The 144179-nt window shown below is 34.2% G+C and overlaps 2 pseudogenes; both read left to right on the forward strand.

The window, feature by feature from the left end:
* Positions 1-646: 646 nt before the first annotated feature.
* LOC149560185 (nucleosome assembly protein 1;3-like) lies at positions 647-94320 on the forward strand (annotated as a pseudogene).
* Positions 94321-96078: 1758 nt separating this feature from the next.
* Positions 96079-120419, forward strand: LOC149560186 (ruBisCO large subunit-binding protein subunit beta, chloroplastic-like; annotated as a pseudogene).
* The last annotated feature ends 23760 nt before the right edge of the window (positions 120420-144179 follow it).

The raw sequence follows: 144179 nt of genomic DNA on the forward strand, positions 1-144179 counted from the left end.
ACTAATTATAAGCCCAATATGGGATACAGATGGCTTTTGCCCCACCTTCCGATGGTGGACACGCTTAATCAATGGTGGCATTTGCATTCTTCACTTTCTCAATGGAGAAAATGGTTCGACACCATTTGGAGTGCCATTATAGAACCCAAGATTGCTCACTTTTCTTGGTGCCTTGCTTTCCAAGGTCTTCCCCTAAGGCCTCGGCTCAAGCACATTAGGGTTCCTAATCCCAGATGCCCCTTCTGTGGCCAACCTGAGTCCTTGTTGCATTTTTTTGGTTTTGCAAGCATGCTCAAAATTATTTTCATTGGATTCATGATTTTTCCAAGCCTTTCAGGCCCGAACCTTTTTCATGGCACATGATCCTACTGGGTGATTCCCCCAGATTTCCTCAGAAGTTTTCCCAGATTTGGCATACCTTTAGGATGGAAATTTTGTTTTCTCTATGGAAAAATAGGAATGCAATTTTATTCACTCACAGCTTTTTGGATGTTAACATTGTAATGTACACTAAGGCATGCATTTGTAACAATGTCATTATGCAAATACAGGTGCAAGCTAATAAAGTTGCCCTAGAGGTAGCATTTGTAACAATTGTTAAACCACTGGGGCAATGCTCCTTGTACCATTGCCAGAGTGCCTCCGGATGCCTCGATTGATGCCTCCTTGTCTCGTGGTTGTTGTTCCAGATGCTAGTCCTCTGGTCGCCATTCACACACACCATGCTCCTAGGGTCCTTGCCACCACTCTCCCAGCAGTGGTCATGGTGATTGGAGGTGCCACTTTGCTTCCCCACCATGTGGTGGTTCTAGCTGGTCCCCGGCTCCCCCCCTGGGCGGGCTTCTGGCTGGTCTCTGGCTCCTCCCCCTGGATGGGCGCACGCTAACAAGTTTCCCCAGCAGGCCCTGGCAATTTCTCCTTCGCGGCTAGACAAGAAGGATGTGGAGACTGCAACTACCCCAGATCCTACAGATGCTGCTGACGGCTGGACTATTCCTAGTCCGCCTCACAATACCATTGATGTGTGGGGATTTCCTAATAAAGATGATCCTCCTCCCTCTGTGAGTACTAGCTTGGTAGCATGAGGTTGTTTTAAATTTTTTTTTGATGAATAGTTTATAGTTCCTAGCTACAGCCATGTTGTTTACTCCGGCTTCAGCCGATTGAACTAATTCGCGGAGTGATCCTGTATCCCCCGGCCCTTTTTTGTGAATTGTAATCTTAGTAAATTTTATTAATTGAAAAGGACTATTCATCAAAAAAGAATGATGAAATCTCAAGCAAACATGAATCAGTTGAATGAGAAAAATCTCTATAGACAAAAGAGAAAACCAATAATTGTATACAAAGAAGAAGGTGAATCTTCCAAGAAAGGAGCTAAAAAGAATCAATGACCTACTTGCATTCATTGTTGTAAGATAGGTCATACATCAAATAAATGTTGGAGCAATGAGAAAGAAAAATTCAATGGGAAGTGCTACAATTGCAATTAGCATGGTCATAAGGCTAATGAATGTACACAAAAACTAAAATTTGAAGGCAAATGTCACAAATGTTAGAAGCATGGGCATAATTCATTAGAATGCAAAACCAAGATATTGAATCTAGCTAAACAAATCATGAAAGCAATATTTGGTTGGGACTATAACATTTGGTGTAGATATCATTACTATGGAGAATTTGGACACATTGGAATGATTTGTGTAAAACATCATATGAGAAAAAGAGATATTACTAAAAGATATTTTATTTATATAGAACTTGGTCATCTTGCCAAGAACTATATGAATACTAGAATGGTTGAAGATGAAAAGAAGGTAAAGGCTGATAACATTTGAAAATAGATGAGATGACAATGGGCTCCAAAGTCTATCAAGAATGCAAGTGCAAAAAATGATGAACAAGTCACTCAAAAATTGGGTGACTCCATCATTTCTACTTGATTTCTCAAAGGAGAACTGGAACTAGGTTACAAAAGGAAGACATCTAAATCAATTCTAGCTAAAAGGACAAAAGGATCAAAATCAGCATTCAAGATGCAAAAGGGATCATCGAGTTACCAAGTTACTTTCCTTACTGAGCCATGCTGGGTCATAGATTCTATCGAGCACTATTGGGAGTAACTAAATTTTATGTGCTTACTAAATGATGGAAGACTCTATTGAGTAATCAATGCAAGAAAAGTGGATGATGTTCTATCAATTTGGTCTACCATTGATACCTAGCATTTATGGAAAATTTTGATAAAAGAATGAAATCAAAGTCATTTTTATCATGAATTTTTGAGAGCAAATTGTGCAAAGCGATCTTCAAGAGCATCCAAGCAATTTAAGAAATTTTTTATCAAATATTTCAAATTCTCTCAAACCCTACCAAGTGAAGATTGTAGCTACCAATAGAAAGAAAAAATCAGGATTAGACATGTTGGTTCGAGGTGTAGAATGGAAAGCACTAGACTTTAAGATCACTCCTACAATCATTGAAACCCTAGATCTGAGTGGAGTGTAGTCATAAATCACTCCTAAGGTACTATTGATCAATGATATTCATTCTAATTTTAAATGTGCTATACAAGATATCGATACCCTAGGAATGGATGAATGTTTGAAGGAGTTATGTGTTGATGGTTTTTTGAAACTCGAGCATCAACATCTTGAGGCAAAAGATTTAATGCATATAACCCATATGCCACAAGACTTCTAAATGAAATGGATAAGGTTTATCCTCAGTCATGTACATAATAGTCAATTATGGTTAGAGAAAACAATCCAGATTACTAAGAAGATTACCCATAGGATCACCAATCTCTAAATGTTGCCTAAAAATGACAAAGCCCCTAGGTTAGGTCAAACTGGAGAAGAAAACCCTAGCCAAGTGGGATGGTAGGGAAATGAAAATTAGTAGTGTCACTTACATGGAATTTAAGTTTGGTATTCATATCATTGCACACAAGATCAACAATTTGAGTAGATTGAATAGTGTGTCATGTGAAGCAGTTGACCTAGCATACAAGGTAGTCAAGAACAACCTCTCTCTTGACCTTGTCAAGCTACTGTTGAATCAATTCAACAAGAACATGGAAAAAATCAAAACATCAAAGAATAATCCATGTAAGTTTGTCTCTCTATTGACATGTTTATTCTTTTATGTTCAGAAATTATTTTCTTCAAAAGGCACTGTTGTATGGAGAAAAGATGTGCTAGTACTCTATCAAACTAATGAGTACATTGCTGAAATAGGAGGAAACTACTCTAGTGTTATGGATAATTATTTTGATGCATTTAATGAGAAAATGAATAATAGATTCCAAACCCCCAAGAAACTAGTTAAGGGTTATAAGGATGATGCATGTTTTATGGTAGATAATGATAAGGTATACATTAAGGAAGTTAGGCAGAGGATTGCATGGCTGAAACCTCTTGGATATGAGGTTAATATTTATGAAACAAAGGATATAATTGAGCCAATGATAAATAAACTAGTGGACCCCAAGGCTACATATTTTGGTACATATGATGAAGCCAAAGCTAGAATAGAATTGGAGATCAAGATCCCTCAGGCACTTAACAAAGGAAAAAAAGCATTGCCAAGTTGAAAACAAGTTCTACTATCTTGTTAACCAAGGGAAAAGGTGAAGATGAAGAAGAAGAGGAAGAAGAATCAAAGGAAGACAAACCACTGAAGAAAAAGGGCAAGGTAATCTTTACCAAGCCTTCTAATCCATCCACTATAGTGTTCACCAAGAGATCCTCAAGGAAGAAAGTTGATAAGGAAGGAGGAGATATAATATTTAGAAAACCTCCATACATTGAAAGAACTGGAGTCAGGGGCTAGTGTAACCAATTTGAAGGCACTGAAGTATGAAGTTAGGATTGAAGAAGAACATAAGAATATTGAAGATCTGGTGATGGATAAATGGGTAAGTGAAAATACTCACCTAACCAGCTTACACTTCAGATTCCTAATATTTTAAGGGATAAGATTAAGCCAAGATGGGAATTTTCCATGCAAACTGTAAAATACATCTATGCACAAACCCTAAGGTAGCTTATATCAAGTTTAATTAACAAGGAGGTGAAGGAATCTTTAAAGAAAAATGAAGAGAAACTAACCCTAAAATTTAACACTGGTCTTATACTGTGAAAGACATATAGCATGTTGAGAAGAATGCTACAAATACATGGAAAAATGTTTATCTTCTTCACAAATTGATTGATTTTATTGTTAACATAAATGATGAAGATGATGATGATCAAGAAGAAGGAAATTATTTAGAGGGAACACATTTTGATACTATTGATGATGAAGAGGAACAAGATCAAGAGGCTACCAAGGAAGAAACACTGGATGTTGAGGAAACTAACCCAGTTAAGATTTCTGCAATAGTTATTTCCTTACTTCCTCACTCTCCAAGAAAAATACTGATAATATTAAGCATGGAGACAACCTCAGTAGGATTAATTGTGACTACCACTTAAAACACAAGCATCCAATCAATCTTTGTAGTAGTCCCACTTAGTCCATCATTGACTAAAGTGACCTCTATTTCATCTACCGAGCTGCAAACTATTCCCTCTTCAACTATGATTGATACATCAATTTTGGCTACTATAGGTATTTCTACTAGTATTTCTACAATAAGTGTAGTATTAATTTTTGTATCAAGTCCCACTATTTCTACTATTTTTTCTATCCATACTACATAAGAAATAAGTTCAAGGATAGTTGAGACCAAGCCTCGACCAAGCACAATTTTTTTGTGCAAATGAAAAGATAAAGAGGAGGATGTAGACCTTCATGAGGAAATTGTGATCCCTAATTGGGATATTTCAAACCTCAATCTTGATCAAATGCAAACCTCTGGTGAACTTCTTCAAAAGAAAGCTAAGAAATAGAGGTTAAGAAAGGAAAGAGACAAAAAATTTAAAATCAATAAGGACGCCAAAAATATTTTGGCAAAGGCTATAGGTATAAAAGGTGATTCTTCTCAACCAGTTTTGTGTCAGTTGGTAAAAGTAGTCCAAAAGTATAATGAAGACTTAGATGGACAAGAAAAGTTATTGTAGAAAGTAGAGCAGAAGTTTGAGAATAAAGTATTAGAGCTCATTGCTCAACAAATTGCCATCTACCAAGTAAAAATTATCTACATTTTTTAGTTCTCTAGAAATTTCATGTACAGATGTATCATCACTTTTGGTAAGTTATGTGATGTCACAAATTTTAATTAAAAATTAAATGATAGATTGTCCAAGATTGATGAAGATCTCAAAGAAAGTGCTCAACAGTTGTAGCTTGATCCAAGTTCAAGCTATCCATTTTAAGAAAATCAAATTTTTGATAGATATGCAGGGAAAATTTCTTAGAGAAGAAGCTAGAATCAGATCTACATTAGTAGATATCCAAAATATGATTCTCCCTAACATGGATGTACTAAAAAAGTATATTGCACATGCCAAAACCCTCATCCATGATAATAATTTCTCTATTGAAAACCATATGATTAAGTTGTTAGCAGAAGTACAAATTGCACTACACACATGTAAGGTCTTGCAAGAGAACTGGGACAAGACCTTGGTAATCATACTAAAGGTATATTCAAGCTTCTTGTCTCATTTTTGCATTACTATGTAAATATATAGAAAAAATCTTTAGCATCAATGTCAAAAAGGGGGAGAAACATGTAAGGATGTGTAAAGGGGGAAAAATGTATTGTAGAAAGACATAAAGTTAAAAAAAAAGAATGGAGGAGAAAGATGTGAGATTAAAAGAAGAAGTGTATAGCTAGTGTATAATGTAAGGAGATGTATTTAGATGTATAGTATATCATATATTATACTATGGAGGAGCCTTACCATGTACATATATACATCTTACAAAACCAATTTGGAAAAATATAAAAAATAGTATACTCTACTGAGCTGGAGACATAAGGTGATGGATAATTTGGTTTTGGATGATAAGTGTTTTTGTCACTAATGCCAAAGGGGGAGATTGTTGACATAATAGTCAAGTATGTTATTAGTGACATACACTTATTTAGATTGTAAATATCTACCAAGATTATTGTATAGTTAATAGTGTTAACCAAGTAGTTTAGTTGTTACTGAGTTCTACAATTGCTACCAAGTCCTTTGGACAAATTTTAGTATGTGTTGAGTAGTTACAACTATTACGAAGATCAACAGTGTAAATTAGGCATCTCACTATATATTGAGTTTGCTAGTGCAAACTAAGTTGTGCATTGCTTATCGAGCTTGTAGCTAATATGATGCGAGTGTAGTTTTAATTGAGCTACTCAGTGTTAATCAAGTGATTCAATTTATACTAAGCTCATAGTGGAAGCATTGACTAATTTATACTATGTGAATCAAGTGATTCAGTTTATATGCCAAGTTTTACAGTGTTCAACAAGTCACTAGTGTAGACTAAGTTCAAGACTACTTAGAAGTGACCAATATGGACCAATCTTCTATGTCTATAGAGTGCATGATGATGTTGAGTATTAGAACCTCACTGATTTAGTCTTTAGAACTTGAGTGTCTACATTTAGCAAAATTTGTAATATTTGTGTAAATTGGTATTGTGGCTAACTTTCTAATTATGTAATTGGATTGGCATATATGAAATCAATGCAATGCAATCACATATATTAGAAAAGAGTAGAAAGAGTAAATTACAAAGGCTACAATAGTATAAGGAGCAGAAAAGATATACCTATCACAACAAGGTGATTTATACACATAAAGGAATCTCACTTAGCAAACAAAGTTATAGATCAGAGGTTAGCTAATGCTTCATACTAATAGGTGGATCTGTCAAATCCTTTAACAAGGTTGACCTACCAATTTTATGAAAATCTCCTTACCAAGTGCATACTTCATTGTATGTTCATAAATCCCTTAGCAAGGTGGACCTAGGAGCCCCTATTGCTCTTGACAGGGCAGAGCATCAAAAGTGATCAATGTAAACCTTAACATGCTAACTTTATGTTATAGCACTAAAGCTTGTGGGTATCATCCCCACCCTAGTTTTACTTTCTATTTAGAAGGTTCATGGGTCACCAAATCTATGTGTCAAAAAGTTATGGATGCTTTCATGGTTTTAGTTTCTGATGCATGAAATTAGATTAGAATATATGCAAAGGATTGATTGCATAATTGAAGATAGAAGTTTTAAAACTTATTGATTCACCCCTCCCCTCTTAGTAACTTAGCCTTTCATAATATTTCCAACAATTGTTTATAATTATGAATTGAAGGGAGAAAATAATAGTATTAGAGTAAATAATTAATTATTAATTATTTATTCTATTTACTTAAGTTTACTTTGGTTAATACATTCATTTAATTATTGTAGTGATAGGTTGTTGACAACATGGGAGTTCATTCCCTTCTAGCATGTTCCACTTTTTTGTAGAAGTGTGCTTAGTTGTCAACCTTATCTTCTACCACCTTCCAACTTGTTCTACAAGCTTCCTTGAGACCTTTCTATTCAGGCTCTCTCTCATTGTAAAAATAAAAAATCATTTTCATTGTAAATACATTTTCGTTGTTTTACAATATTTCCTCTCTCAAGTTTGTTTAGGGTTTTTCCAAACTCCACCTCTTCTTTCTTGGTTTCCCTTCGATAGGTTATTTTCATGTAGGTGATCTTGGTGAGCTGTGAGTTGGATTTCATCAACTCCTACATGGTATTAGAGCCTCCCTACTACTTCTTGGCTTAAGGATTTTTGAAGCCACAATTCAGAGACACAAACCCCAGTTTGTTTGTGCATTTTTCTTTAATCTAAGGGAAGAACATTTTTAAGGAGCACTTTGGGCCCAAACAAACAATACCATTGGATCTGAAAGGCCATTTATAGTCAAAATTCATATAAAATTTTCTAATTTTAGAGAAAGTCACTCCGAGAGGCAAAATATTTTAGGTACAACCCTCCCATATGGATTGTATGAACATATAATCCAAGAAAAAAAATTATTGTACAGCTATGCCACCATGGTACCACCCAACAACCACTGTGGGGCCACTCGCACTCCACCTACACTCCACCAAGCACAGGTCATGACACCCACCTTTCCCAGTAGTACCACCTTTTCCAGTAGCACCTATCTACTCCTCTGCTCCGATCAGAAACACCTCCTGTGTTCTCCACTCTCATCTATGCTTAGCTAGTGTTTTATGCCCTTCTATGACTGGAGCTCTACCTACCTACTCAGTAGCTTGTGTGGAGTCTTTTTGACACTTGGCACCTATTTGGGGGTAACACATGGCATGGGTGCCATGGTGGCACTGCCACATCACCCTCCACATTAGCAACATACCATGTGGCATCCATGTGGCACTTTTTTTGCTGAGACAACCTCCATGCTGTCAAATTTTTTCTGTAAAATGATGACATTAGCATGATGTTAGCATTGCATCATCAGCCCTCCAGCACCCCTTTAGGGTCCTTTTTGACCTAGAGTTAGTCTTTTGGCCATATCTTGAGCATACAAAGGTATTTTGTCAATCTAAAAGAAGCATTGGAAAGCTGATTTTGAGATAGAGACATTGGTTTAGATATTTTTAGGTTTTGATGTAGTTTAGTTGCTCATCTTTATAGTTGAATTCTAAAGTTCTATTTTTGACTCTGACATGCATATCTTTTGCATCCCATGTCCATTTTTTGAAAACATTATATTTTTGGAAAGTTAGTTTTGTCATCCTTTTAGAAATGCTATCATTTTGCTCAAATTTTATTCTATGCTCTTTCTATGATATTTTTGGCATTTTTGCTCTATGGTGGATATCTTGGGTGTTCTAGGTTTGAGAATCATTTTCATGGCATGGGATCTTTTGTTTTGGGTTGTATTATCTTTTGTATCCACTTTTTTCCTTTTATGATTATTGTAGCTATTGTTTGTAAGCATTTTTATATACACACATTGAGATAAAGTGCCACTCTTGCATTTTAGGTTCATGAATGTTGTTTTGATAAAGTTGTACTTGCACTATTTTTATAAAGCACCATGGGGGATAGTTGTTTGTCATTTTTGTGCCTTCTTCCTTTTTTTTCCCATGCAACATTGGTGTGACCTTGTCTTTATAGGTGTTTGTACCTCTTCTCCTTTCTCATAATTCTTGGTTCTATCTATAGAGGATATTTGTGTTATTATTGGTGTTATTCTGAGGATAAAGGGGGTTATTCTGGTGTTCTAATGCTTTCGTTGTTTGATGGTTTGATAGTGTGACCTATATATATAGTGTTTGATCCTATATACAAGGTGATTACAATGGTTGGATACCTATGCATTTTGGTGAGATGGATCATCTACCATATAGAGACGCTTTGTTTGTGCCTTCTTCTTCCATGGAGGTTCTTTAGATTAGTAGTTTCTTTTTTATGACAGAATTTATGGCTTCTTCATGCTTTAGTGATGCTCTTCATGTGATGGGGACACAACCCAAGCACAAAATAGACGCAACAGGAAAGGGAAAATTTTTATTAATTATGAAAATATGCTAGTACACTTAGTGTAGAGAAACAGACTCCAAAACATGCCCTATGGGCTTACAATAGCATAAATCTAGAGATAATTTCTTCTCCCAGTACCTTCTCTCAAACTCCACTCTGAACTGCCTTTTACAATGCCAAAAATGTCCTTAAATAGACTGTAAAGGGTTAAAGATTAGGAATACATTCTAGAAAGTGCTAGTTGGCATCCAATGACCAAATAGAAGGCTCCAGAAGTCACATTAGAAGTCGGCTCAAAACTAGAAGATTCTAAAAATGGTAACCGAACTTTCGAGAGGCATAACTTTTGAATTGTAGCTCCAATTGATGAATTGTTTACATTTCTAGAAATCTCTCGAAGTGCTCTATAGCCCTATGGACAAGCTCTACACATCCCCCATTTTTTGGCCCTATATGAGGTCATTTAATGCCATGAACCTGACTTTGAAGCATTCTTAGGAGGTCTCCAAAAACTAAAAAATTGCGATAACTTTCAAATCGTGTAGCCTTTTGACCTGATTCTTTTTTTGGAATATTCTAAATTACAATTTTAATCCTCCCTCTTATTTACACCTTCTAATCCACCATAATTATGGTTCAATTACATAGTCCTATTTTTCAGCATTTACATGTATCCCAAGGTACTCAAATACTCTAACCTAGAACATTGATAGTGGAACTGTGAGAGTTGGAACCTTTATTTGACCCAAATGAGTATCCAAAAATGAAAACACATGAAATAGAAACTAAGTCTAAGTACATTTTTTTTGGTGACATAGGATTACCCTTATACCTCTGGATGCTCCTGCATCATCATGATCACTCCTTGTTCCTGTTTTATGGGACATACCTCTTTTTGGGGGAGGATTTTTCCCATGTGTTTTCCTCTCTTTCCCCATTTTTAGAGGTTGCATTTCTTTGTATTGTACATGGGTACCTAACATGGTCTTGTTGCTAGGACCCATTCTACATTTCATCTTAGTTTTGTGAGCTTAAGGCATTCTCCTAAGTTGAACTTAAGGGGGGTGTTAAAGTAAATAATTATTTATTTGTTATTTATTCTATTTACTTAGGTTAATACATTCAATTAATTGTTTTAGTGATGAGTTGGTAAAAAAATGGGAGTTTGTTCCCTTCTAGCATGTTCCAACTTTTATGGAAATGTGCTTAGTTGTCAACCTTATCTTCTGCTACCTTCCAGTTTATTCTGTAAGCTTCCTTGAGGTCTTTATATTTAGTCTCTCTCTCATTGCAAAAACAACAACTCATTTTCATTGTAAATATATTTCCTTTGCTTTACAATATTTTCTCTCTCAAGTCTGTTTAGGATTTTTCCAAGCTCCACCTCTTCTTGGTTTCCCTTTGACAAGTTATTTGCATGCAGGTGATCTTGGCGAGCTGTGGAGTTAGATTTCATCAACTCCTACATGGTATTAGAGCCTCCCTGCTACTTCTTGGCTGAAGAATTTTTGAAGCCATGATCTGGAGACACAAACTTTAGCTTGTTTGTGCATTTTTCTTCAATCTAGGGTAAGATAAATTTTTCAAAGCACTTTGGGCCCAAACAGACACTACCATTGGATTTGGAATGTTGTTTATAGTTAGGATTCATATAAAATTTTCTAATATTAGAGAAATTCCCTTTGGGAGGTAAAAAAAATTTAGGCACAACCCTACTATACGGACTATATAGATGTAAAATAAAAAATAAATAAAAAATTATCATAGGATCATGCCACTACGGCACCACCTAGTAGCCACCATGGGGCTGCTAGCACTCCACCCATGCTTTTCCAGGGATAGGTTGTGGTGCCTATGTGATGCCTGGCCTTGGTCTCGGCCTATGCACCACCCTTCTTGGTGGTGCCTCTCTACTCCTTTGCTCTGGTCAGTGGTGCCTCCTATGTTCTCTACTCTTATCTACACTCAACTAGTGTTTTCCTCCCTTCTATAACCAAAGCTCTACCTGCCTACTTAGCAGCTTGTGTGGAGTCTTTTTGAAACTTGACACCTATTTGGGGGTGACACATGACATGGGTGCCATGGTGGCATTGCCACGTGGACCCTACTACGTCACTCTCCACATCAATAGCCTGCCACATGGCATTCGTGCGGCCCATTTTTTGCCATAAAATGTTGATGTCAACATGATGTCAACACTAGATCATTAGCCCTCCAATAACTCTCTAGGTTCCTTTTTTACCTACAATTTATTTTTGGCCATATCTTGAGCATACGAAGGTATTTTTCTAATCTAAAAGAAGCAGCAAAAAGTTGGTTCCAAGATGGAGATATTGGTCTAGGCATTTTCAAGTTTTGATGCAGTTTAATTACTCATTTTTGTATTTGAATTCTAAGTTCTATTTTTGACTCTAGAATGCATATCTTTTGCATCCCATGTCCATTTTTTGAAAACATTATATTTTTGGAAAATTGGTTTTGTCATTTTTTTAGAAATGCTATCATTTTCCTCGTATTCTTTCCCATGCTCTTGCTATCATTTTTTGGCATTTTTTCTCTATGGTGGATATCTTGGGTGTTCCATATCTAAGGATTTTTTTCATGGCATGGGATCTTTTTATTTGAGTTGTACTATCTTTTGTATCAGCTTTTTTCCTTTTCTAATCATTGTAACTATCATTTGTAAGAATTTTTATGTACACACACTAAGATAAAGTGCCACTCTTTCATTTTAGGTTCATAAACATTGTTTTGAGAGTTGTACTTGCACTATTTTTATAGAACATCATGGGGGGATAGTTGTTTGCCACTTTTGTGCCTTCTTCCTTTTATTTTCCCATGCAATGTCAGTGTGACTATGTCTTTATAGGTGTTTATACCTCTTCCCCTCTCTCGACATTCTTGGTTCTATTTGTAGAGGATATTGGCCCACCTTCTCAATTGATTGTCATCTCACCCCATTTGCATTAAGGGTGGGTTATTCTGGTGTTCTAATGCTTATGTGGTTTGATGGTTTGATAGTGTGAGCTATGTATTCAGTGGTTGATCCTATATACGAGGTGATTGCAATGGTTGGCTACTTATGCATTTTGGTGAGATGGATCATCTATCATATAGACATACTTAGCTCCTTCTTCTTCCATAGAGATTCTTTAGATTAGTAGTTTCTTTTTTATGACAAAATTTGCGGCTTCTTCACACTTCAGTGATGCTCTTCATGATCACTCCTTGTTCCTATTTTATGGGACATACCTCTTTTTGGGGGAGAATTTTTCCCATGTGGTTTTCTCTCTTTCTCCATTTTCAGAGGTTGCATTTCTTTGCATTGTACATGGTTATCTAATATGGCCTTGTTACTGGGACCCATTCTACATTTCATCTTAGTTTTGTGAGCTTAAGGCATTCCCCTAAGTTGCACTTAAGGGAGGGTGTTAAAGTAAATAATAATTATTATTTATTTATTCTATTTACTTAAGTTTACTTAGGTTAACACATTCATTTAATTGTTGTAGTAATGAGTTGTTGACAACATAGGAGTTTGTTCCCTTTTAGCATGTTTCACCTTTTTGTGGAAATGTGCTTAATTGTCAACCTTATCTTCTACCACCTTCCAACTTGTTCTACAAGCTTCCTTGAGAACTTTATATATGGTCTCTCTCTGATTGTAAAAACAACAACTCATTTTCATTGTAAATACATTTTCCTTGTTTTATAATATTTTCTCTCTCAAGTCGATTTAGGATTTTTCCAAGCTTGATCTCTTCCTTCTTGGTTTCCCTTCAACAAGTTATTTGCATGGAGGTGATCTTGGTGAGCTGTGGAGTTGGATTTCATCAACTCCTACAAATAGAAGATATTTGATTCAAAAGTTTAAATCTGACCTCATAATTGAATAATCTAATTAATTGAGTAATTAAATTCAATAATTAAATCAAATATATTTAATTCCTCATGTATATTAGCTAAAGGGGTGATTTTAATTTAATGAAAGTATTAATACATAATTAAATTAATCTAAATTAATATGTTCAATTTAGTTAATTCAATTAGTAATTAGGAATTAAATAAAGTATGTGATTAATGCAAATTAATGATTTTATACATTTCACACTTAGGTTGAGTAGAGATTATTGAAATCATAATTGGCTAGTACAATAGGACTTTAAGTAGGATTAATAGACTGAAATTGGTTAGCATAAAAATGTGCCAATTTTAGGGTATTACACATTCCACACCTTATTGCAGTAGTTTTGCAATGTTTGGTTCTTTACTACACATTGGTTCTTCACTTTCCTTACCATCAATTCTATATCTCCTTGAGATTTCAGTATCTTCACCCCTTTTTGTTTTTCTACAATTATGCTAAAGAGAAGGGCTTCATACTCTACAGTATTGTTGGTATTCTTGAAATCCAATTTGTATGCCAAACAAGTTGTTTCTCCACTACATGATGTCAAAACCACTCCTACACCTAAACCAATATTGACACAACTACCATCAAATTCTAAACTCCATGATGGTTCACCATTAGTCTACTATAATTATTCTTGAATATCAAGGGTATCAAAAAATAACATATAGTTACCAAAGTACATTTATCGATATAAGATTTGAGATCTAGGATCATTTGATTTTAGGATACTGAACTTTTATTTTCCTTGTAGTTCTAGTTTCTCCCTTTTGTTCCCAACTAGGATGGCAGTATAGGATCAGTCTAATTTTATCTCTCCCCCCATGTTCTTGTAAAAAATTATACTTGGGAGCATTTCATAACTTGCATGAATGTCTACCACTAGGATGGTGAGTTTTAGCTTTTTAGAAGGATAGGAAGATAGAGCAACTTAAGCGTCCTAGAGCTTTAGCTACAAAGGAAGTCATCACATTATCAGAAGCCCATGAGTCTATGATGCAATTACTCAACCTATTTCCATTAATAAATAGGGAAATGTAAAAAGGATCTGGTTTTTGATAGGGAGAAGTAGCTAAGACAATAGAATCTTCTTCTTCAAACAGCATAGGTAGTGCAAGATTTTCATTAGCTAGAGAAGTTCCACTAGTACTAGTTTTTTTGTGATGATAAACATTAGCATTCATACTATCATGACCTCCATCTTTATTATTACAGTGCTTAACAAGTCTTTGAAGTTGATCAAGGTTAGACTTCAAATAATCTAATGGATCTATCTAATTCTCACCTCTTTATAGTATTGTATTATATCAAAGGAATTAGATAACTTTCAATTGTGTTCCTTTTGTTAAGTTGAACGTATCATGTGTTGGAAATATTATGAAAGGCTAAGTTACTAGGAGGGGAGGGGTGAATCAATAATTTTACAACTTCTATCTTCAACCACCCAATTAAACCTTTGCATTAACTTTGATTTTATTGCATGCATAAGAAACTAGAAACATGAAAGCATACATAACACTTTGACACATAGATTTTGTGACACAGAAACCTTCCAAATAGAAAGTAAAATTGGGGTGGAAATGATACCCACAAACATTAGTACTATAGTATAAAGTTGGCCTATTAAGGCTTATATTGATCACTTCTGATGATCTTCCCTATAAGGAGAAATAAAGATTACCAGGTCCAAATTGTTAAAGGATTGACAAACATACAATGAAGTATGCACTCAGTAAAGACATTTTCATAAGACTGTTAGGTCTACCTTGCTAAAGGATTTTATTGATCCATTTGTTAGGATGAAGCAATAGGTAATCTTTGATCTGCAACTTGGTTTTTTGAATGAGATTCCTTTATGTACAAATCACCTTGTTGTGATAGATATGTCTTTGTTGCCCCTTATACTATCATAACCTTTGTAATTCACTCTTTCTGCTCTTCTCTGATTATATTTGATTACATTTCATTTTTTTTATGCACTTGGATATGATACAGTTTTTACATATATACCAATCCAATTATATAATTAAAAAGTTTTCCACAATACAAGTTTACTCAAATACTACAAAGTCAACCCAAATGAAGAAATTTGGATTCTAAAGACTAACTTAGTGAGTTTCTAATACTCATCATTCATTATCAATGTTAGGCATCATTATGCACTTAGTAGACATAGAAGCTTGGTCCATACTAATCACTTTCAAGTAGTCTTAAACCTTGTTTACATTGGTGACTTGGGGAATACTATGAAACTTGACATATAAATTGAAAACTTGATTCATACTATGTAACTTAGTCACTACTTCCTCTACAAGCTCATTATAAGCTGAATCACTTAGTTAACATTGAGTAGCTTAGTTACCACTGAACTCACTTCACATCAACTAAAAACTTGGTAAGTATTGCATTGCTTGATTTACACTAGTAAACTTGGCATACACTGAGATGCATTACACTGCTAAACTTCACACTAATTGAAACTACTCAACATGCATTAAAATTTTTCCAAAGGGCTCAGTAGCAACTATAGAACTTGGCAGTAACTGAAATGCTTGGCAAAAATTGTTAATTGTACAATAATCTCGATAGATACTTAAAGTCTATATAAGTGCATGTCACACAATCTCCCCCTTTAGCATTAGTGACAAAAACAATTATTAGCCAAAATCAAATTCAAAATATTTCTTGAATACCATCACCTTGTGATTCTTAGCTCGGTAGAGTATACCAATTTTTGAGATTTTTCAAAATTGGTTTTGTAAGTATACCATACAGATCCTTGCTATATACAATATATGCTTGTTGTACATGCTTTCACTATTGGAAATATAAGAGGAGTAACTAAGATGAGAGGGGTGAATCATTTACTACTAAAATAAATCCCATAACCCTTAGATGTCAATATGAAATTACAACCTAAAAATTGAATACTACTGAAGCTAGGTAAGCACATATAAAATATTGTAATTCGGTAAATGTAGAATGTGTTAACTTAGAAGATCTTAAGATATTGTTAGTGATTACTTAATTATCATTGCAAGTATGAAAATAATAGCAAGGACACATATGACACCAAGATTTAACGTAGAAACCCAATTTGGGAAAAACCATCAATGTAACTAGTTAATTTTTTTCACTCTTTTGAAGTGAGCCCTATTAGGAGTCAACCCTATTAAAGGTTACAAAACACATTGTTAGGTGTGACCCTATTAAAGGATTTAATCACCCTATTAAGAGTGGCCTTGTTAGAGAAACAATTCAATGGAATTTCCACCTTGTTAGAGGATTTGCAAATGGCTATTAAGCCAACTCTGTTAAGAAATTTTTGCTCACTACTAGAATGGTTAGATAGTAAGAATGAAATGACCTAATTGAGATGCAACTAAATTTTTGATTATAGATCTTTTTTTTGGGTTGTACTTAATCCTTCTTGATCGAATATGGCTTTTCTACACTAGAAGGATATTATGTTAATCCTTCAAATTTTCTTCCTCTTTTCATCCCTTTCAATTCATTCAATACGACTTGCACACTTTGAGATCACAACTTGGCCTTTTATTTATATCTTCTAGATTGTCAAGTTGACTCAAATAAAAACTAGAATAACTTAATATTCATCACCATAGTTGACCAGAATCAATAAATAAAATAATTATTCTTAACATGCCAAAATAAGAAAATCCTTCATTAACTAACCCTGCTAAATAGAAACTAACTCTGAAGCGATTTTCTATATTAACCAATAGAAGCTCGGTTAACACTATGGTCTTGTGAAAATCCTTTGGTAGCTGAGTGAACTTGGTCACCATTGATACCATCCAAATTTCCTTAACCAAGTGATCTCGATTAACATTCTTTTCTGCATGAATTCCTTGGATGTCTGAGTGAACTTGGTAGACACTGTCTTCTACAAAAAGAATGCTTAGTAGACAAGGGGAACTGTCTATACTAACCAAGGGAGCTTGATAAGCACTAACTTATTGACATTAAGTCAATTTTTTTATTAGTGACAACACTTATTTAGATTCTGTAGGGCTACCAAGCTCATTGAATAGTCTATAATATTTACCGTGTAATTTAGTTGCCACCAAGCTTTACAGTTCCTATCGAACATCCCAATGGTTAACAAGATTTGTAGTTTCTACTGAGTCAGCATTTCATGAGAAGCAAAGATAGTATTAACTAAGCTATGTGATGAGAAATGATTACAGACTTCAAGTATGGTAAATGTGTAATTTAGTTTCTACCAAGTTACATAATATCTACTAAGTCACTAGTGTAGACCGAATTCAAGACTACTCTGAGATGATTAGTATGGATTGAACCTCTACTTCTACCAAATGCATGATGATGTCGAGTAATGACAGTGGATACCATGTATCAAAACTTCACCCAGTCAGTCTTCAAAACCTAAGTATCTTCATTTGAGCTGATTTTGTTATATTGGTGTTAACTTGTATATTGGTTGACTTTGTAGTTTTGTAAAATTGGATTCATATATATATATATATATATATATATATATATATATATATGTATGTATGTATGTATGTATGTATGTATGTATGTATGTATGTATGTATGTATGTATGTATGTAATGTATTGTATGATATCCAATGTGTGAAAAAAAAGGAATGAATAGATGAATGTATGTATACATGTGAATGCGAATCAATAGAAAAGTATATTGTACAACCATATCAGCAAAGGATTAGCAAAGTCATATCTATCACATAAAGGAGATTAGCAGTTCAGAGAATCTCTATCAATAAATAAATTGTAAGCCAAAGATTAGTTATTTCATTCTAATAGGTGAACTAGTTCAAATCATCCAACAAGGTAGACTTAACCATCTTTTGTCAAATCTCTTTACTGAGTGCATACTTCATTGTATATTTCCAAATCCTCTAACAAGGTAGACCTAGCAATTCTAATTGTTCCTAATGGGGCAGATCATCAGAAGTGATCATTTTAAGCCTTAACAGGCTAACTTTATGGTATAGTATTGAAGTTTTGTGCATATCATCCCCACCCCAATTTTACTTTCTATTTGGAAGGTTTCTGGGTCACCAAATTATTATGTTCATGTGCCATGAATATTTTTAGTGCATGCATTTAGATCTAATTAATTGAACTAAATGGTTATTGGATTATTACAATTAAGATCAAAATTTGAAAAAGTTTTGAAGTACTAATTCACCCCTCCCCTCTCAATAACTTATCATAGTTCTTAATATTTCCAAAAATTGGTATCAGAGCATTTTTTGTTCTTAGGATAAAGCTTAACAACTTGAGAAAAGATAAAGGACAATGGAGATATTCAGACTTGATAAGGTAATTGACAATGAAAAGCTAGATCTAGAAATGGCCATTGTACAACTCAAGAAAGCCAAGGAAAAACTTTCCCAATCCTTGAAAAGAAGAAAGGAACTTGGAAATCAAATGAATGATCACCAATACATTAAAGAGAAGATTAAAGACATTTTCCCTTCAAGCATCTCAGATGAAAAAAATGATGCAATCAATGAACTCTTAGAGAAAAATGGTTCCCTGCAAGAAGAAATAAGAAAGCTCAAAAGAGAACAAGAAATTCAATCAATAAACTTATGTGAAATCCTAGAATAAAGGAACAAGATGAAAGAAGAAATGGATGGAAGAAACAATGAGATCTAGAACCAATGCATTTAGCATGAAGATCATATAGATCAAATCTCTAATGCAAATGAAGAAATCATGAGTCAAAGATAGATCGATGAAAGATTAAGGAATGATTTAAATTTAGAAAGAAAAATCAATGAGAGACTTAAAAGTGAGCTAAGATCTGAAAACCAAATTAGTGAAAGATTGAAAAAGGACCTTAACATTAAAAAGAAAATCAATGAAAGAATGATGAAATCTCAAGTAGACATGAATCAATTGAATCAACTGAATGAGTAGAATCTCTATAGACAAAAGTGTAAAGTGGGAATTGGATACAAAGAAGAAGGAGAATCCTCCCAACAAGATGCTCAAAGGAATCAAAGACCTACTTGCAATCACTATGGTAAGATAGGTCCTCCATCAAAAAAATGTTGGATTAAGGGTAAAGAAAAATTCAATAGTAAATGTTACACTTGTAATCAACATGGTCACAAGGCTAATGAATGTAAAGAGAAACCAAAAATTGAAGGCAAGTGTCACAAATGCAAGAAACAAGGCCACAAGGCATCAGACTATAGAACCAAGACATTCAATCCAATAGAGCAAATTGTGAAAGCAATATTTGGAGGGGACTACAACACCTAGTGTAGACATCATTACTATAGAGAGTATGGACACATTGGCATGAACTATGTTAAACATCACACAAGGAAAAGAGATAACCACTATAAGATGTTTCATTTGTATAGAACTTGGTCGTCTAGCCAAGAATTGCATGAATATAGGTAGAATTGAAGATGAAAAGAAAGCTAAGGTAGATAACATCAAAAAGTAAATGAGGAAAAAATGGTTTCCTAAATCCACTAAGGAAGCTAGTCCTAGAAATGATGGTAATGTCACTCAAGGAGTGGGTGACTACACCATTTCCAACTAAGTTCTTAAGTGAGAACTAGAACTATGTTATCATGATCACATCTAAATAGTTTCAAAATTGGAAGGAAGCAAAGATCGAAAATATTATTTGAGATAAAAAAGGATCACAAAAGATCAACATTAGTTATCACCAAGTTACTTTGTCTAACAAGTAAGATTGAGTCATGGACTCTACTAAGCAAGGTCAAGAGTAACTAGTCACACATGTTTTGTTATCGAGTCATAAAGCATTCACCAAGAAATACAAATAGATAGTGGATGAAAAGCTATATCATACTGACACATACTATTGTACATAATGATACTTTTATGTGAAGCATTAATGGAAAAATGTTATCAAAAGGGCAGGAGATAGAATTCATTTTTCACCAAAATTTTTTAAAAAGTGTTGTTATGATCAAGTGATTTTGAATAGAATTTGTAGCAATTTTTTCAAGTTTTCCATCACCTATTGAGTAGCCAGGGCAGCATCAAGTAGTACTAGCAAGGCAAAGAAAGGGTCAAAATGTTGGTCCAACGAGTCAAATGGAAACCACTAGATTTCAAACTCATACTAACAATTGTGGAATCCCTTGATCCAAATGGAGCACAATCATAAATCCCTCCTAAGGTACTACTCATTAATGACATTCATACTAATTTTAAGTGTGCAATTCAAGAAATTGGAACCCTAGAGATGGATGATGCCCTAGGTGAATTGTGTGTGAATGGTGTTCTTAAACCCAAACATAAGCATTTGAAAGATAAAGGTTTAACACACATTCCCCATCTACCCTAGATTTTCCAAATCAAATGAATTAGATACATCCTAAGTAAAGTTCACAATGGTTAGTTATGGCTTGAGCAACCAGTTTTGATCACTAAGAAGATGACTCATTCTATCACTAGTCTTCCCATGCTTTCCAAAGACAAAGCTACTAAAACACTAGGTCAGGTGGAGTTGTAGAAGAAAACCCTAGCTGAGTGGGATGATAGAGGCATGAAGATAAGTTGTGTAATATATGTAGAACTAAAATTTGGCATACATGTGATAGCTCACAAGATCTACAATTTTAGTCATCTAAATAGTGTGCCATGTGAAGTAGTAGACTTGGCATTCAAAGTCATGAAGAACAATTTGTCATTTGATCTTGTACACTTGTTGTTGAAACAATTTAACAAAAACATGGAAAGTATAAAGACATCCAAGAACAATCTTTGTAAATTTAGATCATTGTTGACATGCTTATTCTTCTATGTTCAAAATTTTTTCCCTTCTAAAGGTATATTCGTATGGAGAAAGGATGTGCCACTTTGTATTAGATTAATGGATATATTGCAGAAATGGGTGAGAATTTTAGTAGCATAATGGATAACTACTTTGATGTCTTCAAGGAGAAAATGAATAATAGATTCAGGATTCCAAAGAAATTGGTTGAAGATTACAAAGATGATTTTTGCTTCATGGTAGACAGTGACAAAGTCTACATTCAAGTAGTAAAACCAAGAGTTGTATGGGTAAAACCTCTTCCCTATGAGGTGAACATTGATGAAGCAAAAGACATAATTGAAGCCTCGATAAAAAAAAACTTGTTGATCTAAAGGCACCATAATTTGGAAGATATGATGAGGCTAAGGCAAGGATAGAGGTTGAAATTAGGCTTCCATATGTGGTTAACAAATGTAAGAGGAGAATAGCAAAAATAAAATCTAGTACACCTCTTTTGTTGACCTAGCATAAGGGAGAAGATGATGATGATGATGCAGAGGATGAAGATGAGTCAAAAAAGGAAGAAAAGATAGTAAAGAAGAAAGAGAAGGTGATCATTACCAAGCCACCCAAGCAATCCACTATAGTTTTTCCTAGAAGATCCAAAAAGAAAGGTACTAAAGTTGTGTTTAGCAAGCCACCTCTCACCTTCCAAGAAAAACTAAAAAAAATGGAAGAAGGTGCAGGTATAACAAAATCACTAAAATATGAGACTAGGATAGAGGTTGAGAAGAAGAAGATTAAAGAATTGGTGGTAACCAAGATGGGAAAATTGAAGTATTCTCCTGATCAAATAGCCTCCTAGATTTATAATGATATATTACAAAGATTGAAGCCAAGATGGGACTTAGCTATGTAGATAGCGAAAGATATCTATGAACAAACCTTAAGGCAGTCATTACCGAGCATTACCAATGTTGAGGTAAAAGAGTCCATGAAGAAAAATGAAGACAACTCTTAGATTCAATACTTTTTTAATCATATTAAAAGATATAGAGCATGAAGTCAAGAATGCTATAGGTATGTGTAAGAATATTTATCACTTGCATAAGTAGAGTGACTCTCCAATAGAAGTCAAGGATGATGATAGTAATAATGAGGAAGAAGTAACAAACTTTGAAACAATATAGTTTGACAATGAAGAAGTTAAAGAAGATAAAGAGGAAGAAGCCATCAAGGAAGTCAAAGAAGATGATGAGGAGATCAATGATATAAAGATAGCAGTAGTACTCATTACCTCACTTCCTCATTCTCCAAGAAAATTAGTAGCTACATCAAGTTTGGAGACAACTTCAACAAATTTGATTGTGACCACAGCAAAAACATAGAATATCAAATCACTCTGTTGGTCTAATTTTTTACATATTAATTTTTCTTAGAATCAAGATGAAAAAAATCAGATGTGAGTTCTTTTGTTAGGTCCTAGGGTTTTAGGTTTTCGTCTCATATTTTGATATCTTTTCAAAATTTGTATAAAACCCTAGGTCGTGCCTTTTAAATTTTATCTTGGAGTGAAAGTTTTAAAGAAAGGGGGATAAGCAGATATTCTTTCTGCTTGCTTTGAGTTCTTTTTGAGTCCTTTTGAAAAGGGTTTTATCCTATCGTTGGATCTTATTTGGATCTACGATTATCGCATACTTTCCATAGCAAGATGCTCAAATATTATGCCTAGCAAGATAGCAACCATTGGAGAACTAATGTGTGATACTGAAAAGTGAAGTTTGATGCTAAGAAATGTGTTTGAAGACATTATGACCACATGCTATGTCCCAAGCTTGTTAGTTTTAAGAAGAAATGTACTTGAAAAAACTTGAAAATGGTGTCACTAGAGTTCAAGTTTCTTTGGCAATTCACTAAGTCACTATCAAAAAATCTATGCGACTAACCGGTTGCAAGGTAGCAAGTGCTCAGATTTTGCAAAAGGTAATGTTCTTTTAAAAAGTTGATGTGACCAAAGAAATTCCCATGTAGTCTTATAAATGTGCACGACTACCTTCTCTAACACTAGTATTAATTGGTGAGGTTTCAATCAATGTATTTTTGTTCTCCATCACTAGAATTGAGAATCTATTGAAGGTCACTATATTGCTAGCTAAGATAATACCAATTTTTTGATAGCGACATAGGGAGGGCCTAGTCATTGCAAAAGATGACATTCTTTTATAATAAGAAATGATTTTGAGTATCTCAAGGAAAATAATATGCAAGCTTTTCTTTTATTTTTGTGAAAGTTGTGTCACTCATGGTTTTATTTCCTGACATCAGTTATGATGGTTACTGGGAGGTCACTATATCGCTAGCCAGATAGTTGGTAATTTTGCCAATAGCGATGTAGTGACTAGTCAGAAGGTTGTGATGTAATAGAAAATTCTCAAAGGTGGGCCCCAAACAAGTGACTTGATAAAGCTAAGTTGTGTAGATCAAATGACATGGTGGCATCTTGCTAAGCATCTATAAGCCAAAAATTTTGGATTCATTAGAATTCGCTATATCACTAGCTAGGTAGTTAGTAATTTTGCCGAGAGTGATGTAGCGACCCACCTAAAAGTAATAAACATGACAAGGCCAAGGACATGAGATGTCACCAAAGGTTTAAAACAATATATATATGTGTGCTAGTGATTAAGCCAGCTTAGTGACAGCAGTATCCTAGACCCATTCCCCATGTATAAAACCTACAAAGAATCCTAATCGTTAGATCAAACCAGAATCAATAGTCCTTGCTATCTCACTATGGAAAGTTGCAAGTTGTTCACTCTATGTGACATAGAGAGTATGGGACCCACCATTCTTCAAGGTACTTTGTGCAATTTCTCTACTTTTGATTTGGCCATGGATTGACGATACTCATCAACTTGCTATGAAAAGATGTGTGAAGATTATGTATAGTGAGTTAGTGAACGAGGGACACACCGTTGTTCTCTTAAAAGTTTTTTCAAATATCTTCCACACGATCAAAGCAAAATCAGTGGTTATCACTAGCTCACTATAGAAAGGTGCTTGAGAGTTATGTATAGTGAGGTAGCGAGTTAATGATATGTGTCCTCAGTCATTCGTGGGCCCAATTTGAAATGCCAGCATTGAAGGAAAGATACAGATGGAGGCAGTTTATTGGTTTGACTATCAACATGCTAAGAAGAAAATTGAGTTAGCCTAGTTTTCATTCCTAGATTGTAAGATTATTCAAGGATCAATGAGGCAAATTTAAAAGGAAGTTTGATGCCACTCTATTTTTCTATTCTGCGCATTTATGATGAATGAAAGCTTCGTGTGTGGGAGAAAAAAAGTATAATACAAAAGATTTTCATTAGTTCCAGTCCCACGGAAACAAAGATTTCACATTTTTTGAGCACAACAGCCTATTGATCATATTGTGTTTATCCTAGTACAAACGTGAACTAACTCCTCATCTATTCGAGAGCAATTGCAGAGGTTCAGAGAAGAATAGGTTTGGAAAATCAAGTAAGTACTCATATTACAACCTCCATAGCATTCTAGTTCCTTTCATTACGATCAAGATGCCTCCTAAGAAAGCATTTTCTGGGAAAGTTAATTATATGGATAGGAATGTTCATGACAATTTGTTAGAATTACTCCCAGAATCCACTACTAAACCTGCACAAGTTAAAGGGTTAATTTCCTTAAACCCTAAGCTTAAGATTGTTGATGGCCTATATGACAAGGGGAACTGGGTTAGGGATGCAACAACTATGCAAACTGGTCTTGTCTTGTTTAAAAAGTGGTTTTTAGAAAGGAATTTGTTTGCCCCACATGCTAATGTCTAGAATTTTGATTTGGGAAAGCTAGTAGTTCCAAGTGTTTTCATGGATTATGATTTACTTGAAGCCATTGCCAAGAATTATGACCAAGCTATTAGGGTGGTGAGAAGAAATGATTGTGTGCCTTTGATCTCAATTAGTCTTGAAGAAATTAGAGAGGTTTTTCACCTAGAACCATTACCAGATTACCATGTGCCAATCAATTTGCCAAAATTAGAGAAGGAATACAAAGAAAAGAAGGATGTAATTAGGGGAGGTGCACTAAGGGAAAACATTGGTATAATAGGAACTCTGCTAGTAATTATCATAGCCTCTAGAGAACCTTTGAAGAAGAGTCTTTTCACTTTATTGGGCTATGGAGATATAAAGAACCCTATGCCATGTTTTTGGTGAAGATGTGTAGGATTTCATGCCCATTGGCCTTATGTATATGATGGTTCAAATTGCTTCTTTTGGTGTAGATGTTATCTTTGATTTTGCTTCCTTTTTGGCTGAAGAAATTCATACTAATTTAGTTGGAATTGCGAGGGGCAAAGTGGAGAAAACTTTTGACCACTATTCTCTATTAATGCATTTTTTTTGTTCAAGGAGGTGACATATTTTGGTAATGAGATGGAATTAAACAGAGAGGAGAATGGGGAAGCACTACTAGTCTAGTTATGGAGTGCAGATTTGACCTGGGATGCAGATAATGCAAATTTTGTCAAATTTGATAGGCATTTTGCTTCTAAATTGAGATGCCTCATATTAAGTGACAATCCCAAAATCCCTAAGGTACTGATGAGTCTCATCAAGCCTATGGATAACCCCCATTTTTTGAAAGTTTCACATAATTGGGGAGATATCATCCCTTACTCTGTTTCTATTTTTTTTAGAATCTATGGTTTTAGAGGGAATCCTCATGTCTTGCCTTACCAAGTACCTTTCAAGGTAGGAATGTATGAAGTTTTGTGGCAACTAGGAGGAGTAGAAGAAATGTTTCTGTTGAAAAGGAAGCTAGGGTCAATTTTCCCTACCCGCATAGTGGCCCATCAATTTGTGATTACCAAAAGGGGTTGGCTCTTTTTGCATAAAATTTTGGATTAGTATATTATGGTTGTCTCCCATCCCCATTTTTGTGTTTTTGAGGGATTTTTTAATCAAACCCTGATTAGGACAGGTCAAACATGATTCATATTATCTAGAGGACATTATAAGGAATGAATTCTCATTGTAGGAGCAAGAAACTAGAAAAGAAAAATGGAGAGTTTACTCTCGGGTCCTAGAATTCATTCATTGTTTTGATCAGAAATATAGTCCTTTAGATAGTGCTAATACAGAGGCTGATAGAATAAATAAGCTCATAAATAACTTCTCTAAAATAATGGAAGCTATGAATGAGAACGAACAATTTTTTGTTGATTCTTATCTTGATAATCCCAAAGAAGTCATGAGGAGGTTGGATTTCACTCCTAATATAGGAGCTAGTCAAATAATTGTACAAAAGAAACCTGGTTACACTATAATTCAAAATAAAAGGGCTCCTGTAGATCAGGGCAAAAAAATAATGGGATCCACCAGTACAGCCCAAGAGGAGAGACCTGATGAGCCTATTCCCAAGAGATAGAAGGTAATGAAAGAAGAGAGGCCTCAAGTTGAGGAATATTCACCCACTCAATCCCTTTGAGGATTGGAGAAGAATAGCTCACAGGTGAGAAAATTGAGCAAATGGGATCATAGGGAGGCATTTTTATTACTTAAGAAGAATTGGATGAAGGTAACCCTCTAGAACCTCCCCTCCCAAGTTTGGACCTAACAATAACTAACTATAGAGGTAGGGAATTGGACCCTATGTTAGAATAGGAAAGTCATCAAATTTGGCTAATGATAGCTTTGTGAAATCTAGGGCTTTTCAACAATTTGCATGGAGGCAAAACATGAATATTTTTTAGGAGAAATGTAAAAGGTTGAAAATAGAGCATCCAAAAATGGATGAAGTTTCCATCCTGAACAAAAAAAAGGAAGAAATGATAAAAGAATTTCAGAATATAAGCCCTAAGGATGGAAGGCAAATGGTGAAGGCATCTAACATTTTATTGTTACCAAATTGGGATATTGATGATGCCTTAGTTTTCAGTTCTGTTTCAAATAAATTGACTTTGCAAGATCAAAATAAAGGAGACTTTGAAGGTACTTCATTCATTGACAATCAAGCTGCATTGGTTAGTTTGTTATTAAGAAGAGGATCTAGAGCCATATCATCACAAATAGATGAGTCTAGATTGATGGGAAGCATAATTGTGAGAAGAGTTGTTGATACCTCACATGTGCAGGCAGCACACTAGAATGTGGATTCTTCCAAGTTTATTTTGGCCACTGCTAAGAAGGAGGAACAAGCTATGTTTGAGTTATAAAATAAATATGAAACAATTCTTGAGGCCTATAAGAAGGAGGTAAAAAGGAGAATTGAGCTTGAAGACAAGCTAATGGGGGGGTCCACTAAGCCAAGAATAACATACCCTCATCCTCTAGTGGAACCTTTTAAATCCACCCCCCCTTGTAGAAATACCAGACACACCTCAAAGGCTAGAATATTACACAACTAAGGATTTTGAGGAAGAGAAAAGAAAGCTATGGGCCTTACATGTAGAGTTAAATATGCAATATGAGGATAAGCTTAGAAAGGCTCTAATGTATTTAGTAGATAAAATTAAATGGTCCTTGTTCTATGATCAGTTGGCAAAAGCAATAAGTATATGGGAGGAACTTAAAACCAATGATGAAACCCTCAAGCCTATTGTTAATAAGTGGGGAAAAAGGCAGAAAGAAATCACCCTTTTATGTTATTCAGTTATAAGGTCTTCCCATGACCATATTGAAAAAATGTACGATGTTGCTAATGACCTATCAGATTTTGATAACAAGAGAGTTGCTCTGCAACTAAAAATTGTTTCTTATTTGAGTAAGTACAAGAATCAAAAATTTGATTTGTTTCCTTGTGCCTTGGATAGAAAGAATAAATTGAAAAATAAGGATGAATGGAGTAAAGAATTGGATGACCTTTTCTACATAAGGATAAATAAAGTTGTAAATGAAAAGGGTCATGCTTGGTGGGTCATCATGATAGAAGAATTGGTTAAAGTCCAGTTATTTTTTGATTCCTTGAGACAAGAGTTTTTTGGTCTTGAAAATGAGGCTAACTACATATTAAAAAAGCAAGATGATATCTTGCAATTCAGCCGACCTGATGATGCACAATTTAACACCTGGATAGGAAATATTCCTTCTGATGAGCAATTAGAAGAAGACAATTCAGATGTTGATGAGGAGCAAAAAGGTGAGGTGCAGATCATTAACACATCATCACTAGATCTGAAAAAAGAAGAAGGTAAAAAAGTAATATTTCCTGCTCAAGGTGAAAGCAATGAAAACCCACAGGAAAAAAATGATTTGGAGGCACCACAGAATAACCCTTCATTGGCCAGTTTGGTAGCCATGTATTCTAAAGATCTAGAATAGTGAGGGACAAATCAAAAGTTGATGATTTGTAGTAGTAATAGAAACGGGCCTACCTAAAGAATATTTGATGCGCTTGGCATTCTTTTGTGCTCATTTTTGTCTCTTGTATGGTATTTTGTTTCTTGGACACTTGTCAAATCACAATTTCCCTTTGCTTGTTGTAACTCATGTTATATAAATGAGTTTTCAACGCATTGTGATGGTCCGAAACTTGTAGAATTTTTTTGTTTTCTCAAGAAAAGTATAGAAATTTGGTCTAATAGTATGTAGTTGTTTTGAGTTTGTTTCTAATTGTACTTTCTGATAACATATTGAAATGATAGAAAAAGCAATCTATTCTAGGCTTTCAATTGATTTCTATTGGTCATTGTATTAGTCATCTAAAAGGATAATACAAAGGGATATTTACAATATATTTATCTCATCAATTTCTATCTCCATTTTATGGATTTGTCTACTTTGAAGTCATTTAAATAAGGTTTAACTTGGCTGAATGCAATCTGGATGACTTGTATATTGATATCACTATTGCTTTTAATTCAAGGAATTATAAAAATGCTTCAATGAATCAGTAGGGTTTATGAGTTTATAGAAAGGATACTTCATAAGAATGGGAATGGGTGATTACAATTGATTAATTCATTTACAAGTTTTTTGAATTAGATCTCCCACCAATAGTCAATTTTTTGCCCAATGGATAAGGCACTGGTCACATAAATTAGAAGTGAGCAAGGGTGAATTTTGTAGCTGCATATCAAATCATTTAAAAAAAAATCAAAACCATTTCATTCCATTTTGTTCAAAGTTATAAATGTTGGTCACTACTCATTTATATCTATTCTTTGAGTCTTAGGTAGTTGCTATTTGCAAGAATATTTGTAAATTCTAGGAGAATTATGACTAGATCTACTAATAAGGGATGCATACAATTTTGAGAACATTAAAAGAAGTGAAGTAAATTTCTCATGTGTTAGTGGGTAACGTATGAGAATCAGAATGAAACTAAAAGAATCTCTACATAGTTGTTTGCATTAAAATCATCCCTAGGTATACCCACCTTGGTTTAGCAGAGCCTAAAGAGTAGAAAACCATTTTTGGTTTTGTTGAAGTTGGGTCAAAGTGGTTTATTCATATAATTGCTACTAGGAATTGGCTAATCCTTAGATTGTGTGAGTAATTTCATTGTGATATTGAGCATTTTGTTGCTCAGTAGTTTCAAACACCAACACACTCATTGCTCCCTCATAGCTCAATGCATCACTAATGGAAGTGTCTACCACTTCATCTACCGAGCTATATCCTCCATCTTCTTTAGTTCCTAAGTTAGGTTCATCAGTAGTGAGTATAGCATGTTCTATAATTTTGTGTTTTTCAACAATAAGTAAAGTTTCAAGTTCTACAAATTTGGATTCTACAATTTTGTTTTTTATAGCTTTGGATACTTCTATAAGTATATTAGTTTTTTATTTAGTAAGCATTCTAGTCAGTATTCCATCTATTGATACTATATTATTTTTTATTGCTAGTCCTGCTATCTCTACTATTGTTTCCATTTTGGATTCTAAGGCAGTATGTACAAAGGTAGTTGAACCTAAGGCTCACCCAAGTATAACATTTTTGAGTGGAAATGAGGTAGAGGAGGACATTTATCTAGATGAGGAGATTGAGATTCCAAAGTGGTATTTTTATAATACAAAAGAGACAAAGAATATAAAATCATTGAAAGTGCTAAGAATATTTTGACTAAGGTGATAGGTGTTTGTTGGTGTAAATAAGTATTTACTATTTAAACTTACTTAAGTTTACTTAGGTTAATGCATATTTTTATTATTTTTTATTAGTCATCTAAGAGTATGTGCACTCTTGTGAGTTGTCATGTTGACAACACTAGGGTCTGCACCTCTTTTATGCACATGTTGTCTACAAGACAGGAGTTAGGACACTAATTAAGCACATGGTGTCTACAACCTTCTAATCTTACCCATTCATCTAGAATGTTGGATAAGGAATGTGCTTGGTTGTCATGATACTTATCTTATCTCCTAGTTCTTTCTAAAGACATATAAATGCACTAAAATAAAATATAGAGGCTTTCCTGAGAGGCCTTTAGATATAGGAACTCCTAGTGTATTTGCATATCACATATTGAACAAAGCAATGTATGAGGACATATTTTGATTAATTGATCATATCCATTTTTATGGTCTATAGTTGTGCTTGTGTTTGAGTTCTTAGTTCCTACGTGAATTTTTTCCTTAGGAAAATTCTTACATGGTATCAAAGCTATACCAAATTCTTACATGGTATTAGAGCTCTTGGAGATTTTCTCATCACATAGCCATTCAGGACCACTTGTTTCTTCAGCACCTCAGCCCAAATCCAGAGTACTATAGAAATTGGGAGTGTTTAGAGCTAGATCTAACCTCACCATTACATCTAGAATACTAATTCGGTGAAAATTGACTATAAACTTGGCTACCTTAGCCCAAAGTCAATCGTGAGGCAATTGTTTTTTGCAAATTAGAACCTGAAGGCCCCGATTTGAAGTTTAGGTATGGTCATTTTTTGTAGATTCAATTAATTTTTGAATTTTTATTTTTAATTTCTCTACATATTTTTGTCAAAATTTTCATGGAAATTTTTTGTCTAGCAAAGAAATTGTTTTTAACAAAACCCAACAGTGACACCCTGGCTCTGCCATTTGGAGGGTTTATTTTATTTGGTCATAGGAATATTCAATTTTATTAATTGTGCATATCATAGTCAGAACTATAATTAAATATCCGTGATCATACTATCAAATAATTATAGTGGGCATTTCATTGTACAATCCATAGCCCCCCTTATCTGGCAAGCAAGACCAAACTCTACCAGCCAACATAACCCATCAATAGCCAAGTCTATTAGTGGGCTTACTTATTTCATCCCTCGCGACCTTTCGTATTTAAAAAGTACATAAAGTGCACCCATAGAAAATGTGGGACAATTCAACATAAAAATTTGGAATTCTAGTGACTATCCCCACTCACTGGCATGACAGTCCTTTTCCAGTACGTTTAATACTTTTTTCAACCCGCATTCTTTAAATTCTGGGGATATGGGTGGTATCTCCAGTCACCACAATAGTCACCTTGGCATAAACTTTTCCTAGCCATAGACTTCACATTTCTAGCAAGTGCTGACTTCAACAGTAAATGAAGTTTTCATGCACAAGATTTTAGTTAATTGTGGCATCCTTGATGTTTATTGGATTTTCGGCCCACTGTGCACATTTTTGGTAGTTGTTTAAAACATTCCTACCCATTCTTTCTCCTTCTCACATGTAGTAGACACATGTATAGACATGCAAACAAAGATAATGAGACATAGACTACGACCTACTCTACACATAGACCACTGAAAAAAAGACATGTGGACAAATAGTTTTCTACCATGTGGACTGTAGCACCCAATCAGACCTACACACAGTCAACTTGACATGTGTTGAGCTCACCTAACATGTAGGATTGCCACATCCATAGACAAGCACTTTCCATGTCCAAACTCTCCATATAGTTGTACCATTGCCATGTAAGCATCAATACAATACGGATAACTGAGTCATCCTAACATTTCAGCAGGGGGCATTTTTCACTAACATCAGCCAGTCACTAGGTTAAATTTGATGGTTGTTTGACCTTCAAACCTAGTCATTTTACTACTGCAGCAATGGTCTTTTGATTGTCAAATTTAGACTCACAATTTTTTCTCCAGACCCCTCTCCAGATTGCTTTTCAGATTGACAGCCTAAGTTTGCGAGCCCATAAGTTGGACATCTAGACTCTGATTTAGGTGTAATTTTTTTTGAAATTGGGTAGAATTTCTTGAATTTTCAAATGGTGGTGTTGTTTTTTGGTTTCGGTGCACATACTTTATAGAAATTTCATTTTTTGGTGACTGTACCTGCATTTTCAAATGCTCCATATGGGCATATATGGTCACTTTTTTAGGTTCTATTTTTTTGAAAGTGCATTTTTTTTCTCTACTTTCTAGATATATAATCATATTATAGGTTCTATAGACAAAAATACTACTTTTAAAAATAGGCCCTAAATTGGAATGTGGCTATCAAGTGCCTAAATCATTCATTAGGGGAGGTTCTTTACTTTCTTGGAGGTTATATTGATTAGTCCATCATGGAAGAGGTAGATTTGATCTCTTTGACTCAAGACAACTATCAAGAATGGAGTCAACTTGTTGTTAGATATCTCAGTCAGCACAATGCACTGCCCTATGTACAAGATCTTGAGTATAATCCTGACCAGAGTCACATCATTTGGCATACTCTCTTTCTCTTTATGGTTGATGAAATTTTGGATACAATGTATGACATTAAGTCATCTTATCCCTATGTTACTTGGATGTCTATTTGGGAAGCATATGGAGATCCATGTGTTCCTCCATCTCTAGAGGACATTCTCCATCCAATCACTCTAGCTATGGTTTCTTCAACTCTAGGTAAGATCACCCCTTCCTACTCCTATTACTCCTACTACTCTAGTTACAACCATAGATGCTTCAGATTCAGTGTAGCATGACCCTTTATGTCTTCCTACTCTACCTTCATGTGATCACTTCCTTCCTACCCTTGCAGGCCTATTTATGGAGTCTCACATTGGAGATGTGGGAGACATTCTTGATGACATTCATCTTCTTTTTGAGGTAGATACTTCATCCTTTGTTGCAGTGACATATTCATGTACTTCAGCACTACAAGGCACACATGGTCTTCCAAGTGATGATTTCTTGCTAGACATTTCAACTCTATTCTTTGAGTCACACATAGAATATATCGGAGACTTTTATGATGATCTATCACTTATCTTTAGTGAGGATTCTTCTACAATTGTTGCAAGGGCCCACTCTAATCCTCAAGTCCATTCTCTACATGATAAATCTTTCCAAGTTGGTGTGATTGTGGATTCTTCTTTACAGCATCTATAGCAAGTCTCTTTCACATTTGATAAGACTGTTGGTTTCCTAATGCGAGTTCTACCACAATCCTTGTTCAATCTACACTTCTCCTTAGTATTTTTGGAGGAAGCCATCATTATTATCGACACAGGGACTTTTGAACAGGTTTTAGAGACATCAATCATCATAGAGATTCATTCTCTATATAGGGGATGCATCTCATAGCTACCCTTGCATTTGTTTCTTCCAAAGGGGAGGAACATCATTCTACGATCATGGATCAGCTTCTACATCATAGAATTACTCACTACTTGGCACACTACTTTTAAAGGGGGGGACTACCTTGTCACCTTCTTCTCCTTTTTTGGGGAGGACTTTTTCCTCTTAGGGGGTTTTGTCCTTCTCCTTCTTTTCTCTTATGTATATACACAATGTATGTCGTAATGGGGGAGTCTTCATTACTCCATCCATCCATGCATCCCTTTTCATCTCTCTTTTTGAGGGAGGGTTTTTCCCATGAGGTTTTCCCTCTTTACCCATTTTATGAGAGATTGCATCTTCATTATGTACATGGGTACCTAACATGGCCTAGCAGCTAGAACCCATTATGCATTTCATCCTTGTTTTCATAGGCTTAAGGGAATTCCCCTAAGTTGCACTTAAAGGGGGGTGTTGGTGTAAATAATTATTTACTATTTACACTTACTTAAGTTTACTTAGGTTAATACATATTTTTATTATTTTTTTATTAGTCACCTAGGAGTATGTGCACTCTTGTGAGTTGTCATGTTGACAACGCTGGGGTCTGCACCTATTTTATGCACATGTTCTCTACAACATAGGAGTTAGCACACTAAATAAGCACCTGGTTTCTATAAAATTCTAATATTATCAACTGGTCTAGAATGTTGGATAAGAAATGTGCTTAGTTGTCATGATTCTTATCTTATCTCCTAGTTCTTTCTATAGACATTCTAGGTGCTTTCTGAGAGGCCTTTATATATAGGCACTCCTAGTGTGTTTGCATATCACATACTAAACAAAGCAATGTATGAGGACATACTTTGATTAATTGATCATATCCATTTTGTGGCCTATATTTGTGCTTGTGTTTGAGTTCTTAGTTCCTGGGTGAATTTTACCCTTAGGCAAATTCTTACATGGTATTAGAGCTATACCGAATTCTTACAGTGTTGAAGTTGATACTTCTCAACACATTTTTTCTCAACTAGAAGAAGAAATCTAGAAGTTTAATGAGGACTCTAGTGGTCAATACAAATTGATTGAGAAAGTAGAGAATAAATTTGATAACAAAGTGCTTGAGCACATTACTCAACAAATTGTCATTCAGCAAGTGGAGATTTCCTCAATTTTGACTAATCTTGAAAACTCTTGAGAAAATGTAACATTACTTTTGGGAAAATTATGTAATGTTACTGAGTTCACAAAGGAAATAAAGAGAAAACTGATAAATATTGATGAAGATCTAAAAGCTAGTACCCAACAGTTACAACGTGACCCTAGTTCAAGCTATGCACATCATATGAAAATTAGATTCTTGTTAGATATGCATGTAGGGTTGTTGAGAGAAGAAGCAAGGATCCAGTCTTCACTAATAGAAATCCAAAATATGATCCTTCCCATCATGAACATAATGTAGAAACACATTGTTTGCTCAAAAATATTGATCCATGACAACAATTTCTCAATTACAGATCACATGATAGAACTCTCTGTAGAAGTCCAAGTTGCTCTACATATGTGAAAATTTTTGCAAGAAAATTGGGATAAGACTTTAGCACTAATACTTAAGGTACATTATGAGTTTCTTTCTTATATTGGTGTCTCTATGTAAATATGTTTTGAATAAATCTTTGGCATTATTGTCCAAAAGTGGGAGAGACTGTGTGTATATATGAAAAATAGTATGAATATTGTATGGGGGAGAATCATGCAAAAGAAAGGAAAATATATTGTACATACTTACAAAGAATTTTTTTGAAAAATCTCAAAAATAGTACTAAACTAGTATCACACTATGATGTTTATAATTTTTGGTTGATAAGTGTTTTTGTCGCTAATGTGAAAAGGGGAGATTGTTGACATTATGTCAAGTTTTTTATTAGTGACAACACTTATTTAGATTCTATATGGCTACTGAGCTCCTTGAACAGTCTATAGTTTTTACCATGTAATTTAGTAGCCACTAAGCTTTACAGTTCCTAATGAACATCCAAGTGGTTACCAAGCTTTGCAATTTCTATCAAGTCAGCAATTCATGAGAAGTGAAGATAGTATTAACCAAGCTATGTGATGATCAATGTTTACTAAGTTTAGGTATGGTAAACATGTAATTTAGTTTCTACCAGGTTAAAAAATATCTACCAAGTCACCAGTGTAGACTGAGTTTGAGACTACTCCAAGATGATTAGTATGGACTGAGCCTCTACTTCTACCAAATGCATGATGATGCTAAGTAATGATAGTGGATGTTGTGTATTAGATCTTCTCCAAGTTAGTTTTTAGAACTCAAGTGTCTTCATTTGAGCTAAATTTTTTATATTGGTGTTAACTTGTATATTGGTTGACTTTGTAGTTTTGTAAAATTAGATTGATATATATGTAATATATTGTATCATATCCAATATGTGAAAAAAAAAGGAATGAATAGATGAATGTATGTATTCATGCAAATGTGAATTAGTAGCAAAGTATATCGTAAGGCCATATCAAAAAAGGAGTAGCAAATTCATATCTATGACATAAAGGTGATCATTACTTCAAAAAATCTCTATCAGCAAATTAGTTGTAAGCTAGAGATAAGGTGTTTCATTCTAACAGGTGAACTAGTTCAAATCCTCCAACAAGGTAGACTTAATTGTCCTTTGTCAAATCTCTTTACTGAGTGAATACTTCATTGTATGTTTGCAAATTCTCTAACAAGGTGGACCTAGTAGTCCTAATTGCTCCTAATAGGGTAGATCATTAGAAGTAATCATTGTAAGCCTTAATAGGCAAACTTTATGCTGTAGTATTGAAGTTTTATGGGTGTCATCCCCACCCTAATTTTACTTTCTATTTGGAAGGTTTCTAGGTCACTAAATTATTGTGTTCATGTGCCATGAATGTTTTTAGTGCATATAGTTAGATCTAATTTATTGAACTGAATGGTTATTGGATTATTATAGTTAAGATCAAAATTTGATAAAAGTTTTGAAGTTACTAATTCACCCCTCCCCTCTTAGTAACTTAGCATAGTCTTGAATATTTCCAACATGACTATCAACTAATATGACATTTGTGTAACATCAAAGACAACACACAATTAATTAATTTATCCAAAAATCTCCCTCTTTGGAATTGATGAAAACACAACCTGTCATAGTATAATGAAATTTTGAGAACAAGACTCCTTCTGTCTATAAACTTTAGTCAATAATCTGCTACCAAGTTTAGTCTCTTTTGGTGTTCCTTTGTAGAACTTATCCCTCTAGTAGAAGGTAGATCTTCTCCCTCTTGTAGAATTTTCCCTCTTATACTAACTTCACCCTCTATGAAAGTAAAAAATTTCTAAGAAATATGACAATAAACTTCTCCCTCTTTGACAATGTATGCCAAAGACAACACTAATATCAGTAATGTACCTTGAGTCCTAATTCATCTGCAATATGCTCTTAACAATGCTACATCAACTAATTGATCTTCAACTCATTTCTTGTTAATGCATCACTAAACTTTATTTAGTGAGCTTCAGATAGGGGAATGACCCCTAGCTTACCTCTTAGATACAAGAATGCATCCTTAGGTAATGGCTTGATGAATATGTCTACAATCTGTTCTTTTGGATTCACATATTCTAATCTTATTTCTTTATCCTATACTAATTTTCTCACAAAGTGGTATTTTATAGCAATGTACTTTATTTTGGAATGCATCACTAGATTCTTTGATATGTTGATTGCACTAGTGTTATCACAATACATGACTATTGGCTCTTTGATTTTAACCTTCATTCCTTCCAATAATTGTTTGAACCAAAAAATGTTAGAATAGTTTACGGTTGCTGCCACATACTTTGCTTCTACTGTGGATTGGGATGTGTAGTTTTGTTTCTTACTTGTCCAAGATACCAAACTTTTACCAAGAAAGAATGGTTCACCACTAGTGCCTTTTCTATCATCAAGACTTCCTACCTAATCAGCATTAGTAAACACATTTATGTCCAAATTGCCTCCAAGTTTGTACCATAAGCCATAATCTTCAATACCTTTCAGATATCTCATGTTTCTTTTGATTTCCATCATGTGGTTTTCTATAGGTTTTACTAAGAATCTTTCCACTATCCCAACTACTAAGGCAATGTCAGGAGTTGTATGTACTACATACTGTAATTTCTTAATCATTGATTTGTACAAGGTCTAATCTACTTCTTTGGAGTCATCATTTAAGGTAAGCTAATGTCTAGTACACATGGGGGTTCCAACTGGCCTTGAATCCTCCATTCCAAACTTCTTTAGTATTTCCTTGATATACTTAGATTGAGTGATATAGATACCATTTTTTTTCCACTATATCTTTAATCCAACAAAGAATTTTATATCACTAGGTCATCATTTCCTATAAATAGAGTATCATCAACAAATATTTCTGTCAACACAATCTTCTTATTTGGTCCATCCTTGATATATAGACTACTATTATCATTTTTTCTTTGAAAACAAATTTGATTCAAATAGTTATGCAGTCTTTCATATCAGGCTTTAAGAGCTTGTTTGAAACCATATAGAGCTTTATGTAATCTGCACACTATATCCCTTTTGTTAGGATAAAAAAAACCTTATGGTTGTTCAATGTATACACCTCATCAAGAATTCCATTCAAGAATACAAATTTAACATCCATCTAATATAATTTGAATCCTTTGTGAGCTACGTATGCAAGTAGAGCCCTAACACCTTCTAATCTTGTAATAGGGGCAAAAGTTTCACCATAATCAATACCTTCTTCTTGAGAGTAGCCTTTACATACCAATCTTGCTTTGTTTCTAGATACTTTTCCATCTTCATTCATCTCATTTGTGAACACACATTTTGTGCCAATCACATTTTTATCCTTAGGCCTCAGAACAAGAGTCCAAGTTTTATTCTTTTCTATTTGTTCTCTCTCTTCACTCATAGCCTCAATCTAACTTTCATTTTCTAGAGCATCCTTAACACTTCTAGGTTCAAATTGAGCAAGTAAACATGTACCTTTTAATTTTCCTCTTGTCATTTTTCCATCTAATTTGTCTCCAATGATCTGATCAGGTGCATGATGCCTTCTAACATATTTGGCCAATATAGGTTCTTTTTCTTTTGAGTGAGTTCCATTGTCTTCATTTTGAACCTCAACTTTAGGCTTAGGTCCTTCTATCTATGGCTCAGGTTCTTTAGACTTGATTTGAACTAGCTTAGTAGCTTCTGAATGTGACTTGGGTCCCTATGTCTTGGTTTACACTTCTTGCAACTTGGTAACCATTGGAGATTTGGGGATATTGGGAGATGAAGTAAAAAAATGTCAATTCATAGTAAACAAATCTTCTATAATCCTTTGGCTCCTTTTTTCTTTCTTCTTCACTCTTTTTTGCAAATTCGTCAATTCTTACATGTGCACTTTATATGGTCTTGTGCATGGACAAATTCAAACATTTGTATGCTTTACTTCTATAGGAGTATCCGATAAATATACCTTCATCACCTTTTCCATAAAATTTTCCTTTTCTAGATTCTTTCAAGATATAAAATTTGTTGCCAAATACTTTCAAGTAACTTACATTAGATTTGTAGCCATACCATAGTTCATAGGGAGTCTTGTCTAAGTCCTTATTCAACTAAAATTGGTTCAAAGTATGAACTACAGTGCTAATGGCTTCCTTCTAGTATTTGATAGCAACATTCTTCTCAATCATTAGTGTCCTTACACAATCCATGATGGATCTATTCCTTCTTTTAGCTATTCCATTCTACATAGGTGTACCAAGAGCTAATACTTGTCTTTTGATTCCTCTTTCAATGTAGAAATTATTGAATTCATTGGAGGTGAATTCACCACCTTTGTCTAATCTTAAACATTTCAATTTCTTTCCAGACTCTTTTTCTACTCTTGCTAGATACCATTTGAATTTCTTAAAGGCTTCTAATTTTTCTTTTAGATACATTACAATCATCATTCTAGAATAGTAATCAACAAAAAGAATGAAGGATTTTTCTCCACTATAACTTTCTATTTCAATGGTTTTACATAAATCAATATGCATAATTTCCAAGACTCTTCTGACTGATAGGTTTTTCTCTCAAAATTAGTCTTTCCCATTTTACCAATTTGGCAATTTTTGCACAATCCAACATCAGATTTCTTCATACTGGGGATACCTCTTACTCTTCTGATTTTTCTCATCTTGACCATATTATCAAAGTTTACATGATATAATCTTCAGTGCCATAACCAACTTTCTTCTACTTGAGCAATAAAACATGAGCCATCACCAAGATCAAGATAAAATACATTACCTTTTTGTTTTCTTGCCTGATCCAATCAGATTTCCTTTGTCATCCAGCAGTCTTGCCTTGCCATTCATGAACTCTACCTTAAATCCAATATTATTCAGCTATGCCACACTCAGTAGATTATGTTTTAGTCCTTCAACCCAATAAGAATTATCACAAAAATTTTCATTGGTTAATAAGATACAACCTTTTCCTTTTATATAGCAAGGTTCATTGTTACCAAACCTTACACTACCTCCATCATAGTGTTCAAAATGCTCAAACTTTGTTTTATTTCTAGTCATATGGTTAGAACGTCTATTGTCTATTATCCATGTATCATTTTTCTAATAGAAGAGATAAGTGCCATCTTATCTCCTTCATCATCAGATTCATCTTTTATAGCAATATACACTATTTCATCTTCACTGTCATCAAAATCTCTTGTCATAAAATAAGTTTTCTTACCTTTTTCTTTGTGACATTTGTGACTTTTGAATTCCTTCTTGCTTTCGTACTTGTGGCTTTTCTTCTCATCATCACTTTCTTTGTTTGGATACCTACCAACAATATGACCAATTTCTTCACAAGAAAAATAAATTAGAGGGATTTTATCTTTTTACTTTCCTCTGCTCCTAGAATATTTCTTTGCAAGCAAGGCTTCAACAATTTCAAGATCACTGTCAAAACTTTCTTTATTTTCTTCCTCGCTTCTTGATTGATTGTCTTTTATTTTCTTGTCATTTTATTTGAGTGAGAGCTTAGCTTCAAATGTAGACTTAATATTCTTGGAAGCAGGAACATAGTTGTCAAAGTTTTCTAGTTCAAAAGGTGTTAGTCTTCCTACCAGAGCATCTAAGCCTATTTATTTATTTCAATCACAACTCTTTTCTTGAAAAGAAAATACTCTAATTGCATAGATGGGAAGAAGAGTTCTAAGTATTCTACTTACAAAAATTTCATCTTTGATGTCTCCTCTAGAAACTCTAATTTCACTTACACTGGCATTGATTCTTTCCACATATTTTGCAATTTTTTCATCATGTCTCATTATCATTTGATCAAATTTTCCTCTAAGGCTTTCTATTTTGGATCTTCTTAAATTTTCATCTCCTCCATAGATATCATTTAGCTTGGTCCACATTTCATAAGTAATTTTATAGTCTTTTATCTCATCAAATATAGCATAACTGAGGGCAGATGCAATATCAATCATTATGATTTTATGGTTAGTTTTCTCAATAATATCTTCAACAAATAATTTTCCAATAGGAGTTTTGATAGCATGAATGTTGATACTATGAGAAAACATCACTAAATAGTATTATGACTGTGTTTTTGATTGATAACAACATAGCAAAACTATCAGAGTAGCAGACTGAGATTTATGTATTGAGGACACCAACATTGAGTATCTACCCATGCATAGTTAACATCATATACTATAGCATGAATTTGACATGTGGTCAAGTACGAACAACCTGATTTGATAGTGTACAGATGATATTGATGATTTAATAAGAACCACCGGAAAATAGAGTATTGAAAAAATAGTTTCTATTGTATGATCAATATAACATATTATGCTTGTAATGAAGGTTTGCACAATAAACTAGAGAAAGTAAACTAACCACTAATGACATGAGAAAGTGCACAGGCATGAAAGTTGCATGTGTGAAAGTTTGTGTATAACTAGAGCTAACAACTTTAATTAAATTTGTATTTTATTCATGGAGCTTACTCAAATTAATGTTAAGTGTGTGGAGTTGACTCAAAGGGTTAATAATTGAGTATGGTATAAATAAAAGATGTTTTCCAAGTTATATGCACTATTACTGAGATAGAGAAGAAAAAAGGACTTGTGAATTGTGAAGTAGAAGAGTAGAGTAATATGTTAATGTGTGTAAGTGACCTTAAGGGCTACTGATGAGTTCCAAATCTGTTTGCATGATCTAAAGGTGAAGAACTCTAACTTACTATATAGAAGAAGAGATAAGAGATTATTTACATCTATGAATGGTATTGAGATCAATTGGAAAATGGGTTCATTGGTCTGATCCTAAAGTTGTTTGGATAGTGGGTTCAACTACATTCTTCAACTCCTAATAGGGTTGGAATCTCTTAATAGGGATTCAAAGTTTCCTAATAGGGCCTCTTGTACTAAGTCTCGTAACTAAATCTTAACTAGTTCTATCCTCTAACAAGGATTATTTACATTAGTACATTATTTTGTGGGCATCATTCTCATCAGGGTTTTCCCTCTGATCAAGGGTTTCCCTAGTCAATATATCTGGTGTATTTGTGTATGTGCATTTCTTATGATTGTTTTTTACTTTGATTGATAAAGTAAGAATTGTTTAATATTGATACATAATTGATTCACCACCCACCCCTCAGTTATATTGAAAACTATTATTTCTAACAATTGGTATCAAAGCATTAGGTCCTTGAAAGAAAGTTTAACAACTCTGGGAGATCCATGGCAAATATGTTTAGGAAAGAAAGTCCTAGATTTGATGGCACAAACTATGATAACTAGAAGGATAAAATGAAGACTCATTTCTTGTGCATGGGACCAAGATATTGGTTTGTGAGTAAGACATCCAAAACCATTGCAAAAGAAGACCAACTTGAAACCTACACTAAAGAATAGAGAGAAGTATTTATGTGCAATACAAGGGAAAGAGAAGCAATATTGTTAGAATTACCTGAAAGTGAGTATAGTCAGGTAAAACTACTTAAAACTTCTCATAAAATTTGGAAAACTTTAGAGGCTAATTATGAAGGTGATACACATGCAAAAAGAGTTAGATTGCAAAATTTGTATTGTGCATTTCAAGATGTTAGAATGATGGAAGATAAATCTATAAGAAGCTATGTTGGGAGGATATCTAAGATTGTTGTAGGAATCACATCTCATGATGGAAAGAAATCTAATGATGAAGTGATATGGAAGATCTTGAAAATTCTGACACCACCTTTCAAGATAGTAGCACAAATGATTCAATTGATGATACCTTGCACTACTAATTTCACCAAAGAGACATTGCTTGGTAGACTGGAAACTGTAGAATTTGATATAAAATAGTTTGGAGAATTGGAAAAAGTTGAGATATCATTTAGTGCTGTAAACATCAAACCTAGTTTAGCAAGGAGTAAGAAAACACAAGGAGACATTGCTAGCAATAGTAGATCCATTGAAGAAAAGATTCAAGGAGTGGATCTCCTTGTTGATAGAGAAAAAGATGGTAAGAATATCTTTAAATGTTGGACTTGTAATGAATATGGGCATTATGCATCTAAATGTCCTGAGAGAGAGAGAGAGAGAGAGAGAGAGAGAGAGAGAGAGAGAGAGAGAGAGAGAGGGGGGGGGGAGATTCAAATCTAGAAGACCTAGAAATTATTTATGTGCTAATAAAGAAGAAGATGAAGAAGAATTTGATCAAAGAAGAAGTGATGTGAATAAGAATTTGTGGCCATAAAAGAGGATGATCTTGATAGAAAGATTAGAGAAGAAAGTGTGCTGATTTTATAAGTTAAAAATAAATACTAGATCATTGATAGTGGTTGTTCACATCACATGACTAGTGATATGAAAAAGTTTGTCAAATTTAGAAGAAATGATGGAGGAATTGTCAGAGTGGAAAATAATGTAGCCTGTCATATTATAGGAATTGGATCTATAACACTTGATGGTAAAACATACATTGATGATGTTTATTTTGTTGATGGACTGAAGCATAACTTGTTGAGTATTGGACAGCTTATGGACAGACGATATCAATTGCAATTTGGTAATGATACATGCATTATCAAGAACAAGGAACAAAAACTACTTGGTACTAGCACAAAAACTAGAGGTAATGTATTTCAGTTAAACTCCACTAAAATAACATGTTTAGTAGCAAAGATTGACAACAGTTGGTTATGGTATAGAAGATTTTGTCACATTAACTTTGATAACATTGTCAAGTCTAGTAATACACTTGCTATGAGAGATTTTCCCAAGATCTCTAAACCCACACTATTTGTAAGGAATATATTTTTGCTAAGTAGAAAAGAATCTCATTTTCTAGAAAATAGTTTTGTACCACACAAAATTTGGAATTGGTACATACAGATATGAGTGATCCTACAAGAACAAGAGATTTCTATGGAGAAAGGTACTTTATGATTTTTTTTGATGATTTTGGTAGAATGATGTGGGTAGCCTTGCTTAAAGAAAAATTAGAAGCATTTGAGAAATTCAAGATATTTAAGAACGAAGTTGAGAATGAATCTAGACTTAAGATCAAAATCTTAAGATCAGATAGAGGAAGAGAATTCAATATCTTTTGTGAAGAACATGGCATCAGGAGACAATTATGCTTACCCCATATGCCTAAGTAGAATGAGATTGTTGAAAGAAGAAACAAATCAATTGTTGAAGCAGCAAGAGCTATTTTATTCAAGAATGATGTACCAAAGACCTTTTGGAGAGAAGCCATCAATACAATAGTATACACAATGAACAAAGTGCAGATTAGAAAAGGTATGGAAAAAACACCCTATGAATTATGGTTTGGTCATTCACCATTAGTCAAGTACTTTAGGATATTTGGAAGCAAATGTTACAATAGAAGAGATGATGATATTGGTAAATTTGATCAAAGGAGTAATGAAGGTATGTTTCTTGGTTATTCATTAAAAAGTAAAGCTTACAGATGTTTCAACTATAGAACAAAAACCATAATTGAGTGTGCAAATGTTAAAGTTGATGAAAAATTTTGTACCAAGGAAAAGATAATAGACTATAAATCTAATGGAGATGATTATTTTGCATTGACTAATAGAGGTAATGAGTTATTTTTCAAGACTAACAATGACATGCAGAATAATGTGCAAATTGAAGATTGAGAGAAAATCAAAATGTAGTACCAAAAATAAGAATTGAAGTAGCAACTCCTACTCCAAATAGGAACTTGATAAGAAATCATCCTATAGATTAGATAATAGGGAGTAAGGAAAAAGGGGTAATAACAAGGAGCATAGTTAATGAAGAACTATGTCTAATATCTCAAGTAGAACCAAGAAGCGCAGATGAAGAAATGAAATATAATTATTGGAAAGAAGTAATGAAGGAAGAACCTCATCAAATAATTAAAAATAATACATAGGAATTAGTCCCTAGACCCAAGGACAAAAATGTGATTGGTACTAAATGAGTATTTAAAAATAAAATGAATGGACAAGGAGAAGTAATAAGAAACAAGGCAAGACTTGTATGCAAAGGTTACTCTCAACAAGAAGGAATTGATTATGAAGAGACATATGCACCTATAGAAAGGATGGAAGTAGTTAGAATGTTCCTAGCATATGTAGAAAACAAGAATTTTAATGTATATAAGATGGATGTTAAATTAACATTCTTAAATGGAGAACTTGAAGAAGAAGCTTACACTGAGCAACCAGAGGGTTTTCATCTAACAAAAGAAAATGACATGGTTTTTAGATTAAAGAAAGTATTGTATGGATTAAAGAAAGAACCAAGAACCTAGTATGCAAGGTTGGACAAATACATAGCAAAGCTTGAATTTTCTAAAGGAACAATAGATAGTAACTTATACTTGAAGACAATAGAAGATTTTTTTTTAATAATCATTGTATTTGTTGATGACATCATTTTTGGTGGAAAAGATGAAGCCAGTAACAAATTCTCAAAAGACATGGAGACTAAGTTTGAAATGAGCATGATAGGTGAAATGAAATTTTTCTTGGGATTGCAGATTGTTCAGAACAAATAAGGTATCTTTATTTCTCAAACCAATTATTTGAAGGATTTATTGAAAAGATTTGGTTTAGAAAATTTTAAACCTATTAGAACTCCTATGGTAACTATTGGTGTAAATAAGTATTTACTTATTACACTTACTTAAGTTTACTTAGGTTAATGCATTATATTAATATTTATTTATTAGTCACCTAGGAGTATGTGCACTCTTGTGAGTTGTCATGATGACATCATAGGGGTCTGCACCTCTTTTAAGCACATGTTATCTACAACACAGGAATCTTCTACACACATATGACACTTTGTCATTCTTATCCATTCATCTAGAATGTTGGATAAGGTGCTTAGTTGTCTTATCTCTTGGTTGTTTCTAGAGACATTCTAGGTGCTTCTTGAGAGGCCTTTATATATAGGCACTCCTAGTGTACTCTCAACCTGACATATTGAATGAATACCATCATTCTAATCATACTCTATCTATTTTGGTCTACTATATGCTTATGTTGAGTTCTTTAGTTCTTGGGTGAATTCTGACCTAATATTAGAGCTAAGGGAGATTCTCTACACATAGTCATTTGAGACTATTCATGCTTCAACACCTTGACCTAAATCTAGAGCATTCACAAAAATTGCGAGTGTCTAGAGCAAGATTTGACCTCACCATTGCATCTAGAGCATTGATTTAGTGAAGATCGACTATAAATTTTCCTATGTTGGGTGAAAGTTGATCATGAGGCACAAATTTTTGCAAATTGAAACCTAGAGGCCCCAATTTGTAATTTAGGTATGGTCATTTTTGGAATTTTTTTTTGAATTTACTAAAATTTGGTCGAACTGGGCAGTGAAACCCCGGCTCAGCTCTATAATTTTGGTGTGGTTTCGGGGAATTTTTAGTGCAGGGAATTAAATATTTAATCTAGCAGGTATCATGATTTCATCTATGGGTATTTACAAATCATACACCAATTTAGACGAGGCATATATTCCTTAGACAATGTGAACTAGCTCATACATCTCTGCCACAAATTTGGTAGAGTTTCAAAAATCAGCTACTCCATACCACCACTGGTGGGCTCTCTTTGTTATTTAATCTATAAAAAAAAAAATTAATAAACCTTCAAATTTTTAATTCTCTCGATGTGGGACTAAAATCCCAACCACTAGTGCCTATAAAGCGGTTTTCCACTTCCTCATTTTGCATTCTAGCCACTACTAGTCAATTTTTGGAACACATTTAAGATTATAGCACCTGCTCTAGCACCACACAACACCTATTCAGTGGACTCCACCATAGCAACCCACAGATGTGGCACTTAACCTACAACAACTTGTCTAATCAACAGCTTCATGTGGCATCCATTGCACGCATACACATGACACAAACCTAAATTAGACATGTGTAGTGCTATCACACCACATCACTTGCCTATGACTTAGTAGTCCATAGTGGATAAAGTATAGTTAGCAGTCCATGTGGTCTAATGAATTTCCACCACATGGACAACTACCATGACAACATCTTAATCACCTTGCCTAGTTAGTAGTGACAAGTCATGGAAAGTTAGGTGCCACGTCATATTTTTCTATATGGTCCAGACAGTACAAAACTGCCTACCTAGCTGCTGATGTCATAATCCATATGGCTGACATCATCAGAGGCTTAAAGTGTGTTGATGTCATCATTTTCCTATGTTAAATTTGATGCCCATTTGGACATCATCTTAGGGCCAAATTGAACTATTGTGACGGTTATATGACTATCAAATTTAACCTTGTCATTCACTGATGCAACTCCTCTCCAAATTGATTTTAGTTTTTGTAGTTTGACTTGGACAGGCCATAATTTGGACATCCGGACTCCAAATCAGGTGCAATTTTTTTTTGAAATTGGGTAGAATTTTCTAAATTTTTCTATGGTGTAGCTCTTTTCTAGTTTTAGTGCAAGGATTGTTTATAAATTGTATTTTTTGGCAATTGTACCTACATAATCTTGTATTTTACAACTTTAAACACTCTGTACGGGCACATCTAGAGTCAAAAATAGGTTCTATTTTTTTGAAAGTGCATTATTTTTCATCTATTTTCTAGATCTACTATCAGATTGTAGGGTTGTGTTGACAAAAGTGTTACTTTCAAAAATAGGGCCTTTCTTTACTTTGTAATGCTTCAAAATTGTAGCACATTGTAAAGTTTTAGATTTGTACTCTATTAAGAAGTTGTAACAAGCAAAATTAGAAGTTCACGAAGGCAAAAATTAGCAAGTGTCCCATTGCAATTGCACTACTAATAAAGTGCCCAAAGCATCTTTTTTTTTTTTTGGGGGGGGGGGGGGGGGGGGAGGGGGGGGGGTGTGGTTCTTGATTTAGTTAAAAGGGGGGGTGTTCTTGGTGTTGTGTTCTCTCTTTTTTGCAAATTTCCTTAGGTTTCCTAAATTAACTCCTCATAACTATACTTCATGGTCAATCAAAATGTGGTATCACTTAATGAATAATGGAGTTTCACAATATGTAGATGGTACTCTTCCTAAATTAGTAGGTGATAATATATCAGCAAGTGATATTTTAGCTTGGGTAGCAATGGATAGGAAAGCCCTAGGTGATATATGTTTGGGGGTAGATGATAAGATCATGTATCAAATCAAGAAGTGTTCTACATCCAAGGAAGCTTAGGATACCCTCGAAAGCCTTTATGGTAAAGTGTCTAAAGAGGATGTGTTCAAAATTGAAGATGAGCTTGTCTCCTTAGATCCTAAGTCATATGACTCAATACAAGATTTCATCATCAAGGTGAATGAACTAAGGACAAAGCTTACTGATTGTGGGAGTAAAATCAAAGATGACAGACTAATCTATCTCATCGATAACAAGTTGCCATCGGAGCATTCCACATTTGTATCTTCTTTTAACACCTCAAAGACTACCTTAGGGTCTACCTACAAGAAATTCACTTTTGATGAATATGATAAACTATTGGATGATGAAGAAAAGAAGTTGAAATCAATGGGGATTCTCAAATCACCTATGTCTAAAGCATTGGTGGCCAATGAGGGTTCTCAACATTCAATTGGATAGTCTTCAAATAAAGAAAAGGGTAAAAAGAAATGGAGGAACAAATTTGGGAATGCAGAACAGACAACACTACAATCTAATCAACAAGGCAAGTCCTTGAATTCCAACAAGAAAGGGGTCAAAACTAAGGAGAAGAAGAAGTGTGCTTATTCCAAGGAAATGGGTCATGAAGAGCATGAGTGTTATCTCAAAAGGATTGATGAGTTGACCAACATCATGAGGAAACATAATTTTCCATTGCCTAATGCTTACAAGGATAAAGGGTCTTCTTTAGATTCCAAGGGAAAAGGGGAAGCACTCATGGAAAATTCAAACTCTTCATAAGAATAGATATTTGACTCAAGTGCCTCATAGAGTTAACTTATTAACTCTTCAATCTACCAAATCACTCACCTTGGAGGTGGACATAGAGTTGAGTTCCTTATAGATTCAATAAAAGTACAGTCTCAAAGATGATTCCTTGGTTCTAGTGGGGAAAGTGAATCATAACAAGAGGTTGTAATCTTTCTCTCATTTTGTGACCAAGTCTCCTTCAAAGGCCTTGTTAAAAAAATCCAATTCAAACATGCAATTATGGCATGAGCGGTATGGTCATCTTGACTTTCGCTATCTTCAGCAACTTTGCACAAACCACATGGTCAAAGGTCTACCTCAAATCAAATTTTCTAAGGGTGAATGTTCAACAGATTCAATGGATATGCATCTAGAGGGGAAGTTATAGATATGAAAGTCTTTAGGAGCAACAGGTGTTCTATAGATGGTTCACATGGTATTAGTAGGTCCTTTTACATTTAGACAGGGATGCTACATACTTACCTTTATTGATGACTTCTCAAGGTTCACTTGGGTCTATTTTCTTCATAACAAGAATGAAGTGTTGGATAAGTTTCTAGACTTCAAGACCCATGTAGAACAAAAATCTAGAAAATCCATCAAAGTACTCAAAATGGACAATGGAAGCATGTATGTGTATAGAAGACTTATGGACTTTTGTAGACTCAAGGGCATTGATCTTTAGACTCCACCAACATTCAATCCACATAAAATAGATGCTGTAGCTTTGAGGATCTGAACTCTTAAGTCTATGGAAAGTTTCATTATACAAGTCAAGTCTCTGGATCCATCATTAGAAGTTGAAGCAATCTCTAGTGCCACTCACATTCTTAATCATTCTCCTCATCCAGCCTTAGATGGAAAAACTCCTTTTGAGGCATGGTGCAGTAGAAAACCTATTGTGACACACTTTAGAGTCTTTGGTTGTCCTGCATGGGCAAAGATTTCTTCCAGGGGTTGCAAGGCATAGTCATCTTAGCCTTGTACCTTTATTGGTTATGAAGATAGTGTGAAGGCATATAGATTTCTAGATCCTAAGACGTCAGATTTTTTTGGGGAAGGATGCATACTTTGAGGAAAGTTTGTCCTCTACTCCTCTTCACACATCATACAGTGTGGAAACTAATAGTGACACAAGAAATAGTGCTTCAACAAATTCAAACACATGGGGTTCTATCGACAGTTACAGTGAGAGGTCATTTCATTAGTTCAATCCACATGCATATATCGCCATAGTGATAGGTTCAGAATAACAGGGTACATTCAGTCTTCCAGATATTAGTTTAGTAATAGATTTGGGGGATAGTATTGATGATCTACCTCTTCTTCTTGATACAAAATTACCTTCTTCAGTTGTTGCAAGGGTTCCATCTGACTCTCTTGTTCATTCTCTACATGATCAATCATCACAAGTTGAAGTGATTGCTGATACTTATGATCAGTAGTTGTAGCAAGGTTGTTCATCAGTTGCAAAGATAGATAGTTCTTTGGGACAAGTTCTTCAGCTAGTTGAATAGGTTTTAGAGACATCACTTATCTATGGGATTCCTTCCACACATAGTGGAAGCATCTCATTTGTACCCTTGGCATTGTTTCTTCATAAGGGGAGGAACACTATTCTGCAGTCTTGGATCAGGTTCTTCATTGGAGTAGTCATTGTTTGGCATTCTTCTTTGGGGGGCGGGGAGCCTATCCTGTCCCTCTTCCTATTCTCATCATTCTCTTATGTATATAGTGGATGTATATCATAACGGGGGGGTCTTGATTACTCCATCCATGCATGCATCTCTATTTATCTCTCTTTTTGGGGGAGGGGTTTTCCCATGAGGTTTTCCCTCTTTCTCTTCTTTATGAGAGATTGCATATCATTATGTACATGGGTACCTAACATGGCCTAGTAGTCGGGGCCCATCCTGCATTGCATCCTAGATTTTGTAAGCTTAAGGGCATTCCTCTAAGTTGTACTTAAGGGGGGGTGTTGGTGTAAATAAGTATTTACTTATTATACTTAATTAAGTTTACTTAGGTTAATGCATTATATTAATATTTATTTATTAGTCACCTAGGAGTGTGTGCACTCTTGTGAGTTGTTATGATGACATGATAGGGGTCCACACCTCTTTTAAGCACATGTTGTCTACAACACATGAATCTTCTACACACATATGACACTTTTTCATTCTTATCCATTCATCTAGAATGTTGGATAAGGTGCTTAGTTGTCTTATCTCCTGGTTGTTTCTAGAGACGTTCTAGGTGCTTCCTGAGAGGCCTTTATATATAGGCAGTCCTACTGTACTCTTAAGCTGGCATATTGAATGAATATCATCATTCTGATCATACTATTTTTATTTTGGTCTATTGTGTGCTTATGTTGAGTTCTTTAGTTCTTGGATGAATTCTGGCCTAAGCCAAATTCTTATAGTAACTAGTCATAAGTTATCTAGTAAAGATGATACACCTATTGTTGAAAAAAAGAAGTATAGATATATGATTGGTGGATTTCAATATTTGAATCATAGAAGACCAGACATAGCTAATCAATTGTAATTGTGGCAAGATTTCATGCTAATCCTAAAGAATATTAGTATGTAGCTGTAAAAAGAATATTCTGATATCTAAAAGGAACATTAGATTATGGTATTTGGTATGATAGAAATAGTCACCTTACTTTTTGCACTTATACAAATGTTGATTAGGTGGGAGATAGCGATGATAGTAAAAGCACTAGTGGGGAAGCATTTTTCCTTGGAGGAAGACTAGTTTTTTGGCTTAGTAAGAAGCAAGATTGTACCTCACAAAGTACTGCAGAAGTAGAGTATGTTGCAGTAGCAAAAAATTGTAATCAAGTCATATGGATGAAGTGGATGATGAAGGATATTGGAATAACATTCACAAAACCTGTTATAATTTATTGTGATAACATAAGTATAGTCAACATGTCTAAGAATCCTATGTTGCACTCTAAAACTAAGCACATAGCAATAAAGTATCATGTACTAAAGGAGAAATGTGTAGAGAAAGAAATTAGTTTGGAATATATCGGCACTGAGGAACAAATTATAGACATTTTCACAAAGGCCTTACCAAAGGATACATTTGAGTACCTGAGAGGTATGCTTGGGGTGATGCCCCTACCTAGCTCAGAGTAGAATATACATGAGTGCATCAATCTAGGTCACACAGCACCATTGTTAGACTAGACTAAATGCTAATGCTTCATCAATGGGGGAGTATCTATGATTAATAGAGTTAGTTAAGGACTCTTAGAAATAGGTAATTGGTATACAACAATATCTTTAGATACTTGTGGTGTTTATAAAAGAATTGTAAAGAAATAGATGGGCTTGTGGTATATGTTCAAATTTTGTACTACCTTTGACATTTATGTCAATGGGGTAGAGAGACTAATATGAAAAACATTGAAATGGGAGAGAGTGATATGTGAAAACATTTCATTACAAAGTGAGAAAGAGTGATATGAAAAACACTAAAGAGAACTTGCACTATGGGGGAGTTGTGTTAAAGGATTTGATTGATTGATATTCTTGGAACTAGATTTTTTCATCAATGCTATCATCAATGTCAAATGGGGATATTTTTAGCATGAATGATAATGCTAAGAGAAAACATCACAGAGTAGTGTTATGAATGTGTTTGTCATTGATGAAAACATAGAAAAACTATCAGAATAGTAGACTGAGATTTATGTATTGAGGACACCACATTGAGTATCTACCCATGTGTAGTTAACATCATATACTACAGCATGTATTTGACATGTGGTCAAGTGTGTAGAACCTGATTCAATACCATACATAAGATATTGATGATTAACTAAGAACTATAGGAAAAAAAAGTATTTGGAAAACAATTTCTATTGTATGATCATTATAACACATTGTTCTTGGAATGAAGGGTGGTGCAATCAACTAGAGAAAGTAAACTAACCATTGATGATGTCATCACGTGTGCAGGTATGGAAGTCACATGTGTGAAAGTTTGTTTATAACTGGAACTAATAGGTTTAATTAAATTTTTATTTTATTCATGGAGCTAACTGAAATTAATGTTAAGTGTGTGGAGCTGACTCAAAGGGTTAATAACTGAGTATGGTATAAAGGAAAGATTTTTTCCAAGTTATATACACTATTGTTAAGATCAAGAAGTAGAAAAGACTTATGAATTATGAAGTAGAAGAGTAGATTGATTTGCTAATGTGTATAAGTGATCTTAAGGGTTACTGATGATTTTTAGATCTGTTTGCATGATCTAAAGGTGAAGAAGTCTGATGCACTAGACAGAAGAAGAGATAAGAGATTGTTCACATCTATGAATGGTATTGAGATCAATTGGACAGTGGGTTCATTGGTTTGATCCTAAAGCTATTTGGATAGTGGGTTCAACTGCCTTCTTCAACTTCTAACAGGGTTGGAATCTCCTAATAGGGATTCAAAGTCTCCTAACAGGGACTCTTGTACTAAGTGTTGTAACTGACTCTTAATCAGGTCCATCCTCTAACAAGGATTATTTAGATTAGTACAATATTTTGTGGGCATCATTCCCACTGGGGTTTTCCCTCTGATCAAGGATTTTCCTAGTAAACATATCTAGTGTATTTGTGTATGCACATTTCTTATTATTTTTGTATACTTTAGTTGATAAAGTAAAAATTATTTAAAATTGATACATAACTGATTCACCCCCCCTCTCAGTTATATTGGTGAACTATTATTTCTAACAAATTTTGTATTTTTCAATAAGATATTTACAACCTGAATCATTGATGGTAGCTAGATGAAGCCTCATAAATCCTTGCCATGCTATAAAGTTGTGTCTATTTAGCTTTGGAATTTCTCTTTTGTAAGACATCCTAATCTTTAGGTTAGGTCCTTGAAACCTTCTCTGCAAGTACCAAATGCTCTAATAGCAATTAGTGGAAATATAAGAGGAGTAACTAAGAGGGGAGGGGTGAATCAGTTCCTACTAAAATAAATCTTAGATCCCTTAGACGTTAATACAAAATTACAATCTGAAAACTAAATATTGCTGATGCTCAGTAAACACATACAAAATATTGTAACTCAGTAAATTTAGAATGCGTTAACTTAGTAGATCTTGAGATATTATTAGTGATTACTTAATTATAATTTCAAGTATGAAAACAATAGCAAGAACACATATGACACTAGGATTTAACATGGAAACCCAATTTGGGAAAAACCACCAATGTAACTAGTTACTATTTTTCCCTCTTCTAAAATGAGCCCTGTTAGGAGCCTATCCCATTAAAAGTTACAAAACATACTATTAGGTGTGACCTTGTTAAAGGATTTAATCACCCTATTAGGAGTGGCCTTGTTAGAGGCTTTGAAACAATTCTATGGAATTGCCACCTTGTTAGAGGATTTACAAATGGTTGTTAAACCAACTTTGTTAAGAGATTTTTGCTAATTACTAAAATGGTTAAAGAGTAACAACGAGATGACCTGATTGAGATGCAATTGAATTTCTGATTATAGATCTCTATTTTAGCTTGTACTTAATCCTTCTTGATTGAATATGGCTTTTCTGTAGCACAAGGATATTCTTCTTATCCTTCAAATTTGCTTCCTCTTTTCATCCCTTGCAATTCATTCAATACAACTTGCACACTTTGAAATCACAACTTGACCTTTTACTTATATCTTCTAGATTGTCAAGTCAGCTCAAATACAAAATAGAATAACTTAATATTCATCACCATAGTCATCTGGAATCAATAAATAATATAATTAAGCTTCACATGCCAAAATAAGAAAATCCTTCATTAGCTGACCCTACTCAGTAGAAACTAACTCTAAGAAATTTCTTGTATTAACCAATAGAAGCTTAGTTAAATTGTGATCTTGCAAAAATCCTTTGGTAGCTAAGTGAACTTGGTCACCACTATACCATCAAAATTTCCTTCATTAAACAGGTGAGCTTGGTTAACACTCTTTTCTTGCATGAATTCATTTGACATTGAGTGAACTCGATAGACACTGTCTTCTGCACAAGAATGCTTAGTAGACAAGAGAAACTGTCTTTACTAACCAAGTGAACTCGATAAGCACTAACTATCAACTGATATGACATTTGTGTAACATCAAACACAATACATAATTAATCAATTGTATCCAACATTCACATCTTTCTCCCCCATTTTTTTTACAACTTATTACATTTTTTCCCCCATAACTTTTTACATCTTTCTCTATCTATCTCCCCCTTTACACAACTATACAACTTTATACATCTTTCTCCCCCTTTTTGACATTAATGCCAAAGATTTATTCTATATATTTAAATAGTAATTCCAAAATGAGACAAGAAATCTAAATGTACTTTGAGAATTATTTCCAAGGTCCTATCCTAGTTGTCTTGCAAGACCTTACATGTGTGTAGTGCAATTTGCACTTTTGCTAATAGCTCAATCATATGGTCTACTATGGAGAAATTGTTGTCATGGATGAGGGTTTTTGCATGAGAAATATGCTTTTGTAATGCATCCATGTTAGGGAGAATCATATTTTGTATATCTACCAATGTAGATCTTATTCTTGCTTCTTCCCTAAGAAATTTTGCCTGCATATCTATCAAAAACCTCATCTTCTTGAAATGTGTAGAACTTGAACTCAAGTTAAGCTGCAATTGCTGAGCACATGACTTAATGTCTTCATCTATCTTGGACATTTTTTCCTTTATTTCCTTGGTAAAATTGGAAACATCAAATAGCTTACCAAAAAGTGATGATACATTTGTACAAGACATTTCCAAAGAGCCCAAAATTGTACAAAGTTCTACTTGATAAATAACAATCTATTGAGAAATCTGCTCTAACACTTTATTTTCAAAATTCTCTTCTACCTTCTGCACTAACTTATCCTATCCATCTATATCTTAATTAAAATTTTGAACTACATCTACTAACTGATGCAAAATTGGTTGAGAAGAGTCAACCTCTATGCCTATATCCTCTGCCAAAATATTCTTTGCATCCTCAATAATTTTGAATTCTTTGTCCCTTTACTCTCTTAGCCTCTACTGCTTTGCTTTCTTTTGGAGAAGCTCACCAAATGTCTGCATTTGATCTAAATTAAGCTTAGAAATGTCCCAATTTGGGATGAAAATTTCCTAATCCAAGTCTATCTCCTCCTCATTTTCTTTTCCTTGGCTCAAAAACTTTGTGCTCAATTGAGACTTGGTCTCAACTATTCTTGGACTTATTTCTTGCTTACTAGGAATAGAGACAATTTTATACATAATCAGACTAGCTAAAAAGATTGATACTACACTTATTGTAGAAATGCTAGTAGAAGTACCTAAAGAATCCAAAATTATTGTATTCAAAATTGATGTATCCAAAATTGATGTAGCAATCACAAATGTGTCCAAAACTAATGTTCCCAACATGATAGAAGAGGGAAGAGTATGTAGCTCAGTAGATGAAGTGGAAGTCACTTTAGTCAATGATGTGTTGAGTTGAACTAGTGCAAAGATTGATTGGATGTTGGTATTGTCATTAGTGGTCATAATCAATCCTACTAAGGCTATCTCCATGCTTGATTTTGTCAAGCTTGGAGAGTGAGGAAGTGAGGCAATAACTACTGCAGCAATCTTAACTAGATCAGTCTCATCATCTTCTTGTATTCCTTCCTCAGTAGCTCTTGATCTTTATACTCTTCATAGTCAACAGTAAAAAAACATTTAGTCTCTTCATCATCTCCTTCTTCATCCTTTTCATCATCATTATTATCATCATCATTTGCATTGATAAAGAAGTCACTCCATTTATGAAGAAGATAGATATTCTTCCTTATGTTTGTTGCATTCCTTACAACATGCTCAATGTCTTTCATTAGAACTAGACAAGTATTGAATTTCAGAGTTAATTTCTCTACATTCTTCTTTAGAGATTCCTTAATCTCCTTCTCTATTTTTCTCAGTATAAGTTGCCATAGGGTTTTCTTGTAGATGTCTTTTACAATTTGCATGGAAAATTCCCATCTTGGCTTGATCTTTTCCATCAAAACATTAGGAATCTGAGAAGTAAGCTAATCAGGTGAGTACTTCTAGTTACCCATCTTGTCCATCACCAAAAATTCTATCTATTTCTACTCTTCATCATTCCTAGTCGCATACTTTAATGCCTTAAAGTTTGTTATGCCAGCCCCTACTTCAAGTTCATTCAACTTTTCTTGGAAACTAGGTGGAGGTCTTCTAAATATAATGTCTCCTTCTTCCTTGTTAGCTTTCTCCTTGACCTCCTAGTAAACACAATAGTGGATGGCTTGGCTGGCTTGGTAATGATTACCTTGCCCTTTTTCTTTAGTTGTTCCCCTTCCTTTGAGTCTTCTTTATCCTCACCATTTCCCTCAGTCAATAAAAGAGTTAAACTTGTTTTGAATTTGGCAATTGTTTTCTTTCCTTTGTTTATAGCCTAAGGGAGCTTGATCTCCAATTCTATCCTTGCTTTTGCTTCATCATAGGTGCCAAAATATGTTTCCTTGGGATCAAATAGTTCATTTACAAGTGCCTCAATGATATCCTTAGTTTCATCAATATTAACCTCATATTCAAGAGGTTTTACCCATGCTATTCTAGGCCTAACTATCTAAATGTATATCTTCAACTAACTTCTTGGGAATCCTGAACCTATTGTTCATCTTTTCCTTGAATGCATCGAAGTAGTTGTTCATGATACTATTATAATTTTCTCCCATCTTAGCAATGTACTCATTGATCTAGTAAAGTACCAGCACATCTTTTCTCCATACAATAGTACCTTTTGATTGGAAGAATTTTTAGACATAGAAGAAAAAACATGTCAAGAGGGAACCAAACTTACATGGGTTATTCTTTGAGGTCTTTATTTTTTCCATGTCTTGTTGAACTGATTTAAGAACAACTCGAAAAGGTAAAGAGATAAGTTGTTCTTAACTACCTTGTATGCCAAGTCTAGCCTTATAAGATACATTTTTTAACTTGCTCAAACTATAGATCTTGTGGGTAATGACATGAATTCTGAATTTCAATTCCATGTCTATGACACTACTAATATTCATTCCTCTACCATCCCATTCTACTAGGGTGTTCTTTTCAAGTTCATCCCAACATAGGGTTTTGGTCATCTTGGGTTTTGTCAACATTGGGAGACTAGTGATTCTATGAATCATCTTCTTGGTTATCAAAATTGGTTGCTCCAACCACAACTTCCCATTATGCACTCAATTGTGAATAAACCTAATCTAGTTTACTTGAAAATCATGGGGCATGTGAGGAATATGGGTTAATCCCTTGGTTTCTAGGTGTTGATGCTAGGTTTCAAAACTCCATTGACACACAACTTTTCTAGGGCTTCGTCCATTTCCAAAGTACCAATATCTTGAATTGTGCACTTGAAATGAAAATGAATATCATTGATTAATAGTACCTTTGGAGAAAGTTGTGACTACGCACCACTTGGATCTAGGGTTTTAGTGATTATGGGGGTGAGCTTGAAGTCTAGTGCTTTTCATTCTACACCATGAACTAACATATCTAATCCCTACTTTTCGTTGCTACTATTGGATACCATCTTTTCTCAGTAGGGTTTGAGAAAATTCAAAATCTTTCAGAAGTAATTTTCTCAAATCACTTGAATGCACTTGAAGATCACACTGGTTAGTTTGTTTTTGAAATTTCATGGTAACAATGACTTTGATTTCCTTCCTTTTATCAAATTTCACCATAAATATCTAATATGAATGGTAGATCAATTTTATAATTTTTCATCCACTCACTTGCATTGATTTCTTGGTAGAGTCTTTCATCATTTGGTAACCATATAAAATTTAGTTACTCTTGACCTTTCTTGGTAGAGTCTATGACCTGACCTCACTTGGTAAGGAAAGTAACTTGGTAATAACTAGTACCCTTTTACTTGGTGATACCTTTGTATCTTGAATATAGATATGGATCTATTGTCCTTTCAACTAGAACTTATTTGGATGTCTTCTTTGATAGCTTAGTTCTAGTTCTCCTTTGAGAACTTACGTAGAAATGGTAGAGTCACCTAATTCCTGAGTGACTTGATCATCATTTCTTGGATTTTCATTCTTGATAGACTTTGGAACCCATTTTTGTCTCATCTATTCTCATATTTTATCATCTTTTGCCTTCTTTTCATATTCTATTCTTCTAGTATTCATACAGTTCTTGGCAAGATGACCAAGTTCTATACAAATGAAACATCTTTTAGTAGTATCTCTTTCCCTCATATGATGTTTTACATAATTCATTCCAATGTGTCTGAATTCTCTATAGTAATGACATCTACACCAAGTGTTATAGTCCCAACCAAATATAGCTTTCACTATTTATTTCGCTGGATTCAATATCTTAGTTTTGCATTTAGATGACTGGTGTCCATGTTTCTTACATTTGTGACATTTTCCTTTAAATCTTGGTTTCTCTTTGCATTCATTAGTCCTATGACCATGATGGTTGCAATTGTAGCACTTTTTGTTGGACTTTAATTTTCCATTGCTCTAATTTTTTTTTGAAGAATGACCTATCTTACCATAGTGATTGCAAGTAGGTCATTGATTCTTTTGAGCTCCTTGTTTGGAAGATTCACCTTCTTTTTTGTATCCAATTCTTGATTTTCCTTTTTTCTATAGATATTTTTCTCATTCAACTAATTCATGTCTTCTTGGGATTTCATCATTCTTTCATTGATTTGTCTTTTAGAATTTAGTTCATTCTATAATCATTCTTTCTCAAATCTTAGGTTCATGATTTCTTCATTTTCATATTGAGCTGGTTAATGAAGTCAATATATGGAACAGATAAATGTTGAATATCATTATCTTTTCCTTCAACTTTTATTTTTATCTAGTTTTTCTCTTCCATGACTTTACATAGCTTTACTAAATGAATTTCTTTCTATCTTCTTAGTTTTATCACTTCTTCTTGCAGTGAAACATTCTTTTCCAAGAGTTATTTGATTGCTTCATTTACTTCATCTGAGCTCCTTGATGGATGAAGGTATTCAATTCTTTCTTCAATGTAGAGATCATCATTCATTTGAATTGCAAGATCTTTTCTTCTCATTAGGGATTGAGAGAGTTTCTCCTTTCCTTTCTTGAGTTGTGTAATAGCCATTTCTAAATCCATCTTCTCATTGTCAATAGCCTCGTCAAGTCTAAATAACTTCATGGTCTTTGATCTTTGCTCAAGTTGTTAAACTTTCTCTGAGAACCACTAAGATCTGATACCAATTGTTAGAAATATTATGAAAGGCTAAGTTATTGAGAGGGGAGGGGTCAATCAATAACTTTGCAACTTCTATATTTAGTTACCCAATTAAACCTTTGCATTAACTCTGATCTAATTGCATGCATAAGAAACTAAAAGCAAGAAAGAATACATAACACTTTGACACATAGATTTGGTGACCCAGAAACCTTCTAAATAGAAAGTAACGATAGGGTGGGGATGATAAAAGTTGGCCTATTAAGGCTTACATTGATCACTTCTAATGATCTGGCCTATTAGGAGTAATAAGGACTACTAGGTCCACCTTATTAAAGGATTTACAAATATACAATGAAGTATCCACTCAGTAAAGAGATTTTCATAAGACTATTAGGTCTACCTTGTTAAATGATTTAACTGATCTACCTATTAGGATGAAGTAGTAGCTAATCTTTGATCTACAACTTGGTTCACTAAATGAGATTCCTTTATGTACAAATCACCTTGCTTGATAGATATGTCTTTGCTACTCCTTATACTATTGTAGCCTTTTTAATTTGCTCTTTCTACTCTTCTCTAATTACATTCAATTAAATTTCATTTCTTTACACACTTGGATATGATATAATTCATTACTATAAGAATTGTCCTAAGGGAAAAATTCACCTAGGAACTAAGAACTCAAACACAAGCACAATTGTAGACCAAAAATAGAGAGAGTATGATCAGAATAACAATGTATTCAATAACTTGATACTGTAAGAGTACACTAGGAGTGCCTGAATATAAAGGCCTCAGGAGAGCTTCTAGAATGCATAGAAGTTAGCATCATGATGTGTCATACAACCAAGCACATGTCCACCAGATATAGATTATCCTCCATTAAGCATGGAAGTAAGTGCAGTGATGAGAGGATAAGCCTAGAAGGGTGGGACACGCAAAACAGTGTTGTAGAAACCATGTGCTCAAATAGAGGTACATACTCTTGTGTTGTTAACATGACAACTCACAAGGTTGCACAAACTCCTAAGTATCTCATAAATATAAATAATTAAATAATGCAATATAATTAAATAATGCATTAACCTAAGTAAACTTAAGTGTAAATAGTAAAGTACATATTTACACCAACACCCCCCTTAAGTGCAACTTAGGGGAATTCCCTTAAGTTTACGAAACTAGGATGAAAATGCATAATGGGTCCCGGCTACTAGGCCATGTAAGGTACCCATGTAGATAATGAAAATGCAATCTCCCATAAAGCAAGGAAAGAGGGAAAACCTCATGGGAAAAACCCTCCCCAAAAAAGAGAGATAAGAAAGGATGCATTAATGGATGGAATAATCAAGACCCCCCCATTATGACATATATCCAATATATACAAAAGATAATAAGAGAAGGAAGAGAGATAGAAGAGGCTCCCCCCCAAAAAGAAGAATGCCAACAAGTGAAAGCTGCTCCAAGAAAGAAGCTGGTCCAAGAATGCAGAATGGTGTTCCTCCCCTTAGGAAGAAACAATGCCCAAGGTACTATCCTGAAGATGTATGGTGGCCCTGAAACCTACTCAAGTATCCCTATACAGATGTTGAAGTTCACCCCTTCCAACTATGCTGAAAAGAATGAATGCAGATTTGTTAAGGGTGTCTATTGAACCTGTTCCACTGAACCATCTATCTCCTCTACTGACAAAGAGACCTCCACTAATTTTTGTTCATAAGGATCCACAATCATGCCAACCTGTGTAGATTGATCATGTAGAGAATGGACATGAGGGTCAGAGTGAGCCCTCACAACAACTGTAGAAGTATCATCATCAATGAGAAGATGTGTGTCCTCATGATTTTCTCCCAAGTCAAATGAAGCTGGAGCTGGAAGACGAGATGTACCATGCTGTGTTGGATTTTCACTATGGCAATATAAGCATGTGGACTAGATTGATGTGACCTCTCACTGCAACTATCAATAGAACCCCACATATCTAAACCTATTGAAGCACTATCATTGGTGTCACTATCAATTTCCACTATGTATGATGTGCAGAGAGGAGTAGAGGATAAGCTTGGTGAAATTTCCTCAAAGTGAACATCCTTCTCCACAAAAATCTCATGAGTCTCTAGATCCATAAGTCTATATGCCTTCACACTGTCTTCATAACCAATGAAGGTACAAGGTCAAGATGATTGTGCCTTGTTATCCCTAGAAGATCTATTTGCCCAAGTAGGACAACCGAAGACTCTAAAGTGTGTCACAATAGGTTTTCTACTGCACCATGCCTCAAAAGGAGTTTTTCCATCTAAGGCTAGATGAGGAGAACAATTAAGAATGTGAGTGGCACTAGAGATTGCTTCAAATTCTAATGATGGATCAAGAGACTTGGCATGAATCATGCAACTTGCCATAGACTTAAGAGTTCTAATCCTCAATGCTGCAACATCTATCTTGTGTGGACTGAATGCTGAAGGAGTCTGAAGATCAATTCCCTCATGTAGGCAAAAGTCCTTAAGTCTTCTATTCACATCCATGTTTCCATTGTCCATTCGGATTACTTTGATGGCCTTTCTAGATTTTCATTCTACATGAGCCTTGAAGTCTAGAAATGCTTCCAAAACTTCATTCTTACTATGCAGAAAGTCGACCCAAGTGAACCTTGAAAAGTCATCAACAAAAGTGAGTATGTAGTGACCCTAGCTAAATGCAATACGACTTGCTAATACCATGTGAACCATTTGAGGAACACTTGTTTCTCTAGAAGACTTCCCTATTTGTAACTTCCCCTTTGGATGCATATCCACTGAATTTGATGAACATTTACCCTCAGAAAAGTTGATTTGAGGTAGACCTTTGACCATTTGGTATGTGCAAAGTTGCTAAAGATAGCGGTAGTCAAGGTGACCAAACCGCTCATGCCATAAGTTGATGTTTGAATGAGAGTGAGTTAACAAGCCTTGAGAAGAACTCTTAGGCACAAAATGGGAGAAGGAATAAAGCCTCCTGCTATCATTGACTTTTCCAACTTCTACCAATGAATCATCTTTGAGACTTCGCACCATCACTGAATTAGGAAGGAACTCAACCTTATGACCATCTCCAAGGTGAGTGATTTGGTAAACTGAAAGGAGATTGGAGCTTAAAATTTGGAACATAGAGTACATCTTTGAATTCCCCATCTTCCATTTCAACATGTCCTTTCCCTTCAACTTCTATCTTTGCATCATCTCCGATGAAGATGTGTGGTACCTATGACTACTTCAATGAAGAAAAGTATTACTTTGAAGAACCCATATGGTAAGAGGCACCTGAGTCAAGTATCCATTCTAAAGAAGAACTTGAGTTTGCCATAAGTGCTTGACCTTTACCCTTCAAAGAGGTCCGAGTAGAATACTTGGAAGTACCTGGCACTTGAATCTTATTCTTCTTAAGTTGATTTTCTAACTCATCGATTCTTTTTGTTTTGCAATGATGCCCATCATGATTTGGCTTTTTACAGTATACACAAAAGAGTTTGTCCTTCTTGTCATTAGTTCCTTTCTTGTTTGAAGAAGAACCACCTTGTTGAGAGGAGTCATATTGTGTTTTTTGCTTCCACTACTTCTTGTTGTTGTTGCTTTTTCCCCCTTGACTAGATGTATGATCATCATGAGATACTAAGGCTTTGGTATTAGATGACTTGAGAAGGCCAAAATCCACCAAGTGAGATTGTTCAACAATCAACATGTCTGTAAATCCATCAAAGGAAGGCTTCTACTAAGCAGATCCCATGGTTAACTTGTGAGTATTAAAACTCGAAACAAAGTTGGTGTACTCAGAAGGTACCTTCTTTAGGATCTGATGTATCAACCTATCATCCTTCATGGGATTTCCACAATCATTTAGAAGTGCCCTATACTCATTGACTTTGATCATATAATCCTGAATTGTGTCATAATTTTTAGGATCTAAGAGAAGTAGATCATCCTCAATCTGAAATCCCTTTTCTTCATCCACTTTACCATACAACTATTCAAGTTTATCCCAAGCTTCCTTACATTCTGAACAATTTTTAATGTGAAAGAGAAGATCCCCATGTACACAACTCCTAATTACACCTAAAGCTTGTCAGTCATGAATTGTCCAATCAATGAGTTCTTTAGCATCAGTAGGTTTAGTGATTATGCCATCAACATAAAGACTATATCCTTTTTCCATTAATCTACTCCATGTAATATCTTTCCATGTAGAATAGTTGCATGAAGTTATAGGAGGACAATTAAAACCCATGATGCAAAAATAAAAGAGCACAAAATAAAGACACAAGAACATAGTACACCCCCCCCCCTTTTTTCACTCAATCAAAAGACCCCCCCAAAAAAGATGCTTTTGGCACTTTATAAGTAGTGCGTTTACAATGGGCCACTTGTCAAAATGAACAAAGTGGACTTGCTGATTTGGCTTTTACAATTGCCTTATGAGGCTAAAATGTGTCACTTGAGCACTGTAGCTTACTTTTACAACAATTCTGAAAAGGAATGAAAACTTTACAATGCAAAAGAAGGACTAATTCTAAAAGTGAGAAATTTGTCCATACAACCCTAGAATTTGACTTCAGATCTAGAAATTAGACAAGAAAATATGCACTTTCAAAAAAAAAAACCTAAAAAAGTGACCAGATGTGCCCGTATGGAGCTTCTGAAGTTGCAAAAGGCAGGATTATGCAGGAATAGTTGCCAAAAAATGTAATTTGTGCAAAATTTGTGCACCAAAACCAAAAAACAACACCACCACTAGAAAATTCAAGAAATTTTACCTGATTTAAAAAAATTGCACCTAAATCGAAGTTCGGATGACCAAGATACGAGCTTGCAAAGTTAGGCTACCAAACTAAAAAGCAATCTGGAGAGGGGTCTGGAGGAGAAATTGTGCATTTAAATTTGATGCTCAAATGGCCATCACAATAGTTATAAAATTCCCTGGCCTAACGTCCAGATGGATGTCAAATTTAACACCATAAAATGATGATGTCAGCAAGAAAAAGAGTCTGTGCTGACATGGCAGGATGACATGTAAAGAATGTCAGTATCCACAGGTAACGTGGCAATACAGGATCCTTCATGGCAAGCAATGATTGGAGGATGTGCTGCAGTTTTTAAATTGCCAAGTTCTTGTTGGGCAGTAAGCAACAAAAATACCACTGTCATCAGGCAATGTATTTCGTGATCGCTGAATGAGCCAATACCACTGTTGAAATCCTTGTCAAAAAAGTTTGTAGTAGGGTGTGCGGGATTCGTTTGCACCGATTCCATGAAATGCTTTTGTTGCCAAAATATGCACTATACAGGCACGAAAAGTGACAAAAAAATGCTGGCAAACTTTAGAAACACTGTTGCAAACCCACTGCATTACCAAATTCGTAAGTCATCATCAGAGATCATGCCAGAAAAATGCGAGTAGCTGGAGTAGGTGCCGAGAAATGTAGAAAGTGATCGGTAAGTGCACCTAGTCCATGCTAGAAATTCCAAAGTGCTGCCAAATAAAAACCTACGAGCACCAAATTTTTCAACCACCATGCAAAATCAGAAAGTTTGTGGCCTCGCCAGAATAGCACCGAGATCTTTTAAACAACAGTCGTCGAGAAGTTTTGAACATTGGTGATGTGGGAAATATCCCACATTTGTTGTGGGATAGTGCTTTATGCTATATAAAAGAAACTCTCCACATAGAGAAAACAAAGCAGAGACCGATGTCTATGTGAATGGGCCACTGGTGATAGGAGGAGGTTGGGTCACCAAATGTGGTGAGGGTTTGAACAATCAGGCAGAATTTTGTCACTATTTGGTAGGTACAGCCTTTGACAATTTGTAGAGGTATGACCACTACAGTTCCCAATGAATATACTTTGCGACTCAAATAAAATAGCCTCCAAATGACAGATTCGGGGGTTAATAGCTCGAGTTTGTTAAAAAAATTTCTCTATCATGTGTCGGAAGGGCCAAAATTTTTTTTTTTTTCAAAAATGCTGACAAAAAAATGATAGAAATTTTAGAGAAAATAAATGCAGTTCCGAAAATAAATTCATAAATCTATGAAAATGACCATACTTATACCGCAAATCAAGGCCTCTGGGTTTCGATTTGCAAATAAAATTTTTTCCTCACAGTCAACTATGGGCCAAAGTAGGCGTTCTTATAGTCAATTTTCACTGGTTCAACATTTCGAACATAATGGAGAGGTCAGATCTGGTGCTGGATGCTCCCAATTTTTGTAGCACTACGAATTTAGGCTAAGGTGATGAAGCAATCAAGTGGTCTCAAACAGCTATGTGATGAGAAAGTCTCCAAGCTCTAATACCATGTAAGAATTTTCCTAAGGTAAAAATTCACCCAGGAACTAAGAACTCAAACACAAGCACAACTATAGACCAAAAATAGAGAGAGTATGATCAGAATAACAATGTATTCAATAACTTGATACTGTAAGAGTACACTAGGAGTGCCTAAATATAAAGGCCTCAGGAGAGCTTCTAGAATGCATAGAAGTTAGCATCATGATGTGTCATACAACCAAGCACATGTCCACTAGATATGGATTATCATTCATTAAGCACAAAAGCAAGTGCAGTGATGAGGGGATAAGCCTAGAAGGGTGGGACACGCAAAACAGTGTTGTAAACACCATGTGCTCAAATAGAGGTGCATACTCCTATGTTGTCAACATGACAACTCACAAGGTTGCACAAACTCCTAAGTGTCTCATAAATAAAAATAATTAAATAATGCATTAACCTAACTAAACTTAAGTAAGTGTAAATAGTAAAGTACATATTTACACCAACAATTACATATATACCAATCCAATTATACAATTACAAAGTCAGCCACAATACAAGTTTACACAAATATTACAAAGTTGGCCCAAATAAAAACACTTAGGTTTTGAAGACTAACTCTATGAGGTTCTGATATTTAGGATCCACTATCAATGCTCAGTATCATTATGCACTTAGTAGGCATAAAAGCTCAGTCCATACTAATCACTTCCAAGTAGTGTTGAACTCAGTCTGCATTGGTGACTCAATGAATACTATGAAACTCGACATGTAAACTGAATCACTCGATTCACACTATGTAACTTGGTGAATGCTTCCTCTATGAGCTTGGTCTAAACTAAATCACTATGTTAACACTAAGTAGATCGATTAATACTAGACTCACATCAGATCAACTGCAAACTTGGTAAGCACTATACTACTTGGTTTACACTGGTAAACTTGGCATACACTTAGATGCATGATTTACACTGTTGAACTTCACACTAAATAAAACTACTTGGCATGCACTAAATTTTTTTCAAAGAACTCAATAACAACTATAGAACTTGGTAGTAACTAAAATACTTGGAAAACACTTAACTTTACAATAAGCTCACTACATAGTTATAATCTTAATAAGTCTATGTCACTAATAACAAACTTGACTGATACCATGCCACTATCTCTAACTACTTTGTTTGATGGTGCACAATTTTTGGCATGAACTAAATTGGAGGTTTGATTCTTATTCTTCTAACCCCTACTCACAGCTATCAATTGAGGTCTATCTAGAGTTATAAAATAGTCCCCTCCAATTTCTGAATCTGATTCTTACTCCAAATAAAAGTTTTTAGAGTCACCACAAGGAGTATGATCATCTTCACTTTCTGGATATTCCACTACTTTTTCTTTATTATCCACCATCTTATTATACCTAATCATGTCAGCACATGTATCTCCATCATGATAAACCCTTAAGTGGAAAGCACACATGTTTTGTCTCTTACGAGCATCCTTTATTTCTAACCTCTATTGAGAAGGTGGTATTTGCAAAGTCTTTCCTCCATTTGGACATCTAGAACCTTCTTGATAAGGTCGGTGAATAGAATGAATATGCCTATTGATTTGTTTCTTCCATGAAATAACCTCATTAGACAAATTTTGGAGCATTGCATCTACATTATTTGAAGTGCTAGCTACATTACCCATGGTTCTAGATTGAAGTTCTCCTTTCCACTTACTAGAGGAAATTATTTCATCTTTCATGCCCATAGCTAGTGTTTGGGTAGCTTGTAAATTTTCTACATTTTCTCTTTTTAATATCCTAGAAAATGAGGCATAGATCTAATATAGGTATTTTTATTGTCAATTGTTAGTGCACTTGCAACAGGTATTCTCTTGATGAGTTTGTTAAACTTTTCATTAAAATTCTTCATAGAAATGGATGAGTTTTCTTTATTTGTGCTAATTATAGCAACAAAAATTATGCATATTCTATAATTTTATAACATTCTTCAAACCTTTACTTCATGTGTGGTGTAGGAGCATCCTGGTGTAGACACCTAAAAATCCTTTAGAAAATAAAGTATTTTTATTTTATGAAAAAGTCCCTGATGACATCATCATATATTAATTATTTATTTATTTAATTAATTTATTTATTTTTATGCCATTAAATCCCTTTATCTTAATTAAAAATATTTAATTAAGGAATCCTCTCCCAAGCCATTTTAACACAATCTAGAAAGTAAAGCCATAATGCCATTTTGAGAAGCCATTTTGACATCAAATCCATCCACCAAAATCTATCAAAAATCCTCCATTGAAGCCCATTTGAGCATTTGAGAATACATAAATAATCAAGTCATCTTAGCTATTAGAAACACCTCTACATCAAGTGATCATCCTCATTGAGAGAGCCTATCCATGGCTCATATTCTCATTTGAGGACTTAACTTTGTCTCTCATGAAGTTATGTTAAATTAGTATGCAAATGCTTTTTGATTGTTTTAATTTAGTGTTTCTAACATACTAAAATAGCATATACATTCTGGCATGCCTACTCTTTTAATTGTGCCATATGGGATTCTATAAAACCATTTAAGAGCTGGTCTAGCCAAGCTTTTGGGAAAGAGACACAAGAGGAAGACGTCACCATATACCTTCTCCTTGGCACACGTATCACATTCTGAGAATCAAAAACTTCTATCTAGTTGTTCCTATATATTGCTTGATCTTTTACTTGTTGAATGAATGTTTGCCAAACTTGGTCAATCCTAGCTTAGGGCACACTTAGCATAGTCACTGCCTATTTTAGAAGTTGAACAAGTTGAAGCAAAACAACCACGATCTCTCAAAGCCAAACAGATTCCAGAATTTATGTTAGAATAACCCAAACCCAAATAGAAGTTTCACAAAGCCAAATTCAAGCCCTCTCAGGCATACCAAGAAATTTTAGCCAAGAGAAAGGAAGTAATACCAAGCCCTTGAATTTCCAAACTCCACAAAGGAAAAGACAAAGCGGCCGATGAAACCTGTCAGGACGTTTGGTTAGATCGCATTATCAGATTTAGCAAGCATCCAGGAATTAACCCTACTTATGTCTTACGAACTAGGCATGATTTCTATGATAAGGCCCCCTTATTTTTCCACATCTTCTTGCATAAGTTTCACTTTACAGTCATCTTTGTAAGAAAGCCAGCCATTCTAGGTTATCCCTTTAAATCATTTTAGCTCATCCATCTCATCTAGGTCTTTGCCTTAGAATCAAACCAATCCCCTCAAACCTAGCTAGCATCCCAAAAAGCCTAATTTTCACATCCAAGCCTTCAAAATTGTTGTCACCTTGCCAAAGGTTTTCCATTCCTTCCATCTTGCAAATCCACTAGCCTCACTGAGGTTATCCCTCTGACAGAGCTTTGTCAAGGGTAATCTAGCTTTGTCACTTGTTATCCCTCATCACCTTGAGCCAAAGGTTGGGATCCACAAGTGGTCAATCTCATGTTTTTCCTAAAGGATCATCAGTCTATCCTTAAAGTTGACACAATCACCACCAAGCTTGCATATAGGAGAGTAGACCTTTCATGCTTTGGCAACATATCTTTGAAGTTAGAATCCCCAACCCAATCCTCCTTAGGTTTGTCATATAGCTTTTCCTCAACTTAGGAAATCATTTGCATAGAAAAGCCTTCCCCCTTTGCATCCATCAACATTGTTGCATCTCATCCCTAGGAACATTTTCATGCCACCCGTCACTTGCTTAGCCAAGAAGAAGAAAGAAACAATGGAACCCTATCATTTGGATCAAACAGCATCGTTCCCCTTGAGCACTCAACCATCCTTTAGCCCAGAGAACACTATACCATCACCTATTGACATTGAAGCTTTCATGAACCAACCAAGAAATGCAGTATTGGTGAACGCCATTATAGACAAGAACAAAGAAACAATCATGGCTAACTTTCGAAGGGACAATATACGAGCCTTCAACTTTGGAAGACCTCCTCCCTTATCAGATCCATCTCACCCATTGTTTGGACAACTACCACTCCCAATAGGCTCTTATGATTTAGATTATCCTCAATATGTGCCAAAAGAAGAGCCTCAAGCCAATCCTTATGATCCAACATACCCAAACATACCAGCCTCTACTCAAGTTGAAATCTCCCTTTTGCAAACCAATCCAGCCACCACCACTCCACCATTGGTCCATACCACTCCATCCCAAACCCCCTTTGCAAAAAACACCTCATTATTCACTACCTTCACTATTGTTGTTGCTGCTCTCCAATCCATCCTTCCAAATCCACCCATCTCCCAAATCAGTGCTAGCATCTTTAGCCAACCTCAACAATATACAGCCGGGATGCCACCCATGGGGCCAAGTAATCAACCTTTCATCACCCCCAACTTTTTTACCTCAGCTTAGAGCACAATTCCATCATTTCCACTAGGTCCTTGGAGCTCAGTGCCATTAGCCACAAATCCACAAGCTACTACCCTCACTCCACAAAGCTATCAAACCCCACAAGCTACTACCAAGGTTCTGCCAAGCTCTCAAGTGACCCAAGCTCTTGCCACAACTCTACCAAGCTTTCAAATCTAGCCACCAAGCTATCAAACCCCATTAGTTCCATTTCCAAGCTTTCAATTCCCACCACCTCCACCACCAACTAATCCATTACCTCCTATTACTAACTATTTTTCTATGCCACTTCTAGGAGGGAATCCACCACCACCAACCACCAATTACTTGACCTCTTTTTCCATGCAAATACCTTCCCAAATGGGGGCACAACCCACATATATTGGTCAAACTCCTCAAATCCAAAGTCAAGTTCCACAAGCTCCCCGATCCTTTCTCCAAGCTTCACAACCATTTTATACCTTACCTCTAAAAAGCAATCCATTCATCCCACAGCCAGCTTATGTTCCTCAATCACAACCTCAAATCCAATATCAACAGCAAGCCTTACAAAACATGTAGCAATATGTGCCACCTCCACCTCAGCAACCCATCATCCACCATTCAGTTGCCCAAGCCATGTACAATCCCTACCAGCCCATACCTCAAAGCCATCCATATTCCATTGCCCCATCTAGCACATACCTACCTCATGGCACTCCTACATTGGGGGCACCCCAACCATCACCCATTAATTCAGAATGGGAAGCCATGAAGACAACTTTGAAGAACATCCAGGAGGGAAATGATCCAAAATCCTTCAATTTTGAGAATGTGTGTCCTTACCCATTTGACAGAGCCATTACCATGACACCATTTCTCAAACACTTTGAGATACCCAAGTTTGACAAATTCAGAGGAAAAGGAGACCCTGTCACACATATCAAAGAATTTTACATGCACTACCAAGAAGTGGCATACGGCGACATCTTCCTCTTGCATCTCTTTCCCAAAAGCTTGGCTGGACCAGCTCTTGAATGGTTTTATAGAATCCCATATGGCAGAATTAAAAACTTTGCTAAATTGTCTGAAGCATTTGTAGCCCAATATGCCCATCTTGTCGAAATAGAACTATCAGTAGTTGATCTTGTCCACACTAAGCAAAAAAGTGGAGAAAGCCTTCCTAAATATCTGCAAAGATGGCAAACCCTTACCACCCGCATATCTTGCACCTTGACAGAGTGCCATTTGGTGAAAATGTTTATTGATAATGCCCATCCTAGCTTGGCTCACCACATGACCATGAACTGTTTGTAGACCTACAAAGATATCAAAGAGAAAGGAATGATCCTTGAGCAAGGACTCATTAAAGATGGTGTGGTCAAGATTTACAAGGAAGCCAACCAAAATAAAATACATTCAAATGACAAGTCTAGGTATTGGAACAAAAACAAGGATGTTGCAATAGATGGGGTTACTGATATGAGACATGTGAATATTGTTGGTCCTTCCCAAAATCAGTCCAACCCACTATATAATTCAAACAATCAACAAGCTATCAACTACCAATAGTAGAATCACCAAAGCTATCAAAGCCACAATCCAAGACCCAACTTTCAAGGGTCTAGCAATCAAGCTAATGCCATCAATGTAGCTATAGGACCAAAGTCTAAGTTCCAACCTGCACCTAGAAACTATACACCCCTTGGTGAGCCATTGGATGTCATTTTTGAGAAATTGACTAAGGAAAACCTCATCAAATTTCCTCCTACCCAGCAAATTGACCCAGGCCAATCCAAAACTACATGGTACAAAGACAATGAGTACTACAAATTTCATAGGGTAAAAGGTCACACCACTTGCAGATGCATGAAACTAAAACATTATGTGCAGGACCTCATTGATTGAAAAGAAATCACCGTTGGTGCCCAAACCTCTCCCAATGCAGGCTTACAGATCTATCAAAATCCTTTTCCTCCTCAAAACAACCAAAATCCTAGAAAAGCACCTATCCAAACCAACAACAAAAATACCAACAACCGCCAGCCAAACCAACAGCATTGGAAGAACAATGACCATACTTCATCCTACATAGACTATGGTAGCCTCATCGGTTGTATATCTAAAAAAGAGCCTTCTATCAATATTATCAATATCCAAGGCCCAAACAATGAGTGTGCAGCCACCACTAAAAGAGTGTGATTGAACATCGCAACCCCATCGGTCCCATCAGCACTATCAACCCCAGCAGTATCATTAGCTCCGTCCAAAAGCTAATACAATATCTTGGAACACCTCAGGAACATGCCAGCCCAAATCTCCATTTTAGACCTTCTCTACACTAGTCCTATGTACAAAAACATCATTGACAATGCTCTCATAGAATCCCATGTCCCTTTAGATACCAATGCTACTAATTTTCATAATCTCATTGGACACCTATCCTCCTCATGTGCTCTATCATTCAAACCCATCGACATACCCGTGGTCGAGCCAGATCACACCCTTCCACTTCGCATAGCCATCATGGTATCCAATTTTGCCATAAAAAGAGTAATGATAGATATTGGATCAGCCTTGAATATTTTCACCCTAAAATTCATAAAACAAGCTGGGTATACTGAGGCAGATATCATCAGTAAGGTTATCACCATCAAAGCTTATGACAACTTGGAAAGAACCATAGAAGGAACTATTTTGCTGCCAATCAAGGTTGGGCAAGTCATCCAAGAAACACTCTACCATGTTATTGATCTAAACCTACCATTTAACATCCTCCTCAGTTGCCCATGGATTCATGCTATGAAAGCTGTTCCATCCACTTACCATCAGTGCATCAAATTTTAGCATCAGGGCACTGAGGTAACCATCCATGCTGATCTAGAACCCTTTGCTTACTAGAATGTGGTTGAAGATTCATATACAAACCATTTCTCTGGAATTGATATCGACATAGCCATCGCCAGCTCATCCCACACTTGTAATGATCCAAAAACCATCCTCGCCTCCACCCTGTCTACTATGAAGATCAATAACAAAGGTTGTGGAGAGTATAGTCTATCAGACGCATTTGCTATCGGGGCACTCCCACTTGATCCACACGCCCGCATGGGTCATCTTCATTAGCTTTTTTAGTCAATTTTTGTATGTCACTTGCTGATTATGGCTAATTTTTCTTGTTTTTGTGATTGGTAGGATTGTATAAATTGGTTTTGTAGGTCCACATGAGCATGAAGAAGACAAAGGAACTCATAGTCTATCTCATAGTGTTTGCAGATTTTTCAAGCTTATAGGTGGATGAAGCACTTGGAATTCGTCTTCCTCTTCTTGTCTATATTCTTCTTCTATTCCATCTACTTCTTCTTCTTCTTCTTGAGGGATCTTGGCCTTTTTTTTTAAAGGAAGCAAAATCATACACACTTTTTTTTAAATGCTTCAAATGAACCCCCAAATCATACTTAAATCCATTAAAAACTAAAAATTTGCACAAAAAAAAAATCTGTTAACAAGTGGAACTAAACCAATCCAATCAATCCACCAAGCCTCATCTTTTGAGATCCACAATCCTAGTCCTAGGGATCTCCAAAACCCATCTTCCACCAATCTGACTCTTTGAAATCTTATTGCATCAACTTTATAATCCCCTCATCCTTCTCCCTATCCTAGATTCCTTTTTATAGCACTCTGCTCTTTCATCCTCCACCTTCCCTAAAGTCTTAAGCTTGCTTCCTCTTATGCATCTAATTCTCCTTTATCATTCTCCCATAGTGAGAGTTTGAGCTAACTAAACCTCTTCTCTTAAGCCACTCTTTGTCCTCCCACCCACGAAGATTCTTGTACTTTTCAAGAAGTCATCGAGCCTTGCTTTCTCTCCCCACTGCCTTCTTGAGGGGGCATCTCTCAGTCCATTCTCTCCTCTTTTGCTCTAGCCTTGGGCATCTTATTTTCTTATCTTTGATGCCATGCCACTTGCAGCATCACATCAAAGAGGGGCAAAATGTAGACACCTAAAAATCTTTTAGAAAATAAAGTATTTTTATTTTCTGAAAAAGTCCCTAATGACATCATCATTTATTAATTAATTATTTATTTAATTTATTTATTTAGTTTTATGCCATTAAATCCCTTTATCTTAATTAAAAATATTTAATTAAGGAATCCTCTTCCAAGCCATTTTAACACAATCTAGAAAGTAAAGCCATAATGCCATTTTGAGAAGCCATTTTGACATAAAATCCATCCACCAAAATCTATCAAAAATCCTCCATTGAAGCCCATTTGATCATTTGAGCATACATACATAATCAAGTCATCTTAGCTATTAGACACACCTCTATGTCAAGTGATCATCCTCATTGAGAGAGCCTATCCATGGCTCATATTCTCATTTGAGGACTTCACTTTGTCTCTCATGAAGTTATGTTAAATTAGTATGCAAATACTTTTTGATTGTTTTAATTTAGTGTTTCTAACATACTAAAGTAGCATATACACCTGGATTGTACTACTATCTTGCATGTTTTCAATTTGTACTTTACTACTAAAACTTTGTTTTTTTGAAACTACATTTTCTAGTTTCTCGGTGCCTGTTACGAGTTTCATAAATAATTATCTTTAATGAATGAGAGATTGTGCACTTTAGGGATTTAATAGGGCCTAGATTAATATTTATTTTCTATATAATAAGTTCTAACTCCTCATGAGTTAGGAGATATGGCAATTCTCCTGGAGCATCAATGTTTGGTAGTTCTACACGATAGTTTTCTATGCTTGACTTACAGAGTAGATACACACTTTTACTTCATGAATCAACTTTTTCAAATTTAAGAGTTTATAGAGGACCTAGATTAATACCTTCATTTCAAAGTGCAAGTTCTAATTCAATCAAAGCTAGGAGATATCATAATTTTTCTTGGGCATCAATTGTAGGACATTTAATTGTTGTTGTTGGCCAACTTGTGGCTCTTCATGTATTTAATGTTAGGTTTATTTTCATTTAATATTTTTTGAGAGCTGATTTTTGGCTTCTCAATGTTTTGGAATGATTTGTAAGCTATTGTGGCTAGTATAAATAGAGTGTTTAGGCTTAGAGTTAGGGTAGTTTTTAGGGATTTTTAGAGTGGATGATAGAGCAGAACTAGAAAGTGAGAATTTGCAACTAGATCTTGGATTTGAATGTAATTATATTTGGCCATAACCTAGAAGGCCTTATAGTTGGGCATGTATGATGATATTTCCATGAATCAATAAATAATATTGTTCTCCCTCTCTCTTTTGTTTTGTATTTTCTTTCATTGTGTTAACTCTTGCAAGGTGGTTCAGAGAGCTGGATGTGCCTTTGGCCTTAGTTTATTTGATCTTTCCTTGCATTAGGTTGGGTGTGCCTTTGGCCTTAGCTTATTTAGTCCTTCCTTGCATCAAGTGGTATTAAAGCTTATGGTTCATCCTTGTGGTGATTGGATCATGTAGAACCCTAATTTAGATTTGGTTATAGGGTGGCAGATCTACAGATTTGATGTATAACTTATAGAGGGTTATGATCTTATAGGAACCTAATTGTAAAGATGGTTCATGGAAGAGGAAATGTTGATAATACTATATTGGATCAATTAAAAAAAAAATCTAGCCAAATTAGATTTTGTGGAGGTAGCCTAGAGGAGAGGAGAACATCTTGATTATGTAAGTGATGATGAAGCAGTAGCACCAAACCATAATCTAGAACTTGAAGAAGATCAAGATGAGGAAAGATTTTTGAGATGTTTTCTAGGGAAAATTCAAATACTATTGTAGAACACTTTCCTTATGATGGAAAATTGGATACTAGTTCTATGTTAGATTGGATCTCAGATATGGAGAAGTTCTTTGAGTATGAAAACACTTTTGATAATAAGAAGGTGAAGATTGCAGTTACTAGGCTAAAAGGTCATGCTTCATTGTGGTGGAAACATTTGCAAACTGATAGACAAAGGAGAGGAAAGGAGAAGATCAGAACATGGCCGAAGATGGTGAAAAAGGTAAAGAACAAATTCCTTCCTATTGATTACCAAGTTAGCTTATTGAGAAAGATGCAAAACTTGAGACAAAAGGAAATGACTGTGAAAGAGTATATTGAGGAATTCTATAGATTGGAGATTAGATCTATACATGTGGATGATGATGTTCAGAAAATTGTAAGGTACATAAATGGATTGAGATATGGAATTCAAGATGAAATAAGTTTTGTGAAGTTGGAAAGTGTCGAAGAAGCATATCAATATGTCTTGAAAGCTAAGGAGATCTTGACAAAGAAGCATAAACAAAGACAAAGAGGTAGAAGTGGTAGATTCTAAAGAGGTAGAGGTAAATATTATGGTGAAGGTGATAGATTTGAAAGTTTTGTACAAGATAAATGCAAGTCTGAATGGAAGAATGATGACATAGACAAGATCGAGTGGAAAGGTGGTAGTTCATATCGAGGAGATACTAGATTAGACCAAGGAAGAGGTAATTCTTATTCTAGAGGTAGTTTTCATGGTAAGTATTTTAGATGTGGCAAAGAAGGGAATAGATCTTTTGAATGTAGATCTTTTGAAAGTGGGAAGAATAATAGAACTATTGTGATTCAAGAAGATATTGAGAGTTCACCAAGTGGACCTGAGGCTGGAGAAAATCTGATGGTGACAAGAACCTTATGTAATAAAGTAAGTGATGAGGAACCTATCCTTAGAAGAAATATTTTCAAGACCAGATGTAAGATGGCCTAGAAATGCTGCAAAGTGATCATTGATAGTGGAAGTTCAACAAATTTGGCATCAGAAGAGTTGGTTACAAAGTTGCAGTTAAAGAGGTTGAAACATCTCAAATGTTATCATGTTTCATGGATCAAAGATTACCATAAGATATTGGTAAGTGAGCAATGTCTTGTGAAGTTCAAAATTGGACATTACTTTGATGAAGTTTTGTGTGATATTATGCCTATGGATTGTTGTCATATTTTGTTGGGTAGACCTTGGCAATATGATAGATATGTTGTACATGATGGAAGATTGAATCAATGTACTCTTTTGGTAAATGGGAAGAAGAAAACATTGTTTCCTTTGATTAAAAGTCCAAATGAGGTCATTTGTACTATGATAAAAAATTTCATGGTTAATAGAAAGTAATTTCAAAAAGAAGTGAAGAAGAATTCAGTCTACTTTCCCATAATTCCTAGAGGATTGAGTGTTGGTACTAGTGACCAAGTGGTAGTAGAAGGTGGTACTACCAGAGTGACAATAGAAATTGTTGAATTGCTAAATGAATACAAATATATTATTGGTGAGGATATTCCCAATGGTTTACCTCTAGTAAGAAGTATAATTCATTGTATGGATTTGATTCCCGGAGCTAGTTTTCCAAACAAAGCACCATATACATTGACACCTACAGAGAATGAAGAACTTAATAGACATGTGCATGAGTTGTTGTAGATATTTTTTATTAGAGAAATCTTGAGTCCATGTGATGTACCTAGTGTATTAGCACCTAAAAAGAATGGAGAATGGAGAATGTGTACTAATTTTAGAGCTATTAACAAGATCATAGTGAAATATAGGTTTCCTATGCCGAGGATGGATGGCATAACGGATGGTTTGAGTGGAGCAAAGTATTTTACCAAGATTGATTTGAAGAGTGGCTATCATCAAATCAGAAGAGAAGGTGATGAATGGAAGACTACTTTTAGGACAAAATATGGTTTGTATTAATGGTTGGTTATGTCTTTTGGTTTGACTAATCCACCTAGTACTTTTATGAGATTGATGAATGAAGTTCTGAAAAGATTCTTGCGTAAGTTTGTGATTGTTTATTTGGATGACATTCTGATATTTCGTAAAACTAAGGAAGAACATATTGAGAATATTAGACAAGTATTGCAGAGGTTGAAAGAGGAGAACTTGCTAATTAATCTGAAAAAGTGTTCTTTTATGCAAGAGGAAATTATGTATTTGGGATTTGCAATTTTAGATAATGGATTAAAGTTGGATCCTAAGAGGGTTAAAACAATTTTGGAATGGCCTACACTTGAGAATATGGGTGAGGTAAGATCGTTTCATGGATTGGCTAGTTTTTATAGAAAGTTTATAAAGAATTTCAATTTTGTTTGTAATGCTATCACTAGTACATTTGACCCCATTTTTAGACCAAAATTTTCAAGCATCTATTAAAATAATTTAGATTGGTCTGAATATGGAAGGAAATATATCCTTTTTTTTAAATGCATGCCCATGTTGGTCGAAATTTTGACCAACACTTAGTCCATACTCAATCTACAACAATGAGAAAATTATAAACATAATCAAATCTCAACCCATGCTTTTGGTCACAAGTGTGTGAAGAATGATGGAGCCAAAGATTCAATTACTAAGAGATTTTGGAATTTGGAGGGAAAATCTAAATGAAATTCTATTTGGGCTACCTTGGATCTTAACGGCTAAGCTGGAAGACCTCCGCTCCAACATTAAACTTCTCAAGATTGTATTTTTAACAAACTATTTGTTGGTTAGAGAAATTAGGAACTACTACTTTCTTCATGGAAAATGCTTACAGAAAACCCTAAAACCCTCACTTTCTTTTTGGGAGGGTTTTGGTTTTAATGGAACAGAGCTCACCATGTTTTTGTCAATAGATCCTCATGTTTTGAGGTGTAGTACTCTTACCCCAGAGCAACTTGATCTCATTCAAAATATTGGCATTTTCAAGGAAAGAAAAATGTAAAAATACATTGTGAGCATGGCGGCCATAACCCCTATTAAAGTGTTATAGGCTAGGATAGACAATCTTCAACTTTGCAGCCTCTCACAAGTAGTTAGGGTTTTCCCTTTGATTCTCACAATGCCAAAGGAAAGCATTAAGAAAAAATTGGACTTTATGCTCAATAACATGAAACTCTCTATAGACTTTGTGGCAAAGCATTCATGCCTATTTTTAATGTGTTTGGACAAGTTAATTAGGAACAAGTTTTTTGTTTTGCAAACTATAGCAACAATAAATGGAGCAGGGCATGTTAATTCAAATCGTCTTTTTTCAATGTTGATGTTGTCTGAGGCCAAGTTTGTTTCCCAAATCATTCAAGTGCATTTTGAATCTAGTGCTTTGTGGACTCTCTATAAAAATGCAATATCTCAAAAGATCGTAGACAAATAGGATATAAGTTTCTTAGCAATTCATGTGTTTGGATTTGTCAAGCCTGTATGATCAGGCTAGTTCATCCAATGTAAAATGATGATGATACTGACCTTGTTTTTTCTAAGAGCACCAATAGGTGGAAAAAATATTGCTTCACAAACTATTATCCATGAATTGGGATTATAATTGCACTGTTAATAAAGGTATGCTTCTATCATTCTACCCAAAAATTACATTCTAACAATAGATATTGTGTTTTTCACAATTCATCTAAGTTCTTTTGGATTCACAGACTATTGTCCCTAGATTGGAATTGTAATTGCACTTCTAATCTATGCTTTTTCTTTTGAATTTCATACTTTTGTCGATAAATTAGGACTATAACTACACTGCTAATCAAGGTATGATTCTGCCATACTACCAAAAATTTCTATTATAATTCAAGTTATTGTGCTTTTCACAACTCATATGAATTCTTTTGGATTTATGAACTACTACCCATGAATTCGGATTTCCACTACACTGCTAATCAAGTTATACTTCTTCCATTGTACCATAAAATTCTATTATAATACTAGTTATTGCATTTTTCACAATTTGCCCTATTCAAGCAATAAGGAACATATGCTACTTGCATTTGATTTTGCAAAATGTTATTTCTAACCACTTGAATAGGGAAACCATTTGATCATAATGGGACATCACATAGAACAAAACCTTATGCTAGTTGTACTTGGTTTTCTTGATTCCACTCTTAAATAAAGTAACTCACTTTGTGTAATGCCCCGCCAAGGGATCCAAAGAATTTCACTAAGTTTGCCAAACAATTTTTTTTTTAAAACATGAAAGTAAAATCATCTACATCATTCACACGATAGCTGAAGCAATAACAACACAATTGAAAGTAAACACAACATACATATCAAGTTACATTCTTTAAGAATCCCTTAACGTTGAATCACATCTAAATCAACCATTCATCTAACATCACATCCTTATGAAATAACAATGATACATCCAATGTTCATAAATTACATTTTCAGATTGCTCAATCATCCACCATACATATCACAGGGTATGAAAAGCTTAAAAGAATAAACATCCATGTAAATAAAGTACATCATCATCCAATATTAATCCATGATGCAATAAATGAAACCACATATCATACATGATACATCATCATAGAAGATATAAACATCCATCACAAAATATATCACAAACATAAATAATTAAGTGCACGGTTCCTCCCAACCATAAATAGCATTATTAGACCATCATGGATCCTAGCCATCCCTCCGTGCATAACATTCCAAAGCACCAAAGAGATCATCGGCTATAAACATAGTAGGAATGTCACTCCTAAAAACATCCTACTAACATGCAAAGTAAAGCATAATATATCATCAACTAACATATGCAAATCATCAATACAAGAACATACTAGTAAATACATCCATCATAAGGTATATCGTCTTTCATAATGCTCCAAGAACAGAATGAAGATAAATACCAACCAATAATACTCTAGCCACGGTGTCTCAGATGGATCTCAAATGATAAGAGTGATAAAACACTACCACCCGACCACATGGTAACTAAGTGGTCCACTCCCACCGTACTGAGGAGATAATCTCAAGTCCCAAATAGGATATCAAAACCACAAAGCATAAATCTCTTTAAGTCTAGGAATCCTAAAAGTATACTAACTCAAAGGTTCCAACACACACAAAATTGACATCTAATTCCCAGAGGCACAACAATGACATGTACGAAACCTACTCTGCAAGCAGAAAAGTGTCATCGCATTTATCTCATACAAGTTACCCTGGCAGTTAGCTAAACTCCACCGGTCCATACAGATCTCATGCGACCACTAGTATCCTCTCATACTGACGAGGCATACTATGGAATGCAAGGTCGCAACCATGTGTCTCACTACTCCCATCCTAGCCTATACAAGTGCTCAAGGCATGGGCGAGAACCAAAACAATTATCTTTTTAGGTTCATTTAATCTCCATTTAGTGTGTAAATGTTATCACTTATTAACCAAACTTACAATGAGTTACCCTGGCAGCCACTTAGGGCCCCGGCCCCCATTGCAAGCCACTTCCCGACACTACAAGTAGATAACCTACCCTAATGCTCATGGAATCATAAAATCACCACAGTCCTGTACAAGCGACTGTAAAGAAATCCAAAAGATATTCCATAAAAAGAATCATCAAATATCCACAATATAAGCATCAAATATCCATAATAAGAATCATCAAATCTCCAAGATATGAATCATCAAAATCTCCATGAGCATCTGGAAAAACATCCATAAAAAATCATGACCACAACAGTTCTCTATTGGCAACTGAAGGCATCACTGATAACCATAAGTATCCATTGGTTCTCAACAACCAAAATATATCATCACATCCATTGGTTCTCAACAAGCAACCAAGAATATCTCAAAATCATAGTGATCAAAGACTCCAAAATGGTTGAGTCAAACATGTCACAACATGAAATCATCAAGAATAAATCCACATTTCAGTCCCATCATGGTGACTAGAAAATAATCCAAGGATAACTGATCGATGACTCAAAAATGATTAGCTCAGGTATCTCATACACATACATCTCAGCTTCACACATGAAGACTGATGAACAATAACAATCAATAAATACAAACATTTCATAGAGCATACGATCACATTACCATGGTTGGGCTTATAAAGATCGAGACCAAATAAAATCAGCATGCCATCATATCTCATAACCCCTGAGCCTCTTGTAACAACCTAGGACTGGTCAACACTAGTTAACCCAAAACCCAAAACAAGAAGCATAGAGAATACACGATGCAAACACATGTTTTAGCTTTGCTAAAATCACATAGTTGAATAATGTGTAGAGTTTCATTTTCCATTTTCAAGTGTAGGGGTTTCAGTTTCCATTTTCAAGTATACTTCAAATGTCTAAGTTTCATCATTTGACCTACAAGTCAACCCATTTGTTCCCCCGATAGCATTATCCTTCCATTATCAAGAATTTACATTCTAAGAATAACTTAAGAATAACTATTTACTCATTAAACTGATCATCATTGACCTTTGATTAACTTGTTCTCTTAATTTGACCAAGATCCATATTATTAATTGAATAACTCTTCCTTAATGTTATTTCTACATTTCAACATTATCAAAGGATCATTATTCTTTTATAAAAGAACCAATTATCAATCCTCGAATAAGAAGAATTATAACTTTACTAAAATGACCAATTTAACCAATCAATTAACAATTATAACTTTATTAAAATGATCAATTTAACCAATCAATTAACATAGGTACACCATCCTTGACCTATTAACATTATAATAGTTCTCAATTAAATATTACTAAGTCTCACTATTAAAATATCTAAGGTCATTATTAAAGTCATGAGAGTACGACTTGTCAACTTTGATATACATATTTTTGCAATCCTGTTAAGAGAATTATATCAAATAAATCTCTATTACATAACATATTATTAATTAAGTCTAATTAACTCTAGGTAATTGATTTAATTTATAATTACACAACCATACCAACAACCCAATAAATATCAGTTGACTAACAATTGTATGTACATAAAGAGTCGGCTTCAATCCAATACACAAATATTAATATTTCAATAATGATAATATTAACAAGTTATTTTGGAAATCTTATCCATAATGACTATATTCATCTTGATAATTATTTCAAGTTAAAACTCTATCACATATAATTATATTGACAACTCAATGAACATTAATTGATTAAAATCAATTATAATCCAAATCCAAAAATTATTATCTTTTACGAAACTTCAATCAATTATCTCCACTAGATTAAATCTAATCGACTTCGTTGATAACTATTCAAACCATTATTTATTAATAGTTTGTTAGTCCCAACAAACATTAATAAATAATAACTCATCAAAACTATAGATAACCGGTCTTAAAGAAACTTTACAAAGCTTCATTGGTTAATATTTAACTAACTCTTAACACCATTAAGGTATATCAATAGGTTATTTAATAATTCAAACGTATTAACCAATAACATAATAATTCAATCTTAATCCAATATCATTTAGAGTCTTTAAATCAACCTAAAAATTATCACCTCACAATTAAATAATATTAAATAAAATCAATATTAAAAGTCAACTATATTATCAGCTCAATTATTTCAAGCAAGAAGACTCTATTCTGAGGCATTAATATTCCAAATGATCACTCTATATCATTATCCAATATCCAAGGTTGATTGATCCAATTAAAATTATTACATTAAATAATTTGATATATCAACCCTTAATCTTCATCTTATTAATGAACCTTGATAAACTAATTATTAGATTCTGATAACGTCTCTTAATTTAAAATCAACTTCATTAAACAACTATATTCCAACTCATTTGAATTAATAATTTAATTACAAATTCCCCATAACCCAAATCCCTCAATAAATTCAAGCACAATATATACTAAAATAAATAGGCAATGGCAGGAAGTGGTGCATCGTGTAGATCCTGACTAGCAGGTGACTACGACTCCCTTCCTTAACCACATCAGACATGACATACAAAAGCAAACACGCAAAGCAAACATGCACACCATACACATGCAAGTATGGGGTAAGTATCCATCATAAAACACATATGATAATAAATCATCTTACTAATCATCATTAATAACTGTAAACACTGAAAATAATCATCATACATACATGAAATGTAGAATCTAAGTAATCTCATCACATAATAAACTAAATCCATAGCACAATATCTAATAATGCCAAAATAATGCTGCTAACCAACAATATAAAACTAGCTCTAAAAGAGTTCAAAAATGTTAGCAAAATGCGAACTAGGGGCAGGCACTACACTTTGTAGTAAGTAAATGATAAGAAAAGTTGTCACAAGGTTCACTCTCCTACTTAGTTTTTTGTATCCTTATTTACTAGCAAATACATTGAATTCTACTTCTGGATTGAATAGTGTTTGCAATTAGTTTTTTATACAATCATTTTTTTCCTCTTCCTCTTGATGATGGATCATAGAGTATAATTTGAAAAATTGTTACCGTATGTTGCAAACATAGTTTAATTCAGAAGCATTATTCAATACAAGCATGAACTTTTAAAATCTAATGAAATTAAGAAAATGAGTATACTCTTTTGCCTTGACTCCTCAATCAGCTTAGTATATAATAAGGTAATGTGCAAAATAATTTAAATAATCCTTGGGTGATGTTGTGGTAGGGTATATCAGTAACAACAGTGTGCATCTAGCTTGGAGTCATAGACTGCAGCCAAGGATAACTCATGTAGCTAATGTTGTGCCCCCTACCCAATTGATATTGCCCCTAAACTCATCATTTTACTTGCCATTAAACTGAATATTTAATATAAAATAATTGTATAAACTGAAGCATAATGGATTTAACCCTTGGTCACTAGGAAATGGGGATGGAGATAAGATGGGTATGCCATTTTTTTGGTATGAAGACCCCATAAAGGTAATTCTTGATTATTCTTATTTTAATATTCCTTCTTGGGAACTTCCAGATTTTTTCTCGAAAATAACAATTTTAACTTAAGTTGGAGTATGTAATTCATTTAAAAAATAAGTCCTATAAAATATTATTAATTTTGATGAATATATGAGATAATTCTGGTTTAGATATTACATTAATATGAATTAATAATCATTAAATAGTAAGAATATATGATAACAGCTACTCTAATGATTATTATAATTAAATATCAACAAGTTTTCATGGTAATATATAAATTAATATGAGCATCATGCATCTCTAGTGTCTCAATAGCATTAATAATTTTCACAAGGGAAATTTCTAGTGTAATCATATCAAGAATTTGCTAGAAATGTTTTCTAAACATAAATCTCAAGGATGGTTGTCTTTGTATTGTGAGAACATGGGTGAATTCTCTATCCATCTATCTTTGTGTGGAAATAAAATTTCTAAGGCCCAAGATAAACTGGCAATGCCTTTGCTGGATAGAATCTAGTTTATAATAGAAATTTCTAGTTACCATTGGATTTAATAACTCTTCCATTATATGTTTTAGGACAAGCTACAGACTCTTGTGAGTACCTTGTCAAGCTACATTGAATCACTACCTCACAAAGTAAAGAAGTGAGTGGAGGCATTGCAAGATCTACAGGTATTGATATGTTTAGATTGTGATTTTTTGTGTAAATATATTCATGCAAAGGGATTTATGATTTTTTTGTTCCCAATAAAGGGTAAACATAAGGAGATAGAGACCAATTTTTTCGAAGAAAAAACTGCATTAGAGTCCAAGTATCAAAAGCTTTATGAACCTTTTTACAAGAAGGTATCTGTGTTTAGTGCTTTTTCTAGGTGTTCAAAATTGAAAGCTTCATATAATCTCTTGATCTCTTGCTTTTCTAAGCAATTACTGAATTTTCAAGCATTGTTGTATATTGTTATCTTTATCAAAAACCTTGGTCCAATAGATTGAAACTTGCTTACTCATAGGAGTTTTCACACATGTAGTTGATATATACAATGAGAGTCAAGTACTTTTCATATTATGTGATTTTACTTGATATTGTTGTCTTCTTGCTATGTACATTAAATCGTTTAAAACTTAAATAGGCTTATTCTAATGGATTGGAACCTATAAATTTGTATATATTTATTTAGATAATTGGTTGATATTGAGCTACCAAAAAGGTTGATAATTTAAGTCAAGTACTTTGTACTCATTATATAGATTGTACCAAATGTTGCTATCTACTTCTACTTTATTCTTATTAGTTACAGTTTTGGGGTCAGACATCACATGATTCATTATAGATCGACTTGCCTAGAACACAATATCTCGCATCCCCTATGTAGCATTTCCTTGTCATTTTTTTATTGTCTTTCTACTCTACGATTCCTAAATGATCTAATTTGTTGTATTCTTTGATTTTTTGAGATGCTATTTTTTCATTATTATTGCATCTTCTGTTCGCATGATTCATAATAGAGATTTTCCTAAATAAAAATATCTTGTTTCACTTGTGCAGTTTCCTCAGCATTCTCTAGAATTTATTTTTATCCTACGATTCCCACATAATCTTATCTATTCTATTTCATAATTACTTTCCTTGTTATAACCTAGATTTCATCCCCAACTAAATATGTTGTGCATTACAACAAATATTGTGAGATGCGAATCTTCCTCACTTACATTGTAGGTGAGGTTTCAATGTTGACCACAAAATATCTCAAAATAAGAACAAGAAAATAGAAGAATAGATGATTTCTAATGAAGTGCAAATAGGATAATATCATAATAGAAAATGATGTTTGGTTCTATGACATGACATCCTTAAAGCATATATGGAACTTTTATAATCCTTTAGGAGCAACTTGATCTATAATAAACTATATTTTATTCAAATCTTTCTCTTGGATAATTATATGTTGGTAAGAAACTAAAGAGACAAAATAACTACTTTAGTTTACAATTCTTAGTACAAAATTTTGTAGAGATGTTTAGCTCTTAGGGTAAAAACTTTTTGATTTTGCTCAACACTCCATAATCTATATTCCTATAATGGAATATTCTCTTGCAATGATATGACATTGTGAATGGAGCAGTAGATGTTGAAGATGAGAAAAAAGAGGAGGAAGATTCAAAGAAAGATGATGCTAGTATGTAATAACTATTTCAAATTCAAGATTCATTTGATCTTTGATATTTGGTGGGAAGTTCTTATTGTGATATCTTTGTCATTATGGCAGAAAAGGGCATTGTTGAATTTTGGTTGACTTCCATGAAGAACAATGATGTTTTGGCAATGCAAGTAGGATGTTATTGCTTTTCCTTGTATCCAAAACTCAGTTTGGCTATACCAAGCAATATTACCTATCTTCAAAATGCAATGAATTGACTGACTTTTTTTAATAATAAATAGATTACAAAATGTGATGAAGGTGCCTTGAACTTTTTGGAGGATATGCAATGTTCTTGCCTTGACAGTGACAAGGGTGAGAAAGGTTTCAAGTTGGGGTTCTTTTTCAATGAGAATTCATATTTAAGAATTCTATGGTAAGTACTCACATTTTAGTGCCCTTGGAACACTTTCATTGTCTATTTTATCTTTCAATTTCTTAATATATTCATTACCTTCCTAAGCTATCATATTTCCTTTGTGAAATGCAATTAGCAAAGATATATTACTAATGTATAAGGGCAATCTTGTGTCAACCAAAAAAATGTACTTAGACTTAGTTTCTATTTCATGTGTTTTCATTTTAGGATACCCATTTGGGTCAAATAAAGGTTCCAACTCTCACAGTTCCACTATCAATGTTCTAGGATAGAGTATTTGAACACCTTGGGATACGTGTAAATTCCAAAAAAATAGGAGTATGTAATTGAGCCATCATTTTGGTTAACTAGAAGGTGTAAATTGTCAAGATGAATGTAATTGTAATTTAGAGCATTCTAGAAAAAGAATCAAGTCAAAAGGCCCCACGGTTTGAAAGTTATTGCAGTTTTTCAATTTTTGGAGACCTCCTAAGAATGCTTCAAAGTTAGGTTAGGGGCATTAAATGACCTTGAAAAGGGCTAAAATGGGAGATGAATGAAGCTATCCATAGGGCTATAGAGCATTTTGAGAGCTTTCCAAAAATGTAAACGGTTCGTCAATTGGAGCTATGGTTCAAAAGTTATGCCTCTTGGAAGTTCGGTTACCATTTCTAGATTCTTCTAATTTTGCGCCAACATCTAATGTGACTTCTAGAGCCTTCTATTTGGTCAGTGGATGCCTACTAGCACTTTCTAGAATGTATTCCTAATCATTAACCCTCCAGGGTCTATTTAAGAACATTTCTGGCATTGTAAAAGGCAATCTGGAGTGGAGTTTGAGAGAAGGTACTGGGAGAAGAATTTATCTCCAGATTTGTGCTATTGTAAGCCCATAGGGCATGTGTAGAAGTCTATTTTCTCTGTTTTGAATGTATTAGCATATTTTCATAGTTAATAAAAATTTCCCCTTTCCTATTGTGTCCATTCCATGTTGGGTTGTGTCCCCATCATTTTTCTTTTGGGTTTCATTTTGGCCTCCAGATGATCTACCACTACCCCTTCCTCCTTGACCATGCCCTCTTTATCTCCCTTCAAACCTTGTAGTTAGCTTCTCTTCAACTCATAGGGAAAACTGGTATGCTTCTTCAACACTGGTCATTCTTACCAGACTTAATTCCTCTTGGATCCTACATCGCAACCCACTGATATAATGAGCAACCTTCTCCTTATTGGCTTCTGCATGCCCTACTCTAATCAAAAGTTGATAAAAATTATTTGTATATTCCTAGACTGATTTTCTTGCTTGCTTTAACTCATGCATCTTCTTAAATAAATCAAGCTCATAGTCAATAGGAATGAATTGCTTCTTAAATTTGTCCACCATACAATCCCACCATGTGATCTTCTCCTTTCCTCTTCTATTTCTTTCCAATTGAACCTCTTGCCACCAGATTTTGGCATGTCCTTTCAGTTTGGCCTTTGCAAACTTAACCCTATATGGGTCCCTGATATCCTCATACTCAAAGTATTCTTCCAGTTCATTGATCCAATCGATCAACTCATCTAGTTTCAAATTTCCTAAAAATACACCCACATCAATTGTAGGTCTTTTTCCAAACTTAGTAATGGCCCTAAAAAGCCTTTCCTATGGCTGATTTAGAACTTCTTTGTCAAATTCCCCTTCTAGTCCAATTTCTTCTTCTTCATTGTCATCCTCACTTTCGTCTCCTTCGGCAACATTTGTTCCTCTACGGAGCTCCTCCTACAATGCTTGTACCTGCCTTTGGAGGGCTCTAACCTCCTCAAGATTAATAACTCTGGCCCTTCCACCATGCTCTTTTCATGGAGGAATCTTTGTAACTTGAACCCACAACCACACAGTCCTGGTGCAAACTGCCTCACAGTCAGCGCTCTATCTACACACTCAGGAAAACCAGCTCTTATACCACTTGAAGTTTCAGATTTACTAGGTGAGTTTGGAGATATTATCTCTGATAATTTTCTAGAAGGATTGCTGCTAGTAAGGCAAATCATTTATTAGATAGATTTAATCCCAGGAGCTAGTTTTCCTAACAAGGCTGCTCACAGGATGACTCCTATTGAAACTGAGGAGCTAAACAAACAGGTTCAGGAGCTATTGAGGAAGGGCTTGATTTAGGAGAGCCTAAGTCCATGTACAATACCTACAGTACTGGCACCACAGAAGGATGGAGAGTGGAGAATGTGTACACAGATTCTTGAGCTATAAATAGGATAACCATCAAGTATCGATTTCCTTTGCCAAGAATGGATGATCTTATGGATTGCTTGAGTGGAGCTCAGTACTTCACAAAGATAGATCTCAAGAGTGGCTGTCAACAGATATGGATACAAGAAGGAGATGAGTGGAAAATAGCCTTCAAGACCAAGGAGGGTCTTTATGAGTGGTTAGTCATGCCCTTTGGATTGACAAACGCCCCAAGCACCTTCATGCAGCTTATGAATGAGGTACTTAAGAAGTTCTTGGGAAAATTTGTTATTGTCTATTTGGATGATATTTTAATTTTCAGCAAGACTTTGGAAGAAAATTTATTGCATATTTGTAGTGTCCTTGAAAGGTTAAGGGAAGAGAAACTATTAATTAATTTGAAGAAATGTATCTTTGCAAAAAGGGAGTTAGTCTACTTGGGGTTTGTTATATCACTTGAAGGTCTCAAAATGGATCCAGAGAAGGTAAAAGCCATCTTGGAATGGTCTACTCCAAGGTCTGCTACTGAGGTAAGATCATTTCATGGTCTAGTTAGTTTTTACATGAATTTCATTAAGAATTTCAGTGGCATATGTGCACCCCTGACTGACACAATAAGAGGGGATAGAAAAGAGTTCAAATGGACTGCAGCAGCTACGAGAAGTTTTGAATTGTTGAAGAAGAAGGTGATAGAACAACCTATGTTGGCACTTCCAAATTTTAGAAAGGTGTTCCAAGCAGATTGTGATGCTAGTGGCAATGCTATTGGGGCTATATTAAGCCAAGAAGGTAAGCCTATTGCATATTTTAGTGAAAATTTGAATGATGCAAAGAAGAAGTATTATGTTTATGATCAAGAGTTCTATGCAATAGTTCAAGCCTTAAAGAAATGGAGGCATTATTTATTGCCAAAGTAATTTATTTTATATACTGATCATGAGGCATTACGGTACCTAAATAGCCAAGGTAAATTAAATCAGAGGCATGCGAAGTGGGTAGAGTTCTTGTAGAGCTATACATTTGTGTTAAAGCATAGAAGTGAAAAATCTAACAAGGTTGTAGATGCACTAAGTAGGAGGCAGTTGCTGCTTACAGTAATGCAAGTTGAAGTAGTTGGGTTTGATGAACTCAAGAATCTGTACCCTGAGCATCCTAATTTTGCTGAAGCATGGAAAGCTTGTAAAGAGCCTGTTGTTGTAGACATAACCAAATGGCTAGACTATTTGATTTAGGATGGCATGTTGTTCAAGGGAAGTCAATTATGCATTCCAAGAAGTTCCATGAGGGAAAATCTGATTAAGGAGAAACACAGTGGAGGGATGGCAAGACATTTTGGTCTAGACAAGACCATTTCTATTCTTAGAGAACATTATTTTTTTCCTTAGATATCACAGGATGTGAAGAAGTTTGTACAAAGTTGTCAAGTTTGTCAAGTGGCCAAGGGATTTAGTCACAATACTTGACTATATCAGCCATTGCCTATTCCATCAAAGCCATGGGAGGACATAAGTATGGATTTTGTTCTTGGATTTCCTAGGACACAAAGGGGTAATGACTCAGTATTTGTGTTGGTTGATAGGTTCTCCAAAATGGCACATTTCATTCCATGCCACAAAACTCATGATGTTGTCCATATTGCAGACTTTTTTTTTAGAGAGGTAGTAAGACTACATGGTCTCCCAAAGAGTATAGTTTCTGATAGAGATACTAAATTTGTGGGGTATTTCTGGAGGACATTATGGAAGAAGTTGAGAACGGACTTGAAATTTAGTTCCACACATCACCCACAGACTGATGGTCAAACAGAAATGGTAAATAGAAGTTTGAGAAATTTGCTGAGATGTTTAGTTGGGAATAAGCCCAAGGGATGGGATTTGATTCTACCACAAGAAATTTTTTTTTACAATAACTCTATAAATAGGAGTACTGGTAGATCACCATTCCAAATTGTTTATGGAAGTAGCCCAAGGACTGCACCAGAATTGAGGAAGATAGAGCAAGGGGAGAGGACAAGTGCTGAAGCTGAAAAATTTGCTGAACATATCAAGCGTCTACATGGGGAGGTTTAGGCACACATTACCAAGATGAATCAAGAGTATAAAGCTAGGGTTGATCAAAGGAGAAGACACAAGGAATTCCAAGTAGGGGATCTAGTCATGGTACACTTACGAAAAGAAATATTTCCAGTCGGTACTTACAACAAGCTAAAAATGAAGAAGTTTGGCCCCTGCAAAATTCTAAAGAAACATGACTCGGGAAATGCATATGAGGTGGAGTTGCCAGATAGTATTCACATTTTTCCTATTTTCAACATTGCAGACTTAATAGAGTATCATGATGATGGTGCAGATGAGGAGCTGATGTTAGAGCCATGTCCAATTCCTACTTCTAAGAAGGAGGAGATAGAAGAGATTCTAGATAGTCGTGTGGGTAGGAGTACCAGAAATAGATAGTATGAAGAGTATTTGGTCAAGTGGAAAGGACGATCAATCGAGGACTCAACTTAGATATCAGTAGCTAAGGTTTCCCATTTGGGATTTCCTCTACCATTCATAAAGTGATAGGGTAACTTTTCAATCTACCCTGGGTGTCTGATGCAGGAGCATCCAGAGGTATAAGGGTAATCCTGTGTCAACCAAAAAAATGTACTTAGACTTAGTTTCTATTTCATGTGTTTTCAATTTTGGATACCCATTTGGGTCAAATAAAGGTTCCAACTCTCACAGTTCCACTATCAGTGTTCCAAGATAGAGTATTTGAACACCTTGGGATATGTGTAAATGCCAAAAAAATAGGAGTATCTAATTGAGCCATCATTTTGGTGAGCTAGAAGGTGTAAATTGGCCAGATGAATGTAATTGTAATTTAGAGCATTCCAGAAAAAGAATCAAGTCAAAAGGCCCCACGGTTTGAAAGTTATTGCATTTTTTTAAATTTTTGGAGACCTCCTAAGAATGCTTCAAAGTTAGGTTAGGGGCATTAAATGACCTCAAAAAGGGCCAAAAAATGGGGGATGAGCAAATTTTTTTAAAGGTCTATTGAGTGCTTCAAGAGCTTTCTGGAAATGTAAACGATTCGTCAATCAGAGCTACGATTCAAAAGTTATACCTCTCGAAAGTTCGGTTACCATTTCTAGATTCTTCTAATTTTTTGCCAACTTCTAATACGATTTCTAGAGCCTTCTATTTGGTCGGTGGATGCCTAATAGCACTTTCTAGAATGTATTCCTAATCCTTAACCCTCTGGGGTCTATTTAAGAACATTTCTGTCGTTGTAAAAGGCAGTCCGAAGTGGAGTTTGAGAGAAGGTACTGGGAGAAGAATTTATCTATAGATTTGTGCTATTGTAAGCCCATAGGGCATGCGTAGAAGTCTATTTTCTCTGTTCTGAATGTATTAGCATATTTTCATAGTTAATAAAAAATTTCCCTTTCCTATTGTGTCCATTCTATGTTGGGTTGTGTCCCCATCAATTACATGGAAGATGAAAATGAACCTATCCTAGATCATTTAGTAGGGTAAGTCTAATGCAAACATCTCCTTTTGCTAATTAGATTATGTGAATTTTTTCATTGATGTAGTGATGTTATTTCACACACAGAATTGAAATTGACTGGTTACATGGTAAGAACCTAACTCGAAAGGTCATGAAGAAGAAGCCTAAGAAGGGAGTGAAGAATGCAAAACCAGTGACCAAAATTGAGCAATGCCCAAGTTTCTTTGAAATTGTGAAATACATTTTGAGATCACTAATTTCAAGACTATATTTGAAGCATAGGAGTGGCCTATAGTCTTAGCATGAATTTTTAGTAATGCCTCAGTCTAGATTGCCTTAGAAGTGGTTGGAAGAAGCCTACATGAGTCTAAGACTATGAACTCTCCCAGCCTTGGCCAAGAAGAACCTACCAACTCTCTAGTATTAGGGAAAACCATAGAGTGGTGTTGTCGGTCTACAACCAATCAATAAGTTCACAATCAAAGGAATGAGCCTTCTTTTGCCAAGGATTGCCAAGTAGCAATCTCAAGTGTACCAATTTGATCAATGTTCCAATCCTTATTGAGAATCTTGTCCCAATAAATCTCTAGATGAAATAGGGATACAAATTGACTGGTAAAATGGTGGATAACACCTAAATGTCTGAAACTTTCATTCTTATATCTTCCAAGGTCACTCCAATGAATCACAACTAGTTCCATTACTTCTTGTTGAGAAATCCCAACATTGACACCCAACTAAGATTGATTGAACCAAGACCAATGCATCACATGAAGAAACTACATTCCTAGGTGCCATAACAAGTGTGATGCACTCTTAGTCTACCTCTTCATTTTCATATATCACAAGTGGCAGTGTCCTTGGAGAGTAACTAATCATCCCATGATGTGAAATGTTATCACCCTCAAGTTTGCAATCATGGTTCAACCCATGACCTATGTCATCTATCCAAGCTAATACCATGTATTCTCTTTTAAGTGTAATGCTAGAACCAAGTGATATTCCACCTATCTCATATAATGGTATGACTACTTAGCTTCCATCTCATACAAGTCTTCTATCTCATCATTAAATCTACCTTTGAATCATCATCAAATATAACTTACTTTAAACTTATATTTTAATCCTTGTAAACCAAACTCAATCCTTTCATAACATCACTATCAAATCATGATCTTTTATAATGTTGATTAGTCATGCAACATATATTTATAGAAATTGGAAGATTTAAAGAACTATATAATCTATAAAGTTTATTGTAGAATTATCAAATTGTTTCATAAAACATAACAGAGAATTAATTATTGTGACTGATACCATTGATGTCACTAGACATGTATATTGTTGTTAACTATGCTAAAGGCTATGAAAACCTGTGATCATTCCCTCCTTCAATTCAATCATTCTAGTGACATAATAACATTGTTGTGTTTTTCCTTTGAAACTTCTTTTGTTTTTCAATCTTACACCCAACACATAGGCATCATATTTCACAAACATTCTTTAGAATTGTGATTTTCTATATTTTACACACAACACTATGTAACAAGTTCACTCAGGAATCTACATTCACATACCTACAATTTTTAATCTTTTTGAACACTAAACTGATATTTCTCAAAGTTTCATCTCACATATTCAATATCATAAAAATGGAAATTTGTATCATATGAGACACATGCATCACCTTCAAATTTGATTTGGAATTTATAATATTAGTTGTCTATTTTGAACTACACACAGTTATAACTACTCTGGCTTCTCCAAACAATAAGTTCATAAGGATTAAATGTGAAAGGTAAAGCTTTTTCTTCTTTGTATATAAATTCTTATGTAATTGGACTTCTATTATTCTGTTAATTATTATGTAGTTTATCTTACATGTAATTGTCTCACTGCATATTTCATATTTCTGATCATTGGATTTATAGCCTATAATCTCACATGGAAAATATTTGAAAGGTAAAGCTTGTGTTTTTTTCTCTATATATATTCTTGTATGTTTCATAATCCTAATAATTATTATGGTGTTTCATATTTTTAGGTCACTAAAATGCAGCAATCAACAAAAAAAGTTGAGGGGAGCAACTCTAAGGAGGATGCGAGCTCAGAAGAAAGTGAAAAGGAGCCAAAGGCCAAGAAAGGCATTAAGGCAAAAGAACATGCCTTCCTTTACCTATGATCATTTACATCCATGTTAATTTCTAAAGAGATTCTTCATATTATGAACAAGGTTAGAATTTAAAACCTATGTTTATTTTCTTGTAAATTTTATTGAATTATGTTATAAATTTCACAAAAATTAGAGTGAGTTGTTTGAGTGCTCCAATATGTTTTATCTTATGCATTTATAGAAGAAAACATTCCTTAGTTATTCCTTTTGATTCATCTTAGATATAATTTCGATCTTGTTGCTTATTAGTGGTTTCAATGGTTGTATGTGACATATGTATTTTCATGTTTGAGATATATTCTTGGATATAGTTGTATTTTTTATCATTATTAAAACTTGCCAAAGTAAAATGCTTTTCCCATTTTTAATGGTTTTTTTTTTTACCGTTGCATGCCTAGTTAGTAATGATCTTTTCTTAATTGTATTTTTGCAGTAAGTCCTAGGAACAATTATGAAGTTGGAAATATGATTGCAGAGGCCTTGAGTAAAGTTGGTAGGAAGGGTATGGTAACCCTTGAAGAAGGAAAAAGTGCAACAACAAAATTATACATTGTAGAGGGAATGCAATTCGACTGTGGATATGTTTACCCATATTTTGTGACAGATAGTGAGAAGATGATAGAAAAGTATGAGAATTATAAGGTAAATAATATATGGATCAAAATCATTTTTTCCATTTTTAGCCTATTTTGAAAATGAGCACTTATCATTTAGCTATTGTAAGAGAGTGGTTGGACATGTATAAGGAATCGAGCAACTTTATGTAGAAATGAATTTATTTTTCTTTACAACCTGTAGCTAATGTTGATTGATGAGAAAATAACAAATGCAAGAGATATGATTGGCATATTGGAAGATGCAATTCGTGGTGGTTATCCTATCTTAATAATTGCTAAAGACATTGAGCAAGAAGTCTTGGCTACCCTTGTCGTCAATAGGCTGCGAGGTGCACTAAAGATTGTTTCTTTAAAAGCTCCTGGATTTGGAGAAAGGAAATGTCAGTATTTGGGTGACATTGCCATGTTGATTGGAGGTATTATTTAGTAGTATGATTATCAAGTGAACCTTGAATTTTTGTCTCTTAATCATTTATCATGGTAATTTTCTATCCAACGTTAATTATGTTGGTCAGTTTGTCATAGGCCATAATGAAGTGGCCTTTTTAATATTTTGAACATGAGTTTAAATTGAGTGCAAAAACTAAGTTGTCAGCTTAGGATTATGTCATTTTAGAGTTAATTCTCCTAATATGTCATTCAGTAATATAGACAACTATAAACATCTTAACCATGTATTCTAATGCAGGCACTTTCATTAGAGATGAAGTGGAGCTGGCCCTTGACACTATTGGGAATGAGGTTCTGGGAACTACTACCAAGATAGTGTTGACAAAAGATTCAACAACAATAGTTAGTGATGGAACAAATCAGGAGGTTGTTGAGAGAAGAGTTAATCAAATTAGGAGCATGATTGAGGTATGCCTTCTTGTCTATGTGTGTGTGTTCTTCGGGCCTTAACATAGACTATTAATCTTATGCTTTGTAATTAGAGCACTTCAGTTTTATTCTTTATGTTATTTCTCCTTTGTCTACACCTGGTATCTCATCATGGTTAACACTCTATCTTTTTTTGAGTATATCAATATATTGGTGAAGAATAACTCATTAGAGAATTGTGTTATTGTCAACCTAGTTTGTAGAATGTATTTGATGATTGAATATTTTCTTTATTTCAGTTTTTGAAAAGGATTATGAGAAAGAAAAATTGAATGAAAGGATTGCTAGACTATTTGGGGGAGTTGCAGTTATATAGGTGAAGTTATTGAAATGTGTCTAGTCTTCTGTAGTGTTTCACTATTAAGTAATTCTCTAAGTGATAGATAAATTTTGTCAATGTATATCATTCATTAAGATAGGCTTTATTGTGCCTACATCATTATGATAATAAATAAGCATGAGCCAAGTTAGGTGATGGATTATAAGAAGTATGATTGACAGGCAGGAGTACAAATAGAGATAGAGTTGAAGGAAAAGAAGTTACGAGTGGAGGATTCTTTGAATGCTACAAAGGTATGGCAGTCTTCTCTATAAACAACTTTGTCATTTGATACAAATGTGTAAAACTCCCATGCCATTCCTATGCTAGCAAAAATTAACTATTATGCCATTTGTGTATGGAATGACAAAGTCTTTTGTCTACTATTCTCCAATGATTTAAAGAGGACTAATTCTTTTGTCTAATATCCTTTAATCCTCCCTCGTAGAATGACAAATTAATTGAAGTAATATTAATTGTATTGGAGCAATTCACTAACTAATTTCTATAAATAGGCAGTTGTTGAAGAGGGCATTGTTGTTGGTAGAGGGTGTGCTCTTTTGAGGCTTGCTAAAAAGGTTGATGCTATTAGAGATACACTTGAAATTAAGGAACATAAGGTAGCTTAATTTTGTGTTTGTACACGAGAAATTATGGTTGGCATGGAAGTGGCTTTATAATCCTTAATAGATATGTAGATAATGCTTTGTCATATAAGACTTAGCTCTACAATGTGTTTGTAACATCTAGCTCTGAAATTTGTTGGTTCTTTGGTGTCTACTAATTGGTACAGGTATTGTTTAATGAGCTTTGAGTTGCCTGGTGAAACTAATTACAAAGAATGCAAGAGTAAATGGAAGTGTTGTGGTTGAAAAGGTTATTACAACTCCTAAGAAATTTTTGAATAGAATCAAGTATATTTAAACTCAATTCTATCATACCTATTCAATAGAATCTCATTGATTTAAGCTCTTTTTCCTAGGTATGTCCTCTTCAATTTCATTGGACATCAACCTAAATGTAAACTCTTTCTTGTCCTTATGAAGCTTGTTGAATTTAAGTAAATTGACATTGTGCCTGGGTATACAATCTTATTCAATTTCACTGGATGCGAATAGTTCTTTCTAGTCTTCATGGTAGTAAAATGATAGCCCTATCCTTGTCTCTTTAAATGTCCTTTTCAATGATAATCCAAATTATGGATATAATGCTACTACAGGTGGTTATTAAGATTTGATGGCTGCAAGAATTATTGATCCAACTAAGGTAAGATGGTATATTCATTTGATCTAATTTTTTTTAATTTTTTCAATTTCCTAATTAGTGAAATGAATGAAAATTATTGTCATTTAAGTCCTTGCAAATATGGTTTATCAGGATGTTCACTGACTGTGTATTTGCATAGTGCCCTTGTTATAAAGAAAGAAGGAAAATGCAAGCCTAAGTTGGATATGATGCCAATTGTCTTGGGCCCTCTACCCTTTCTGAATTATGATGTGTATTGTATGTGGGTAGGGATTATACTATATCATATTGAAATTGAATGAATACCAATATCTATCATAATATGATAGGCAACTAGTTGCTTGTAAATTTTTAGGAAGCTCACCAAGATAAATTGGTCACTATACTCAGAAAAACATAGCTACTACAATGTCATTTTGGTTGACAATAGGGTTATTTACCATGTATGTTAGTTTACAAGTCTATAAAGAATGCACCATCTTAGTGGTTTTTGTTTTCTTTGAAATATCCCTTATCAAAATTTAACCCAAACCTAACACAAATTAACACAATTAATAGGAAAATCAAATAGTATCCAATATGTCTTCCCAAAATTTGTTTTACAAGAAGATAATCCAACGGTAATAACATAAAAATAGTTCTTCTCTAACATCTACTTCAGTTTCAAGAATCTATGCATGACATGAATATCGAATAGTATTTTGAAATCAATACTTCTAGGTCTTGTTATTCAGACGTTAGCAAAAATAATCTCAATTTCATTTGAGCATTAGAACCCCTAACTCTATTGTTTGGAACTTTAGTGGATGTGTGAGCCATCGAAACATACTGCAAGGAGGATGACAAACTTATTCTCAACTGTCAGACTTAGGCAAGTGATACAAAATGTAGAATCCTAACATATGGTTTTTCAAATTTCAAGTATCTCCTAAATGATTTCCTTTTAGCATATAACTTGTTGTGCATAGTTGCCAAGTTTTCTTATTGTATCGAGCATATTAATGAAGAAGCATATTAGTTACTATCAATTTTTATGATAGTTTGATTAGTTATTGTCAATTTTTTTTAGGCATTCTATAAAATAGTTCACATGCCTTGCATATGATTTGACATTTTGCATGCATCCTGCACTCTCTCATCTAGCTAATGATGAATTATGGAGAGTGATCTGAAATGATGGTGCTAAAAAACACACACAATCAAATGTAAAACAAATTTGCATTACAAATGGATTGTGGAAATCTGATATTGTTAATTTTGCATGCATGTCTACTAGGACCAACACCTAGGTGTTTTCCACCTTCATTAGTCACAATTTTTACCTTCATTGGTCAAATTTTCTACCTTCATTGGTCAAAAATTTCTACCTTCATTGGTTGAAATTTTGACCAACACCTGGGTGTTTTCTACCATCATTGGTAAAAATTTTGACCACTGCCTGGTAGAACTTGCACCATGGCTCTGGAAGGTTTTTGACCAACTAGTATGTTGGTCAAAATTTTGATGCAATTTTTTTTGACCAATTGGTTGGTCCAAATTTTGACCAACCTGAATTGAAATTTTGACCAATAATGGTCAAAAAATGAACTCAAATGTACTAGTGTATGACTATGACAATGAGAGGAGATAAAAAGGAATTAAAGTGGACACAAAGAGCTGATAAGAGTTTTGAGACTTTGAAACAAAAGGTTGTTGAATTACCAGTATTGGTTTTACCTGATTTCAACAAAATATTTCAAGTTGAACGTGATGCAAGTGGAAATGAAATAGAAGTCGTATTAAGTCAAGAAGATAAACTTATTGCTTTCTTTAGTGAAAATCTGAATGATACTAAAAGAAGTACTCTATGTATGATCAAAAATTTTATGGTATTGTTCAAGCATTGAAGAAGTGGAGATATTATTTGATTCATAAGGAATTTGTGTTGTATACTGATCATAAAACTTTACAATACTTGTGTAAGGACCCTCCTCGTATGTTATTATTAAATATGAATTTTCTTGTTAAATCTATCTTAGGAGATTTGAACAGATATGAAGTAATGTTTTATGTTGTGAAGGTCCTAACGAAAGTAAGAGAAGTGGATACATCCATGTTTTAAATACTCAGTGATTCGAGAACTTCTACATTATCTCAATTGTTTAAACATTGAAATTTCACTAACGATGATATGAGGCATTTTCACTTGATGATAAGGGTGTTGAGTTTGGTATCCTGATGATTAATTCTTATGCTTCAAATAGTTTAGTAATCTTTAATTGGTAATGTTATGAAGATTAGGTGTATGCATGCCTAACGATGATTATTCTGGTACTTTAATCTAAGTTAACAAATAAGTTATGTTCTATTGATTATGTGATTCAGATGATTAAATGTGGGTAGAAATGAATTAAATAGTTGATTTTATGAAAGATTCATGTTCTAATTTATGTAACTATCTAGATAGGTTTTTAATATATATGCATGTGATTTTCTTGAGCTACTAATGTGTGCAGTAAGTGTGTAGGATGTTTTAGCCAAAAAAATTAACGGAGAAATGAAACAGAACCGTATGTATCAATTGTGGAAACCAGGGTTAAATATGATGAAAGATGCAAACCCCATTGTTTGTATTTTATTTGTGTTGTGGATGGATGAATTTATCATTCTGTAATCAGTAAATGTTAATGCTTCATAATAGTATTTTTTATAGTGTCACTTGACACTTGTGAATTGTGTATGCATTCCAGCATGATAGTTAGAGGTAACCAAGTAACCTAAGATCTTAGTTGGATTAGATTAGTGACCTTTTTGTTAATAAATCAATACTCAAGTTTAATTATCCTAATCAGGATTAGTGAGTAATTTATTTTTTGAAGGTTGTTAGTAAGTATTAAAATTTTTCAAGCTTTTGATAGGTCCCTAATTAATCCTTAAGGCCTAAAATCAATTAATCTAAGTACCCAAGGGGTATGGGTATAGGTTGAGGACATTTTCCACCCCCTTAGCCCATTTTGTTGACTTTTATGGTTACTCAAAAAGTCCATTTCTACTTTAGTGCAAAAATTGATTGCTTCCTTCTTGAGTTGGTAACCTTGACTCCACCTTGAGGTTTACCTAATGTCTAGTTGAGTCAGAATCATATTTTAGAGGCATCTTTGAGAAGTTTTGGTTGTTATCCAATCTCTAGTTTTAGAGAGAAATTTTGAAGATTGAAGGAAGGAAAAGCTCATCTCAAATTTGTTCATGTTTCCATAACCTTGTTGTGAAGGTAGGTTTCTTCAGCTCATTTTGTTTATGTTGTTCATGTAGTTCATGCTTTGTTCATGCATATGTTATTGTGTTTTCATTGGTATGCTTATATGTAAGTTGGGTATGCTTGGGAGGGACTGAAACATGTTTTCTTAAATGCTTTTCCTTCATGTTTTGCTTGATTTGTGAAGGGATTTTGTGGATTGTTTTGGCATTACTCACCCTTGGATAGGGAAGAAGTGGCCATGTACGATGGAAGGGCTTTAGTTGGACCCCAATAGTCTAGAGTCTCTTCTCATGATGAGAAGAGGGAAAGAGGGTAGGGTGTTATGGGCCCCTACTTGTCATCACATACTATGTTTTGGAATTTTGAAAATTGAAGAAATGGAAGAATGAAAATCTTTGTAATATTGGCCTTGAAAGGGCATTTGTGGAAGAATGGAAGTTCTTGAATTTTTTTACTTCAAAAGGGCTATGTTGTGGTATAGTGATCGATGTCTCCTATTGGAAAAATCCACCTCCTCCCTAGTCTGGTTCAATGTTAAATCTATTGTGAAAATTGCGATGGGAATGTATGCTTGATTTGTTCTTCATGATATGTTTGATTTGTCTCCGGGTTAGTTTTTGTCTTCTTTATGATCACCTTGATGCATTGAAGATATTGAAAATGATCTCTTGTGAAGGACCTAGAAGAGAATTCAAATTTTATTGTAACATTATGTAAAGATGTATTTAAATTTTGATGTAGTAGCAAGGATGTTGGGTTTTCTTACTGGTTCTTTCTGGATGGACCCTTGAACCAAGTTGATTAATAGAAGAGAAAAGATTTAGTAGCATTCTTACATGCGAGTCTTATAGCTTTTTCAGTTTTATTCATATGTTACTCCACAATTAGATGTAATGATGTTCACTCTTTCCGTGGCATTCTTATGATTCGTAATCATATTCATTTGATTTGGATTAATTAGATAAAATGATGATAAAAAATCATGCGATTTAAGATTCAAAATAGGATTAAAGAGAGTCTAATATTGTGATTTGGAACTCTCAATTTATGTTCATGATTATTAAGAGTTACAACAATCTTATGTTTATGGTTTAAACAAAAATCTAAATTTGATATTTATGATCAAACGTTAGAGAGTAAAATAATAGTCTCCCTTGATTAGAAAGATATGTGTGTAAGATTTCATCACCTAGAAGAAAGAATTATCTTTTTCTTAAACTTGAAAACATAAACTTTATTAAAAAATCCATACTTAGACAAAAATATGGCCATGAGAAGAAAATAAAAATAAAAATGACATCCTACAGCAAAAAAAAGGCTCTCTTGATTTTGTATGGGCCAATGGATTATTTCACTTGTGATAACAGAGAATGTTCTTCTATATTCTCTTAAATAAACTTTATCGAAATAAATTAATATAATGGAAATTAAAGTTTAAATAAATATATAATCAATATCTTGTACTAATATTTCCCTATCCAATAACTAAACTTTTAAACTTATTTCCTCGATAGCCTGACATTCCCTACGCAGTACGTTATAGGGAAAAAGATATAACCAAAAAAATAGATCAACATGAAAATTTATGATTAGGAGGGCAAGTTGATGATGAAGTCTAGAAAAAAAACAAAAAATTTAAAGCTTGCCTTAGCCTTTATTTCTGCCCAGGTGCAGTCCCTTTGATCTGGTACACTTATTTTTCTTACCTCCTTGCTAACTTATCCTCAAGTGTAACCCTTTCATACCCTTCTTGCAGATTGACACCTTTCTTTTGATTGGAGGAGAACTTCTTTTATGTTTGTGGGAGGGGAGGCGGCTATGTCCTTGCACATGCTTTTTCTTTATCCCCTTCCCACACCTTTACTCGCCTCTCATTGCACTGAGACCAAATCTTTGGGATCACGTGAAATTCCCCCCAACTTGACTGCTCCTGAAGTACACCTGACGCCTTGGAAAAAGTTGGAGTAAATGCATTTCTAAATGGCAAGTGTCTAATGTGTTACTTGGCCATCCTTTTCAAATAGGCAAGTACCTTTTTCCCTTACACTACTTGATAGGCATGCATGAGTTTAGAGAGGATCAGCCTTTGTCAGGTCTGCGAGGTCAGCACTCGGGTAGTGTACATGGTCCTTAGAATGCACATGGCCCTTTGGGTAGTAAGAAGGATGGTATAGTTAAAAATTTTAAGTTAGTGTTTAGTTGTTTAAGTTAGTAAAAGAGTAGGTAGTCTAGCATAGGTTAGTTTAGATTTTGTTTAGTTGGTTTTGTTGTTAAATAAAGTTTTATTGTGAGTGAAATCAATATAAACTATTAAATAGTATTAGTAATAGTTAAGTGTTTTTAGATAGTTTAGTGTTTTTTTTTTTTAAGTATTAGTTTAAGTGTAGTTAGTTAAGTTTACGTTTAATGTATATGGTTGTTTTGATATTAGTTAATTAGTATATGCTGACTTTTGAATTTATTTTAAGTATCATGTTAATTGTAGTTAGAAATGAGGATCACAATTTAATTTGTATGTAAACAATATTAGGATAATTTAATAGTAGAATTCATTTGTAGTTTTAAATTAAGCACTGTTAGTATTTAATAATTTTAGTTGTTTTTTTTTGTATTAAGTAGAGTCTTAAAATTTGTTAGTTTATGTTTAGTAATTCAGTCCATACGTTTCAAATATAAATTAATTAGCATATGCCAATGTTAGAATTTATTGTAATGGTTGTTATTTTGAATGTTAGAATTAATTAAAGTGAATAGTAGAGATTAATTAATTTGTTTATTTCAATGTTATTGATCGTAATGTTCTAAATTGTAAGTTAGTGTTATCTTATTCTAAAATATTTGAGTTTAGTAGTAGTTATAAAGTTTAAAGGTTAGGAGTGGTATGTCAGAAATTAAATTGATATAATAGGTTATCTTGTTCAAATTCTTAGTATTATATTTGCTAGTTCTATAATTTTGTAGTAATAATTATTTTGTTTAATATTCTTTGAATAAGATTATACTAATGTTCTTAATAACTAGGTCTATGACTTTTTACTGTAATGTTGTCCTTGTTTTATTTAACATTATGAAATTTTAAGTATGGTTGATCTAATTATAAAGTGGATTGTGTTAGATTAGTGGATTATTCATTTTCATTATATGAAAAGAATAATTAGTATTTTAACGAATATATTCTTATTAAATTTTAATTATAATCGTATGATCGAAGTATTGTTTAGTTATTTGAATGTTAGATGTTTTTTTTTTTAGTTAGTCCTTTGGTTTTTTTTTTAATGTTCCAAAGGAGTTCAATTTATCTTTATTTATAAATCATTAGTTGAACAATTTTAATTATATTGTTTTACAATTCATGTAGTAATGAAAAGTTGTCGAAATCAATTTAATAATGGATGATCGGATTTAACAAACTATTCATACTCATTGATTTTGAAACTTAAATGGAATTGTCAGGACACTGTTAATGGACATGTATTATTATCTTGCAGTGTACCTACATCATAATTAAATTAAACGTATCAAACTTAGTAATGTGATTAACCTAACTAACTTAAAATATATATAAATATTGTTTTTTTTTGCCCTTGTATTTTGGGCATGACATTTTGGTATCAAAGCCCAGTTTCATGACACTTGGGCAATAATAGGTCCATGTTAAGTGTGGACGTTTAAGTATTACCATACGAAGTAGGGAATTCTCCTTAGATAATTTTTTGAAGCTAATGTATTCCTTCTAAAAAATGATACATATGGGTAAACATAAGCAAAATTGGGGATTTGTCTTAACATTTGTAAAATGGTCAACCATAAATAGATGACCCCATCTTAATGACTGAAAATAATTGATTTAATGTAAGAATATTATATTTATATTAAGTTATATTATGATCTCATTAAGGAATCGAAAATTATATTGAACACAATCACCTTGAGGGAAGACTAAATCAAGAACCCTAAAACAACTTTGAATCATGAAAGTGGAAATGATCATATAGCCTAGAAGTCAAAGAGAAAGTGTTTTCAACATCTTTAGTAGAAGTCAGGTTTGGTCTAACCTGATCACTTGTGGAAGAAATTGTAGTTCATATCAAATATGGAAGTGATCAAGTAGATTGATATTGATTTAGATATTACAAACATAAGTAAAGGAAAATTATGATCTTCATAATCTAGTTTTGTACATTCGGATTTAAAATACTGAGTAGATAAAATGAATTGTGAGGAAATAGGAAGGTAGCACTGGAAGAGTATATCACATTATTGAATTATTTGAATAGCTCTAACCTATTAAGGATTTAATATATATTGTTCTAAGTAATCCTCGAAAAGCAAACTAGAGCCAATTTTGAATCTGCAAGTAACCTTTGGAACCTCAAATGATAGGATTACTAATGCAACAAGCTATTCAACAAGAAAGAGTTAATAAGGAATGTACAAAGAAAGAGTTTATCTCAACCTACTATGAGGAATAAAACCCTAATCAGGGAATGAATCTATCTAAAATATATGGTGCTGAGAAATGGAATTAAATGGTGATAAGTATGTAGCATATAGTATTGAATTAGTAAGATGGGAAGATGTAAACTTATGAGTTAGGGGTATGTGAGTCTATTATGTTGGCAGGCTTATTCGATAAGCATGAGTAATACTAAATTCTAAACTATCAAGTGAATGCTTGTAGACTCTATTATTGAAATTATTGGATCAATTATAACCCTACAATTCAGAGAAAGCAAAGTCATGATGAGATCATCAACCTAGTATGAACTAAAGGTTTAGGTATCAAAGTTAAGTAATAAGTGGTTTATAAGCCATGAGGCATGTTGAGAATGATGATGATGAGCTATATCAACAACAAGGAGATAGTTGTAAGAGTGGATAAGTAAACATTGACAACATCCTAGTAATGGTTTTATACCTAAGTAGTTGTAAACCTACAACCTAAGGAAGTATTCATAAGTCACTTATGACTAGGAAAATGTGAAATATGGATTATTGTTAAGAACAGTAGCATTCAGTACATTCTTGGGTAATAATTAGAGCTTGTGTGAATGAAGGAATAACATGGAAAGTGATATATGTATATGTATAGGGGATCATACCAATTTGGTGAAAATGATAACATAACTTTAGTCGATATATGGTGGTGAATTTGACCTAAGAAAGATTTTGTGTATTTTCCCTAATATGAAAATATAGTGAATTGAGGATAAGAGAATTTGGTTTTTTAATTTCAACCTAGAGTACAACTCTACTGACACTGAAGTTTCCCTAATGTTTTGATCTTTCAAAAAGACACCAATGTAACAACAAGAGGATTGATGCAGATGCATTTTAGTATCCTCGTGTTTGCACTCTTGAGTGAGTTCTAATTAGGATAAACCCCTTGGTACAACAAACCCTAATTATAGGGCAATGTCGATGAAGATAAGTATGTAGTGAGTATGTGGGATCAATCATAGTTGGGTGACATGGTTGTTAGACCTCCATCTATTTTCAATTGTAGATCCCTACAATTTTTTTGGAAGACCTAAGATTTCTCACTTCCTTCAGAGACTTGGTACAACCGCATTATGTCAGCAATGTAAATTTTGTGACTAATTGGATTTATTTTCTTATTTGTCAAATTTTAGATCTTGTTATTTTAATGTTCTTTCCTTTTTGTCAAGCAGTGTGATGTGGGGCTGTTGAGCCAACTTTATTATTGATGATTCTATTTTACCTCTTGGTTATGTCCTTATTTCTTGATTCAAATTTTACAATTGTGGCCACTCCTTATTTCTTTTATTTTCAGACTTTTGTGTTGGATGTTTCATCCTTGATGTTGAATTTAAATTTTGAGCCACTTTTTTGTGAGTTTTATTGGCAAAATGACATATGATGAGCCTACCAAAGGGATTCCTAACAAGCACGTAGATGCACAACATTAGGGTATGGGGTTATTAGTGAGAGTATTTGTGCCCCATCCTCTCCCAAAACTTTGAGAATAGGACTAGTGTTATCTGTTGAATGTTTTGAGGAATAAAATTGCACCCCAACATAAATTTTGTTAAGGTTACAGGTTAACTGAAAGGATTTCTAGATGGAAAGGTGCATGTGTAGTGATGGACTCATTGAGTACCCTATCAAGATTTAGTGCATCATGGAAACTCTAAAGGGAAAATATTTAACCTTGAATAAAGGGATAAGTTTCTTAATATGAAACCTCATTTGAGGGAGTCTCGTACAACTATTACAAAATGAGTGGATATATGGAATTCAGAATATTTTATTTTATTGTTATTATTAGAGACTCTATAAGTATTTTATATTAGATTAGAAGTTCTTTATATGTGACCTATATGTTTTAAGAATTGTTTGACCCTAGAAAATGTAACCATTCCAAAGTTATGGAGTATGTATGTGAATTATTAAGCATTATTTTTATAAGTGCAAATTTTGGAACAAGTCTAGAGAAGGTCTAGCATAAGATGACCATTTTGGTTGTGCGACTTCTAGGAGGAAGTCAAAGGCTACTGGGGGAGGATGTAAGGACCCTCCTCGTATGTAATTATTAAATATGAATTTTCTTGTTAAATCTATTCTAGGACATTTGAATGGATATCAAGTAATGATTTATGTTGTGAAGGTCCTAACAAAAGTAAGAGAAGTGGATACATCCATGTTTTAAATACTCAATGATTCGAGAACTTCTACATTATCTCAATGGTTTAAACATTGAAATTACACTAATGATGATATGAGACATTTTCACTTGATGATAAGGGAGTTGAGTTTAGTATCCTAATGATTAAGTTTTATCCTTCAGATAGTTCAGTAATCTTTAATTGGCATTGTTATGACAATTAGGTGTATGCATGCCTAACGATGATTATTCTGGTACTTTAATCTAAGTTAATAAATAAGTTATGTTCTATTGATTATGTGATTTAGATGATTAAATGTGGGTAGAAATGAATTAAATAGTTGATTTTATGAAAGATTTGTGTTCTGATTTATGTAACTATCCAGATAGGTTTTTAATATATATGCATGCGATTTTCTTGAGCTATATATGTGTGCAATGAGTGTGCAGGATATTTTAACCAAAAAATTTAACAGAGAAATTAAACTGAACCCTATGTATCAATTGGGGAAACTAGGGTTAAATTTGATGAAAGATGCAAACCTTTTTGTTCGTATTTTATTTGTGTCGTGAATTGGATGAATGTATCATTCTGTAATCAGTAAATGTTAATGCTTCGTAATAGTATTTTTTATAGTGTCACTTGACACTTGTGAATTGTGTATGCATTCCAGCATGATAGTTAGAGGTAACTGAGTAACCTAAGATCTAAGTTGGACTAGAATAGTGACCTTTTTGCTAATCAATTAGTACTCGAGATTAATTATCCTAATTAGGATTAGTGAGTAATATAATTTTTTGAAGGTTGTTAGTAAGTCCTAATATTTTCCAAGCTTTTGATAGGTCTCTAATTAATCCTTAAGGCCTAAAATAATTTAATCTAAGTACCCAAGGGGTATGGGTATGGGTTGGGAACATTTTCCACCCTCTTAGCCCATTTTGTTGACTTTTATGGTCACTCAAAAAGTCCATTTTTGCTTTAGTGCGAAAATTGATTGCTTCCTTCTTGAGTTGGTAACCTTGACTCCACCTTGAGGTTTACCTAATGTCTAGTTGAGTCAGGATCATATTTTAGAGGCATCTTTGAGAAGTTTTAGTTGTTACCCAATCTCTAGTTTTAGAGAGAAATTTTGAAGATTGAAGGAAGGAAAAGCCATCTCAAAATTTGTTCATGTTGCCATAACCTTGTTGTGAAGGTAGGTTTCTTCAGCTCATTTTTTTTATGTTGTTCATGTTGTTCATTCTCTGTAAATGCATATGTTATTGTGTTTTAATTGGTATGCTTGTATGTATGTTGGGTATGCTTGGGAGGGATTGAAATATGTTTTCTTGAATGCTTTTCCTTCGTGTTTTGCTTAATTTTTGAAGGGATTTTGTGAGTTTTTTTGGAATTACTCACCCTTGGATAGGGAAGAAGTATCCATGTATGAGGGAAGGGCTTTAGTTGGACCCCAATAGTGTAGAATCTCTTCTCATGACAAGAAGAGGGAAAGAGGGTAGGGTGTTATGGGCCCCTACTTGTCATCACATACTATGTTTTGGAATTTTGAAAATTGAAGAAATGGAAGAATGAAAATCTTTGTAATATTGGCCTCGAAAGGGCATTTATGGAAGAAGGGGAGTTCTTGAATTTTTTTGCCTCAAAAGGGCTATGTTGTGGTATAGTGATCGGTGTCTCCTATTGGGAAAATCCACCTCCTCCATAGTCTAGTTCAATATTGAACCTATGGTGCAAACCAGGATGGGAATGCATGCTTGATTTGTTCTTCATGATATGTTTGATTTGTCTATGGGTCAATTTTCATCTTCTCCATGATCACCTTGATGCATTAAAGATATTGAAAATGATCCCTTGTGAAGGAACTAGAAGAGAATTCAAATTGTATTGTAACATTATGCAAATATGTATTCTAATTTTGATGTAGTGACAAGGATGTCGGGTTTTCTTACTAGTTCTTTCCCAATGGAGCCTTGAACTAGGTTGATTAATAGAAGAGAAAAGATTTAGTAGCATTCTTGCATGTGAGTCTTATAGCTTTTTCAATTTTATTCATATGTTACTCCACAATTAGATGTAATGATGCTCACTCTTTTTGTGGCATTCTTATGAGTCCTAATCATATTCATTTGATTTGGATTAATTAGATAAAATGATGATAAAAAATCATGTGATTTAAAATTCAAAAAAGGATTAAAGAGATTCTAATGTTGTGATTTGGAACTCTCAATTTATGTTCATGATTATTAAGAGTTACAACAATCTTATGTTTATGGTTTAAACAAATATCTAAATTTGATGTTTATAGTCAAACGTTAGAGTAAAATAATATTCTCACTTGATTAGAAAGACATGTGTGTAAGATTTCATCACCTAGAAGAAAGAATTATCTTTTTCTTAAACTTGAAAACATAAACTTTATTCGAAAATCCATACTTAGACAAAAATATGGCCATGAGAAGAAAATAAAAATAAAAATGGTATCCTACAGTAAAAAAAGGCTCTCTTGATTTTTTATGGGCCAATGGATTATTTCACTTGTGATAATAGAGAATATTCTTCTATATTCTCCTAAATAAACTTTATTGAAATAAATTAATATAATGGAAATTAAATTTTAAATAAATATATAATCAATATCTTGTACTAATATTTCCCTATCCAACAACTAAACTTTTAAACTTATTTCCTCCTTAGCTTGACGTTCCCTGCACCGTACATTGGAGGGAAAAATATATAACCAAAAAAATAGATCAACATGAAAATTTATGATGGGGGGGTAGGTTGATGATGACGTCTAGACAAAAATATTGTTTTTGAAGCTTGCCTTAGCCTTTATTAATCCCTAGGCACAGTCCCTTTGATCTGGCGCATTTATTTTTCTTACCTCCTTGCTAACTTATCCTCAAGCATATCCTTTGGTATCCTTCTTGCAAACTGACACCTTTATTTTGATTGGAGGAGAACTTCTTTTATGTTTGTGGGAGGGGAGGCAGTTATGTCTTTGCACATGCTTTTTCTTTATCCCCTTACCACACCTTTACTCACCTCTCATTGCACTGAGATCAAATCTTTGGGATCACATGAAATTCCCCCCAACTTGTTTGCTCCTGAAGTACACCTGACACCTTGGAAAAAGTTGGAGTAAATGCATTTCTAAAGTGCAAGTGTCTAGCGTGTTACTTGGCCATCCTTTTCAAATAGGCGAGCACCTTTTTCCCTTACACTACTTGATAGGCATGCATGAGTTTAGAGAGGATAAGCCTTTGTCAGGTCTACGTGGTCAGCGCTCGGGCAGTGTGCATGGTCCTTGGAATGCACATGGCCCTTTGGGTAGTAGGAAGGATGGTATAGTTAAAAATTTTAAGTTAGTGTTTAGTTGTTTAAGTTAGTAAAAGAGTAGGTAGTCTAGCATAGGTTAGTTTAGATTTTGTTTAGTTGGTTTTGTTGTTAAATAAAGTTTTATTTTGAGTGAAATCAATATAAACTATTAAATAGTATTAGTAAAAGTTAAGTGTGTTTAGATAGTTTAGTGTTTTTTTTAAATTATTAGTTTAAGTGTAGTTAGTTAAGTTTACGTTTAATGTATATGGTTGTTTTGATATTAGTTAATTAGTATATGCTAACTTTTGAATTTATTTTAAGTATCATGTTAATTGTAGTTAGAAATGAGGATCACAATTTAATTTGTATGTAAACAATATTAGGATAATTTAATAGTAGAATTCATTTGTAGTTTTAAATTAAGCGTTGTTAGTATTTAATAATTTTAGTTTTTTTTTTTTTTTTGTATTAAGTAGAGTCTTAAAATTTGTTAGTTTATGTTTAGTAATTCAATCCATACATTTCAAATATAAATTAATTAGCATATGCTAATGTTAGAATGTATTGTAATGGTTGTTATTTTGAATGTTGGAATTAATTAAAGTGAACAGTAGAGATTAATTAATTTTTTTATTTGAATGTTATTGATCGTAATGTTCTAAATTGTAAGTTAGTGTTATCTTATTCTAAAATATTTGAGTTTAGTAGTGGTTGTAAAGTTTAAAGGTTATGAGTGGTATGTTGGAAATTAAATTAATATAGTAGGTTATCTTGTTCAGATTCTTAGTATTATATTTGCTAGTTCTATACTTTTGTAGTAATAATTAATTTGTTTAATATTCTTTGAATAAGATTACACTAATGTTCTTAATAACTAGGTCTATGACTTTTTAGTGTAATTTTGTCCTTGTTTTATTTACCGTTATTAAAATTTAAGTATGGTTGTTCTAAATTAGGATTTATAAAGTAGATTGTGTTAGATTAATGGATAATTCATTTTCACTATATGAAAAGAATAATTAGTATTTTAATGAATAGATTCTTATTAAATTTTAATTATAATCGTATGATCGAAGTATTGTTTGGTTATTTGAATGTTAGATGATTATATTTTTTTTAGTTAGTCCTTTGGTTTTTTTTTTAATGTTTCGAAGGAGTTCGATTTATCTTTATTTATAAATCATTATTTGAACAATTTTAATTATATTGTTTTACAATTCATGTAATAATGAAAATTTTTTGAAATCAATTTAATGATGGATGATCGGATTTAACGAACTATTCATACTCATTGATTTTAAAACTTAAATGGAATATTCAGGACACTATTAAGGGACATGTATTATTATCTTGCAATGTACCCACTTCGTAATTAAATTAAACATAAGAAACTTAGTAATGTGATTAACCTAACTAATTTTTATTTTTTAAATATATCATGTGTTTTTGCCCTTGTATTTTGGGCATGACAACTTGGGAAGTCAACATAAATTGAATCAAAGATATATGAAGTGGGTTAAGTGCTTACAAAATTTTACATTTGTCATCAAGCACAAGAGTGGAGTTACTATCAGAGTTGCTGATGCATTGAGTAGAAGACATTCTTTGTTGATTGAAATGAAGGTTGATGTTCTTGGTTTTGATGAAATGAAAGTGTTGTATGATGTTGATCTTGATTTTTCTGAGGTGTGGAGAGAGTGCAGAGCACCAAATCTGATAGATCACATAAATAAGTATGATGATTATTTCATTTAAGAAGGTATGTTGTTCAAAGGTATTCAGTTGTGTATTCCTAGAAGTTATATGAGGTTGAATCTTATTAAGGAAAAGCATAGTGGTGGATTGGCTGGACATTTTGGAATTGATAAGACATTGAGTTTACTGAAATAGAAGTATTATTGGCCACAAATGTATAAAAAATGTTTAGTAATTTGTAGAGAGTTATGGAGTTTTTCAAGTTACAAATGGAGTGAGTCAAAATATTGGTTTTTATACACCTATTACTATTCCTGAGAAACCTTACAGTGATATTAGTATGGATTTTGTTCTTGGATTACCTAAGATAATGAAGAGGTATGATTCCATATTTGTTGTAGTGGATAGATTTTATAAGATGGCTCATTTTATACCATGTAAGAAGACATTAGATACTGAGCATGTTGCTGAACTTTTCTTTCAAGAGATTGCTAGATTGCATGGATTACCAAGGAGTATTATTTTTGACAAAGACAATAAGTTTGTTGCTAATTTTTGGAAGACTTTGTGGAAGAAGATGGGTACTGAGTTGAAGTTTAGTTCTACATTCCATCTATAGATAGATGGATTGACAAAGGTTTTAAATAGAAGCTTGGGTAATTTTTTGAGATGTTTAGTTGGGAATAAGACAAGTAATTGGGAGATGGTATTGGCACAAGCTGAATTTGTATATAATAATTCTATGAATAGGAGTACTAGAAAGATACCTTTTGAGATTGTTATTGGAATGAAGCCTTGAGGAGTATCAAACTTGAGGAATATTGTTAATGAAGAAAAGAGAAGTATTGCAGGAGAAGAATTTGCTAATTTTATGAAATCTTTACTTAGAGAGGTGAAGTTGATGTTAGAACAAAGTAATTAGAAGTATTAGGAGAATGTTGATTAGTCTAGAAGACATCATCATTTTCAAGTTGATGATTTAAAGTGATGGTACATCTGAAGAAAGAAATATTTCTAGTTGGAACATACAATAAGTTGAAGATGAAGAAGTTTGGACCCTGTAAAATCGTGAAGAAGTTTGACAGTGGTAATGCTTATGAAGTTGAGTTACCTGATGACATGGATATATCTCCTATATTTAACATTGTTGATTTGTATAAGTATCATGAGTCAAACAATTAATTTTTTATATTAGAGGAATATCCTAAGAAGAAAGATTCAAAAAGTTAAATAGATATTGGATCAGAGAATTGGTAAGAGCACAAGGGGAAAAGATTAATATGAATATTTGGTCAAGTGGAAGAAGAGACCTATGGAAGATGCTTCATGAATTTATCAATATAAGTTTGATTCAGCTTAGGTTGTGACATCTCAATGATTTAAGAGAATAATATCTTCCAACCCTAGTTGTTTAATGCAGGAGCATCCTAGGTTGCACTACTATCCTACATGTTTTCAGTTTTTACTTTGTTGTTGAAACTATGTTTTTCTGAAACTGCATTTTCTAGTTTTTGGATTCTTGTTGTGAGTTGCATAACTAATTATCCTTAATGAATGAGAGTCTAAAACCTTCAATTATTTAAGAGATCCTATATTAATATCTATGGTCTAGATTAAAATTTCTAACTCCTCATGAGTTAGGAGATATGGAAATTCTCCTAGAGCATCAATTTTTGGTAGTTTTGCATGACAGTTTTATGTGCTTGACTTTTGTAGTGGATGTAGACTTTTTCTTCACAAATCAGCCTTTGTTCATTTAAGGGTTCATAGAGGACATAGAGTATTAACTATGGTTCTAAGAACAAGTTCTAATTCAATTAGAGCTAGGAGATATCATGATTTTTCTTGGAAACCAATTTTAGGATATTTAATTGCTATTGTTGGCTGACTTGTGGCTCTTCATGTATTTAATGTTAGGTTTATTTTCATTTAATATTTCCTGAGAGCCAACTTATGGCTTCTCAATGTTCTATAACCATATGTAAACTATTTTGGCTAGTATAAATAGAGTGTTTAGGTTTAGATCTAAGGTAGTTTATAGGGAGCTTTAGAGTGGATTATAGAGCAGAACTAGAAAGTGCAAATTTGTAGCTAGATCTTGTATTTGAATGTAATTGTATTTGGATATAATCCAAATGGCCTTACAAGTTGGCATGTATGATGATATTTTCATGAATCAATAAAGAATATTGTTCTCCCTTTCTCTTTTGTGCTATTCTCTTTTATGTTTGCTTCTACTGTGTTAACTCTTGCAAGGTCTTTCAGATAGCTGGGTGTGCCTTTGGCCTTATCTTATTCGATCCTTCCTTGCATTAGGATGGGTGTTCCTTTGACCTTAGTTTATTCAGTCCTTCCTTACATTAATGTGATTCCAATATGTGATGCAACCTATAGGTTAATCTTGGAACCAATTAGCAATATTATCTACAAGAATATCCAAAAACATCCTAACTGCCACATATTTGTGTTGAGGATTCACCACACCATAGGCTTTATGAAAAATACTTGGGTGTTGTTCTATGGAGTTTGTGCCATCACCATTGAATCTTGAGAATTTTTTTCTTGATTCTCCTAGAAAATTATTATTATTTGCAAGGTTGAGAGGACCAATTTCATTTCCCCAAGTGACTACCATAACTACTAGTACAATGATAGGATATGTTTGGAAATTGACTAAAATAGGGAGTGCTTCACCATGAAAAAACAAAGAACTACAAATAGGAGAAATTGAAATTCTAGCAATAGGAAGGGAAGAATGTTGACTTCTCCTTGTTCTAGTAGAAAGAATTATAGGCAAGTGAGTTTCTTGGAGTTTTTCATTACCTTTTAAGTTCTCTTACCTTTTTGATAATATCTTCTAGAATAAGAAAGTTGGCCTTTTTGAGTTCCTCATATACTAGGTCAATCCTTCCTCTTTCCTTGGCACTCCTAGTATACTTGGAATCCAAGATGAATCAACTACTTAGAAAATGGTGTTTTGAGTTTACCTTAACCTTGGTGATCAAGGAAACATTACTAGTCTTCAACTTTGAGTTAACTTGTCCTTTTTTAGCAAATTGAGGCTATAAAAATGGTATTAGGTTCTTATGGAAACTACCTCACCTCCACAAGACCTATCTTGCAACTCAAAATATATAATGAATTAGAGTGCAAACTACTTATGAAGGGAAATTCTCAAGCTCTTATATTCTAAATTCTCCCCCAGTAGAGTCAAAAAAAACTAATGGTTAATAGTTTTTTCTCTTGTTAGGGTTTATAATTGGTTCTTTTTAATGCTTTTTGGAGAAAAAAAAGGATGTCATCAACAAATGGGTCAGTGTGTGTGTTATATCACTACCCTCTATAATTTACCCTCTGAATTACAAGGTACAACTCCCTTTATTTTGAAATGATATACAATGAATTGATGTCTTTATTTGATCATGATTTTAAAAGATAAGCTCTTGACCTAAGAGCAAAAGAGGCTACTAACCAAATTTCTCTTAGATATAAACAATTTAGGAAAAATGGATTTGGATAACTCACAACCCCTAATGGAATTTTTGTTGTAAGTTATCTCAAAGCTCTAACAACCCATAGTGGAATGTTTGTTATAAGTTATCTTAAAGCTCTAGTATCTAACTTCTAATTAGCAACTATTTTAACTTCTACAACCATGACTATTGATTCTAATGATGCAAATACAATAGAAAGGTGTAGAAAAAAAATGACACATGAAAGATAAATGGAATTATCTATGCTACAATAACCATAATGGAATGGAATTCAAGAGAAAATCAAAGTATCAAATGTAATTATCTTTACCCCTCAATGAAAATCTAATCTAATCTATGATTGTGTTAGTTGTGTGTAGAGTCACCTTTTCTTTTTCTGAGGACCTCCTTCTTCTCCATTACCTATTTTTATTTGAAGTCTTTTCCTCACCATTTATGTGTTCACCACTCCTTGAAGTAGTTAGTTGAAGTTGCAAGCTTCCGCGGTTGTGATCCCTTATTTTGAACTGCTTTGAACCACTTTGAACCTCGGTTCAAAGTAGTTCAACCTAAGATTTTCATACTAACGCTTTTTCTTTGGTAGGAAATTTTCTTTATGTGGTGGCTTTCTTTGAAGCACTTTGAACCACTTTGAATCTAAGTTCAAAGTAGTTCAAAGTAGTTCTTGATTAGAACGATCGACGATAATTTATTTCTAAAATACGGCGTGCTGCCTTTTCACAATCAATTGAGGGTCTTGTCAGAATATCAAGAGTCAAAAGATTTTTCTCTTTTTTCGAGGAGAAATTCATCATCATTAGAAGTGGCAGAATAGATCTTTGATTTGAGGAATGATCGGATATTGTATGAAATCAATCATTGTTAATTTATGTGAGAAGAGAAATCATTAAATAAAAAGCTCATGCAGCGACACTTCGAATGTGCCAAGGTTGATATGAGGTGATATGTCATCATGCCTATTAATTATCCAATACTTCTGAATCTAAACCTCTCCTTTAATAAAACCATTCAGTAGCTTTGTAAATTACTTTGCAAAAAATTGATTTCAAAGAGAAGGAGCTATTGAGGAAGATAGAAGAAGTTATTTGGTTTTCAACGAAAAGTAGGTGAGAGTTTAGAAATCTTTGTTTTATTCTGCAAATCTGTTGTTTTCAAAGGATTGTCTGCCAGAGGTTTTGCTTGTTTTGTTGAAAATGAAGCCAGTCTTGCACTTTTTCGGCAATGCTTCTAGCCTTGAATGTAAGAGACCAGTGATCTATGATACAAACTTAGAAGGGGTGAGTGTGGAAAAGCTGCAAACAAATTTTCTTGAGAATACTAAGGAGATTAAGGGATGCATGGAAGTGTTAACAAGTGGGTTAATTGAAGCCGTTGACTTTCCTCTTGCTTTCGTAAGCCCTGAGCTTCTGCAACTTTGCATTGACCATTACGATGTAAGGAGTAGAAGCATAGTAAGTGAGAATGGCAACACAATCCTTTCCATCTCAAGGGAAACTATTTCATCTATTTTACAATTAACAACAAATACCTTTTCCACATTTTCACCTACTCAAGCTTTGGCCGAATACCAAGAAACCCCTAGCATTTTTTGAAACACCCGTGCTAAGAAATGGACCGAAGTTAACTATGGAGGTGGGTCTAGGCTGCCCAAATTCATTAATAAGGATCACATGAAACCTCATATACATGACCTGGTTGTATTATTGCACAGGGTGAAGGGTTTGGCTGATGTATATTTGTTTGAAGAGTGGATGTATAGGTATATTGAGATTATCTTGAATGGCAAGCAATGGATGGAATGGGTGGAGATCATTGACAATTCCTTGAGGAATCAACTCAAAAGGGCCAAAGAATCTCACAAGGATTTCTATATGGCCCCGTATTTGACTTATTGTATTGCCTGTACATGTGATCTCACTACCCTTCCACATGGGGTATGGAACGAAGAGATAACTGTCTTCCACTATTGTCCATTATTGTAGAAAGATAGAGTTTTAGAGGATTTTTCGTAAGGTGCATGATGTATTGTATGGAAGTGTTTATTTGACTCTAAAGGGTGTTCAGATGCCACAACTTTCTTCTGAATCGCAGAAACTAGTTCAATAGTATGGGAGTCACTTCATTCAATTTCCTAGGTTCACATACTTGAGAGTTGGAGGGTTTGAAGATGAACCTCTAAAATTACCCTGATATGCCCTTGATTGTTTCATGTTAGCAGAATTATGAAGACAACTTTTCTCTGTCATCAAAGATAATCTTCCTCAAGAGAATTGGGAAATGGCTTTCCCTATCACATTGGGCTCCTTACTCTGTACTAATATGAATAATGCTTCCATCCTCGAAAATAATTTGCTGGGATTCAATCTTGGTTTCTACCATAGCAGGAGAAATTTTGATAGTAAGGGATATGCAACTCTAACCCTTGGCCTTGAAGTCAACCCTTCAGATGCTCCTCATCTAGAAGACCTATGGAGAGATTGTGGAAATAAAGAAGAAGTCTTGAAGGAAGACCATTCTAGATTAACCTTACAGTGAATCAGTTCTTTCAAATTGAAGTTTAAAAAATAGGGAATTATTGAAGACAGTTCATATCTAATTGAGCCTAGTTGGGAAGAGTCAAAAGAGGCAAAGTTCCTAGCAGTAGACTGGAGCAAAGAGGAGGAAGATGATGTTGATTTGAGAGCTAGATCTATATTAACCTATACAGATGATTGGTTACAAGGGAAAAGAAGAGGAAATATCAACGAGTCTTCTCCTAAGGTGATTTCTTCCCCAGGGCCACTTTAATCTTACATTCCATTTTCTCATATTGCAAGTGACGCATCAATTCCAGATAAGAAAGTGAGATCCCCTCCCCATTCACAAGCTACGGCTCCTAGGACAAGATCCCAGTCCAAGTCCAAAGCCTCAAAGAAACTTAGTATTCAGAAATAGAAAATGACATATCAAGGACAAGATTCAGACGATAAATTTGTTTCCCTTGAAGAAGCAGACAGTGAGGTTCAATTCATTGAAGCCCCGAGAGTAGATCAACCCAAGTTCTTAACTCCAACTAGAGACACTCAGGTAATGTCAACCACTCCTACTGTTCCTTTGTGGTTGTCAAATTCAATCAATAAGAAGCAAAGTCTACAGCCAGTATCCACACCGGTAAAGGACATAGTCACTAGATACGCAGCTAGAGGTTCTAAGACAAAGAAAGCAAAAATGGATGCTTGTCTCACAAAAGACCCAGTAATAGCAAAAATCATAGCAGAGGTGGCCACTTATAAACAAAAGAAAGGGTCTGGGGAGATCGATGGTGAAGGGTTAAAAGTTACTTCTTTTGAACTAGGTGTTATTAATAGGAATACTGGCAACAATTTCTCTAAGTTTTCTGCTGACCATGTGCTCACACAATCAGAGAAAGATTCCAGAGAAAAGAAAGAATTAAAAGAAATGGTAGTGACAATGGCTACATACATCGATTCACTGATCAACCTAGGGGCTAATCCCATAATCCAGGTACCACAACCTTTTCACCCAAACTCTGTTGAGAGCCAGCAATTGATGAAACTGATGCAGAGGGGAAAACAGCTAACTGATGCCATGACAAACTGGGCAAATAACTTAGTAGACTAGGGAAATAAATTTATTTCTAAAGTTACTAGTATCTACTTTGAAGGTGAAGTGCTGCTAGGGGAGATTCAAACCTTGATCCCAGTATGAGAAATAGAATTAGCACGTTGTCAAGCTATGGTTCTCCAGGTATCAGAGGTTGAAAAATTTAGGGTTCTCAAATTCCTGAATGAAAATCCTATGAAGACTATAGACCCCTACATGCTTTTTATTCTGAAAAATAATATGAACTGGAAGGAATCCATCTACAAAGAAACCATCAAAGAAATACAAGGCATCAAAAATAAGATCATAGGAATGCACGAGGAACTAGTAAAGGACATGAAGATTGTCAATCCTACAGGCATCTTACAACTTGAGGAAGGAAATATGGACACTGAAGCATTAACCAAGAGTTTCATCAAAGTAGTAGAATAGATCAGACACAAGGAATCACTAAAGGTCGATGATTTCACCTCATTGGCAAGCATCGAATCCATGTTGCATCTTAATAAGAACCTAATGCCACGTCAAAATCTTAAAGTGAAGGAGTATAGGTGGCAGAAAGATGCATGCAAAGCCCGGTTGATAAGCTTGAAAAACCCATACTCCCATGCCACACAGGAATTCATATCCACATTTCAGAGTTGGAAGCTAGTGCGCCAAATTGTTGGAGAGGAGGAGAAAATCGATGCAGATACTAGGAACTGAACTGTCGCCTGTTTGCACTCTTTCTTTTTTATAACTGCTTTCTAGTTTAATAATGATTTCTTGTATTAATACGATAGGGCTAGGTTTTGATGGAGGCCCTTCAGATTTGAAAAACTATAAATGCTAGGGCATTGAACTGTGTTTTTTTGAGAAAATAGGAGATAGAAGATAGAGGTTAGATAGCAAAATTTTGATATAGATTTGATTTTGATAAGAGTGATTGGTGATAGTATATGAATGTTTTGGCTTTCAAAGACTTGGTGCATTGAAGTTTGAATATACATATATGAAGAACTTCAAATTATGTTTTGAAAATTTATGTTCAGAGTGTTGAATCATTTTTACTTTGTGGATGTGATTTGGCGATTCGAAAGTTCCAGATTGTTGTTACTTGGTTGTAAGTTCTTTTAAATTTCTACTCTTTGTTAGTGATGCATGTTGATATTTTAGTGAAAATTCATTCTTTGAAGTGGGTTTTCTTTTACATATCAGTTGAATCTATTCATCTTTAAGTAGTCTTTGATAATTACCTCACTACCCAGGAGTAGTTGAGAGACCCTTATGCACTTTCGAAAAAAGTGTGAAAATGGTTTTCAATTTATTGTAAATTTGGTAAGGGGGTTGTACCTTCAAAAAATTCAGAGAGGAAGTGTAAAGTAAAAATAAATGCTTTCTCAACTGCAGTGAGTGATTCGTTTCTTTTGTAATTTTGGGTATAGAGTAAATTTGATAAATTATTTGAAAGGATAAATCTGTTCACCAACGGATTTTTGGCAACTACGTTGGGGAGAGTCCCTTATGAAAGAACCTTAACCCTTAGATGTAATGTATAACAATGGTTTTTCTACACAACGAGGTCTTCCTTGTACTACAACCTAACCTTCGATTTGAAGATACTCAAGAAGACATAATTTCAAACTTAGCTGCAACTGCTTGGCGAGTATGTAGGAGTGGTCAACAATACCAACAAGTGTTAGTGGTTCTTGAAAGAGAAGAAGAAAGAGCTGAATTATTGAGAGGAGTGTTGGAAGTTCAAGTGGTAGCCGTTGTAGATAGATTGGCCTAGGCACCTGCAAGGCCTTGAACTTATAAGTAAGATAGAACTAGCTACCCGTAGATACACGAGAGGAGAAAGAGAAAAAGGAATTCTTGATGAAAACTTTGAGCCATTGAAGAACCTAAAATTCTTGCCAGACTTTAACGATCCTAAAAAGAAGCAGATTAGATCTCAAAGCAGGCCTAGCTCTCCACCCAAACCATCTCCTTTCTCACCTTTAGTACAGTCTTTGCTTCCATTGAATACTCTTGTTCCAGCCTACCTATCAATCCAACCCTTGCAAGTTATTCCACCTAACATGGTTGCTAATCAACCTTGGGGGCAGAACATAGGTCCATTAAATTTGGGTGTGAATCCTGCAGCACTTCCTAAAGGAGCTACTAAGGTTTTACCCAAGTTTAGTGGATATGGAAAGGTTTCAACAGATGATCATTTAAGTTTTTTTCATTCTGCTTGTGCTATCATAAGTGTCCCCACACAAGAAGTTGCTATGAGATTATTTGTGTGGACCTTGATCGATGTTGTTGCTGACTGGTTTAATCATTTGCCTCATCATTCCATTACTAGCTGGGATGATACGAAGAATGCCTTTGAAAGTAGATTTAAAACCCCTGAAAACAAATGTTCTCTATTCTCTCAACTCAGTCAAATGAAGAAAGATATGCATGAACCCATGAGAGAGTTTGTGGCTAAATTTAATAGACTGGTCTAAAGAATTCCTACAACATCTAGGCCTAGTGCCAAAAATCAGAAATTATTCTTTATTAATGTTTTCCCAGCGGATATAAGTTTTCACCTCATTAAAGATGCCTGTGTTGATTTAGATGCAGCTCAGAGGTTGGCTATTCAATTGGAAGATGCATTCATTAATGTTGGTAAGTGGAAAAGAGATGTACATACCCTCAGAACTGCTTCATCTTCTACCCCCACAAACCCGGTTTTACAAAAGTTAATGAATGATATATCAATGATGAAGAGACAGTAGAACAAAATCCATAACCCATATTAGACCCCTTACCAGGACATTCACAGATGGCAACAGCCTCAAAATTTTGGTAAAACACCCCTATTAACTGCTCCTCAAACAAGACTACCAATTGAAGAAGCTCCAAAGGAAACAATGTGTTCATTTCATATGACTTCAGACCATGATGAACAAGAATGTCCTGATTGGCTAAATTGTATTCAACTAGTGAAAAATGCCATTGCAGCAGAGCAAATGACCAAAAATGAAAATGTAGAGAGGGGAGAGTTTGGTTCTTATTTCCTTGAATATGAGTCTGATTCATAAAGAAGAGGCGATGTTTATACAACACTTCAAGACCCCGCTTGCACAATAATGACTAGAGGCCAAGGGAATCAGAAATCCTACCCAGGAGCTACCCCCAATGTATCAAATTCCAAAGGTAAGGAACATACACATGCTAATACAACAAAAACTATAGAACCAAAAATCTTGTCCAGAACAAAAACGAAAGCTAGTACCTCAACTTTTGATATTGTTGAATTTTGCAAAAATTCTTCCATATCAATTTCTCCAGCTGAATATCTAAAACTTAACCCAAAGGAATTGGACAAGTTGGTTCAATATGTGAAGGGAGGTTCTGCCACTAATGCACATGTTACAGATGAGGTTTCTAAGGATTCAAAAGTTTTCGACAAACCCATCTTTGTATCTAAGAGAAACACAAAAAGCACTAAAGCCACTGCTAATTCTGTCCAGAAGGAAATAGAGGAGAAAAAGCCTAATCCATTTTATATATCTTTGTTATTAAATGGTCAGAAGCTTAGTAATTGCATCATTGACTCTGGAGCATCAGATAACATTATGCCCCAACCTGTCGCAAAAGCCCTTGGTTTGGAGCTCACAAAGACCTTTGGATGTTGCTATGCTATGGATGGGAAGCAGGTACCCCTGGTTGGTCAAGTGAAAGATGTCCAGGCTATTCTTTATGCTTGTCCTAAAAAAAGAGTAAAACTTACTATTCTAGTAGTTGATATCCTAGCTAGCTATGGAATGATGCTCAGTAGAACTTTTTGCAAAGATATGGGTGGGGAAATTAAAATGGATTGGTCAGAAGCATATATTCCTGTGGGGAAGAAGAAAATAAAGCTAGAACCTGAGCCCAAGCATAAATATACTGTAATACCTTTTGATAACCCTAAAGCATAGATATTGTATGAAGAGTGTCAATTTGGGAATTATATTATTTTGCCAGAGGAGCCATGCAGAGAAGAGGGAGTAAGTTCTAAAGATGCTTTATGGACCCTATAATTCGATGGAAGTTGTTTGAATTCGAGCTCAGGTGTAGGTGTAGTTCTCATTTCACCTTTCGGGGAAGTTTTTCCTTTTTCTTTTAAGCTAGACTTCCATAATACTAATAACACTATAGAATATGAAGCATTGCTTCTAGGTTTGCAAGAAGCCAAAGCTAAAGGAATAAAGTGGCTCAAGGTGAAAGGTGATGCTGAACTCATTGTGAAGTAGGTGAGAAAGCAATTTTCAGTAAAAAATGATAGGTTAAGGCATTATAGAAATTTAGTGTGGGATGAAATCGAGTCATTTGAAGCATTTTCTATTGAATTCATTCCTCATCTCAAAATACAAAAGCTGATTCTTTAGCTATCTCAGCATCATTACTGCTACCACATCCTAAATTCAAAAATTATACTTATAGGATTGAGATGATTTATAGACCCAGGGTTCTAGACAATGTTAATCATTGGTAGGTTTTTAATGATGATGCACAATTAAAAGAATTTATAGCGCGTGCTGGTGATTTTGCTGAAACCTTCTTCGAAGGATGTGAACATTGTGGTAAGCCAATTGGGGAAGAATCAATGGAAACAGGGAAAGTGATCCAACTCTCAGGAAACAGGATTCATAAAGGTTTGGTTTCCCTAGAACATCTTTTTGGTAGGAAAGATGATAGCACTCTAAAGAAAGATGTTGGTTCTAATGAAAAGGAGGAAGAACATGACAAGATCAACATTGGAAATGCAGAAAACCCTAAATTGATTTCTACAGGACGAACTTGTTCTGCAAGGGAGAAGGAGAAATTGTCTGAGCTTTTAATTCGATATCAGGATGTTTTTGCATGGGGTTACAGTGATTTAAAAAAATTTAGAAACGGTGAATTTATGCATCATATACCGTCGAAACCAGGGGCTACCACCTTCAGACAGAAGCTCAGGAATTACAACCCCAAAGTTTCAGAAGCTATTTTCAGAGAAGTGGAAAAGATGTTGAAGGCTCGTATAATTTATCTGATACATCATTCAACATGGGTGGAAAATATCATTCCTGTAAGGAAAAAGAATGGAGAAATGAGGATTTGCGTGGATTTTAGGAATCTGAACCAAGCAAGCCTTAAAGATAACTATGCACTTCCTACTATGGACCATGTCTTACAGACAGTTGCCGAATCTAAAGTAATGTCTATGCTTGATGGCTATTCAGGATATAATCAGATCAGTGTCACATCAGAGGATCAACACAAGATAGCCTTCATTACTCCTTGGGGTACCTTCACTTATAGCCAAATGTCTTTTGGTTTGATTAACACTGGGGCCACTTTTCAGTGTGCTATGAACTCCTCTTTCAAGGACCTATGAGATAGGATAATTGTTACATATCTTGATGATTTGACTGTCTATTCTAAAAGAAGGAAACATCATTTGAGGGATTTAGAAAAGGTGTTGGGAAGATGTAGACAACACGGTATATCTTTGAATCCTAAAAAGTTTGTGTTCTTCATGGAAGAAGGTAAATTACTTGGGCATATTGTTTCCAAAGAGGGTATAAAAATTGATCCAGAGAGGGTGAGATCAATATAGAAGCTGGTTTTGCTAGTGACCTAAAATCTTTCTTCAGTTAGATCAATTTCTTGAGAAGTTTTGTACCCGAATTCTCTGAGAAAGTGAAATATATGTTGGATATGATGAGTGAGAAACATCCCTTCAGATGGCAAGAGGAGGGTTAAAAGGCTTTCAAAGATATCAAAACACCTATTGCAAGTGCCCCAATGCTGGTGAGTCCTAACTTTGAAAAGGATTTCATTATTTATTGTTATGCTTCTGAACACTCTCTATCTAGTATTCTAATTCAGCAGAATGATGAAGGAGGTGAGGCTCCCATCGCCTTTATGAGTGTTCCTCTAAAAAAACATGAGTTAAATTATACTCCAACAAAAAAATATGCATTCATTGTAGTAAAGGCATTGAAACAATTTAAGTATTATATACTACATTCTCATTTTGTCATGTATGTACCTGAAACCACAGTCAAAAGCATTTTAACTCAACAAGAAGTGGGAATGAATAAATGGGCAGTTTGGGTGACTAAAGTCCAAGAATATGATCTGACTATCAAACCTACTTCTCTGGTAAGAGGGTGTAGTTTGTGCAAATCGATAGCTGAAGGTAAAGACGCATCCCATAATAAGTCTGAGGAAGCCCCTACAGTCTTATTGGTTAGCCTAACAAATTCTTGGTTCTCAGACATTGCATATTTTCTATCATATGGTGAATTTCCACCGAATATGAACCATAAAGAAAGACGGAATTTGAGGTTGAAATCAGCAAAATATGTAATTTCAAATGATGTTCTCTATAAGAGAGGAATCGATGGGACCTTTTTAAGATGTGTGGACACAAAACAACAAGGAAAATTGTTAAAAGAATATCATTCAGAGGCTTGTGGAGGACACTTTCCATCCACTGTTACTACTTCTAAAATTCTCAGGAATTGTTTCTACTGGCCAGGCATGTTCAAAGATGCTTATAAATTCGTGAAAAATTGTGAAAAATGTCATCTTTTTATTGGATGCCCTCAATTAACAGCATTGTCGCTCAGGCCTGTTGTAATTGATAAACCTTTACGACAATGGGGTATCGATTTTATTGGACCTATAAATCCTCCATCAAGCATCGGACATATCTACATTTTAATAGCGATAGACTATTTCACTAAATGGGTGGAAGCGATACCAACGAAGAAATCTAACTCTCAAGTGGTGTGCGAGTTCCTGATGGAGCAAATTTTTGTCAGATTTGGCGTACCTCAGAAAATAGTTTCGGATAATGCCACTTATTTTTCATCGAAAGAGATATCCCTTTTCTGTTATGAGCATGGTGTATCATTGGCTCATTCATCAGATTACTTCCCATGGGGGAATGGGCAGGCAGAGTCCAGCAATAAAAATCTAGTAGCCATCATTAAAAAATTGGTGTCTGATAATTCCCAAGATTGGCACAAAAGACTATATGAAGCATTATGGGTAGACCGGATTACACCAAAAAGAGCTATTGGGATGGCTCCCTTTGAATTAGTATATGGGATTGAGGCCCAGATATCTTTACCTTTGGAGTTATCAGCTGCAAAATTGCAATCGGTCATTGAGGATCAATTCTTTAAGAATTCATTGGAAAAAAGAGTCATGTATCTGCACAAGTTGGAAAATGAGAGATGTAAACTGGTTGACCATATCACAGAACACCAGATGTATGTGAAACTTATCTTTGATAGAAGAGCTTGACCAAGAAATTTCCTTAAACATGATGAAGTACTCTTGTGGGACAAGAGGAAAGAACCAAAAGGGGCACATGGAAAATTTGAATCTCTTTGGAAAGGTCCATTCTTCATTTCAAAAATTGTTGGTCCTAACACTTTCTGATTGAGATATCTAGATGGAACAAATCTTCCTTTTACATATAGTGGGCAAGATTTGAAGTTGGTCAAGTTCTAAGTTTTAATGTCCCCCACCATGTACATAAGAATTTTTTTGTGTTTAGTCTTTATTGTTCTTGTCATTTTTCTTTCCCGTTCACTTAGTTTAGTTTTTGTACCCTTTTTCTAAGTTCTCTGTGTATTTCGCATACACAGTCCCCAGTTAGAGCCCCTGTTAGTTGTGTGTAGAGTTTCCTTTTCTTTTTCTGAGGACCTCCTTCTTCTCCATTACCTATTTTTGTTCAAAGTCTTTTCCTCACCATTTATGTGTTCACCACTCCTTGAAGTAGTTGGTCGAAGTTGCAAGCTTCCACGGTTGTGAGCCCTTCCTTTGAACCACTTTGAACCACTTTGAACCTCGGTTCAAAGTAGTTCAAAGTAGTTCAACCTAAGATTTTCATACTAACGCTTTTTCTTTGGTAGGAAATTTTCTTTATGCGGTGGCTTTCTTTGAAGCACTTTGAACCAATTTGAATCTAAGTTCAAAGCAGTTCAAAGTAGTTCTTGATTAGAATGATCGACGATAATTTATTTCTACAATACGGCGTGCCACCTTTTCACAATCAATTGAGGGTCTTGTCAAAATATCAAGAGTCAAAAGATTTTTCTCTTTTTCTGAGGAGAAATTTGTCATCATTAGAAGTGGGAGAATAGATCTTCAATTTGAGGAATGATCAGATATTGTACGAAATCAATCATTGTTCATTTATGTGGGAAGAGAAATCATTAAATGAAAAGCTCATGCAACAATGCTTTGAACGTGCCAAGGTTGATATGAGGTGATATGTCATCATGCCTATTAATTATCCAATACTTTCACATGTAAACCTCTCCTTTAATAAAACCATTTAGTAGCTTTGTAAATTACTTTGCAGAAAACTAATTTCAAAGAGAAGGAGCTATTGTGGAAGATAGAAGAAGTTATTTGGTTTTTAGCGGAAAGCAGGTGAGAGTTTAGAAATCTTTGTTTTATTCTGCAAATCTGTTGTTTTCAAAGGATTGTTTGCCAAAGGTTTTGCTTGTTTTGTTGAAAATGAAGTCAGTCTTGCACTTTTTTGGCAATGCTTCTATCCTTGAATGTAAGAGACCAATGATCTGTGATACAAACTTAGAAGGGGTGAGTGTGGAAAAGCTGCAAACAAATTTTCTTGAGAATACCAAGGAGATTAAGGGATGCATGGAAGTGTTAACAAGTGGGTTAATTGAAGCCACTACCTTTCCTCCTGCTTTCGTAAGCCCTGAGCTTCTACAACTTTGCATTGACCATTACGATGTAAGGAGTAGAAGCATAGTAAGTGAGAATGGCAACACAATCATTTCCATCTCAAGGGAAACCATTTCATCTATTTTACAATTAACAGAAAATTCCTTTGCCGCATTTTCACCTACTCAAGCTTTGGTCGAATACCAAGAAACCCTTAGCATTTTCCAAAACACCCTTGCCAGGAAATGGACCGAAGTTAACTATGGAGGTGGGTCTAGTCTGCCCAAAGTCATTACTAAGGATCACATGAAACCTCATATAAATGACCTAGTTGTATTATTGCATAGGGTGAAGGGTTCCACTGATGTATATTTGTTTGAAGAGTGGATGTATAGGTATATTGAGATTATCTTGAAGGGCAAGCAATGGATGGATTGGACGGAGATCATATCCAATTCCTTGAGGAATCAACTCAAAAGGGCCAAAGAATCTCGTGAGGATTTCTATATGGCCTCGTATTTGACTTATTGTATTGCCTGTACATGTGATCTCACTACCCTTCCACATGGGGTATGGAACGAAGAGATAACCATCTTCCAGTATTGTCCCTTGTTGTAGAAAGACAGAGTTTTAGAGGATTTCCGTAAGGTGCATGATGTATTGTATGGAAGTGTTTATTTGACTCTAAAGGGTGTTCAGATGCCATGACTTTCTTATGAATCGCAGAAACTAGTTCAATAGTATGGGAGTCACTTCATTCAATTTCCTAGGTTCACATACTTGAGAGTTGGAGGGTTTGAAGATGAACCTTTGAAGTTACCCCGATATGCCCTTGATTGTTTCATTTTAGTCGAATTATGAAAATAGCTTTTCTCTGTCATCAAAGATAATCTTCCTCAACAGAATTGGGAAATGGCTTTCCCTATCACATTGGGCTCCTTAGTCTATACTAATATGAATAATGCTTCCAACCTTGGAAACAATTTTCTGGGATTCAATTTTGGTTTCTACCACTGCAGGAGAAATTTTGATAGTAAGGGATATGCAGCTCTAACCCTTGGCCTTGAAGTCAACCCTTCAGATGCTCCTCATCTAGAAGACCTATGGAGAGATTGTGGAAATGAAGAAGAAGTCTTGAAGAAAGACCATTCTGACAGCAAATCAGTTCTTTCAGATTGAAGTTCAAAAACCACGGAATTATTGAAGACGGTTCATATCTAATTGAGCCCGATTGGGAAGAGTCAAATGAGGCAAAGTTCCTAGTAGTAGACTGGAGAAAAGAGGAGGAAGATGATGTTAATTTGAGAGCTAGATCTATATTAACCTATACAGATGATTTTTTACAAAGGAAAAGAAGAGGAAATATCAATGAGTCTTCTCCTAAGGTGATTTCTTCCCTAGGGCCACTTCAATCTGACATTCCATTTTCTCATATTGTAGGTGACGCACTAATTCTAGATAAGAAAGTGAGATCCCCTCCCCATTCACAAGCTATGTCTCCTAGGACAAGATCCCAATCCACGTCTAAAGCCTCAAAGAAACCTAGTATACAGAAATAGAAAATGACATCTCAAGGGCAGGATTCAGACGATAAATTTGTTTCCCCTAATGAAGCAGACGGCGAGGTTCAATTCATTGAAGCCCAGAGAGTAGATCAACCCAAGTTCTTAACTCTAACTAGAGACACTTAGGTAATGTCAACCACTCCTACTATTCCTTCGTGGTTGTCAAATTCAATCAATAAGAAGCGGAGTCTACAACCAGTATCCACACCGGTAAAGGACATAGTCACTAGATATGCGGTGAGAGGTTCTCAGACAAAGAAAGTAAAAATAGATGCTTGTCTCACCAAAGACCCAGTAACAGGAAAAATCATAGCAAAGGTGGCCACTTATAAACAAAAGAAAGGGTCTGGGGAGATCGATGATGAAGGGTTCAAAGTGACTTCTTTTGAACTAGGTGCTATTAATAGGAATATTGGCAACAATTTCTCTAAGTTTTCTGCTGACCACATGCTCACACAATCAGAGAAAGATTCTAGAGAAAAGAAAGAATTAAAAGCAATGGTAGTGACAATGGCTGCATACATCGATTCACTGATCAACCTAGGGGCTACTCCCATAATCTAGGTACCACAGCCTTTTGAGCCAAACTCTATTGAGAGCCAGCAATTGATGAAACCGATGCAGAGGGGAAAACTGCTAACTGATGCCATGACAAACTGGGTGAATAACATAGTAGACCAGGGAAATAAATTTATTTCTGAAGTTACTAGTATCTACTCTAAAGGTGAAGCGTTGCTAGGGGAGATTCAAACCTTGATCCCATTATGGGAAATAGAATTAGCATGTTGCCGAGCTATGGTTCTCTAGGTATCAGAGGTTGAAAAATTTAGGGTTCTCAAATTCTTGAATGAAAATCCTATGAAGACTGTAGACCCCTGCATGCTTTTTATTCTGAAAAATAATATGAACTGGAAGGAGTCCATCTACAAGGAAACCATCAAAGAAATACAAGGCATCAAAAATAAGATCACAGAAATGCATGAGGAACTGGTAAAGGACATGAAGATTGTCAATCCTACAGGCATCTTACAACTTGAGGAAGGAAATATGGACACTAAAGCATTAACCAAGAGTTTCACTGGAGTAGTAGAATAGATCAAAGACAAGGAATCGCCGAAGGCCGACAATTTCACCTCATTGGCAAGCATCGAATCCATGTTGCATCTTAATGAGAACCTGATGACATGTTAGAATCTTAATGTGAAGGAGTATAGGTGGCAGAAAGACGCATGCAGAGCTCGGTTGATGAGCTTGAAAAACCCATACTCCCATGCCACACAAGAATTCATATCCACGTTTCAGAGTTGGAAGCTAGTGCGCCAAGTTGTCAGAGAGGAGGAGAAAATTGATGCAGATACTGGGAACTAAACTGTCACCTGTTGGCACTCTTTCTTTTTGATAACTGCTTTCTAGTTTAATAATAGTTTCTTGTATTAATTTGATAGGGCTGAGTTTTGATGGAGGCCCTTCAGATTTGAAAAACTATAAATGCTGGGGCATTGAATTGTGTTTTTCTTAGCAAATAGGAGATAGAAGATAGAGGTTAGATAGTAGCATTTGGATATAGATTTTATTTTGACAAAAGTGATTGGTGATAGTATATGAATGTTTTGGCTTTCAAAGACTTGGTGCATTGAAGTTTGACTATACATATATGAAGAATTTCAAAAAATGTTTTGAAACTTTGTGATTAGAGTGTTGAATCATTATTACTTTGTGGATGTGATTTGGCGATTCAAAAGTTCCAAATTGTTGTTATTTGGTTGTAAGTTCTTTTAAATTTATGGTCTTTGTTAGTGATGCATGTTGAGATTTTAGCAAAAATTCATTCTTTGAAGTCAGTTTTCTTTTTCATATCAGTTGAATCTATTCATCTTTAAGTAGTCTTTGATAATTACCTCACTACCCAGGAGTAGTTGAGAGACCCTTATGCACTTTAGAAAAAAGTGTGAAAATGGTTTTCAATTTATTGTAAATTTGGTAAGGGAGTTGTACCTTTAGAAAATTTAGAGAGGAAGTGTAAAGTAAAAATAAATGCTTTCTCAACTGCAGTGAGCAATTCTGTTCTTTTGTAATTTTGGGTATAGAGTAAATTTGATAAATTATTTGAAAGGACAAATCTGTTCACCAATAGATTGGAACAATAAACATGAAGTCCAAACAAAGGTAAATTGAATAACTAACTCTCTATTATCAAGTTTACAAACTTTTTCATTATTAGATGAAATTACATTTATAGTTTTCTATGATTCCTCAATTTTGGTAGTGCAACAGTTACACTATAGAAGGAAAATATGAATAAAACTTGAAAATATTTAATCTACAACATGGTATGGATGTGTGGCAACTTCTGTAGTGATGATCCTGATTCTAGTACACCTCTAAGAACACCTAGCACCAATTTATCTTCATGCGGCTTTAGAAATCTTATGAAAATCTTGATTTCCTTCATATTATATTGTTGGTGCCAAATCCATGTAATTCATATCTCAATGGTCATAGTAGGTTTAAATATCCTCATCAATCTTCTATCAAAAATCATGATTAAAACCTAGAAATCCTCCTTATTTTTCCCTTTATGGCTTACTTCATAGGTCCATCTATGCACATGTGTCCAATGCTCACATTTTCACTTTGGTTATTTCTCGTGCATCTTTATAAAGAAAGAAATTGAGAGGCATTGATCTTTTAATATTTGACAACTATGAATATACATCATTAAACATCACTTGGAAATTAAAGAGGGACCAATATTCATTCCTGACATGTGACAACATGTGGCACCTTTTAGGGAGATTTTCTGAAATGATTTTGTACTTGTAGGAAAACTTCCTTGAATAAAGAAGCACCATTAATCTTGTTCTTTATCAATGGCTCAAATTTATCTTTAGTATCAATTCTTGTGAGTCCATCTTATGCTTTCTCAACACATAGCACCCTTTTCACACCCTTATAACTTTCTTTGAGAGTTAACATTAAAACCTTGCAACATTGTGATGACCATGTGGAAGATTGCTTCACCACCTTTGACTTCCATTCTATGCTCTTCATTCCATCACAACCTAAATTTGAAAGTCAACTTTCACATCTACGATGTTGTGATGACCATGTAACCTCTTCTATAAACTTGCAACTTAAAAATATAACTCATCATTTAACCCTACAAAGTCATGAATTCATACTTTTTCTTTGTCCCAACACTAACCTTAGTTCAACTTTAACTACTTGTGATGATGTGATCTCCAACTTTTCATTTCTTTACTACCTTAAATCATATCACCGCAACTTAAAATACTTAAGGGAATGCCATTTCAACCAACCAATGGCATGCATTCCTTTTGTTAATTAAATTTTACAACCACCTATGTAGCTATTACAATCACATTTGGACCGTTCATGTAACATATCAACGATGCATATTTTCTTGCCTTTATATTAGTATCTCTGAGGAGTTTAACTTGGTTTTCTATTGAAACAACTAGTTTCCCTATATTTCAAGCTTGATCACCTATGGTTTCTTCCATTGAAGTGAAAACTACTATAGATCTTGGTCCTCAGAATCCTTCTAAATATTTAGATGATGAATTGTTAGAATTTACAAAACTTATTCTCATCAAGGAAATGCTTCTAACTAACCCACCAAATCCTAAATCACCTAGCCTTTGACTAGTGCAATGTTCACATGATTTTCCAAATATGTTATCTTGAAAGGGGGTGATGAGAAGAGATGTCATCCAAGGGGCATTCTAGACATAGACTCAAAACATTAACACATTGACTTGGCTTCAACATAAAGGAAAATGAGATGAATTGAAAATTGGGTAACAAAATGAAATATTTTTTCCTTGTTTGTAATATAGAAGAAATCATTGTATTGAATGCAAAGTAAAAAAAGGACCAGAGAATTTGGTGAGTGCGAGTAAGCGATCCAAGAGACTATTGGATGTGAGATTTGTGATTTCGTTAAAAGATTAGAAGTATTAGAAGTCTGGTTGAGAGGAAAGAGAAAGAGGAAGTAGTTGAACATTACAAAGATCATTTGGATAGTGGGTTCATTTGTCTTTCCCGTAAAGCTATTTGGATAGTGGGTCCATCTATCATCTACAACTCCTAACAATATTGGAACAACTCCTAATATGTTTGGAATCTCCTATCAAGGATTCAAAGTATCTCAATAGGGACCAATATGTACTTAATGTTGTTATAGACTCCTAATTATAGGGTCCATCCTCTAACAAGGAATATTTATATTAGTACATCATCTTGTGGGTATGATAGACACCTAAATTTGATTACACCATTGGGTAATCATATTTAGTCATCTTCTAAAACATTATTGATTAAATATTTATTATTTAATTAATTAATCTTCATCCCCTAGTTAATTTATTTATTAAATTAACTATAGTCCAATTGATAAAATCAAAGGATAACCCAAAATCTAATTATCAATTAAAACCCTATTCCTCTATTAAATTAAATAAATACTCAAATCTATTTAATTTGATCCCACATTCCCTCCTTAATAAATTAATCAGTTAATAAATCATCTTAACCCCTAAACCATCCCTAAAACCTTTCTTTCCCCCTAATCCAATTCATCCACCCATACTAACTTCACTTAGCCTCCTAACTAACCCATCCCATCAAAGCTAAACCACTTGCCCCTTAACCCCCTTCCTAAGCTAAGCCTGATCATCCTCCTAAACTTGTGCAAAAATTTAAGCAAGGGTTAAGACTTGCTAACCCAAGCCAAAGTCAACAAGTCTCTCTTGTCCTCTTCCATCTCTATCCAAGAGCATTAATGGCTCTAATATGTCATTAATTTCTCTTACATCCCTCCTACACACTCATCCTCCCTCATTACTCCCCTTGGCCCTCCATTTTGACCACCCAATCCCCTTGTGACATTTTCTAAAGGGCTAGAACCTAGAACAAGCACAATCCATGTGCTCCCCTTTCAAAGCATCCTAGCCCTCCCTCACCATTATTCCATCCTTGCATTCTGACCCTCCATCTCACTATCCCTTGGCCTATAAATAAAGCCCTTCCCTCTCACAATCCATCATAAAATTTCATTCAAACTTATAATGCCTCACTAACCACTTCATCACACTCATTTCAAACCATCACCATGCTAAAATCCATCCACACCTCCATCGTTGAAACTCTCACCCATCTAGATGCTTGATACAACACCCCATCCTTTGGAAGCTTGAGCACACATCCCCTATCCATTAGGGACATACCAACATTATCATAGGCAACACATTTGAGGAGCTCGCCATTTTTGGTCTGCTTTCCTCCATGGTGTCTTCCTTTGTCCTATCATAAGTGTTAACTTGTTTAGTTTTGTGAATGATTTTTGTTAATCATTACTATTCAATATTGCACTACTACACTAGGTAATATAGGTATCATCTCTACTATGGTTTTCCCTCTGATCAAGGGTTTTCCTAGTTAACATATCTTGTGTTATTGTGCATGAGTATCTTGTGTTGGTTTTTGATTATATATATGACATGGTTAAGATTGATTAAGGTTGATAATTGTAATAATAGTTGGATAATTGATTCACCCCTCACCTCTCATGTATATTGATGGACTATGTATTCTAATAGATTGAAACTAGGATTTAATGAGGAAATCAAATTTGGAAAAAACCACCAGCAACATATTACCAATTTTCACTCTCTTGAAGTGAGCCCTATTAGGGCTCAACCATGTTAAAGGTTTCAATAAACACTATTAAATGTGACCTTGTTAAAGGATTCAATCACCCTATTAGGAGTGGCCTTAGTGGAGGACTTCAGAACATTCCACTAGAATCTCATCCAGTTAAAGGATTTACATAGAGTATTAAGTCACTATGTCTATTAGTTCAACCTTGATTAAAGATTTTCAAATACTATTCATAATGGTGAACAACATGGTTTGATCTATTAATTAAAAATCAATTTTCATGTATAGATCTCTATTATATTCATAAACTAATTCAATGTATAACCTCCATTGTCATCGCAATCTTTTATTCACTTGGTAACCCTTCAAGCAATCACTCTTCATTTCTTGTCAACTCAATTAAGCCTTCTACTTAGTTTTGCTACTCAACAAAATTAGCTACAACTCCAACTTCATAGGCATCTCCATATAGGTACACACACATAAAAAGATTTAGATACTATAATTTTGCCTATGCACCTCCTTAAATAGGTAATTCTGATATTTTTTCTACTTAAACATCATCATAGATCTTAGGGTTTACAATTTGATTTATCAAATACTTTATATCTATTTGCCATTTTTTTCTCTTCTTTTCTAGAAAATTCTCTTGGAATCCATCTCTTAGATCTTTTACCTGATCCTCTCCTAGAATTAAATAATCCAACTCATTGATCTTTATCTTCAACATGCTTTCCATATCCCAAGTAATCAATTTTGTCAAGTGGAAATTATGATTCATTGCAAATAGTTAAAATGTTATTCCTCAACGAACACTAAATTTTGACACTCGATCATCATTCTGTTACTCGATCATTATTAAACTTCATTTTCTACACATACACTATTACTCAATTGATACTAATGCTCGCTCAGCACTAACATTGATTGACACTTTTTGTGGCTTGGTTGACACTAGCATCACTTGACATGTACATCAAAATTCTTTAGTCTTTTACTCTATTACTTGGTCAAGCCTATACATTTGATCTATCTATTTTCACACTTTCAAGTCATGTACATTACTATCTTCTCCTATTGTAACATGATTTAAATTATCAATACATCTTCTCAAGATCCAACTAATAAAATGTCCATTTGTGGTTCCTTTTTCATAACTCAACATTTCCTCTAGGTGCTTTTTTTATGATCAGCTTTTCAAATCCTCTTCATCAATCAAATAGATATGACACTTGTATCAGATACAAGAGTATCTCACCAATATGTTAGATCAATGAAAACACAATAATTGTTTCAATTATAGTTTCCAACATGCAAAGAAAATGGAAAAAAGGATGAAATATAGATCATTGATTAAGATATAGAACTTTGTACCATTATCTTTTTAAGAAAGGGTTATAACCCTAAGATTATAATGATGGATGGAGACATGAAGGATTGAACATTATAAGTATATAAAAAGGAAGATAAGTTAGATAGGAGATCAAATAGAGAAACCTAGCATTAAAGGATAGAATAGAGATATTAGATAAGGAGATTAGTTTTAGATATCGTAGAAAGGAGATCCATAAATAGATTTCAAAGCCTACCATAGGATTAGGTACTAAATCAACTAGTGTATATAGTTGATAAGTTTCAGATTGAAGACCTAGAGACCAATGATAAATTAATGAGATGGTCTAAGAAGAAGTTTAAGAATAAAAATTTTCATAAAGTCTCAATAGAACTTGTAATTATGCAAGTAGAGCTTTCCAACCTTACCACTCAATTGGAAAGAATTTTGAAAGTCATTCATTATTTGTATATGGAACTTTTTGATGTTGAGTTATTTATGTTGGAGAATCAATATTCTATTGATATGATATAGGTAGATATGAAGGCATGTACACATTCATTGAGCAAGAATGCAAGTTCAAGCTAACCTTCATATAATAAGTTGGCATTTGATCAACATAGATTAGCTGAGTTAATGAATAGAGACAATTGCATAAGAAATAACTTGATTTATATAAAATTCATGCTACTACCCTACTTGGAGATAATTTAAAGGGAATTATGTATAGCTTAGAAATTAATAAGGAAAAATACACATCTTTCAACATCAAAAAGCTTATTTTTATCTAGTTGCTTAGCTAGAGATTCATGTCGAAGTCATGGAATCAACACAAGATAGATGGAATGAAGGAATTGAAGAAATTTTGTCAAGTCATCAAACATTTTTGGATAAATACAAGCTAACCCCTACAAACCCTAAGCCATAAGTGACAAAAATAAGGGGGTATATATTCATGACATTCACTACAGGGGGAAGTTGACACAAAGGGGGAGACATAAATAAGAAACAACATTATCAGACGAGTCAACATTAAATTTTAAAAACATGTATATACTATATAGAAGAGATTTAGTTTTGAAGATCAAGTTATAGTCTTAGGGGGAGCATTATTTTTAAATGGATAGCTAAGTCATGAAAATTTATTTTTTCCACTAATGTCAAAGGGGGAGATTGTTGATCTCTAAAAATAAGTTGCCTATTAGTGTCCAACACTTAGTCATTTCCAAGGTAGTGATTGACAGTCATCACTGTGATCGAGCCATCCAAAGAAGGTGAAGCTACAAAGGAGTTGTTTATATTTTATCATATGTTGAGAAAGTTAGACATTGCCGAGCATTTGGAAAGTCAATTAATGTTGAGTGAGTCAATATATGTTGAGCATATAGAAGTTTTTGGAAATATAAGGTAGGCAAGGTCACTAAGAGGGGAGGGGTGAATCATGAACCAATAAAACTCTATCTTAATTCACCACTTAATCCTTCATATATTATTCTGATCTAATTGCATGTATGAAATAATGAAAGAAATAAAACATTCATAACACTTTTACACAAGATATGGTGACCCAAAAATCTTCCAATAAGAAAGAAAAAATAGGTTGGGGATGATACCCACAAGCTTTAATACTATAATATAAAGTTAACCTGTTAAGGCTCACAATTGACCACTTCTGGTGATCTACCTTGTTAGGAGTAATAAGGACTGTGAGGTCCACTTTATTAAAGGCTTTACAAACATCCAATGAAGCATGCACTCGGTTAAGAGATTTAGCAAAAGACTATTAAGTCTACCTTGTTAAAGGATTTGACTAATGCACCTATTAGGATGAAATAGTAGTTGATGTCTAATCTACAAATCTAATTTTTTGGTTGAGATTTCTTGAATTACAATGATCACCTAGTTGTGATAGATAAATACTTGTTGTCCCTTATACTGTGTGTATCCTTCTTCAATTTACATTTATCCACTTCTCATTGAGACACACACACACAGATATGATACAATGTATTGCATATATACCAATCCAAATAATAACTTGATAGAGTTAGCTATAATACCAATTTCATCATGATTCACAAAGTTAGCTCAACTATTGTAACACAAGTTTAGAAGACAAACTTAGTGATGTTTTAATATACAAAAAATACTGTAAATGCTCAAAAAACTTTGACACTCGATTGAAATTGAAGCTCAATCCATACCAATCACTTCCAAGTATCTCAAACTTAGTTAGTATTGTATGAATTGGTGAACACTAAGAAACTTGATAGTTTCTAAATTACTTAGTTGACACTACATGACTCGGTGAACACTAGATTCACATTGTTAACAATGTGAGCTCGGTAGATGTATTAGAACTTAGCTAGCATACCAAACCTCAATTAACACTATGATCTTATTCATTTATTCTAAATATCATAATAGCTTCTTCTATGTTTAGTTTATATCATACATGGTCTTTGAAGCTTAGTAAACACTATATTACTTAACAAACACTATAAACTAACTTAGGTGCTTGGTAGACACTGCATTTTAAACACTTATAAAACTGAAAAGTTGAGGATTCAAAACTATAATTCAAAAACTTCCTTTATCATCATTTTGAGTCTTCAACTTGGTTTTGACTTCTTGCTACTGTAGCTTGGTAGCATACTCTAATTTATTTTTTTTTTAAATTGATTTTGTAAAGATTTTTTTGCTTGCCTCTACAAGTATCTACATAATACTATACTACTCCTATATACATATATCTCTCCTATACACATACATCTGGAGTATAGTAATCTTTTCTCCCTTAGTCAATATCTTCTCCCTCTTTACATATTACTTCTCCCTCTTTTCATATTACTTCTCCCCATTTTTGACATATGTTACCCATATGTGGTCCATAGTTATTTTATAAATAATCATGGTAATAGTTGATTATATAAAGAGGTGATCTCTTATTGAAGTATCATTGTGAAGCTTAAATCTTTTGGAATTCCTTGTTTTTAAGCCTCTTAGTTGAACAAATCTGTGAACTTAAACATTGAACATCTTGTTCAAGGTTCAAGGTTCATAACTTTATTGAGAATATTGGTCAAGTTATGAAAGTTAGTGGTGTTTGAATACTAACACTCATCATTAAACTTTAATTTGAACCTTAAACATGTTGTTCAAGGTTAAAGGTTCAGAAATCTATTTTTCATTTTTGGTCTAGTCATGAGCATACTCTCCATTATATCATGACTATTGAACTTGAACATTGAATTGTTTTATAGTTCAATTGTTCATGTTCACTTGATAATCAATTTTAACACCTCCAATTCCATGTATCATAGGGGAAAACTAAGCGGCATCACAATATCGCTAGATCCATGAAAAGGATTCATATTAATGAGAAGTTAAGAGTAATAATGAAGAAGTGTGTCATGGAACATTCAAAACTTGGGTGAGCTATTAATGATCATAACTCTTGTCTTTTCATCCATGTTGTCATCCATCCATATTCTTTAAACCAAGGTCTTATGTTTTAAATGAAGCTTACCTTGTTTCCATTCCCCTAATATTTTCACTTTGGTAAAAAAGCATTGTCTCATCTAGTGCTTCATGATGATAGCTTGAGTCTTATTTTCTAAAACCTACATGTACTTAACTCGGTGAATCTCAAAACTTTTATTTTGTAAGTTTCTTTTCCTTTTACATTCCTTGAGAAGTTGTCCATTCTTCTATATCATTTTTTTTTGGTTTTATTTCTATCATGGCCACTCCCTTCTACTTGAAGCTACTTGACAAGTTCAAAGAGTTTTTTATTAGTAGTATCCTTCCTGATATGGAAGACACTTTAATCACCAAGCAAGATATGAGCAAGTTTCTAGCTAGGTTTGAAAACTCAAAACCTAGTTCCATCTTGTAGAAGGTCACAAACAATGGTTTGTTGTAAGCATCTACTTTCCCAGAAGCTTTCCCCTATCCTAAGTTAGTTTTAACATGTAGGGATAGATATGATGTTGTTGAAATATTCATTCATTCCTTTAACAATGATGTTTTGGTATATGTGAATAGAGTATTTATTATGGGTGCTTTGATAATTCTCCTACATGTAAGTATATGAAGATTGGACCATCATTTCCTCTTATGCTCAATTCTCTACAAGTGTCATAGAGTTTAACAACAACATTGCTAAAAGTTGGCTTTTCAAGTTTGAAAGAGGGGGCTCTTGTCTTGCAAAACCATTGACTGGAGAGCATATGAACCTTGAAATCAAGGACTTCATCACATTGCTTAACAAGGTAAAGGGAAATCCACATGCCTTCCACTAGTAAAAATAGATGTATTTCTTCATTCAAACTATTTTAGGGGAAGATACATACATTGATTAGGCTATTATAATGTCGACTAGGTTGCAAGAAAAGCTATCCCAAGCTTGTAGAACCTTTGTATTTTGCATACCTCCTACTTCTTCTACATCTTAGCCTATGATAAAGAATGGAAAGATCTACCACACTTAGAATGGAAGTTGAGGATGCCCTTTTATGAATATTACCCTCTCTTGTAGAAGAATAGAAACCTGGATGGATTCAAAATAAGATATTTTTAGCCAAACTGGTGTTTGAATTGCAAGGAAAAGAAAACATGAAGTTGATAGAAGAATCCACCTAATTGATTGATATCTATGGTAGTTACTTCACCCAATTTCCCTAATTCACCTACCTTAGGATTGAAGGCTATGAAAGTAAAAAACTAAGGTTACCCCAACATTGTTTGGATCATTTTCTATTAATTAAAATAAGAAAACAACTGGCAAAAGTTGAAAAACATTGTAAGGTGAGAAAAGGTTTAGGGTACACATTTCCTATTAAGATTGGACATTATAAATGAAAAACTATTTAAGATGCCCTCAAACTCAAAATCAAGGTCAAATACTGGAGCTTACTAACTTAACCTACTATACCCAATTTTGATATTCAAGAAATCAATATGAAGTACTCTAAAGAAAATTCTTCTACTCCACACATTCCCCACTTAGAGGATATTTGGCAAAATTATCAAGATGACTTTGAAGTTAGAAAGAAGCTTTGGTCTAGGCTAACTCTAGCATAGATTGAAGATTTCAATCTGCCTTTAGATGTCTTAGGGGTGACTGAAGAGAAGGATGAAGAGATTGTTGACCCTACTTGCATTGAGAAGATATAACCTTATCCCTTACCAGAGATTGATTGGAATAAGCCAAAGGAAGATGACTTGCAAACAAGAACTCAACCTATCTTGGCTAGAATAGAGAAATGACACGTGCAAAAGGATGTCAAGATCAAAAAACTATATTATTCAAAGGTTCTTGATAGTTCGAGTTCACCCTTTGTTATTATCAATTATAATAAGGTTGTTGATCCCACTAATGTAGGAAAGAAAAAATTAGTTGAACTCGAACCTCCTATTCAATGTTCAATTCATTGCCCTACTTCTATCAAGTGAACTAGATCTCATAGTAGGAGAAAGCAAGAATAAGCAAGGAACACAAGTGTGCCTCTAGATAAGTCTACAATGATAGAACTTGACATAGTAGAAGAGTGAGTGTCATGCCCAAACCTACAAGAAAAAACACAACTACAAATATTTTTTGACAACATTTAAATTATACCTCAGAGATTTCCATAACAATGATAATTAGTTAAGGAGTTCATACTA

The sequence above is a fragment of the Cupressus sempervirens genome, chromosome 4 (genome assembly GCF_028749045.1).
Source record: "Cupressus sempervirens isolate cs-2001-9-10 chromosome 4, ASM2874904v1, whole genome shotgun sequence".
Classification (NCBI taxonomy): Eukaryota; Viridiplantae; Streptophyta; class Pinopsida; order Cupressales; family Cupressaceae; genus Cupressus; species Cupressus sempervirens.